Source organism: Acanthaster planci, linkage group LG01, assembly GCF_054643075.1.
Source record: "Acanthaster planci isolate LZ-2023a linkage group LG01, COTS_SCS, whole genome shotgun sequence".
Taxonomy (NCBI): domain Eukaryota; kingdom Metazoa; phylum Echinodermata; class Asteroidea; order Valvatida; family Acanthasteridae; genus Acanthaster; species Acanthaster planci.
This window is the reverse complement of record NC_141777.1, coordinates 32,591,715-32,714,326: the sequence shown is the minus strand read 5'-3', so window position 1 is coordinate 32,714,326 and position 122,612 is coordinate 32,591,715. Positions and strand designations below refer to the sequence as shown.

The 122,612-nt window shown below is 41.7% G+C and overlaps 7 protein-coding genes and 1 pseudogene across 21 annotated transcripts; 3 read left to right on the top strand and 5 right to left on the bottom strand.

The window, feature by feature from the left end:
• The first annotated feature begins 477 nt into the window (after window positions 1–477).
• Window positions 478–4,343, top strand: LOC110979323 (maltase A3 pseudogene; annotated as a pseudogene).
• A 2,106-nt stretch (window positions 4,344–6,449) lies between these two features.
• LOC147800675 (salivary alpha-glucosidase-like) lies at window positions 6,450–9,901 on the bottom strand. Its single transcript, XM_087146618.1, has one exon. It carries the CDS (start codon window positions 9,766–9,768, stop codon window positions 7,885–7,887), a length of 1,884 nt encoding a protein of 627 aa, XP_087002744.1. The 5' UTR covers window positions 9,769–9,901; the 3' UTR covers window positions 6,450–7,884.
• A 1,370-nt stretch (window positions 9,902–11,271) lies between these two features.
• On the bottom strand, window positions 11,272–24,607 carry LOC110979322 (amino acid transporter heavy chain SLC3A1-like). Of its 2 annotated transcripts, none has more exons than XM_022235015.2 (11): window positions 24,131–24,607; window positions 18,758–18,988; window positions 16,974–17,153; window positions 16,573–16,700; window positions 16,078–16,203; window positions 15,416–15,550; window positions 14,963–15,081; window positions 14,239–14,473; window positions 13,746–13,928; window positions 13,063–13,206; window positions 11,272–12,470 (listed from the first exon to the last, which is right to left on the bottom strand). In XM_022235015.2, exons 1-11 carry the CDS (start codon window positions 24,327–24,329, stop codon window positions 12,063–12,065), a joined length of 2,088 nt encoding a protein of 695 aa, XP_022090707.2. In that variant the 5' UTR covers window positions 24,330–24,607; the 3' UTR covers window positions 11,272–12,062. The 2 variants fall into 2 exon arrangements, with proteins under 2 accessions (XP_022090707.2, XP_086997794.1); XM_087141668.1 differs by lacking the exon at window positions 24,131–24,607 and adding an exon at window positions 21,482–23,733.
• An 11,028-nt stretch (window positions 24,608–35,635) lies between these two features.
• On the bottom strand, window positions 35,636–46,707 carry spata7 (spermatogenesis associated 7). Of its 3 annotated transcripts, none has more exons than XM_022235166.2 (10): window positions 46,308–46,707; window positions 42,375–42,446; window positions 41,586–41,675; window positions 41,020–41,067; window positions 40,579–40,718; window positions 39,561–40,006; window positions 38,784–38,978; window positions 37,932–37,988; window positions 37,495–37,630; window positions 35,636–37,352 (listed from the first exon to the last, which is right to left on the bottom strand). In XM_022235166.2, the coding sequence occupies exons 1-10, from the start codon at window positions 46,327–46,329 to the stop codon at window positions 37,245–37,247; spliced, it is 1,314 nt and encodes a 437-aa protein (XP_022090858.2). In that variant the 5' UTR covers window positions 46,330–46,707; the 3' UTR covers window positions 35,636–37,244. The 3 variants fall into 3 exon arrangements, with proteins under 3 accessions (XP_022090858.2, XP_086999942.1, XP_086999937.1); XM_087143816.1 differs by having other exon boundaries at window positions 46,488–46,707; XM_087143811.1 differs by having other exon boundaries at window positions 46,189–46,327.
• A 1,875-nt stretch (window positions 46,708–48,582) lies between these two features.
• Window positions 48,583–61,841, top strand: LOC110979372 (uncharacterized). Of its 12 annotated transcripts, none has more exons than XM_087132988.1 (5): window positions 48,583–48,656; window positions 49,378–49,483; window positions 51,353–51,408; window positions 55,039–55,437; window positions 56,516–61,841. In XM_087132988.1, exons 4-5 carry the CDS (start codon window positions 55,119–55,121, stop codon window positions 57,784–57,786), a joined length of 1,590 nt encoding a protein of 529 aa, XP_086989114.1. In that variant the 5' UTR covers window positions 48,583–48,656; window positions 49,378–49,483; window positions 51,353–51,408; window positions 55,039–55,118; the 3' UTR covers window positions 57,787–61,841. The 12 variants fall into 12 exon arrangements, with proteins under 12 accessions (XP_086989114.1, XP_086989118.1, XP_086989103.1 ...); XM_022235116.2 differs by having other exon boundaries at window positions 48,585–48,656; window positions 49,346–49,483; window positions 55,045–55,437; XM_087132960.1 differs by having other exon boundaries at window positions 48,585–48,656; window positions 49,346–49,483.
• A 590-nt stretch (window positions 61,842–62,431) lies between these two features.
• On the bottom strand, window positions 62,432–72,561 carry LOC110979415 (glia maturation factor gamma-like). Its single transcript, XM_022235188.2, has 6 exons — window positions 72,107–72,561; window positions 70,544–70,640; window positions 69,591–69,640; window positions 67,723–67,855; window positions 67,005–67,078; window positions 62,432–66,418 (listed from the first exon to the last, which is right to left on the bottom strand). Exons 1-6 carry the CDS (start codon window positions 72,107–72,109, stop codon window positions 66,347–66,349), a joined length of 429 nt encoding a protein of 142 aa, XP_022090880.1. The 5' UTR covers window positions 72,110–72,561; the 3' UTR covers window positions 62,432–66,346.
• Window positions 72,562–72,741: 180 nt separating this feature from the next.
• On the top strand, window positions 72,742–86,557 carry mcm5 (minichromosome maintenance complex component 5). Its single transcript, XM_022235153.2, has 16 exons — window positions 72,742–73,025; window positions 73,971–74,097; window positions 75,003–75,131; window positions 75,873–76,045; window positions 76,546–76,701; window positions 77,356–77,440; window positions 77,896–78,103; window positions 78,860–79,020; window positions 79,427–79,495; window positions 79,982–80,215; window positions 80,507–80,590; window positions 81,024–81,145; window positions 81,345–81,473; window positions 82,110–82,252; window positions 84,195–84,322; window positions 85,070–86,557. The coding sequence occupies exons 1-16, from the start codon at window positions 72,868–72,870 to the stop codon at window positions 85,169–85,171; spliced, it is 2,208 nt and encodes a 735-aa protein (XP_022090845.2). The 5' UTR covers window positions 72,742–72,867; the 3' UTR covers window positions 85,172–86,557.
• A 988-nt stretch (window positions 86,558–87,545) lies between these two features.
• Window positions 87,546–98,491, bottom strand: LOC110979312 (lysosomal proton-coupled steroid conjugate and bile acid symporter SLC46A3-like). Its single transcript, XM_022235005.2, has 7 exons — window positions 97,439–98,491; window positions 96,582–96,718; window positions 95,079–95,196; window positions 94,639–94,722; window positions 90,228–90,384; window positions 89,472–89,524; window positions 87,546–89,196 (listed from the first exon to the last, which is right to left on the bottom strand). Exons 1-7 carry the CDS (start codon window positions 98,469–98,471, stop codon window positions 89,138–89,140), a joined length of 1,641 nt encoding a protein of 546 aa, XP_022090697.2. The 5' UTR covers window positions 98,472–98,491; the 3' UTR covers window positions 87,546–89,137.
• Between the last annotated feature and the right edge of the window lie 24,121 nt (window positions 98,492–122,612).

Here is a 122,612-nt window from a genome sequence, read left to right as displayed (position 1 = left end):
GGATGTCATGAACAAGAGATAAACCTTGGAAAATTGAATAACAAATGGTAATATAATGGGCTTGGTATCCATATAAAACCAGAGCTCTGTGCTTATATTGCTTCACGAGACTGACCGAACGGCTCCAGCCCAGAACTCCACCACTCAAGTTTTATCAAATATGGTGACACGTCTTTGTCCTTATTGTCATCAGCCGTGACCCACGGCAACCACTGTACAACAGATGTACTTGCATGGATGCAAGTTGAACAGGCTGCAGTGAAAACGTCCGCAATTTTGAGCCCTAGAAACAGATGTTTTGTCCATTTTAATCAAAAATATCAAATGCCGCAAGCACACGATCCATTCTGCAAAATTATATGAGGACGTGCGCCATAAAGGTGCGAGGCGTGTTTCTTTTGTAGGCCTTGCGCTACCAAATTGTAGTTTCCATTGAAGAAATTGTTCGTCTGAAGGAAAGCGGGCTATACGCTGAACATGGCGCCCTTTCAGATTTCCATGTTCTTCGTATTTGTCACTTTGACACTGGCATTCACACCGGCAATTGGATTTCGATGGGACGAATGGTGGAAGAACACAATCATTTACCAAATCTACCCGCGCTCTTTCATGGACTCTGACAGCGACGGTGTGGGGGATCTGGTTGGTATTACCTCTCGGCTGGAGCATTTCAACGACATCGGGGTAGGTACAGTCTGGTTGAATCCCGTGTACAAGTCGCCTATGGCCGACTTCGGCTACGATGTGGCTGACTTCAAGGATATCGATCCCATATTCGGAACTATGGCTGACTTTGACGAGCTGATCACCAAGGCGCACCGGCACGGGCTTAAAGTCATGGTGGATTTTATCCCCAACCACTCTAGCGACCAGCATCCGTGGTTTGTCGAAAGCAGAAAAAATAAATATGAATCCAATCCCTATAAAGATTACTACGTGTGGGTTGACCCAAGACAGAATTGCTCTGATCCGCCTGAACAGTGCATTCCAAATAACTGGGTAGGGCTACTGGGTGGCACAGTATGGGAGTGGGTGCCAGAGAGGCAACAGTTCTATCTGCATCAGTTCCTTACAAGTCAACCGGATCTGAATTACCGTAACCCTGCCGTGCATTTAGAGATAATAGACGTACTGAGATTCTGGCTGAAGAAAGGGGTGGACGGTTTTCGTGTCGATGCAATCAGACACATCTACGAAAGCGAAGACTTGGAAGATGAACCAGTAAATCCCGATCATTTGTTGGTGCCAGGTGGTCACACCTCCTACGACAGTTTTATTCATGACAAGACGTTTGATCTTCCGGAGGTGCACGAACTTATCTACGAATGGCGATGCATTTTCGATGAGTACAGCGCCGAACCCAACTATCGGATCATGATAATGGAAGCAAACGACACCCAACGTACGCTCCTCCCATACTATGGAACCCCAGGCCGCCCTGAAGCAGATTACCCTTTCAACTTTGGACTCACAAAATTAAATAAGCATACACTATCCGGAAAACTGATTTACGAACTTGTCAATGATTGGATGGAGGACTTACCACAAGATAAGTGGCCAAACTGGGTGATTGGCAATCACGACTGTTCTCGTATTTCTGACCGTGTGGGAGTTAAGTACTCCAAAGCTTTAAATGTCTTGAATATGCTTCTTCCCGGAACCCCAAAGACTTACTATGGGGAGGAGATAGTTATGGAAAATACCTGGGTTTCACTGGACGAATCCCAGGATCCGTACGCCATCGTTCACCCCAATGGCTGGAAGAAGTACACACGCGACCCAGAGCGTTCCCCGATGCAGTGGGACACCACATCCAACGCTGGTTTTAGCACCACAACAGATAAAATGTGGCTTCCTGTTAACCAGAACTACCTCTTAGGAGTCAACGTTGCTGACCAGAAGGCAGATAACACCTCCGCGTTGGCGCTCTACAAAAAATTGGCAGCCCTTCGTAAAGACGAGCCTGCTTTCCAGACCAATCACCTCAAGTACGTAATTGTGACAGAAACGATCTTCTCCTTCCTTCGCATGCCTGATACCTTGGGATTCGATTCATTCCTAGTCATCATCAACGCTGGTACCTCTGATTCTACTGATGACTATTCTGCTGCTTTGATGGAAGGTCACCAACTGAAGATCAAAAGTAACACTGGTATCATCGCCGTTAGTGGTAACATGGATCGAGACGGGGAGTCTCAAGACATGAGCAAGGTCTTCGTGGTAATAGGCGAGGCACTTGTCATCAAAGTCTCCGTAGAGTGAACAAGCGCGCCAATGTAAAGGTTACCAGGGGCGGATCCAGGATTTTCCAGAAGGGGGGGTGGCGTCGGCGTGAACTGAAGCAGTAATGGTAAAATGCCCGACGGCATGGGGTCCGGAGCCGTTTTGTGCTCTAGGCGCACTGTGGTGCAATTTCAGCCAGTATGGCACCTCTTTTTCTTCTTTTTCATTCATATTTTTGGGTGCGAAAAGGGGAGTGTGCACCTTCACACCTCCCTGGATCCGCCCCTGATTAATTTACCGATACCAATTTCAAATGGCTTTTCTTGCCAACGCAGCAATGCAACCGTTCACGGTTTCTGAGAGACTGCCATAATATGTATCAGTGGACAAACCGACCGATTTTTACAACCTGTCCTCTACATTGGAAGATACTGGTTTCGTTATATTTCCAGTAAATCAACAGAGCATTATGCTTATTGTAATGCACATACCAATCAGCAATTTCATCACAGTTAATTAGGCCTATATGAACAAACTGAGTGGTAAGGATTTGAAGACGAGGTATTTGCTTTGTTGAATTAGAATCCTACTTTATGTAGCACTTTTAATTCTGTGTCATTAAGTGGTATTGTTTTTCTTCATTTGGTGTGACGTTGTGCATTTAGTAAAATAAAATGTTGGCGCAATCTGTTATCTTTCTGTGCGCGCATAGACCACTATTTTAATTTCTTCGGAGGAAGTGGAGTTGTGAGCGGCCTTAAAAATGAAATGAGCAGAGGTGATTATTGTAGCTGTACTGTAATTCGACACCAGAGTGAGGAACCATTACTGGGGTGACACAACACTCGTGGACAAGTGGTACGGGCGCCGCGTTACATGCCTCTTCGACCCAAAAGGGTGTAGTGTTTTTCCAAATGCTATCGCACGTCAAGCTGAAGAATGTGCGTATGAGTGGGGTGGTAACCACTGATCTCCATTATGAAGACTTAACAATGGAGATCAGTGGTTACCACCGCAGTTATGGCGTCTAGTCGGCTAGTCTATAGATTTCCTCAGCCACTAATCCTTTTCATGTAAGATCTCGTAATTTTCTACAAAGGTGCTTTGCATAATGGTAGTTCAGGATTACGAAATCAATGTGCAGAGCAGAGTGCAAAGCAGGTTCTGAAAACACTTAGGCCTATTTCACGATTTGTTACACGTTATTAGTTTATCAGACAGTTTCAGTTATGGTCTCGTTTTACTATCATTTTTGGGGTCGTCTATGTAGTTGGCGGATGCTATAACCTCTGGGCAAGAATTGTTACATCCTCCACTGATCTCTGTCGTAGTCACATCCATTACAAGACAAGTGCCATCTCTTTTTGAAGAAGAACCACGAGTAAGAAGGTGAACAATGACAAAGGAATGCTCTGTCAGTTCGTTGGAATATAGAGTTTGCGACCTGCATCAGCTAAGACCTTGCCTGATTCGTGATGAAATTATGATGGACTTGCAGGAACTTGTGATGGGCTCGGCTATGCAACATTATCGAAAATGCTTTGTGAATTTTCTGCAGGATATTTAAGACAGCAGCCTAAGCCATTTGTTCATGTATGATGGAAGCATAATTGGGGAAAGTGAATTAAAGGATTGATCTAATAGCCTGTGTTGCTTGCCAAGGCATGTCAGCTGACCACGCTCACTGACCACTTGCCTGGCTCTCCGCATCACACCTGAGTTAACTGCGATATATCAATTCTTTGGGTTTTTAGGAACTCTTAAAGCTTGAATGGACCACTTGCAGCTATCCAAATATCAACAACATCGCTGGATTCACGTGACTTGGACGTCACATATCGGTACAAGTGGCAAATGAGAAAAGCAGTGTTAAGGCACCTTTCCATTATGTGCATTTTTTTGGTGCGTTGCGTAACGATGCATGAATGCATTTCACTTTCACGGGCAAGAAAATCGCCTCCATTAACACAACACACGTGTGTGTTCGTTTGGCCGTCACAATCGCCCCAATTTTGATGGATACGCCACAGCTGGCACAAGTGTTGAGGCGTAACGGAACGGCCCCTTTATCGTGCAAGCACGTTCAATTTGACATTCACGTGACCCTCGCGCTAACTTGATGACCACTGGTAGAGCCGGTTACTTGAGGAAGTATCGCAAAATACAGTGCAGAAAACCGGCGGCATAGTCGAGCGTCATGTTACGAAGCAAAGTTAAATCCGTTTGAATGTTTAAAAAAAAAGAGTTGAATGGAGGGGCAAATCTGCTCAGTCAACTAAATTCTGTGAAAGAAAGACGAAATGTACGTTTGGATGTCTGTTGCTCAGGGGCAGGTCTAAGAGAGGTCAGGCCTGTAAGACTGTTTATATCTGAATGTTGCAGACGGACAGGCACTCAGGAAATGCTTTACACTGTTGCCGATGTACAAATAATAACCGTTAAAGGATGTCTTCTGTTCTGTTGTTAAACTGTACTATTTTTATTTATTCATTATTTATTTTGTTTTGATCAGAGCTGGGGTTAGCCCCCCCCCCCATCCTGTTGCTGTAAACTGTTCGTCAGATTCACTTTGCTAATACAATCGATGTATGACCTTTTGACCAGGGGCCTCCGTTACTTGAGATCGTTCGTTTATCACTAGATATTGCGCATACTCGTCTAAACGTATGACAAATCACCGTCAAGCGCGAGGGGTGTAATCGAACGCGTCGCCTATGCTTGCCTGAAAGAAGGTTTTCACAAGAGTGCGCACTAATAAATACGGAAACTTTTGTATTACATCCGATTCCATTGTCCAGAGCCGGTCTAGGTATTCATTCCATAAGAAATATGTGGAGACTCGCAGATACAATAGACCTAGCCGTAGCTCTGGAAGCCCGTTTTGACACAGCCTGGGTCAAGAGACACAAATTTTATGTATTTCTCGTAATATGTACTACTGACAGAGAAAAAACTTCAACCGTTTGATTGTTAATTCGTTTTCAGCAAGGCAGTGCGTAGACAGACGAATATGCACACTCTGGCGGATGAGATATCTCAACAAGGCAGCACCTGCATTAATACCAAGAAGAAGAAATAGCATAAATAAAACAAATGTAACCCTTTTAAAATACGGTCTACAATAGATAGAAGGTGAATTTTTGGCAGAGACATCTTTTGTGCTACCTTATGCGCCTTGAGCAGAAGCACCCCCTCATCGGTTGAAAAGAGTCATGTTGGTGGGGAAAGTCGGTTCATTTTGTTGGTAACGATTCGACCGTAACGCGTGCATTTCATAGTTCTTCGTGAACCAGGAACTGAGTGTAGTTATCCCACCAAAGGAGCCTCCATTGCTAAGAAAATTGCGCCCTCTCTGGTCCAGCTCGGAGCTCATAGTATGATTTGAAACTATTTTACATTCTTTTGGGGTAGAGTATGTTGAAAGTGCACTGTTTAAACATTCATAATTGTCCATGTTCTTCCCGACAACAGTGGGCCGCTATGCTGTGGTGTCCATTCATGAAAGACACTGTCCAGGTCAATAGTTATCTGTTCGAATTGTGAACCAAACTTTGCTCATTGTCAGCATTGCGAGAGAGAATTGCTTGTTGGGATATTACCCGATGGGTGCCTCAGGAGAATTTGCCCCAATTGTCTGGCCAAATAAAATCTCAAATGAAGAACAATACAACAAAGGCTTAGGCATGTCCTCAGAATGGTTCAGAGCCGTATACCCAAGATTTCACTCAGATGGACTCCATCTGGGAAGAGGAAGCTGTTCCGGCCAAAAACAACCTGGAGACATACACTGATGGCAGAGCTGAAGGAGATGGGTTTGACATGGGGCGAGGCACAACATGCCGTTAATATTAAGGAGAGGGCCCGTTGGAAGCAAATTTTTGACGCCTTGTGCCCAACTGGGGGCGAAGGGGACTAAGTTATTATTGCAATGTACTTACACAAAAAAAATCAGTAAAGGAAGGAAATTTAGGATATCAATTACAATTAAAACCAGTGACATAACTACGGGGGGATAGGGCACTCCCTCCCCTCCGCGGATGCCCGTGCCCCCGGGTTTCCCCTCCATTTGAAACGTGTAAACAGTCTCCGTTGAAATGCAACTGCATTTTAGTTTCTTTAAGTGCCCCCTTGAAAACATGTGTGCACCCAGTTTGCCCCTCTACACACAGATTTAGCCCTAGCTATACGTCACTGATTAAAACTGAATTAAAACTGAAAAACAGAGACACATTTCAAAGATTTTATTCAAAAAGAGTGGCCATACATGAATCCTTTGAAACAAAAATATATTCAGTTTTGATGTATGTTTGGAATCGATATGCAATGGTTTGGGTTTGGTTGGGCGGGTAAAGGTATATATGATTCTAGCCCATTTTTACCAACTGTTGGGAAGATTTTGCCTCCCGAATTACGTAAGTGCTGTGTCCTCCTTTGTTTTTCACTTCTTTCCCTGTTTCTTTTTCCCATTTTATTTTTATGTCATTTTCCCAGGAAAGTGGCAAAGCACGCTTGAATCAGTGAGGGGGATACAGGGGTGGCATCCTCCCCAAGAAAACACAATACCAATCCCTCCTTTTTTGTTGGCATTTTAGAAACCGGAGTACAACTTTCTTTGCAGGGGGTAAATCTTATGTTAGCCCTCCCCCCTCCGACCCACCCACTGCCTCACACACCCTCATAATGGTCACATGGTTTGCCATTGACGTAACTTCCGGAACGATTTGGATTTTGTAATAATTTGATTTTTTACAAAATCAATTGAAATCAATAATAACTCGTTTAAGGTCTTCATACAGCGATAGCATATGCTGTCTTGTCAGACGGATGAATCATTTTGCCAGAAAGATAAGTTGAACTGTAACATTTCAGACACCTCATTCTCCCTTCCAAGCCTTAGCCAGATACTATTTTCTGTGTACTGGGATCTAAACTTCGTTTGCCCCTCCCCCCCAAAAAAAAACCCCCAAATCGTGAAAAGTCAATGCCAACCTGGTTTAGCTGTGGCTGAACTTTTAAGTCTTGGTTTTAATATTTTAAAGGTGTCGCATTTCCTCAGGAACCCAACACGTTCTGACCCGTTAATGTACAGAAATAGGTCAAAAGACCTATAAAAAATGGTAAAAAATAGAACCTTTAGGTCACGAAATCAAACAACTTCATTGTTAGTGTTTCAAGATGTACTTTTGAAGATGTTTTAAGTACAGGTCACTTGGAACTTATATCGTTTGCGTTTAGAACGGTAAACGTGGTACCATAATTTTGTGTGAAGCTTTCCAGTGATAGCTAACGCAATGGTAGCTATTTTGAGTGGATTTTATAACAACCGTATTTTCAGTGTGCAATGATTCAAATCAGTTTCTACTTTACAGGCATTAATGTAGACTTACAACATATTATGTCGAAAAGTAGCTACATACTACAGCATGAAATAACTCTATAGAATTTTAAATGTTAGTCAAATTAAGTTGAGAGTTCTTTATCCTGTTTTTCTAATTTCCTGTCCAACCAATATTTGTGAAACTGATTAAGATATAACATTGTCACAGCCTTTCAGCTTTCTCAAGAATTTTTTTCAGTGATGATTTTCCGTTTAATTTAATATAGCCAACCGCAGATGATCATGAATACTAGCAATCATTCAGAATCTCCTGGAGTTTACTGTCAATATTTGAATATGACGTGACGAAAGATGATGGCTATGATTGTTGCCAGGGCGATGAATAGAGAAGAGCTTGGCTGTGATGCGGCGTTGTAGGCGTAAACCTTGGCCCTGATGACAAGCGCCTCACCTACAGCAGCGGAGATTTTGCTCATCCCCTGGGGTTCCCCGTTCCGATCCATCTTGCTGCTGGCTGCAATGACCCCGGTATCATCTTCAACTTGAATCATCATCCCCCTCAAGGCAGCGGAGTAATCTTCGGTAGAATCGGAGGTGCCAGCGTTGATAATGACCAGGAAGGAGTCCCGGCCCGCTGTATCAGGTGTGCGCAAGAAGGAAAAGATCTTCTCGTTCACGATGACGTAGTCGAGGTGGTTGGTTTGGAAGGCCGGTTCTTCTTTGCGAAGTGTCGCCAATCGCGCATAAAGCTTCAAGGCGGAAGTATCATCTGCCTTTTGGTCAGCAACGTTGACTCCTGAAAGGTAGTTGTCGTTAACGGGGAGCCACGTTTTTCCAGCAGTAGTGCTGAAACCAGCATGCGGTGGCGACCAGTCCCACTGCATCGGGGAACGCTCTGGGTCGCGCGTATAGTTTTGCCAGTGGCTAGGGTTGTTGATTGCGTACGGGTCCTGGGTTTCATTGTAAGGTACCCAGATGTCCTCCATTACTATCTCTTCACCGTAATAGGTGGTCGGTGTACCCGGCAAAAGCAAATTGAGTACGTTAAGGGCTCGAGCATAATTTACCCCAATGCGATCGGCGATGCGGAAGTTGTCATGGTTACCGATGACCCAATTTGGCCACTTTCCAGTCGGCAGGTCCTTCATCCAGTCGTTGACAAAGTCATATATTTTATTGCCAGACAAGTTCTCCTTGGTGAGCTCAATCATGCCGAAGTTGAAGGGGAAATCTGCCTCGGGTTGATCCGGGGTTCCATAGTAGGGGAGAAGCCCCTTGTGCGTGTCATAGGTCTCGGTCACCATGAACCGATACTGGGGGTAACCTGCATCGTTTCCAAACTCGTTGAAGATTTGTCTCCAATTCTTGATGACATCATGGAGCTCAGGGAGGTCCACTGTCTTGGTGTGCAGCAGGCTGTCGTACTGAGCCTGCTCACCAGGTACTGGCGTGTAATCAGGATTCGGTGGCTCGTCTTGAAGGTCCTCGTTTTCGTACATGTGCCTGATGGCGTCTACCCGCATACCATCCACGCCTTTCTCGAGCCAGAAGCGGACCACATCATCCATCGCTGCTCGCACCTGCGGGTTACGGTAGTTCAAATCTGGCTGTTCCTTGAGGAACTGATGCAGATAAAATTGCTGCCTCTCTGGTACCCACTCCCACATGGAGCCACCGAACAAACTCACCCAGTTATTTGGAACGCACTCCTCTACAGGTGAGCAGCCCTGCTTGGGGTCTTCCCACATGTAGTAATCTTTGTACGGGTTGCTGGTGTCTTTGTTTTTCTTGCTTTCGAGGAACCACGCATGCTGATCGCTGGAATGGTTGGGGACAAAATCCATCATGAGTTTAAGCCCGAGCCGGTGCGCCTTGGTGATCAGCTCGTCAAAGTCGGCCATAGTTCCGAATATGGGATCGATATCCTTGAAGTCGGCCACATCGTAGCCGAAGTCGGCCATGGGCGACTTGTATACTGGGCTCAACCACACGGTTCCCACCCCAATGTCGTTGAAATGCTCCAGCCGGGACGTGATCCCGTCCAGGTCCCCCACACCGTCGCCGTCAGAGTCCATGAAGGAACGCGGGTAGATTTGGTAGATGATCGTGTTCTTCCACCATTCGTCAGGACCAAATCCAGCGGCAAAAGATGGGGTTAACACACATAGGAAAATCGCCACACCTGTGGCAAACGTAACTCGCGCCATTTTTCGTGGTAGGTTTATTGCGCAGGAGGCAAAGCTTCAAGCTCGCACGTATGCGTGCTCTTGCGCCGTGTGGTTGAATGAGATGAATCAGTCTGATTAAATTCAAAAGTCAAAGGCGGCTTTAGAGCTGTTTCCAGCAAAAGCCGAAGTACTTCGATAAGCACTAGCCAATATTAAATATAGATCACTGCAAATTTTGTTTTGTCCTTTGTAACATGTTAACTCCCGTGTTTGCGGGTTAAAGTCTTAAGTATTATTATAGCGTTGACAAAGGGAGAATGACGCTGCTTGACCGACACTAAATATAGAAATATGAACTATTATGGTCCTAATCACTGAACTTGCGACTTTGCATCAAGGCAATGATAAAAGGGTAACCTTTAGCCAAGACAAAAAGACACTCCCTTCTCCCTTTCTCTACATTTTTCCAAAAAAGCTAAACCCCCAATTCATGAACATCTTCACGTTTGACCAAAACATTCCAGTGCCGCTGTAAATGTGAATTTGAATCATTTCATGATCTTTTATGATTCTTTTTACAGCAACTGATACATACAGTGCTACTTAATTATGTATTATTGAATGCAATGTGTGATTCGCGAGAAAATAGGCAGAACCTTGCTTTCAAATGCAAATGTTCAATTTCTACTGCTCAACCTTACGTTCCATGTGCATGATAAAGGCACATTCACCCTTAGTCTTTGGAGTTAACTGGGAAAAGATAAAACGCGAGAACGGGGTATATATCATACGCCTCGCCTATACGCCAATAAGGAAAATGAAGATAAAATGTGCACAAATACAGACAAGGGAATTTAATTCACCTAAAGGAACGACATGTAAAAACTAATTTGTATTGAAGCTGCTATTGTAAGTGTTACATCATCTGCGGAGGATTTAGCCGATGAAGTCACCTCTATCAATGTTTGTAAAAGCATCCCACATTATTATTGTTATTGTTTTTATTATTGTTACTTATATTTATCCAGGGTAGCTTATTCACCAAAAGTGGTCTTCCATAAGGCCCTGTCGCCAACTCAAAAGGAAATAGTAAAAAAAATACACTTAAGACATCAGAAAACATTAAAGCAGTAGGCTTTAGTCTGTTCTTATTTGGGCCGCGAACAATGAAACAAGCCCAGAATGAAAGTAACAGCCCCCCCCTACACATAATAAAACTAGGTTCACCAATGTACCTGAATGTCATTGCCGATATGCGCCATATAGCTTCCACACAAACATTTCTGTTCTTTTCTGGATCACCCAATCACCCGTCCGTCCAGACTGACCGGCTGAAGAGAGGGTGTCTGTAAAGCATTGGATGATCCTTAATTAAATTTCGCGCTTTGTGATGGCCAACGCGTTGCAAACTCTTGGAGGCGCACTATTGTGAATCGCCCGTATTAGGGCAAACCCAGGAAATCTGCAGTTAAGAGTGCGTGATTTAGAAGTCGAAAAACAGAGGACACGGTACTCATAAAGAAAACAGAAATGACGGTCTGATTTTTTGCAAGCTACAGAGAAATTCTAATATTTATTGGAAATGTCAACAGAGCTCAGTTGGAATTTGGTCAAAATTACAAATTGTGAAGTGTGTCTCACATCATTTTGATATAATTTCATTAATTTCTACCATAATACTAAAGTTATTGCTTTTTCACGTAAAGCTTTCAGATTTAATTTCGTATCCTGTGCATAAAAACGCAAAAGAATTGAGTATCCCGGGAAGACGGTCTTCAAACTGTTAGCCAATGCAAAAGGGATGTGAAGCTTGATATGATTTTATTCCGATTAACTTTATCACCTCGTACAGAATAGCTTCTCAGGTTTAGAAAGCAAACTCATGTCATAAACACTAAGTAGACCCTATGCCTCAAATACATTGATTGCTTGAAGTTGTTCACAGCTTTGGTGAAAGGAAGACTCGCTCACAAAAAAGACTCGTTGAGTATCCAACAGACGCATACTTATCAGAAGAACTAATGTGTATTGGGCCCAAGAAAACGAATAGATCGATTTGGGACTAGAAGGTGACACGGATGCCATCGGTGTATTTTTTTTTCATTACATGTATAGTAAGCATAATACGACACTGAGGCAAACGATCGATTGCAACAAGAGTGTCAGTATCGAATTGCTCAGGAGGCAATTATAAATGATATTGATGGTATGAATGCATGTAGTTCTGATTACGTCAACTTTTGGCTAAACTTGGCTAAACTTAAAGAATCTTGTCACTCTGGTAAAGGATTATGTTGATCTATAAGCGTGTTATAAATCGATGTTTCGTTTCATTAATTGGCAGGTCTGAAATACTGGTACCACCAGTTTTGGTCCTGCACCTCGACAATTTCATCCAATAAGACCAAAATCCCCTCCCCAACCCTCAGGGCAATCTTGTTCAGCTGGACCCGCTCCCCGACCCGAGACATGTCGGTGCCCACCACGACAGTTCCCTCCACAGGAAGCGCCCCGTTGGCACGGTCGAAGAAGTCGTTCTCGAAGGTGGTGTCCTGGCCGAAGTTGATGGCCACAAAGAAACGCTCCCTTTCGCCTTCCAGCTCCCGGATATAGGACACCACGTTCAGGGTGTTGTGCACGAACTTGGCCGTGGGCCCTTGTCGCAGCGTTCTCTTCTCGGCTCGAAGCTTCGTCAGGGCTTTGAACATGCGAAGGACGGAGTTAGGGTCTTCGTCCATTACCTGAGATTAACGTCAGTTCAAAGAACTATAGAGTAATCGAATATAAATTGGACAGATTGGTACCTACTTTCTTTTGAAGCAATGAACACAGAGACCTTGTCAATGAAATCATCCTTGTCATCTCTCTCAAGGAATATGCTCAACCATTACGTTACAGTTGTTTGTTTTCTTTTCGGTTGCCAGTTTCTGTCTACAATAAAACGCCACCCAAATTTTTTCAAAGATTTGACAGCAAAAAAATTTAACATAATATCCATGCTCTGATTAGGCTACTCGTCTCAATATGTAGCGTCAGTCTTTGTAAAAAATAGTGGCAATTTGGACTTTCTTTCTCAGACCCAAAGATTTGGGCCCGCCCCCCAAAAATGCAAAAAACATGGTTGGGGGAAATCCGCAACGTGCTGTACATATATGAAGCAATTGGCGTTTTTCTTATTTTCACTACCTATAGGATTCCAGTCGGCACTCTTAATATAGCATCAAACATGTATGGACTAAATGCGAGAAGGGCCTATTCAGAGATTACAGTAGGGCCCACTAGCTAGAAAATAAACGTGACAATGTTTTCGTACGATTACGGGTTACCACTTACAGCGACGTTAACTTTTGTGAACTCTTCTTCTGGCGGCACCGGTAGCCAGGAGCCGTTAACGGACGAGGTGAACCCGGCATATGGGTCTGCCGTCCACTGCATCGGGGTTCGCTGGCGGTCTCGTGTCTTGATTTCCCATCTTGGCTGAATACGCAGAAATAAACCAAAGTCGTCAACTTATCACCTACTTCCACAAAAACCGTTTCATTATGTTTATCCCCGGTATCTTTACTGTGTAGGACAGTTTCCTACTTATCTATAGGAAATATTTTTTTCTGTTGAGAATGTCAAACAACAATCTAATTCTTACTCTTTTAGGCAAGTGTTGGACTTGTGGTTATAGCTTGAGGCTAATCAATCTGACCTCACAAACATTTGTTACGTTTACAATATCTGATAATGAATAGTTTGGTTCCTGTAGCCGTTTTTGCAATTTCTTTCACGTACGTAAATAGTGTTGATTTCTATTTAAGTGCGGGAAGACATGCTCAACATTCCATAATATGCATTTGCTCGGAATTGTTAAAGTTCTTTTTAAAAGTGTTCGATCGCAATCTATAAGTTTTGTGGAAACAAAAATCGAACTGAAGACCAATGGTATACAAACTGTCAAATATTCCACTATACATCGATTTTATTTTGCGTTTCCAACATATAAAATCCGAGCGTTTATCGGTATTTACCATGTCATTCAAAGCCTTAATGTCCATGAGCTCATCCTCAGTTATCATTACGTCGGTCATGCCAATCTCGTCTCCATAGTAACAGATGGGTGTCCCTGGCAACGTCAGAAGTAACATATTAGCGGCGCCAGCGTGTTCCTTTGTCAGACGGCTGGCAATGCGATGCACCCCGTGATGACCAAGCTGAAAGAATTAAAGTATTTGCCTCAATTTTTTAATCAAAAATAAATGATGTAAATAAAACTCTTGGATGAATGACACCGGCCTGACGTGGTTTACTCTAAGAAAAAAATAGATGAGATTTTAGGGCACACGCATGATGTATGTGACGCGTATTCGTTGTTATAAGGGGTATGTCCTGTTACTTATGTTTCATCCATCCTAATTATCTATGCACTAATTTCTTTTCAAGACGCTGATTACCATATTTTACATCTCAAATACAAAAGAATAAAAACAATGTTTGCATTCATGAAAAATGGGGAGGGGTTACCATAAAGGACGGCCATTTTCCTTTGGGTAGATTGTCCATCCACTCCTGAACCATCTCATAAACCTCAAGTCCAGTGGTGTAACCCGTCCCTATTGTAGTGCCTGACCAACCACCATTGACGTCACCGAGGTTCACGAGGTTGAGGTTCATAGGTAGATCGACCTCCGGGTCCTCTTCCGTCCCGTAGTAGGTCCTTGCGTAGCTTGAGTTGGAGTCTGAGTCGGTTATCATTACTCTGTCAGGTTGGAAGGGGCACAGGGGTGTCAGTGCGTGCTATTTGTAAAGCATCCAGAATGCCCTAAAGCACAACATAACTCTGAGAACATGAACTACGGATGGTAAAAAAGCCTTGTGGTCTTTTTCTTGGTATTAAAGGCAAACCTTCTCGTTGTTTGTTTCTTAGCAAATTCGGCCAAATTATTCCCAAAATGTAAGTCATTCCTCTGGTTTATACTCGTCTGTGGCGAAAAACGTGGCATTAAATTGGCCACCTTTGACAACGATCTTAGAAACAAAGTCATTGTCTTAATCCCGTTGTATGTGGACGTATAGAGTGTTAAATCTAACACTGCAGATTATTCTGTTCAAGTTAAATTTGTGAAAATTCAGTCGAATGCATTGGTCGAAAATGGATAAAATCCCATTCCGGAAACGGGTGTGTTAACTGCGAGGTCTACAAAAAGGTATCCACAGATAATTCAACAATCATCTCAGTCTGTGGTACCTGTAAGTGCCCGCAGTTGAGAACTGATCAAAGATTCCCTTGCGCCACTTCTTCAACAACACGTGTTGAAGTCCATCGAACTCTGATGACTTGTCATGTAGTAGACTCTCGTACTGCACCTGTAAAAACAAACAAAGAAAGAAAGAAAAAAACACAAAAATAGACACCATTATTGTTTTTGTTCAGTTTCGGAGATGAAAATGTTGAACACATGATTACATCAAAGATATATTAATCATCGCAAAAATCTCTCCGATTTGACTTTGACCGACTGCGTGTGACTGGTTGCATATTGTCTTCAACACTTTAGCTATACTGCCGTCGACTGCCGTGAAGACATATCCAGACCTACTCTGGAGTTTGGCTGTCAATAACCGTGACGTTCACGTGTTAGGGAGTAGTCTTGGTCTCAAGCCTATCCATGCAATAACGTCTTGCTTTATAATAACTTACAGGGTCACCGAGTCCATCGTTGACGTAACCCGGTGCAGGAGTATCATCCGTGTAGGCGTCAGTTTCAAACATGTACTTTACTCCTTGTATGCTGAAACCATCCACTCCTTTAATGAACCATTGCTCCAACACCGTCTGAACGATTCAAGAGAACAATCGAAAGCAACAATTGTCAACATTCTTAAGTTATAAGGGAGTGAAACGCAAAATCAGCACTTGGCGTGTTTTCTGATTTATTCAAGATAGGTGTATGACTGCTCGCCACCACCAGAGATGGCGCACATTTACACGTAGCGAAAGTACACCGAAAACTTCACCTGAATTACAACATAGACTCTGCTTCATTGCTATAGAAAGCGGTACATCACAAGTTATAATGACAGTAAGGAATCCACTGAGGAAATATTTCCATGACAAAAAGTATCCGGGAAATCCTGTTTTTCACCTCCTAGCCCAAATTCAGGTATTTTCCCTTTCAAGCAAGGGCTTGAGTTCATTCTTTTTCAAGACGTTGCTATGCAGAGATTAAATGAGCAAAATCATAATAATTATGTTAAGCAACTGGGACAGCCAATCTAAACCAATATACATTGCACCACATTTCAGTTTGGGTGACTTATTCCAGCTAAATATCCCTTTCATTCTTGCCCAGATTTACCCACCTCCAAGTAGTCGGTGACAGCTTCTTTCCGGAGGTTGAGATCCGGTTGATACTCGGAGAATTGATGAAGGTAGTGTTGTGCCCGCTCGCTCTTAAGCCTCCAAGCGCTGCCGCTGTACACGCTCACCTGTTGGCGAAGGTTTTGTCGAGAGTGCAATTACTTTTCTTTAAAGGTCAGAAAGATAAGACGTGTCTTGACAAACGTCCGATCTTCTTCTTGAATAGGATAAAATGTCGGAGTGGTATTTAATCAGACCGTCTGCACGATTGGCATATCTGGGAATACAACGGATGGACTGTCCTAGCTTTTTGCCAGCGACGAAAATGGATGAAACTCTAGGGCAAAATGACCCACGTAAAAATCATATGAAAATCATTCTGTTTGCATGACATAGGCCTACATGATTGAATAATAACGTGTAAGAAGTTCTCTCAACAAAACTAAGACAAGACTACTGTGCACTCTTGTTGAAACTTTAACCTAAACGTAACTTACCCAATTATTGGAGTTGTCAGCCCAAGTGTACCAGTTAAGGTAAGTCTCGTCTCTTGCTGAACTCTTCTGAAAGAACTCGTGCTCAACACTGGAGTGATTGGGGATGAAGTCCAATATCACCTTGATATCTATAACAAGTCACCATAAAAAAGTAGGAAGCATTCAAGAAAGTGATCTAACTCGGTTTCAGTCGCTAGCACTATGCAAATAAATCAGTGATTGCAAAAGCAGCGATGACAACCGATACCTGCGTCGGCGACACGAGTTAACGCTCCGGGAGCAGTAAAGCAGTAACGATTGAGTACTTCAGCACGTTTCTATATGCCTTCTTTTCATGCAGATCAGCCATTTGTAGAACATTTCTGGGAGTGTAAAACCGATAGCAGACAAATTAAACTAACTTTTGTCGTGTAGAGCGGTTATCAGCGCGTCAAAATCCTCCTGCGAGCCAAAGATGGGATCCACTTTCTCGAAGTCAGAGACATCATAACCAAGGTCCCTCTGAGGCGACTGGTAAATGGAGTGAAGCAAAACAGCGCCAACACCGATGTCACTGAGGTAGTCCACTTTTTCGATGATACCTGCAGGAGAAATCCGACAGGTCTTTGCAGTGAACAGTGAAATTGGTTAGAGAGAAAATAAGAACTTTTATCTCCTGGCGAGCCGACTACGAATGGATAGATGATTATTTTTAGCTCACCGTGAAGAAATGTGCAGCTACGTAAGTAATTCAGGGTCGAAGCCAGCCTCACGAATGGGAGAGGAGAATCCGTCATTACATTAACAATGGGCCCAATCAAAAACATCGGCGCAATTATAATATCAGGTGTAGGCCCTAGTTGTGTTAAATTAAGCAAAACCATAGCAATGGCGATAACAACAAAGGAAAATGCAAAGAAAATAGCAAACAAGACAAAACACTTTTTGCGAAGCAGAGCTTCAAGGGGGGGGGTCGCTCAAATCTATGGACATTCCCATCCTCCGGGATTTCATTTTAATAATCGAGGGTCTCAAAAAGAATATCATAGACATGTAGAGTTTCACTTTCATCTTTGGTGCCAAAGTATTCGATGTGTTTGACGTGGATTTTTAACGATCTTTTCATTCGTGTCCACCTGCCTCCCTGCAGCTAAAGTGGTAAGCTCGGCATGACGTCGGTACCTCTCACAGCTGTTAGCGATGACATTCACAGAGGAGCTGCCAGGAGCTTTCATATGTCGAGGAATTCGAATTCAAGGGATCATCTCGCAAATTTTAATCCCAAACATGATATTACCGAGTCAATCACCCACCTTTGGGAAATGTACTTTTTAAAACATTCCTCGAATCAGTTTTAGTTACTAGAGGTTGAAAGTGGTAAACAGTAGAAGAATGGTTAGGGATAAAATCTGATTGCACCTATACAGAGTGATGGGTCACATTTCACGAGCTATTAACAAAGACTGTTTTGTAGTCATGTTATTTAATACCTGTAGAGGAAATGAATACACGTGTTATGGGCATGGTGGACTCACAAGCTATTGAGGGAGACAGTTCACAATGCAATATAATACAGCATCATGACCCTCAATAACAAACCGATGGTCAATGCTATTTTGTACTGTCGTATCGAACAACTGGATTGGAGGCTGTTTTCAATTTACGTTTTGCTCAAAAGAGGCAATTATCTTTGTTCTGAAATCCTTGTTCTGGTCACCACCAACGGCGCTGCATTATGGTCTCAACATGAGTCTTTTCAACAGGGCTGTTTGTAGAAAGCACGGGAACAAGCAAACACTTTTGTCCCACGGAGGTTTCCGACAGAAACACGTTTAGATGGTGGATGAAAAAAGGAAATATGAAATAGCATGACGTGCAAAAGGGGTGTTATGTTTTCGAGGCGGTCTGATCATAGCAGGTACTCGCTATGAATGCAGGTGGTTAAAAAACTGAACAAAATGCAAATTTTCGAAAACGAGGTCTGCATCACGACCTGTCCAAAGCCTTATTTAAAAGAAACAGTTGTAGCTATACGTGTACAAGGGCAAGGTAATGTAATCCGCATTTACATACAAGTATGCTACATTATAGAGTTAGAATCAAAGGACACTTTTCGATTTTTGACACTTGTCCCCTCGCAACCCCTACCCAAAGAAACTATGTGCAGGCATAGACACCTTGATCTGTGACCCGACACTATACTCACCGTTGAGATCTCCTATTCCATCACCGTCAGAATCCTTGAAGGATCGGGGGTAGATCTGGTAAATCACGCTGGTCTGCCACCAGGGCAAGCAGCGGGGAGTGACCACGATGATGTAGATGGACATGCCGAGCATGGCGCACCACCCAGCCAGGAGGATTAGCAACAGGACCCACCGGGCTGCTCGCCAGGAGAAACCTCGGGAGTAACGCAGCAGTTCCTCCTTGCCCATTCCTGTGGGTAACGACAGAGAAATGTTGTTACCACAGAAACACGGTACTTGTCTCTGCCCTGTTTTCGGTACATCTCCCTGAACCTCAAGGTATCCATGATGGTTTACAGGAGGTCATGATATCTGTGATCTTTGGTCATGTAAAGCCGCTCTTTTGATCAGTATTCTGTTCTGCAAGGTATCTCAGGGTTATACCAGAAGTTCTTGAACGTTTGGCCAAAATGGCTTCGAGAGAAAAGCGCACACCCGATTTCTCTTCCATTGGTCAAAATCACTCAAACTGTAGGCTTTCCTTGCCAACTTCAGAAAAAAATCCACTCATTTTCGTCTACACGTATTCACATTCGCACAGATGCTACAGTTCAGTTTATTGGGGGTTTCTTTTTCCCTGTTCTGACATTCAAATTTGTTTTCATGAATGCCTACAAAATTTTTTAGCTTTGTCGTTAAGTTTTGTTTTTATCATTCCACTTCGTTTATGGGCATTCGAGACTATAACTATTCGTCACTGTAATCTTTGTTGCCCTTTTCCAACAGCAGTCAAATTAAAAATCATCTACGCGTAAAGAATCTTTCACCTACGCACGATTTCCTTTTTCGTTTACAATGAATCTATTTTGCATTCTGAGTGTTAAATTTAGGGGTATTGGAGAATTTAATATCGTCGGTCTTTCACTGCAAGTCGTTCTGTGTGATATTTTAGTTCCATGAGCATTGTTTTGATGACTGCAAATGATTTCTTTATATCATTTATTATTTTTTGTATCGACGCCTATTTCTTGAGTCCAATCAGAAAGTTTTGGTTTTGTTCTTTGTTGTGAGTACTGATGCTGTTCATGTTGTATTTCATATCTGCATATTCGGCCCATTTCAAAACATGTGGACATTAAATGTTAAGAAAAGTTCAGGGAAACAAATTTAGGGTTACAGTTAAAACACGAAAACAAAAAAAAAATATGAAACAAACCTTCCCTACGTTATTGCCTAGAAAGTGTGAATCGCTTTTCCTACCCACGATGCTCACCCTTTCTGTAAGAACCCGGCCGCCGCAATTTTTTGTACACTTGACAAAATGCCGTCTGAAGATCTGCTGTTAAACTTTTTTCTCGGAGCATCAGATTTTACATAGGATCTAGGAAGCGCTCAACACTGGAACAAATTGGAATTCCCACAAGTGAGACCTGTTGACAATCTCAAATGCCTCATCAACCTCTTTCTAAGCGCCTGATCAACCTCTTTCTAAGCCCTTTGACGAATGTGAATGGACAGAACGACTTTTGGAATCTGAATGAACGTATTTCTCGAAAGAATGCTCAATAACGAATTCGAATGCCTCCTTTTTTAAAACTTATTTTCGAATTCAAACGTAATGGATAAGGCACGGACTTACATCACAGGTGTACTGTGACACCGCGCCATGCATAGGAGCTGGAGGATCTTCAACGTTAGTGTGACTTAATCTGGGGTTTATTTTAATATTTTAAAATTCAATTTATTAAAAAAGTGAATTGTCTGAGGGACAAATTAAGCTTCATTTTATTTGCTGTTGTTTTTGTTGCTCTAGGCGCTACAACATAAATTTAATGAAATGGATGTAAAAGGGGAAGCAACGATAAACAACTTGTGAGCTCTTTCTCTGGACTTGGAACTCTTACGCTCTCTTCAGAAGTTACAACTGCACGCCCATCGTTATAAACCATGGCAAAAATAAACACTGAAACCGCTGACAATGATAACGTTTCACAAAATAGCGTAGTGGTACAAGCTTGCACCGACCACGGAGGAACAAAAGTGGTTTATTCCTTCATACACGCACGAAGGCCCGTCGCACCGATGCACTTGTGGCATTTTCTCCCTTGCAGTTAGGGTGGAGCCCCCAAACGCCTTATCTTTAAACAAATAAAAAGATTAAAAGGTCAAATTTTGATCGGGACAAAGCAATAGTCTGCTCAGCTGCTTTTTATCTTGGATCCAACCTATACAATCGGATTTAGTTCAACAGTGTTCTTCTATGGCAGTAGACATGGCAGCCTGCGTTTTGGCATGCATACACCTGTCTGCGCTGAGGCATACGGATTACTTGTGTTATCTGTAAAACTCTTCTTTGGCGCTAGCACTTTCGTTTACATTTCTTGTTCTGCGCATTTTGGGGTCAATTCAAGATTCACAGCTCAATTAACGCTGTCCGTTTTCAGCTTGTTATATTAATATGAACAAAAATATGGCTTAATGTTGAGTAAAAGGATGCAAAGAGAGATACAGTAACAGTCTTTATAACATTTATTGTTGATATTCTAAGAAACATTAAAATGAAAAGACCTCGTATGTCACTTTGTGTCAAACTTATTGTTCGCATAAACGCCTTTTACCTATGAAACTCAGGACAGTTTCCTCACACCACGAAAGATAAGGTTCATCTCGCTAATTCTTTCAGTGTAGCTGTCGTTTTATCGTTTTAATGAAGATGTTCTCCTCAGAACGGCCTGCTTCCTTACCTGTCCACGGTGGCACCGTGTGCTCCTGGGGAAGATACTCAACCTCTATCATGATTGGATCTTGAAGATGCAAGCGCTGTGTCTCTCTGAATCAAGTCACATCCAACAGTGGGACGGCCAAAAGAACAAGTGCTGCAGACTGCGTGCTTGTTCGTGCTCTCTTCTTCGCTACTGAATGTTTTTCTTTCTCTCTTTCCATACTTCTTACCCCTGCCTGCTCCTTCTTTACTTCGCCTCTGGGTCAGAATACTAATCACAGCAGCAATCGATTTCGAGACGAGTGGCTTCTCTCTCGTGCGGATCATGCTTCATTCTGGCATGTACTAAGCATCCGCCAGAAACATCTCCTGCGTGGGTGAATGGAGGACCGCGGCAGTCTGAAGGATGGGATGCAGAACTGATGGGAAGCGGACCATCGCGTATCTGCGGCATGCCTACCGGTGGTTCACCCACGTCTTTTCAGCGCGAGGAGCCATGGGAATCGATACTACATCGCTCAGTGACCGAATAATTATTTGGCAGTGACGACAACGACCGAAATACATAGATTTGTGTATTGACTGGATGGGGGTAAAGGCCTCATACAGGCATATTCATTTAGACGAGACTCGTGAATGAGAGGTTGTGGGCAGAAATTACATTCTTGTTTATCCGAAGGTATAAAGCCATTTTCAGAGCTTCACAAAAATGACGACAGTGGGAATCTGACACATCTTCACACTTTGCTGTTCATTGACCTGGAAGTTTCTAAGTTGGCCTATACATGTATCTGCCTAAATTTGTCATGTGCCCTGCACGTGTATTTTAGCCATGACGCACTGCAGACTTTTTAAACACTTTCAAAGGACAGTTTCCTTATATTAAAGTAGAACTGTAGGACGCGTTTAACTATAACTTAGTTCATGAAACATTGAAGTTATAATGCTTATTAGACAGCGATATTCCTTTGAATCTTCAGGCTGCTTTTTCACATGACGTTTGGTTGTCACAGTCTAGATGCCATCTCTTTGTTAGGTGCGTATATCTGCACCCCCCCAACGTTAGTATTTGCAGATGGTGAATGGTTTTTTTTTTCAACTCGTTGCCACCATGAGAGTTTTCAGATGTTGTTTAGGCCCTACTGCCTGGTATAATTCGGGTCCACATCAATGTTCGCGGGCTCCCCAATATTTGGACACAAAATGACAAGTTTAATCAAATTACACGCGGTCCTGAAAACAATGCTTGAACCAAATTGAATTAACCCTTTGAATATATTTCACTTCATGTACATACATTTTCAAAATATGCGCTGTTCTCGGCAACCCTGCTTTAAGACGCCACTATAACTTAAGATTTGACTACATACTGTCAAAAACTTTGGTCGGTGATTTAATAAGGCTTCCTGATTTGATGCTTCATTAAAAAAGGCGAGGCCAAGGTCAGGAACGTTTAAGTTTGATTTGGTTTTTTATTCGCTTATAATGTACAGGTTTGCTTAACCTTCAGTAATATTCAAAAGGGTTTTAAAGTAGCGGTAGTAGTGCTGAAATACACGGAAACTAACCAATTCAAGCAGTGTTAAAATCCGAAGCTTTTCGATCTGAAAGGTTGAATGCGATGTGAGCTGACCATCACCGGGGTTTGTGAAGCTTTCACAATGACCAACGTTACAGCAGTTTCCGACGGAGTTTGCTTTAAGCTCGGCAAAACTTAAAGACACGTAAGCAAAACACAACGCAACGCAACAAACACTAGAACAGCTTTAAACCAAAGGCAAAACACCGCATATCGATTCTGTTGTTTTTAAGTTTCCTTGCCGATGTAGCCTGTTCACCGGAGAAACGAATCTGTCTGACTAGCCATCGGGGACTGGCTCATGCAAATGTCAATCGTCGCCATGATGCCGCTGGGTATGTGAATACCGACCAATGAAAACAAGATGACGCTGCGATTTTCATGTCTTGCAACTCAAAGATCCCTTTTTTTCACCCTCTTGCTTGGATCACGGAGGAAGGAGACCTCCACGCTTGGATCGATAGTTGCAGGCTTTCGCGTTGTAGATTCCTTCGCCTTAATATACAAAGACTTCCCATTTCGCCTCAGCGACATTTTGCCGTAACCGTCCATATTGTCAAGACCTCCCAGGAACTGCATCGGAAAGCTGACGAAATGCTCACGAGGCTATTCACTCCTATCAAAGCACGCGCCAACATGCTTCCGAACACTGGCATCCACACATATAAATGTATATAACTTGCAGTTGTAATAATGCAGTGCTTAGCAGTTAAATTTAAAACTAACTTCGCTGACGGGAGAAAACAGATTACAGTTGCCACATCAAAATCTGGTGTCGCACTGGTGAACACGGGATAATGAGTGGCCACTTGGACTTAAAGTAGTTATCGAATGTACCTGTAGCAAGGGAGATTTACTTGGGCCTTGAATTATAACCAGGATTATCCTGACACTGGGCTAAAATGACAAATTTATTTTTTAAAAATTCCAAATTAAAGATTCACACCAGAGTTGGAAAAAATCGTTCCTTTCAAAATGTTTAGGTCATAAATGCATATTTTCCTGTATATTATACATGATTCTGTAACCTTTTTGGTGAGGAAATTGAGGAATGATCCTATATTTTCTTCAGTTTTACTTTTTCCATTTTACCTGCATAAGGGCCATCATGTATCAGTTCCTCTCGGTCCTCGGTCTTCTTAACTGGCACAATAGAATCACTATCCGAGTCCTGTATCGATTTTTTCTCTATGTTGACGTCCTCGTAATCGTGGCTATTGTGCGGCAAATCCATGGACTTGTCCGCCTCCTGCAACTCAATGTCATCCTCAAATCCCTTGTTGACCGACATGTTTGCTTGGGATGAAACTTTTGGTCCCCCAAAATGTTCCTGGTTTTGAACTGACTTGGTGTTTCTGGTAGAACTGTTCCAACCGGTATGATCGTCAAGGGGCGTGCGTGCAAGTGGACTTCGGACTCCGATTGGGTAGGCAGCGTTCTATTAAGCACACACAACAGCGGTTGCTATTGTTAATTCGGTTGCTGATGCAAGATCACGATTATCAAGTACTGAGTTGAATATTAACCCAGCCAGAGAGGGCCCATGCATGTTATTTACAGTTCAGTTTTTGCGCTCTACTTACGCACACAAACCATTGTTCGCCATCCGCCACAAAGAGTATTACTCGCCGCGTATGCGAGCACAAACAGCGAACAATCAGTGACATATCCTTGACAGTATGTTCTGTTCTCACCAACACAAGAAAAGCTTTATAATGTTTGTACTCGACCATCAAAGCCGTGCAATCTTGAATTTATTAAATGTAATAGGGACGAGTGCCACTCACGAAAAGGACGTGATATAATGAAATAACTGGGTGAAATAGTTGCAAGCGGCAGGGTATCTTGTGGCGTATCCCGGTCAACCAGCAGGGGATGAAATGAGGGATCTCTGCCAACTCGACATAATACTTTCATGGACGTTGTAGGCGGGCATGTAGGCCAGGAGCTTGGCATGCTTACATTTTTCTACTTAAGGCATGCGACGGAAACAGCGTGAGCCGGGGAAGTCATTTCACCCAAATATCGTCATGAGATCCCACATCGTTGCTGGCATTCAATTTTCTTCGATTTAAACAGATGTCTGCCAGCCCTAATTCGACCAAAGAATATCCTTCGGTCCTGAATCAAACCTCTTTACCTTAGAATACATGCAGATCAGTAATAGTGGATGATTGCCTAATATGTTGCCCTATAAGTCTGTTCCTGTAGACCTGCAGCAGTCGGTCCGAAGGTGCCTTCAAGGAAAGTGCTATTGTGCAGAATTTAGTAAATTTACCTCAGCTATTTTTTCTGTGAAGTTCTCCCAACTGTCTATTCTGTTACACAGAACGAAAACATGCAGCCAGATCCACATCGTAATTGTTAAGGGATTTTTTGTTGACCTGTGCCTGAACACGTACATCCTGACACAATCAGAAAGACTATAATAGCGTTATCGGATGTCTTTGTCGCGCGTAGGTCAAGAATGAAGCCCTCAGGGTTCAGAAATTCTCTTATTCGGTTGATAAGGCACTGCAGCACCTGTGTGTCAACTACATCGGTATGTTAATGAAGAAACTTAAATTAGGGCAAATCAGTGCGCTCTAAAATCAGTCTGTATAATGGCATGAGTGGGGTCGGATGACCAAAATACCCCTGATCAACTTAAGATGGGAAGAAACATCCCCCAAACCCCTGAGATTTACCTGAAAAAAACCTGTTATAGAACAACAATCCAAACCATAGACTGGAAATGAAGGTGTGTAGGTCAAAACAATGTATTTCAAGACCCCATCAGTAAGTGTGCAAAATTGGGCTACTGGTCGTCCAAGCAAACGGGACGCACTGGCAAATCCGGTGGAAGGGGGTATCTAATGTATACGCCCCCCCCCACTTTATAGTGGTAAGAATTTTTAAAGATGTATTTTGAGGATTTTTTCGAGCTTCCCAATAACTCATATACGCCGTTTGATGTAAGGTTAAAGGATTAAGGTAAGGTTAAATGACGTAAGAGATGTAGATAATAATGTATCATGAACAGCGTATCCTATAGTTTCATGTGGGATCCTAGGCTTCCCCCCTCCCCTGGAATTTCCAATGTCGGCTAAGTTCTTTGCTTTAAGTCATCCCCTCCCCACATCCCGGCTCAGGGAGCATGAGACCGTTAGAATCCCAGGGTAATGGCGAAACAGTGCCCTAATGTCTAAATCGATTGGAGTGGCGCAGATGTCTGTGAGATGTGGCCGCGGGAACCCGCGCGCCAGTGGCCTCTTACTGCCAGTATGATCATGCAAGTGAAAGGTCGTGATTAAAAAAAACTGTCACTGAGGCTTTGCAAGGATAGATACTTGTGTTGTATTTACCTCCCCGCTGAAGCGTGTTTCATTTTAAAGCATAGCTATCGGCCTGACAAAAATTTGAATATTCAACATCCAAATTGCAGGGCTAATCTCACACATTAACCCTAACAATCCTCAACCCTTCACCTGTTGGAGGACTGAGGACATTTAGGGTTAAACCACAGATAGCTACTGGTCCCCTAAATACATGTGTGATACGGACGGGGACCAGTCCATCTCCACCGTTGTCCAATATTCAGCTTTGTCACCGTATCAGGCTTTTTTCCCCGCCTGACCTTGAAGTTTGTTGCTCGAATTAAAACTCAGAATGTGCCACAGAAGCATCATATAAGATCCAAAAGGGCGAAACATTTCAGTATTTCAATTTAATTTGAACGCTTCAGGCCTATAATTGGGATTGATTTTGGAGACGAACCTGAGACGGAGAAGAATCCGAGTATGGAAAAACGGCCTCAGGGTCAAAGTTGAAACTGATCTTGTCGAACACTTACTCCGGTCGGAGGGAAGGGGGGTTGGACGGACACCAGATGAACTTGTAAGCGCTAACTTGTATTCAGGGTTGCCGTCGAGAAAAATAATCACGTTTTCACTGACACTAGAAAAAATGCCAGATATGACTGGACGGGTTCATGGCTAGGTACCCTGAACATACCCTCTAATAGGGCCTTAAGTAGTGGGAGAGCATTTGGAACGAACCGCGTTACACTTGGAAACTATTACGAACTTCTTCAAGCGGCTCTCAAATTTATGTCAATGGTCTAATGAATAGGACAGAATGCATTTGCAGTATTGACGAGACTGAATCAAACAACAACAGCAGCAGTTAGCTGGGCATTGAGTAAGTGCTAGTGGAGAACATACACCCCCCATGTCGATCTTCAATGGAAAGACAGAAAGCCATACTTTAACCAAAAGGTGCACCACCGGGGACTATATGGGAATCTGGCTAGATAACTAGTGATCTCTTTTTTTTGACATGGATGGCTCGCTTTCACACTTAATGAAAGAAGAATTCTCATGGGAAAGCTCTGCTGATAATTGGACAAATTAGGCCTATAATTGCCAGAGAAATCGGCAAATCTCTGGTGTTCCTGGTTTAGTAGAGGTCTATTTTTCAACCGGCGTCGCATTTTTCAACGGGCGTCGTATTTTTCGACCGGCGTCGCATTTTCGGCGGGCGTCGCCTTTCAATGTGAATAAGCCAAATCATCAATGGTCAACCTTGGTCCAGCCGGACCTGAAGTTGTTGACTTGGATGCTTAAAGTGTGCGTACATATTTTTAATGATTATGGAAACGGCTAAATTAGCATGTATGCGTCGATTAACTGTATGTAAATAAATTAACAGCCCTTTAATGAACCCTATTAGTCGTGGAAGTTCACCTCGCTCAATTTGGTTTCTCAATTCTGTAAGCTTTTTGAGTGAAACATGTCCCCGTAATGATGATTACTAGTTGCCACAAAAATCGAACCCAGAATGGTAGGCCCATTGTTAACTCTGATTGGTATGGTATTTGCCATCTTGCAGACATGCTTCACGAATATAATTTAAAATGTAACTACTCTTGGCGAAGAAATGTCATGCACCATAACTTTAAGAAATTTTACGTTTTCTTGATTGAAAGAAGTTGTCAGCAATACAAAATCCCGCAAAGTTTTCCGAAAACACTTTTTGAACCATTAAAACCTGTCCAGAGGAAGCTAAGACTGATCTTATTTTTTCATTACAGTAGTAGAAAGGTATTTCACACATTTGAAGTTGTTAAGGCAATGGTCCGTGGATCAGGCATTCCCCCGGTGGAGGCCGTCTGGTCATGGGCTTGAGATCATTTATCTTTCTTTGTTTGGGGGGGGGCTTTGTGTTTATTACTCAACGAAATGACTTCCCAAGGTCTTGAGGACTGCATGTGGATTTGGGTTTGAAAAGTGTCACTGTTTGAAAAGGCTGTTTCGTCGTAGCTCCTGTTTCTTGACTGACCCTGGGGTTACACGTAGATGCACATGCATTTCTGTCTAATTTTCTTTTTTCTGTGACAAATGTTGCCGTACGCGTGAGAATCTCCACAACAGCTAACTTCATTCTTTATCAGACTAGTTTTCGAGTGTTTATAATGAGCTGGCGGTACCGGTGATGGACGAGATCCTGGCCTCCATAGGTCTTTCCGATCAAGTAATGAAAAATGCGACGCCCATCAATAAATGCGACGCCAGTTAAAAAATGCGACGCCGGTCGAAAAATGCGACGCCCGTCGAAAAATGTGACCAGATGGCACATATCGAACACCATACTTTGGACTTATCCACCCTTTCTTTCCGTCTCTTTTTTTTCTGAAACTTTTCACCTTTAGGTCGAGTTCGTAACAGGATCACACACCACCTCCTCGTCAGGGTTTTACAGGAACACACAGGGTTTTTGATTTTTGAACAGCCGCAAAAAAATAGCGAGATGGCTCACAAAGCCGGAGACAATAGGGAGTTTTACAAAATTAACAATAATCAGCTTTCCATAACAAAGAAATGAACCCTTCTTTTTAAGTAAAATAATTCAGCCCAGCTTTCCAAAGATTACTCTGAAAGACCGTACATGGATGTCGCCATGTTGCATGCAACAACCAGCGATAACCGGTGTACGTTCCCGGTGTTCGAGCGGCCGACTAACGAACAACAAAATAATGGAGTGGTTCGTGAACATACGAGAACAAGCTGTCCGAACTCAGCTTTAGTGTCCACTTGTGTAAGGCGAATTGTATTTTTTAAAGACAAAAATCCAAACAAAACCATGTGCAACAGTGCCGCCTTATTAATGGAAAACAGATCAGACAACATTAAAACGACCATGACCCATTATTTCACGCACTGAAGTGAAAAGTAATAGGTTGCTTCCAACTTAAAGCCGGCTCATAATTGACGCGAAAGCGAACATAAATGTGTATTTGTGACGTCAGATTAAATATTCGTGCGGCAAATTCGTGAAGGGTGAACACATTTCAATTTGAGCGAAACTTGACTGCAAATTTTATGTGTCATCAAATTCGCTTCGCTTTCGCATTCACGTGGAATGCAGCCTTTATACTTGCACGTTGCTAGCGATACATTCGCATGCCAACGAAGCAATTGGCTATTTGCTCCAAGTTCCTTCTAAGTAATAAACTGCCGTCTCGTGGCCACTAACGGACTCAATACTGACCGGATTAAACTCGAACAAATACTTCTACTTTCCAGCTCGTTAAGGCCAACATTTTTACTCAGTAGCTTATACTTTTTTAAAGCACCCTTTGAAAACAGTGAAACAAAAGTTAAAAGCGAGGTCAACTGAGACAGAAAGGTGCATTGTGAGGGTTTACGTGAAAACAAATTAATTGTGTGCTGTCATTGAAATAAAAAGTCTCAAATTCAGATTTTAGATTTAAAAAATCCATGTGTTCAACCTAAAAAATTGCCATGGGAGTTTTGCGCTCAGGAAATTAAAAAAAAACAGAAATAGGTGAGGGAAAAATCTAAAAGTTATGTGGTGTTGACCAAGCATTCCGGCGCACGGACTCCTGAAATTCGGAAGGAATCGCAGTTACCGGCTTCATATAGGACTCTTCTGGGATCTCGGGGTTCTCGGCCCACCACACTTCCTCCCTGCCCATCCATTTAACTCCAAAAAGAGTTCGAACGACCATGCAAGGGAGGAAACGAGACAAGCCCCTAAAGCCCTGGCCGCCGAGTCGGTCATACGTCTCGAACCTGTACTAAGGCGCTCACCTGGACTTCGCGGACAGTCCCAGCAGAAGAGCTTACCCCGAGGGCTAAGGTACTGTTGGTATTTGGCGGGGGTAAATTAGAGTCTCTTATAGGTACTGACTGACAGCAAGCTTTGGGAAAATAAAAGTCACCACTGGGATTCGAACCCACCGTCTGACGATCTGATAACCACGAACTTAACCATGTGGCAATTTCAGAGACTTGCTTCTGGCCGTTCATATTTACGGAGATAACAAAACCTTTCACCAAGTTATACCGCACACAATTTTGCTCTGCAAAGACTGAGTGATTACAACGCTACAATAGTGCATCATGTAGCAAAATGCACAAGGGGCCTGCCCACAAATCTCCCTGACAGCTTCTCATTGGAAAATTAAATGCGCTCATCAATATGAGAGAGTTCCTGGACTACACGTACGTACGTACGTCCGGACACGTCTGAGGGTGCACCCTTGCAAAAAAGGCCAAAATTTGTCCGCCAAGCTCATGAATAAAAGTTATAAACTCGAAATATTCTATATTAGAGAGTCCTGAGAGCCGTGAAATCGAGGAATTGGAGAAATATGGCACTGAACCTCCAACGCGGACTTTGGTCTTGCAATTATGAGCAATTTGGGTGCAGTCGGGTCCGAAAGTGGCACTATTTGGCCGTTTTTCAGAGGGATGGTTTTTCAAAATGGCCACTTTTCTGGGCAGGGACATTTTCTTCATTTTAGGGGTGGTCTGCTTCTGGTGAAAATCTCTCAAAAATTCAGTGGTCAACCCCCCCCCCGAAATTTGAAAGGAAAATGAAAGGGGACACATCGATCATCGTTTTTTTTGTGCAGCCTGGACACCTGTGAGAGTTGTGAATATTTTTTAAATATTTGTGAAGTGTGGGCACTATCGTTGCTGTCTATGGGAATTTATTTGTAGTGGTGCAGCCCTGAACCCTGACAGGTTGCACTACACCATAATATGCGCCCACGGAAAGCAGTAAAATATCAGAGCGAAAAAGCGCCGCCTGTTGACTCTCGGAGGAGGTTTGTCTCCTTTTTTCAGCGGAAATTCAAGATTATGGCCACGCCAGAAGATCACTTTTCCTTTCAATTTGATGGGTTTTATCCACGATTTGTTTTTATTCGCCTTTCCTCGAAGATACCTCCAAAGTAGTAAAACTGTTCGCCCAGCTGTCGCCGCCCGCCTCTATCCAAATATGCCCGCAATTTAGGGCTTTTGCGAAAGAAATAACCCGAACTGGAAACTGCCAGTCCCAAATTCGGGATTTATAGAAATGTTTCTGTGATCCCTCCTGATCATGGCGTGTCTTATTGTAAGAACCCGTGGGATCACAAAATAGTCATGAGCTCGCGCGCAGAAATACAACCATTTTGCGAAATGCACCCTCAATAGTATCATGCAGGCCATTTTTTCCGGGGCAAAGTGAATCGGGAACCGGACAGTTATGCTGAATAACATGTTATATTTTGTGGTGAATCTGATACGTGGTTTATTTCTTCAGATACCTTGCCCTGTGAAGCGAGCCTCTTTACAGCAACTTCCTTACGTACTTGAAAAGTGAGCACTGTTCCTGTCAGTTTTATAAGATATGTTTAATATGTTGACTTTAGCTGTCGTATATTCAGTTGTGTCAAATGTTGATGTAAATATATAGCTAAAAATATCCCTTTCTCTAACCGTATCCCAACACTCGCACTACCCTTACCCTAATGCCAACAATATCCCTCGCCCTACTGTCCCAAACCCAATCCCTAACCCTATCCCTATCTCCAACCCTATCTCTAACTCTAACCCTAACCCCTACCCTATCCCTAACCATTATCCCTAACCCTAAGCCTATCTCTAACCCTAACCCTATCAATAACCCCAACCTTATCCCTAACCATTACCCCTAACCCCATCTCAAACCTTAACCCTATCCCTAGACCTACCCCTAACCCCAACCCTAACCCTATCTCTAACCCTAACCCCATCCCTAACCCCATCCCTAACCATTATCCCTAACACTATCTCTAGCCCTACCCCTAACCCCAACCCTATCTCTAACCCCAACCCTATCCCCAACCATTATCCCTAACCCTAACCCTATCTCTAACCCTAACCCTATCAATAACCCCAACCCTATCCCTAACCATTATTCCTAACCCCATCTCTAACCCTAACCCTATCCCTAGACCTACCCCTAACCCCAACCCTAACCATATCCCTAACCCTATCCCTATCTCTAACCCCAACCCTATCCCTAACCATTATCCCTAACCCTATCTCTAACCCTAACCCTACTTTTTACCCCAACCCTAACCCTATTATCCTTAACCCTAGCCCCGACCCTTCCTATCCCTGACTGGGAAAGCGTGGCTGTTGTGCTTAAAAATGGGAATGCTCATTACCGTGAAAAAAAACAAGCATTTATGAACCCTTGGAAGATCAGAAAGCCACCCGGGGTGAGATAGGAAGCTGTATGAATTAAATACGGCACCACGTCACGAGGAGAACGGCACTTGTGATGAAGAGCATTCTAGTGGTCCTCCGCTGCAGAACTTCGGCACCGACCCGTCGTGGGGCTTGTCCTGCTATCCGTTTTGGCTCTGGGCAGGCGAGTGACCCGTCTCTGTCAGTAGCCGTTCCCTCGGGAGAACTGATTCTTCAGAGTAGTTCTGGCAGTTCGCCTCGTTCGATTAGGGACAGTAATCGCCTGGCAAGAGGTGCTTGGGGTGAACTACCTTTCGTCGAGCGGCATGGTCGCAACACTTTTCTTATCAATCCCAAGTGTGTTATATAAGGTTCGGTAGAACTTGCGCCTCGCACATTGGACTTGGTTTCTTTGACAAGTTGGATGTTGGCTGTAGAGCTGCAGGTACTTGATTGATTCGTCGTCCGAAGGCTGGTCTCGACAGCGTTGTCAACGAACGTTTTCAATCGGTTGATCAATAGATGATGACGCGCCGTTTTCGACAAGTGACATAATAATCGACTGAGCCGGTAGCGGTGCCACCGCCCATTTCGTATCAGGCTTGACGACAGGAGTTCGTTCACTGATACTATCTGGGTGTTGTGGAATGGTACCGACACCGATGTGCCCATAAATATCAACACTGTTATCAGCACAGTCATATATGAAACTGTGAAAAAAAATGGCAAGGTGGCAAACACTGCTATCTTACTCCGTCTTGGAGTGAAATATCGCCTCCGTGAACGACATAATGCAGTCGTAGCGATCAGCTGCAGTAATGGCAGTGATCAGTAGAGATTCATTCAACACCAAAGTTTCAAAATTTGCCAACGCGTTTGCAAATGAGGCAGAACCGTCCTCACCGACCAAATACATTGCACTAGTTAAGCAAATGATCGGGAGTCGAACAGGCAGACGGAGAGATCGGCCAAGGCTAGGGCCATGATCAGAACATGGGTGCCGGGCTTCCTTCTCTTGGTCCAGTAGACGCGGAGGATAAGGCAGTTACCAGGCACTCCGAGTATCACAACAAAGAGCTAATTATTAGTAGGAACATATTTATCTCTGCTGGTGAAGAATTCTTCCCCTATGAATGATTGCATGGTCTTGGGAGGACCCAACGCTTGCCGAGTTGGGTGCTTCAATGAGATCCATCGTGCGGGCCATTCAGAACTAATTATCCTAACACAGGACGACCTAACTCAACGAAACAATCTGAACCTGGTCTGTTGAATGCGTCGTTTGAGCGGGACTGTGTGTCCACTTTCTACGGTGCAACTTACATCCATACCCTATATATGACAACGCGCACGACAACGCCTCACTTCTCGCCGATTGAGAATTTTACTCAAACGAATATAGGAGATTGAAGGTAAACATACACTACAGACGCCAATAAGGGTAAACAGAATTTGATGAGTTACCTAAGCTACAGCTTGAAGTGTCAATCGCGGAGGCAATGCCTGTTTGAAAAACAACGTAGTCTTTAGGTACATCGACCAACGGCTGTTACGACCTTAATACAGCCACAAGTAATATAATGGCGTCTCAGATCGGTTGCTCCGCCAGAGCATCATGTCAAGTGCCACTTTCAGAGATGTGCGATCTAGAAATGGCCGTCGATGACATGATTGAAACGAACTTACCCAAGCGGATGACATTCATCTGTCCGAAGATAAGACAGTCTTAATTATCGGACCAATTTGGAAAAAGGTAGCTTAAAGGAAGGGCTTACGCTGAGTCGGCAGCAGCAGGCTTTTCAAGGTTGGAGAAAGGGCGGGGAAACGCAGTAACCATAAATGCACTGTGTGCATAATACATTAAACACCACCCTACAATATAATTATTACAATTGTCATTCAACGGTGTATTGATTGGGTGCATTAAAAAAATCAAAGTCAAAGTAACTATTTGATTCAGCTGTCCCTAAAGTCATTAAAATTAGCGGTTCTATGTCCAACAGTCATGCTCCCGGAACAGACTAAAATTTGGGCTTATGGCTGAGGTGCACAAGCAAGTGACCCATAGAATCTGTATGACAAGGCAAAATAAGGGGGAGGCGAGGGGACACGGCCATACCTGTCCCATGTACGCCAAATACATGTATATTGGGGGGATGTGTTCCCCACCCCCAAGATCACCGCCCGTGTGTTGACTGCTAAATTACTCATTTAGTTTCCCTAATGAGATATGCATTCAAAGGATTAAGACGCATTGAATGATGTGTGACGAAAGTATTTCCCAACTTTTACTTTGCTTAAAACTTTAAATGAATCAAAACGAATATTCTGTTTTTTCTTTTTTGGCAACGGCAAACAAACCCCTCGCTAAGTGGAGACCTCTACCAACCCGTCAGTGGATTTGAGGTCGATACCCAAGGAAAAATTAAAGCTTTAAAATTTTGCCGCCCCCACCCAGTATTCAGTATCAGCAAAATTTATTTGGAAACAGGCATAACGACAAATGATGGCAGCGGAGGGATCCGAACCCACGCCATCGAAAATACACTGGACAGCCAAAGAAACTTGCCACTTCTGTCAAAGGCCACACATAAGAATTCACTCCATCGAAATAAACAATTTTTGTACACAGGTATGCTGCAATACCCCCTTACTAATCACATGCTCCAAAGCAAGTGAATATCTTGCTATTTCTATGGAGTGAAATTTTATGTGTGGCCTTTGACAGAAGTGGCAAGATTCTTTTGAAGTTTAAAAAATTGGACCATGGTGAAACGCTTCAATGTTACTTTCTAGATCTAACTTTACAAGACCAACACTATGGTATTAAATGGCAGTAGGCCTACATGTAGTGAGCTACAAGCTGGTCCCCAATGAAGTTGGTCTTTTCTAGCCTCTGTGATAAGCACTTGGAGAACTTTTTGATGTTTGGTAATGGACTGAAAATTGCAAAAAGTAATCTGCACTCTGCAAGGCGGAGGACACACTGTACAAGGTTCCTAACCTCAAGCTGGACCCAAAACGTGACACAGAGTCCACAAACAGGTATCCCAACACTGTTTATACGTCAACTAACAGAAGCATAGACAACTGATCGATGATTAGGCACTTATTTTATTATCTTATTGCCGAATTACCGTATTTAAGTTTGTGTTATAATCCCATTAGTTTGTTACTATCTCCCTGGCTCTTCATTCCAACCATTTTCATGCCTATATTTATGACCACCTCAGAAAACTAATGGTTTTTGTACTGGAAAGAAACTAAACACGAGAGGCAGAAATGGTCAAGTAATGATTTCAATTTTACGAAACAGTGATTTTGATTGACTCTTTACTTCTTTCAAATAACCTCGAGGGAAATAAGATTTATCTTTTCACAAAAATAATGATTTCAGTATCTCGAGAATGAGTTTCCAAGCGTTACCTATTCTTGAGCCTACCCATGACACACACAATTATTGCATTATGATCGCTCAATTTTACAAAGCTGTAACGTAACCAAAACAATGAATACCATTTTCTTTTGCAATAAGTCACAGGCAAAACCTGATATCAAAATTAACATGTCCTCGACCAGTCGACACAAAGTACATCTTGAAAATTCACACACCAATCATTAAAAAAGGATTAACGCAACAACTTGTAAGTCTGAAGTGAACACAATGTTGATTTCACTCGCCATCAAAAAAACTTTTACTACCACCCACCCCTGCTACCCATTTAGTGAACTCTTCCTAAGTATATTAGAGTTACAAACTGAACTGTTTACAATTTGCCTCTTGTTAAATCAAAATAATTTCCGCAGGTTTTTTTGTGGTGCAAGTAAATGGTGTTAGCTAATGTGCATGGAATGGTTTTTCACTGTGCATCGATAGTCGAGACTAAACTCTTGAAAGCAATTCTAAAATTTTGTCAGGTCTTTTATACAATGAACAAGAAAAGTCTCCAAAATTATGCTTGCACGAATGCAAGATCACATCTCTCTTTATTTGGTTTTTCTTTCTTTTGAAATAATTATTCACCTTTAAGGCATTTTGCAACAAATCTGGAGTGGTTTTTCCTCTGTGAAGTGATAACCCAAGGATTAAAAGAAAACTCTACAGATTTTCTGCAATCCACATTCTTGCAATCGTCCTAGTTTCTAAGACTTTTCCTGCGCAATGGACTTCGGTGGGGGTTTTCCAATCTCCTCTAAATTTCAAAGCAAAGATAAACTGTGCTATAAATAAACAATGCTCTTATGTCAGCCACTGAAAATGCAAAAGCAACCTAAAACTGAGAAACAAAAATTATTTCTTTTAATGAATGATTGTCAAAAGTGAAATTCTGATTAGTTGACAAAGCAGTACTCAAATGTGAGTCTCAAGTCCATTGTTTCTCCAACAAATATGTACCTGATCTACAAATTAAGGCACTATGGACATGAGACCTTAGTGCTGATTTTGTACAGCCTACAATCAAACGGTTTCCAGTCTTTGGTTTGACCTTGGTCATGGCATATGACCTTTTGACCTGAGGTTTCTGTGAAATTCAAACAACTTCCTCATTCAAAGTTACTGTAATGCAGCCTGTGAGTTTAATGGCGATGTGGCAGTGAAGAAACAAAAAGAAAAGCCTCAACAAAAATAGCAAAGAAAGCGTGATAAAGGAATTCCGGAATGGTGCATTGCCGTGACTACACCTCGTCTAGTCCAGATGATGTCAACTGGCAGAGTCCTCCCTTGTTTCACCTTGCTCATCATCTTCCTCCTCGCTGTTGGGGATGAACAGGTCCTCCTGGAGTTGTGCCATAAGATGCCGCATGCGACCCTGGAGAGAGGACAGTGAAGAAAGGTGTCACTAGCCAAGTGAGCTATCATTCACAATATAGTGCACACAAACCCTACCCTCTCCTCCCGACTTAGCAGTTATATCCTTTTCAGAGTCTCCTCACACCCCAGACAAACGCTACCTCATCCAGCCTGTCCTTGTTGCGAAGGATGTGCGAGTCAAACACCTGCTTCAAGACCTTATTGGTGAAGATGCCCCGATTCAGGACGTCATTAGTTACGTCCGTTACAAACTCTAGGTAACGGAGTTCCTCTTCCCTATAATGACAACAACCAGCAAACAAGGAAAATCAAAATGCGGTGAAGGAAAATAAGTACACAATTTTCATGACAGAATATTCTTAAAATTACAAGAGGTTTTAAAAATTAGCTTCACCTCATCTACTTCAACATTCTAATTTTAATGTGACTTCACATACACCCTAAGGGATCAGGGTCAACCCATGTTTTCACTACATACATGTAGGTATCTCATACCCAAATTTATGTGGAATTTTCTCTTTTTTTGGGCAAATTAACCAAACCTTTCAGACTAAAACAAACGAAATGCATGACTTACTCATCCTTCATCCTTTTTGATATCCTGGAAGGAGGTCGGTCGGACAGATTGCCAGTGCTGAAAATAAACAACAATTGAAAAATGGCTACATATTGACAAGTTGTTGATTCATGCAGAGGAAACCAAATACATGTAATGGGAACATTTTATTGAGTGTGACAGGTTTCAACATGATTAATAAGAGTAACAAATTTCTTCAATGAACTATGCACCATTTCAGGTGTCAAAGCTTTGAAGGTACAATCCCACATTTCAAGCTGTCCATAAAGTAATTGGCGAATTAATGTTGAAAAGCAATTTTGGTTTGAAGATAGTTATGGAACTGAGCTCCTTGTGAAATGATGTTTTCAGGTAAGCTGTCACTTTGAAGAAAGCGATAAAGGAAAGTCATTTCCAACAAAGTGTCTGAGATGCGTTCTTGGAAATTGCAGTTCAGTGTTTCATTTTAAAGTTGGCAAAGCGTGCGCAAGCATTGATAGGATGCACATGCCCATGTGGTTGCTATAATTCATTGGTTCAATGCACAACATCGCACAGCTGGTGCAATTGAAAACTTGACTCTCTTACTTTTGATTTAAATCTAGATCCAATAATAGTGCTTTTCCTGGAAAATACAACATTCACTAAGCATAAACTTCATAGGCTAGCTGTAAAACACCCGTCTTAGATTTTGAACACTTATGTTTCCTCACACGATAATTAAGGATAAATGACAGGCTGTACCTCTAATGTCAATGAATATACATTGAAAATAGTACACCCAATGTAATTTTCAAGAAAATTTATATGTAAATTTCTTGACCTTGTCACTTTTTAAATATCTACACTGCTTGAAACTAAGACACGTCATACCTATAAAATGGTCGTTGATATGACCGAGATAAATTAAGGTCCTGCCCCTCCTCTATCTCCACATCTCCATCCTCCCTGGACAGACCTCCTAACCGTAGTGCCTCCACCCTCTTGGCTTGGTCCTCCACCCATCTGACATGATCGGGGTTGCGTTTCGGCAAGTCTTCAAAATCTTCCTCCCCCTCCTCCAAGAGGCTGTGAGCATCAGGAGCAAACATGAAAGCCATGACAAGATGTTGGCATGTTGTGGTTTCTCACACACTATCAGGTAATCAAACACATATTATTGGGTGATCAAAATGCTTAGCGTTACCCCTGATCAATGAGCTCAGTCACTCCAGGACAGATCTATCAGAAGCATAACAGAATAAATCCTTTTCTCTCCAACCTTTCCAAAATTTAAAGTTTGGATTGGTCTTGAACAATTGTTTGAAATTTCGATAAACACTGACCCAGGTCTAGGGCCTCCTATTTTTCAACCATCTAAAAATCCTCTTACAAACTTACAGAACTATTGAAAATGTTACAAAAATGTTACAACTTGTGTCAAACGTTTTCACTATACTTTGCAGAAGGGAAAAGGATTTATCCGTAACATTTTCTGTAATCTCCTTGTAAAGGATGGATTATTTTTTTAATCTGACACAGTCTTATCTTTTCAACTAAACAACTTATTTTGCAGCCATACATGTACTTTCTGTTCATTTAGTAATCATTTGTTGGATAACAATACCGAACTTGAAAGAATGCAGTGACAAGACAACTGGTTAAACCTACCCGTTTTCGTAATCTCGAATAGTCTGCTCATATTCAATGTCTTGGGCAACTCCATTCTGCCTCAAGGTCTCTTTGCTCGGTCTCTTTGGTTTGTTGTAGTTCTTTGACTGGGCGAGTCTGGATTGTGCCGTAGTTCTGAGAGTTCTTGGGGTGTGCAGCTTTTCGGGCCTCGAGAGCATGTTGTCCGACATTTTGTCTAATATATCCCCCGAGGCCGGCCTGGTCTGTTTGAGTCTGTCAGGTCGTAGCCGTGTGCTCTCTGTCATCCGTGGGCTGCTGGTCTCCCTGAATCTCAGTGACTTGTTGGTCTCGCTGAGTCTGGATTGGGTCCTTTGGCCGTCTGGCTGTGAGCGGTATGACAGAGCTGTACCAGCACGCTGACCATAAGGACTTGGGGATAAGTGGCCACCAGTTGCTAACTGATTCAGTTCTGCTGATGTGAAGCTCTGACATACATGTACAGATGTAAACCAAACAGAAAGTCTGAGATCTACACAATATGCATCCCTCAATCAATAAATGAACATAATATGACTGACACTCGCATGCATGCTGCACCAGAGTAGAAAATCTAAATAAAGTGTTCATTTTGATCAACAACTGTCAGAAGAAGTGGTATCAGTGTGTTTAAGCAAATCTGAAGGATCTTCCTTTCTATTTAGTACTTGATCTGTGACTACTTTCTGCATTGAGATATGCTGTGTTTCAGATGATTAAGATTTTCTTGAACTAACAGGGTTACGGTAAATTTATTGCTATGAGTCACATTCACGAGCATGTACTGCCATCTCTGATTCATCCGGTGCAGATAACAGTAGATATCATGAAAACAGGATGTGTAATCTTATCAAGTCGGTTTTGGGTAGCCCCGTCAGACATACGCACTAGCAGCCAATTCTTGGCCGCTGGGGAAGGCAGCACTAAAACAAGAACTCAGCGACAAAAAAAACAACATGAGTTCCAACACGTACATGTACATGGCAATTCTTTGAAGAGCTGGCATTCTGAGATGACTCACCTGGTCCAAGACCTGTCTGGTGGGGGAGCCTTGCCGAGCTGACCCTGGCCGTGGTGTTGCCCTCGAGCTCGGTCTTGAGGAGGCTGGGGAGGCACTCTTCAGGGATTTCATCATTGCATCCCGCCGCATCTGGTCACGTTCTGTCGACAGTTTAGCCAAACTTAAATGACCATCATCTCAAAATGAGGCTGAGGTTTTCTGGGAAAGCTACTCAGATATACCTGTATTTACAAGTATTCAGCATTTTGCACTGAGTTAAGCATAAGCTCACTTCTAGAAAATATAGTTTCCATAACATTTATGAAAGTATACAGAAACAAGCTGATTTTTTCACAGAGTATGAGAATACATGTACTTCCACTTTTTTTCTAATTTCAGTAATATCCATGAGAGCACTGAACATTTCTCTTAAGGACTAACAAGAAGTAGGAATGCACTTACTTTTAACACTCAGAGTCATGGACTTGGGTGGAGATGCATCAATGCAGGCTGGAAGAGAAACAAACAAGTTTGTAAAGATAACAGCCATTTTAGAAGTTTTTAAAACAGGATCACTCTTTCATATTTGGTATCTGTGTCTACCACACAGAGCAACAAATGTTACATCTCAGGTCTTGAGTTCAGAATTCAAGGCAATTTCATCTACTGTAACTTCTAAAAGAATTCTTCCAATGGTATACTTAATGAGATAATAAAATATAATTTACGGGTCCAACATGGATTCGTACCATGCAATTTGTCAGAGGAAGTACCAGTTACTAGACAGCAGTTTGCATTCACTGATAAAATCTACAGGTGAGAAATGATTCCCTTGTAATTTGAGGAAACAAAACGTGTGTTTAACTTTGAAGACTTTGATGTGGTATGGTTTGACAAAGATTTTTTCCCCCTCAAATTGATGTCGATGTGGCATTGCCAATAACGGTGGAAATAAAAACGGCACAAATTGCTGCAGAAGTAAGCATAGCACATGTCCCAACATCTGCATACACGTATCTGATACTCACATTTAGCCTTGTTCAATTTCTTGTAATGGGAATTCAACTGGTCCTGGACAAGCCCTTGATTGCTGAGTCTGGTGCATGTTGTTGCAAATGCTACAGAAAAATAAACAGAAGTACTGTATGTACATGTGTATGCACATTGACTAAGTAGTCAATGCAACTGAAGTCAGAGCAAAGGATTTGTCATAGTTTAAATTCAAGAAAAACTTTCTGTTACAATTGTTGCTTTGGAATATGAATGGCTCTACGTTAAGTCTGAAAAACGTTTCAGAATTAGGGGTTGGCAAAGATTTTCCAACCAAGAATATTATATACCCCCCTAACTTCAAATCAGAGCCAACTGTGTGTTGAAATGATGTACAAATCAGACCCAACTGTGTGTTCAAATGATGTACAAATCAGACCCAACTGTGTGTTCAAATGATGTACATGTACATGTGACTTAAAAACCTGTACATGTACAAGTACCTGCCATGTAATTTCTTGCAGAATTTTCTTTTTCCCCCCAATCTTCAGCCTTTTGAGTATAAGCAGAAAGCTTCAGCCAGTATGTTCAAATGTGGAAAGGTCCTCATAACTAACAATGGGGTATGAAGATGAGTTTTCAACTCATTTTTATTACGGCTTTTATTCTGCTTCTCTGCTGTTGCACTAAAGCACACAAGACCCTCTCCATCCAAACAAGAAGACAGGTTCCTGAAAGGTCACTGACCTCATACTGAATGTGAGGCGATGAAATTTGAGGGGAGAGTGCTGCCATTTTTTTTTAGAAGACAAGAACTTCATACTTACGGCCACTTTTAAGTGAAACATGTCCCTTCAGTGGACCAGTCAAATTGCTGTTCGGCTGTGGCAGCCTATGTTCTGCATAGGAGGGAGGAAATCATGTTCAAATCTTAAACTCAGGAGCTGACCGCAGTTTCTCTTTCAGATGGTACACTACATTTAGCAACAACCCATTACTGTAATAACAGCTTGGCCTAGTTGAGTGCACTGATCCCAACAATGCTGAGTGCTCCATCAATTAACTTACTAATGCACAATATACTGTACATGTACACTGTACGTCTAGATTTACTGGGAAGACAACCTCGTACACTTGACCTCTAATTAGCTTTCTGTCCAAGAAAATATGTTACAAATGTACGTTTATCAGTGAATTTGTGCTTGGAATATCTCTGAAAACAGGGTGAGCTAAAATGTTCCAGAACTATAAAGTTTTTATAATATGGAACTTTTGCAACCTGAGGTCACGGTGGATTGAAAACACTGCTAACTTGTCGTAACTTAGCAGTTTTTTTCACTGCAAAAGGTCACAAGGCTCCTGGATGTCATAGAGAGTTGCATCCTCCAATTACTGCATCTACATTTTGTAACTGGAACAGTGCTTCCCTGCAGTAAAGGGCATATATACGTGTACTTTGCCTACTAACCACTTCACCCACAAGCACTTTGCCTACTGTACATCAACGTTTTACAACCTACATTTACGCCATGTGCTAATTAATGTCCATTTACAAGTAGAATAGCCTGCAAGCTACATATACATGTGGGCCCTGATTATTTGTATTAGTACATTATCCAACAGATCTCAGCATATGTATGCCACAAATACATGTACAGTGACAATGAAATAATTATGGACTGCTGGAAAAATCTGCATCCATTAATATTTTGAGTGGTATAGTGGTACCATACTTTCCATACGTTACTTTATCTACAGGTACAGTGTATGGATTAAAATGCAGACTTTGTGTTCTTCTTTATCGTGTAACCCATGTACATGTATATGAAAGGGTAAATTTACCTCAAAACCGTGTACCTGGCATCATGATTTTAAATTTGAAGAGGGATACAAGCGTAAGTTTTTGCTGTTTGCACACAGTGTTTGTGGATTCTTGGCATTGCCTGGTTCCCTGCTTCCATTGACATTGTGAATTCGTATTCACAAGATGGAATTCAGATCTTGTGGAATTTTGACTTTTTCCTTTGAAAAATTCCCCAGAGCCACAAATCATGAAACAATAAAGAAAAATCCTGTGTAGTGGGAACCAGGTGAGCTTTGAATGAAGCTTTTTCATGGTGAAGTAGCAAGTTACATGTAGATGTAGACGGGTGCGGTAGCACCATGCAAGGATATCTCTTTTATGAGTACATGTACATGTTTGTGTGGTTCTGAATTAAGAAACAAATTTGCTGAACCCTCCAGTTCTTTGCAGAACCACTCATACTCGTACAAGAGATATCCTTGAATGGTGTTATCGCAAACCTCTATGACTACATGTAACTTATAGAAGGAGCCAATGCTAAAAATATAAAAGCATGACAGTGAGACTTTTTTGGGGTGGAAACAAATTCCCAAATGCCCGCAATAGCTGGGCAAGCCATTGAACCTACTGAACATGATGAACTCAGGTCTCAAAATCTCCAGCACACACTATAACCATTACACCATGTGCTGTCTCGGTTTCAGAGGACAAATTTTGTGATCATATAGCGTCAGTTACAAAAAGAACAAGAAGCAGCGGATGCTGGAAAAATTGAAATTATAAATGTAGATGTAAGGCCCTAACGTTACACTTCAAAATAAAACAGGATGATGTTAGTTGTGGGTGATGTGGTAAAAGCAAGTCTGGTCCAAGCCATATCTGGCTCATCAGGCCTGTGTTTATCTCCGGTTTCTTTGGCATGAAATGACTGAGAATATTTCTATTCCCCCCTGGATGGGATACCAGTCCATCGCAGGTTGCTTCCCCAGCTAATGCTGGTGCCCATTTATACTTCTGGGTGGAGAGAGGCAAACAGGGGTGAAGAGGCTTGACAAGGGCCACAACATACTGCCAGCAACTGGATTCGAACCAGGTAATGTGGGTGATGTAGTAAATCAAGGGCGAAATGATTGAAATTCCAATGTTGGGCCCTTAACCCTTGGAATTGTTTGGATTAGTCCCATAGGCCTACTAGTAATAAGCCTACACGTACATGTAAGGCTGATTAAAATTAATTCCTTATGTATTTATCATCACTCAAAGTAATAGTTTTGGGCTGGGACGACCTTTGACATTTGATATTTCATGTTAGTATTTTCCAGAGTTTTCAGATAACCTACATGTACAAATACCTCCCTTGCAGGCCCTACAGTACTTTAATGTTTAACAAGCAGACACTTGAGACCGGATTGGGCTTCAATTTCTGCCCTTGTTTGGTCATCACCACCGCCTCAAGCCTGTATTTTGCAAACACCCATGTGCGTACATGAACTGTACATATGTACAGTTGTATGTATTGACACACGAACAGTGTGTGATTGACGGTACACGGCCCGACTCAATCGCTCATGGTTAAAAAAGGGCAAGGCTAGAGAATTAACAAAAAACAAGACCATTTTTGTAGTTCAGACGGATCTAAAAGGTTGAAAAGGACCAGAAATTTGTTAAAAAGTTGGGAATATTAAATAATTAAAAAAAGTCAGGCATTAGGGAAAATCCCATTGGGCGGTAAAGATAAACAAATGAATTAATTTTTTTAAATTGGCATACCTAAGATTTGTGTATGGGGTCTGAGTGAGGGTGCCATATCATCACCGTTCTCACTAAGTGACGCTAATGTGGCTTTTAAGGAAAAACAGGTTTTCAAGATAATTGCCAGAGAGGTTTTTCCTTTAAAGAACTACCAAAATAAGTATTTCGTGACCACTTCATGTAATAAAAATTCCTTACATGATTCTTTGATGTGTAATTGTTCACTTAACCTGAGTAATTAGTATGAAAACGGGTTAATTAGCAAAAAATAAATCAGCCAAGCTTAATGTCACTTAAAGTGAAAATTACGTTTTTGTACATGAACATCTTTCTGTTCAACATATAATTCACAGGGAAGCACATGGTGATCGTGTCTTTACGCACGCACAACTGTGAATGTAACAAAGCTTGCGCCACTTCACGAATATGAAAATCTCAGTTGACCTACTTTTCAGCCTTTCCGTGCAATACATTTTGTACATCTTCGAAGGGCATTAAACATTGAGTTTCTTTGTGAAAATGCAAAATGCTGTTTTTAAGATTTTTGCCCTTGGCAACATTAATGTAACCGTGACATTAATGTTTTGTTTGTGGGAGCATGTCAAATTGGTTAAGCACAATACTGTAAAAGAGAATATTGAAAAAAATGGAAATCAACCAAAAATCACTTTTTTAACATTTGCCTCACTTTACTTGTGAAAATGGTGATGATACATGTATGTGACCAGCTCTGCAAAAAAGGATAAGTAGCTCAATGCCAAAAACATGATTGTTTTTTCCTTTAATAGCTTCTATAATTGCAGAATTTGTGACTAAACGGAGCCTGATGAATAAAGATGAAAAATTATCATTCTGTAGGAAATACTATATAGTACTGTGTTTCCACTTTCAAACCACTTCACTTTGAGCTTTTTGTCGAAAAGTGCTTTTAAGTTTTATTGAATCAAATACAAATCTAAGCCTAGGCCTATACACTGTATCTCCGGAAAGCAGTGCATTACAGGGGTCATTCACATATCAAATTGCAACTTTTGTAGAACCTAGCCACATGATAAACTCATAACCTGAATCTGGCGAATTATTACTCATTTTTCTAAAGCCGGTCACACATAATTAGGCCTGCCTAAACTAGTAGTATGCGGCATCCATATCATATGGAATTCTTTCCAAATCCAAGCTATTTCTGATCATGCTGAATACGAACCAGTCCGCTTTGCATTAGCCATCACTAATCTGCTTATTCATCACAGAAGCAACCATCAGTTCTGCCTATCGTTGACAAACATGATGTGCAATAATCACGCCATGCCAATGCAACGCGTGCTGCTCCAACAAGTTCAAATCTGTCCAACGCAACCTCAATGACTTTCCAAGTTTTACCAACATGTCCAACAACTGAACAAGTCCAGTTCAAACTTCTTTTACATCTTCGAAAGATAATGTCATGCACTGAGGCAGAACACAAGGAAGATGCATGGTATCAAAACATTCCAACGACAGGATTTATCGAGTTTGAGACGCAAGCCTAGGATAGGAGAAGTTGAATCGCAAGATGAATTCTTCCCACTTCACGCCATTTTTCTCGTTGCCAAAGAATCTGTACACAATCGCACCAGTAGACGGTCACAATGTTACGACTAATCCGATTTGCCGACGTGGTATGTCGACGGGATAATGAGCCAATCAAAGGGATCATTTTATAGCCTCCCCGCTGACCCCCAACAATTGTCTGCCGCCCTCTTCTGGTGGAATGGAGCTCCCAATTTATATTTTTTTTTCACGGTCGAGTTCGGGCGGCCTGTTCTTGTTCTCGCGCCCCAACGGCGGGAACACGACTCAAGAACACTGTTCTCAGAACAGGATCACACACCACCTCCTTGTCAGGGTTTTACAGGAACACACGGAAAAACTCGTGAGGTTTTGATTTTTTAACAGCTACAAAAAGTAGAGAGATGGCTTCCAAAGCCATAGACAATGGGAAGTTTTGCAAAATTAACATTAATTATTTTCCGTAGCACCTGTTTATATAGAAAAGAATTCAGCCCATCCAAACAATAACTCTCGAATAACGTAGCCTACATGGACGCCGTAATGTTGCATATATGTTGCTTGCCACTGACTACCAGCGATATAACCGGTTGTTTGTTCCGGCGTTCGAGCGGCCGACCCTCGAGCAACAAATTGAGCTGTTCGTGAACATACAACAAGCCGCCCGAACTCGGCCAGGCCTGTGTCATGTTTCCTGGAATAAGCTCATATTATCCGTACAATCTCTGTTGACTTTGAAATAAAAAAAAGTTCAGACAAGAAATTAGGACCAGTTGGATTTCATATATCATGATTACTAAAAAAAAAATCAACCTTATAACATTTAATAGGCACAGCTCAATGAACTGGGTATACATGCACATGTACATAGAGCTAAATATAACCATTGTGTAACAAAAAAGATACTGACACAGGCCTTTTCCTCTTATGGTTGGATACTTAAACTATACAAAGCTCTGACTCTGAAGGACCTACTTAGTAAGCGTACGGTCTTGGCAGGATCCAACTGGAATAAAACGTAGGGGAACCCCCGGTATCAAGAGAAGTTGGCGCAGTCCGTTCCTCACCTTCCTCAGGCTCTGCGGAGTGATGCGATTCCCAGCTTGGTCCACATATGAATTGGTATTTCCGTCCCTACCTAATTCTGTGGGTTTCCCCAGAATATTCCTCAGGGAGGTGTGCCTCCCACCTCTAAAAAAAACTGTAACTGCTTCTCATTGCCTCCTCTTTACAGGTTTCTTCAGGCTTGCGAGGTACAGTGTCTTGGACGCTTTGAGGAATGTTTGGTGTCATAAATAATAATAATAATAATAAAAGAGAGAATGTCCAAATAAAATTACTTTTATTATTATTTTATTTGGCATCACAAAAACTACACATCACAATACAGAGCACAATGCAAATAACAGTACAATGTGACAAACTAATAATACATGTCACTTAAAAACTGTGACCCGAAAGCATACTCCAATGCCATTAGTAAAAAAAATAAATAAATAGCAGTAATATTGTGTGTGCTTACATGTATATTGATACATGTATAATTTAAAATTCCGTTCCAAGTTGCTGTGCCGAGAGCAAAACACTTTAACAAACTTTTCAAACTGAAGCGCTGATTTGATTTTCTTTAACGGTGAAATCAATTTGCTTCATGGTTGCTGTGCTTTCAAGAATTTTCAGAAATGAAGTACGCGTTGAGCTGCACGTTATACAACCTTGTTTCCGTACATTTAGTTTTGGCATTCCAATTGGCAAATCCTTGTGGGGTGTGGGTAGTAGGCGACTGTCTGAGACAATCTGCAGCAACCTCAACCGGGGGGGGGGCGACTTTCAGAAATTTTGCCAGTGCAGCGCGGTGCGTGCAGTGACTAGGCAGACGTACATGTACGTGTGGAAATAGAATGAGGGCGCTCAAGTCTGCATTACGCGTACGCGTCGCGTATACATGTAGCGCATATATCATGCACACTCGAATTTGCTGAGACGTGATGAACCTGTCCGTTTGGTAAGAGACGTCATATCGATAAACTTTCCCTGTCTGAAACTCGAATTATTAAACATAATTTCACTGACTTTGAAGAATGTGTCTAGGGTTGAGATTTCGCTACATTTTAAGCCTAAGGGCCTTGACAGTAAAGACTCGAGTCGTAGTCGCACTGAGCCTACCGTACATGTAGCCCCACAAATAGGGCTGTAGTCTTTTACAATCTGTCTCTTACTGTGGTGGTGAAAGATAAGAGACAGATTGTAAAAGAGAGCCACTACAGCCCTATTTGTGGGGCTAGGCCTACCGATACAAAGTGATACAGGCTACATGTACCTGGGCGCATCCATATTGTGCATGAATCTACGAAACACTCAAAATTTTGCACGGCTTTTGTACGGCTATTTGCATGTCTGTGTCTGTATTCTAAAATGATACTTCAATGAAGACGAAACGCAAACAACTTGAACACACAATCAGTAAATGAGCGTTTCATTTTGCTCTTCAGATGAATTTTGCCATGATGTTTTTTAAATCGAATTTTATTGGTACCCGATGCCACGGCAGCTGCAGCTCCAGAACCATCAACTTACTTAACACTGAATGACTTAAGGAACAACTTTTTAATTGAGGGCATTTGTAAATTTCAGGACCCTGTTCCTATAATAGAATGGAAACTTACTTTTAATCTTTGAAATTCACCTTACTAGATTACACTGTCTAACATGCTGAATAACTGCAGGATTACTTTTGTGGAAAAGGGCAGGATTTTGATTTATGAGGGAAATGCTTGGATAAAAACAACTACAGCAACATCACAGCCCAGTGTGTCAGTGTCGGAAAATCAGGTAAGAAAGTTGCATTTTCTTTTCACATGTCTAAATTGATTGATCTAAATTCACAAAAAAATGGCGTCAGCATCATTAGGGGAACATTGCCGGAGGCTGTAGGCCTACTCTTTTGGAGGTCGACTTCTTTTGTACAAACAGGGGGTGTTCCGAAGTTTAAAAATGCCCAATAAAGCTTAACTTATTCATTAAAAGACATGCATATGAAATCCGACGACCTTGTTCAATGTTAGGGAAACGTTTCTTTGAAAATAATGAGCTATGTACTGGTACATGTAAATAAACATGTGTAATTGCTCTGTACGTGTACACCTTACTCAAAAGACGTGCTGACATTCGGGTTTGCACACACACGGATTCAAAATGTCTGCGCCCAAGATGGTGTCAAATTTTCTCCACACGGAAAATGAGAAGCCACAATGTAGTGTTCTACTAGATGGAATTTCAGGCTATTCATGGTGAAAGACAGCAATAGGTGGAAAGGCTTGCGGTAGCACCATGCAAAGGAATATACCCCCTGGTGTCTCTTATGAGTATGTGTGGTTCTGAAAACAACCGGGAGTATACTCCACTAGTGTTATACTACATGTACTGTGGTTACACTTGTGTGACTTCATGGTGAGTCACCTTCATGGCTCGACAGTCAAGTGCAAAAACACATGAGGTTATTTTTTACTGTAATTTTTAAATTTACAACACTTCTCCCATTATTTCTCATTATGTTCCTCCGTTTGACAAGAAACTGCCTGTAAAAGTTTAAGGGCAAGAAATAAAACAGTTTTTCTTCAGGTCAAGCGTCCATCCTGTCCGTGGAGGTTTCTAAATCACATAACATTAGTCAAAACTCTAAATGCAAACAAGTTGGAAGTCTTCATGTTCATCAAGTTTGTCAAAAAATGTGTCCCAAGATTGTTCCTACATGCACTAGTGAATGCTCATGAGGAAAAGCCGCTATTCCCCATTGGTTGGCTCCTAGCCCATGCGAATGGACGAGCCAATAACCAGATAACACGATTCAACATAAGGTTTCAGTAGTACCATACACGTACTGTATTTTAGGGGACAGGGGCATTTGATCTAGGTTTGGCTAAGCAAATGATTTGTAATTCATGTTGAGTCATGAAGTGCCTTTTGTGTAGAAACAATGAAAACACGCACATGTAAATAATGAAATTTATTGGCGACAGCTTTCGGGGCACGTAAATGTTGTACAGTACATGTACATGTATGTATTTCAATAATGTAATGCCCGAACTGTGTCACTGCCCTAACTACATTTATGTTCACCACACACTTTGGCATGCTTAACTTTATGAGCCAAAGGGCATGGGTAAACAATGAGTACGCACGGTGTGAAAGAGAAAAGGAGCAGAGTAAGTGAAACAATGACTGATTCCAAAAAGAAATGAGCTGTGGAAGAGCAGGGAGATGAGATGCAGTGACGTATGAAACAGCAATGAAGTCATGCCAATCATGATGTAAACACGTAAAAACCTTGGAAAAATGCTAACTTCCCAGCCATGCAATTTTTCTCGATTGTACCCTTTTTCAAACGTACGTGTAAAAACCAAAGTTGGGTATGCCCAGCTTTGTCAGCAAAATTGGCCGTGGGCATTTGCAAGGGGCAATTGACACAGTTGTGGTATACAAGTAACAACACAAATGTTTTGGAGATAAATTCTGTTGCCAAGGGAAACGTGCGAATATGTGGTAATTTTGAGTGAACACGTACATAGTGAATCCGCGCAATCCATGTACAGTCAAACTTCGTTAATAAGAGCACTATTAATTCAAGACTCTGCTTATAACAAGGACATTTTGGGGTCCTAATCCTTTGTGCTTCATTGTTTTCATTCCTGATAATACAAGGTTCCTGTTATGACAAGGTAATTTACCAGGTGGGAAGGACCTCCAGAGGTCGGAGGGTATGTTTTACGATCTGTCGATTGTACTGCACTGTTGGTCTTGCTGCCATTTGTTGACTTTGTGCTATCAGTTTTACATGTATTGGCTTTTGTTTTTTTCATTCACACCTCTTGATTGTTTTGAAAAGGGACGGAAATTTAGAGATTGCCTCCAAATACAGGATTGACAGATAGCACATCACAATCAATAAAGTGGGATCACTGTTGAATTGTTCATTGTCTCCTTTTCTTTGTTTAGAAGATTTGTTTTTAAATAATGAATTTTGGGTTTAAAAGTTTTCAACTTTGTCTCAAAGGTAGAAAGGTTGCTTTCAGTGTTTCAGTGTATTAATCAATATCCTCCCCCCAGTTAGTTTGCACAGATTGTTTTCAGAGGAGGGGAGGCGGAGGGGGTGAATATTTACATACATGTACACTTGAGGAACTTAGCAAAGATAACAAAATTTAATTACAGGTTTTACCCTCAAAAAGTAACACATGTATAAAGCAGAATCTACATGTATAGTATGTGTAGGGCTGAGTCGATTCGAGTAATTCATTTTTTGAATATTCGACCTTCAGGTTGATTAAATATACAGTATGGTCGCACCCACCAGCAGATTGTTGATGAAACAGTTGCAGTAATGAACACAATTGTACATTATAATCAATATATTAGCTTCTCACATCTGGGAGTATCTCCAGCCATGATTTAGCAAGATTTAAGAGATAAACAATACTTCTTTCCCTGTTAAAAATATCTATTCCTTTTAAATTGTTGAATGCAAAATTTACTTTTTGAATTGTATGATTTCTGTTGCTTTTCATTTGAATCTGCTTGAAACAAGCCTCCTTTTTTTTCATTTAAACAAAAGAAAATTCTCCCTTCCTTTTCATGAATTTTGCATTTGAATATTCAAATTCGGAAAATAATACTTGAATAGCGATAATCAATCGAATATTCATCACAGCCCTAGCAGAATCCCCATATGCAACAAGGTATGAGACGGAGAGAACCCCCCCTGCTTTGTGTTGGTCATTGTCTCGCAGGAATCTGGGGAATTCCTTTCAGACATCTTGGGGGGATGTGTTAAGTAACAATAGTCTGGAATGTGTATAGGGATTGGACATGTTGGGGGGTACCCCTCGGTCTCATTTCTTGCTGGGTATAAGAATCCCATCTGCCGTGTGTGCTTCTATGAGGTTTGCAGTGTGTATTTGCAGTGTGTATCTGCATGTACAGTGTACATGTACATGTACATAAGCATGCACAATGTACATGTACATCTGCATGTATGTCATATCTATTGTGCATGTACACATAAATGTACATGTAAATGTAATGTACACATGTACATTATGCATTGTGCCCAGTGGGAGAAATATTACTGGATGGTACCCTTATTTGTTTAGAATTGATTGGATCTGATAAGTGTCCTGTCAAATATTGATAATCAATGGTTTGATTCCTCCTCATTGTTGAAGTTTGTTTACCCTTTTTCAGTCACCCTCAATTTGTTATCAGGTCAAAAGATTTAATATCACACCACTGAAAGACTTGTATGGTGTGTACATGTGATAATATCAGTAATCAACAGTTCTCAGACCATATACACTGTACATGTACAGTGTGTATAAAAAAACAAGATTTCTGTTCAAGTTTGTGAAAATTGCGTTAGCTTTACACCAAGTGAGTAGAAGCACCTTAAAGCCACCTACATGTACATGTGTATTTCCTCTTTCCAATGATGTTATTCATACACTGTCATAAATGGCCGACTGATCATTCTTTTTGGACAATGGGACAAAATGGGCTTTGGGCCAAGTCTTAGACACTGCAATAACCATGGCATCTTATTGGAAACTAACTTGACAACATGGAATGATGAAATCAAGAATCACAACTTAACATTGCCTTCTTCAGGATATTTTTCTGCAGGGCTAGAACCTGTAACAAGTACATCAATGCAATACACATTTGATCCAGAGATTAGGTAATGACTCGCCTGACTGAACATTTCATAAGAGAGATGGAGAATTGAAGAGGATTTATGCTGGTGTAACTAGACTGAAACTTGGTCCCAAGCCCATTTTGGATTAGTCGGCCATCCATAACTGTGTATGAATAAATAACATCATTGGAAAGAGGAGATACACATGTACATGTAGGTGGCTTTAAGGTGCTTCCACTCACTTTGGTGTAAAGCTAACACGATTTTCGCAAACTTGAACAGAAATCTTGTTGCCTTTTTTTTTTATACACACTGTACAGCATATATGCAGTTAAAGTGGCTAACCTGTGAAATATATGATGTTGCATGTTTGTCATTGTTCAGCGCACAGTGAAGGTAGGCAGGTAGGACAGCAAGTGGTGGAGCATCCACCGAATTTCCTGGATGTCTTGTGGACATGCTTTCGGCAGGAAGTTGTTTGCCATGTTTAGATGGACATTGTGGCATTTCTTGACTTATTTTCCTGTGTGCAACAATAGTTTTTTAAAGCGACCTTGTGCACAATTGTGGTGAAGGAATACATTTCCTAGTTGACAGCATTGTGGTCAAGGAAGTACATGTAGGGATAGGGCTGAGTCAATTCGAATAATTCACTATTCAAATATTCGACCTTCAATTTGACCAAATATTCAGTCATACCGACAGACAGATTGTTGATGAACAAACCACATACAAAATCAGGTCAAATAACACACACAATTGTATATTATGATTAATATAATAGCTTCTCACATCTAGGAGTATCTCCAGCCATGATTTACATGTAGCAAGATTTAAGAGATGAACAATACTTCTTGCCCTGTTTACTTTTTCTATTCCTTTTAAATTGTTTAATGCAATTATGTAATTTACCTTTTGAATCTTTGTAAGATTTCTGTCGCTTTTTGAATCTGCTTAAAACTGAACACAAGAAGTTCCGTAAAATCATTAACTGATATTTCTTGGGGACACCTGAAATTTGGTACTAAGCATTGAAATACATGTTTAAGGTACATGTACACCACATATCATGCAGGAAAGATTTCAAGAACTGAAGCTCTATCATACACTAAACTACATGTAGCTATGTCTGCGGTACATGTACACGTACATGAATGCACAACTTGTATGTTGACAATCTTTGATTGCCTTCCTCTATATAGAAATGAAGTGTGTTTAGATGATGCTTTTAGCTTTTGCTTTGAACACAATTACATGTACGTGTATGTGTATGTGCTTCTCGTTGCTTGTGCAATGATTTCTATATGTATGATCACCGATGACAATTGAGTAGTCCATGTAAAACTGAAACTACCCCAGTCATCGTGATGCTATGATTTCGAGCAGATTGAGTCCTTTATAAGAAAGCTTTATTTCTTACTGAAAGTACTGTCCTTCTGGAAATAAAAACTTCCTGCATCACTACTTTGGGTGTTTTGACATTCCTAATGTTTGATCCGAAAGTTGTATCAACATGAGTAACATTTTGTTGTTTTCAATTGTTTAAAACCCATAGATTGATCAGGATCGTTTGAAGACTCATTGTTGCTTGATTGCTGCATGGTTACATATTTTTCTGTGAAACTTGTGCGTTTATGTGTGAAATGATTTCACAGACAATAAAATTCTTATGACTTTTTAAGCATTTTTTTTTTTGGAGGGACAGCAGGTACTTGGACATCCAGTTTCCCACATTCTTGGAGAACCCACCTGTCATCACAACATGCTGTCATACCAACAATGGGTGCGGGTCGCAGAGTCCTCGCCTTGCTTGTCGCCACGTTTGCCTACTTGTTCATCGGCGCCTCCATCTTCTCAGCCATTGAGTCTGCCCATGAGGAGCAGATCAGACTGGACCTCTACAATCGTCTGGAAGCATTCGCAGAGCGCAACCCTTGTGTCAATGTCTCCGAGTTCCGAGACGTGCTGTCGGAGGTGTGGTATGCTGCCTCCATCGGTATGGAGAGGATGGTGGGACAGGAAAACTACACGTTACCATCATCCCGCTGGGATCTGGCCAATGCTTTCTTCTTCTCAGCTACTGTCATAACTACGATAGGTATGCTTGCTTTTTTTTTGCTCTGTGTATTCCATGTATACCAGTACATTTGTAAACTGTTTCAATCGATATTTTTGAAACGTTTTTGCAGCATTGCATTTGTCTGTGCTCCTTGATACGGGCATCGCACTCTTGTATTCTGGTGATTATATGTAATGTTGCACACTGACCATAAAGACAGTTCTGTGAAAGGCTACCTGTGATCTTCAAAAGTAAAGCCTGTCTGTGTTTGATGGCCCAGGAAGTTCACACACACGTAATAATGCTGGATGCTTTTGCATGATTTGATGATGTCCAAGTTTATTTATCATTTGTTTCTGTAATACCATACGGTGTAGCAGGTGACTTCAATAAACAAGATATTGTGGTATAGCAGAATCCAATTGACAATAAGCACAAATGAAACTGATCATCTAAGCCACTTTGCTCACCTACATGTACATGTAATTATAACTCAGTATGAGCCCCTAGCTGGACCAGGAGAGAGCGTCACTTTCCTAGCAACAGAGGCTCCTTTGGTGGAAATTGCACGTAGCTAGTTCATGAATGACTGTGCAAGGCACGTGTTATGGTTGCACTGCTACCAACAAAATGAACGTTTCCCACTAACATGGCTCATCTCAACTGATAAGGGACTGGTTCGGTTTCTGTTCGAGGCAGATTGTAATTCCTGGTTTATTTCGAGCAGTGGCACAAATCAGTCGTGGCTTTTGGGGGGTAGTAGCGATGACCAAAATCCTGAAAAGAAAGTTTGCCTGGTAGTGGAATTGAATAAACCAGTCATACTGTCTGCACTGTTTGTTTAAATTACTACTACAAACTGATGTGCCCTACTTGAACACTAACTGAGCAAATGTGCATTTTGGGCAAAACGTGTCACCAAAAAGAGATACACTTTGGTTGTTCATGCACATTGTAGGCAATAAGAGAAAGACCGGTATTTGCCAGTTGGTAACTTTGAAGTACTCTGTGAAATACTATTTCTTTACCGTTTTCTTCAGCTGCTAGCTCATGAACTGTTGCAGGAAGAGCAGTAACTATTTTCATGCGTCTTTCTTTCACTCCTCTGAAACTACAGGGTATGGCCACCTGTCGCCAGCCACTTCCTCTGGCCAGAATTTTTGCATTGCATACGCTTACTTTGGCATACCGCTCATGGCTGTCCTGTTGTCGGAGATCAGCTCCAAGTGGAAGCAGCGTCTGATAAATGTCGGGCATAATCTGGATACACGTCTAGCCAATGCCTTGAAGCGCGACAGGGTGCGCCGGGTGGCCATCGCCATCCTCCTGGTCATACCAGCGTACGTGATTGTCATTATCATCCCTGCCACTGTGTTCTCGTACATCGAGGGGTGGGACTTTCTGGTGGCTCACTACTATTGCTTCATTTCACTGAGCACCATTGGGCTCGGTGACTTTGTTGCCACTCAACATGACTACGAGAACAGAGCCCTCATATGGCTGTATAAGATATGCACCACCCTCTACTTGATCGCGGGGCTGGGTGTCATGGCTATTGTGTTTCATGGAGTACGGACAAAGAAGAGAAAGCCTACTCAGTACACTTTCCGACAGAAGTTTGTAAACATTTTGAGGAAGCGCCGAAAACCCTGGCTGGAGATTATGGACGACCAGGCCGATGCTATAGCCGAGAGTTTCCCAGTAGAAGGTGGTGTTATTTCTTCAGCAGTTGCAGCAGCCGCTGTAGCTGTAACAGTCAACACGCCCAACAGTAGCGAACCAACTCCCCCACAAAATGATCTTGACTCCTGTGGATTGTCATCAGATAACAACGACAGTGACAATGATTTTGATGACGAGGATTCCTTAGACGATCAGTGCCGATCTCAGCATTTCCCACAAATCCACAAAGAAAACAACACAGATGATATTCATCACAAAATGAGGCAATCGGGTGACTTCTTGGATCCTGCAAGTGAAGAGAACTCACCTTTTACATTCCGGAGTATTATTGCCAACAGTCACACTTCCATTTCCGCTGACGTAGATTCCGACGAAAATGAAGAAGGACCCCAAAGGCGGAAAGCTTTCAATGATATTGACAATCCCAAGCATTCGCGAAAGTCGAGTCTCCCGCAGAGGCTGGACTTCCGTAACTTTGGAGCACACAGGAGAAGCAACGATAGCACACCAGAGTTGAATCGCACTCAGTCTCAATCCCAAACACGGAAGAACCACCACAGTGATGGCAAGACAGAAGGCGGGGCTTTGGCTTCTAATTTGGCCAAGAAGAAACTCTGGAGTCCTTCAAGTAGTTACGCAGGTGAGGACTCCGGCATTCATGCAGCGTCCTCACAGAGTACAGTTGAAATGGAAAGTACTGTTTGAGATAGGCAATCTTTGGACTGCCTGTTTTAGATGTTACTGGTCACAGCACATGCCAAGAACCTCCCTTGCACCAAATGAGAGGTTCTTCAGGCAGAAACCTGTTGGGAAAGAGAAAAAAATGAAGAAATCTACAACGCTGCAAATGGGGATTCTCCTGGGGTTGTCAAGTTATAAAAGTACATCAAACTTTACTGTTGTCTTTGTACGACTGATATTGTACTGTTAAATGGACTACATGTACCAGGGGTACATTCATTAAATAAATAGTGTGGTACTGTAGTTGATTGAGACCTTCACTTGGCCAGACACAGGACCAATCGAAAGACCTGTCACAAGTAACAGCTAGCAAGGACAAAGGCATACTTGTGTTCATGTTCATTTGAATAGCTTGAGACGGTCTTGAGAGGCCTCGACTACGTCACTGACATTAAAGTACATGTAACAGTTGGCCAGTACTGCACAACATCACGGTCAACAGACTGTCATCCATTCCCCCTAAATATGAACGTCTGCTACTGTGGAGCAGGTGAGGCAGCTTTGTGATGTTTGTCATTTCTACTCATTCAAGTAGTGGTACAGGCTGGAAAAGGTCTGTGAGAGCAATTTACTGCAAGTCAGTAGTACCTGCCAATGCACTGCAGCTGGCGTGCATTGGAGGACTCTTTGCATTACCAGTGGAGTGATTTTACTGCACAGCCCAATAGAAGTACATGTATCCAGTGTACTCAAGAGGATTGTGGCATGTGGCTATGCTTATCAGTGTATTACACTAGCTGGATTAAGTTGACTGCCAGTTTTCTTTGCAGTTCGTTGAAGTGTACACAGTTTCTCCATTGAAGTGGTGTTGCCCTTAGTGGAGGGCCATGTACATGTAATAAACATAGCCACTTTTTTTAACAGGAATATTGGAGTGCATTGGAGTGTAAACAAGAGCAAGGAGTATGTACAAATGTCAGACTGATGTGAACCTGGTTCATGTTGTTGGAAGGTCACAAACCTAAACCTCCACATTGTTGACTGTGGAGTAAGTCCTATCGCAGCGTGTGTGTGAATGTACTATGTGCACTTCAAGTGATAAAGAAGCATATTTCATGCCGAATGCACAATTCAGTGCTTATTACCTTAATTTATTCCACTTTTTTATTGAAGCAAATGTGAGGTATACATGTACGTGTAAATATATTTGCACAAAATCACGTATGAGTAGATCAATTACTGGGCTCAGAATCTTTGGGGGGAAACACTGTCTGCGCTTTCACTTAAAACACACAATTTGTATGAATATTAAAGGATTTTAAATTGACACAATTTTGGTAATTTGATATGCAGAAAGACCACCAGGAGCAGTTTTTGTTATTTTAATACCAAAGCAAATCTGCATTTTTTGTTATTGTATTTTGTGAACGTTATATCTTTAGAAAACAAATTCCATTGAGGTCTCTGATCATTCCAAATCATCTCAAGTTTTGTTGCTGTTTTTACTTTATATTTTTGCAGAAGTACAGATGTTTATGTAAAGGTTGCAAAATAAATATAATGTACAGTTTAGAGTGCTTTTAAATGCAAATCAATGCCAGCAATTTTTGTAATTTTGTTACCAAAGCCAACTTGACAAGAGCTTGAATATTTTTGTAATTCCCCCAAATACTTTCAGAATAATAACAAATATTTCAAATCATTCCTTTCATACCATGTGCTCAAGGTTTTTTTACTCAATATTTTTGTAGAAATAGGCATTTATTTAAGGTTATGAAATACATGTAAATCAATATTATTTATGTAAATATAAAGACAAATACTGATGCTTTCAGTGAGTTATTTGAAGAAAAGTGTAACTTTCATCTCATTTAACAAATTTTCAAATGCTGGACTGACCGAAGTATGCAGTTTTGTTGGATTTTAATGACTGTCTTTCAGCAAAGCCAAATGCATGATTTTATTGCAGCCTGTATAATCCAGAAATATTTTTAAAAGGGAAGTTTGCAAATTGAAATGAATATGCAACTACATTGTACAATTGGCATGATGTTGGACTGTGTAAAAATTTATACAAGTATGTATGAAATTTGTGTTGCCAAGGAAAAATGTGTAAGGACTGGACATTGGCAGTACACGTCACTTGCATCATTATTGCCTAATACTAACTGTATAGTATTCACGAAAACTACACTTATGCAAATTGTAGTTCAATACATGTACATGAATATATAAATGTAAATTAAACAACTCCACACAAACTAAGTTGTAATGTGTAAGGTGGCTCTATTTACCTCATTAGAAAGTATGCACGTGCACATAACATTCTCCAGAAGCAGTCATTCATTAGCATTAGGATAGAGAATGGGTGCTCTTAGAAGTGTATGACTCATTCTGTGCACAGTCCAAAGCTGGTATTTAGAGTATGTCGAAATGAACCGCCAGAAACTTGCCAGTAACCTGCAGTGATACCTGTAACATTTTACCATTCCAATTTATCTGTCTTTTTGTGTAAATACAAAAATACCTAAATAAACACATTATAGTGTAGATGTACATGTATACATGTTATTGATTATGCATCCCAGAGCCACTGCCAAGTCTACCGTACTGTTCACATCTAGAGGTACATGTAGAAGCTTCAAGGAACATTACCACGTATAATGAATGGACGAGGGTGCATACGTGTACATGCACGGTGTACATGGATATGGACATGTTACGTACATTGTGAGAAGGGCTTGACAAATGCATTGCACTACATTATGTGGTAAATGCCACACATGCATGTAATTGCATGCTAGCAAACTGTTACAGCAAATGGCGGGTGGAGTGGGTTAGATATATCAGTAAGCTCTTTTTTCAGAAAATGTTACTTTTTTGTGTGAGTTAACGGCCCAGAACTACTTGTCAGTCAATGTAGAGTTTTGATACTATTTAATGTTGCAGTAAATAATAATAGAGTAATAAAAAAATAACCTTTTTTTTTAATTAAGATATAAATCTAGGAAATTTTATGTTGGCCTTTTGGAGGTACATGCACATATACATGTATTGGGTTTTTTTGTCCAACCATTTTTTAATATCAGCCTTTTTTTTTTAATAAACAAAAAGGAAAACCTGAGAGGCAAAAATGTCCAGTATAAAAGTGAAGTGCAATACAAATTTTGGAGATTTGTAATTTTATCCGAAGACCACTTATGCGTGGTTGCTGCTGATCATTGGTTTGTAACAGGCGTGCACACCAAGCCATGAAGTTAGTTTGTGGGTGTTCCTTGAACTGCTGGAGATTTTTGAAGTAATTGTGAGGACTGCTAATTGCATGCAATGAATTATTTAAGTACTGAATCTAATGTAAATCCAATTACAAAATAGAAACGTACAGTTGAGGGCGGGGATATCTATACAACTAGTGGATCTTTAGGAGTGTCTAAAGCCCTACCCACTGGTAAAACTGTTTCCCTTTTTTTTTTCTTTTTTTTTTTCTTTTTTTTACTGGGAAATGGGGCAGGGACCAGTCAAGTGAAATCAACATCTAGTCAACACGTACAGTTGAATAGAACAATAGAACATGATGTGATCGACAACGCACCAATCAGATGACAGATTTATGCAGGTACTGTATGCATATACATGTACTATGTATTAAGTACGGTACATTGTGTGGGTAGATTCAGATTTGCTTAAGAGGGGGCTGAACTTAGGTTACTGCTTCTGCGACCCACCCTTGTGTGGTATTATGTTGACATTTCATTTTTATACATGTAGGAAAGCACTGAATGCTATTTGCATAGAATTAAACACTGCCATTTGAGTTGTGATCATTCCAAATCTGTTCATTTCTTAGCGATACAGTTTAGTACCAGTTAACTACCTGACCACATGTAATTTATGTGATTTGTTACTTTGTGATAGTTCAATGTATTTTGGTATATTCTATACTGGCTTTTTTCATTGGACAGAAATGCTGTCATTTACTAGTTATACCTTGCACAGTATATCTATATTAAGCACATATCAACACTTTGTACAAGTTTCCCTCAAAAATAAAAAGATAACCCTCCTAGTTCATTTCTCCAGCTGGTATGTGTCTGTGACTTCATTTTTCAGTTTCTTACTACAGGGTTGAGTCAAGCTCAGTGTTTGGAAGTACAGTGTACGTATAGGCTTTTAGGTTCATGTCTTGCTGCTTTTTCCTTCTTTTCCGGGGGGGAGGGAGGAGTGGTGGGTAGGATAGATTGGATAACACAGGCTTCCTCTCAATCAATACCTTGCAAATACACAACAGTCGATCCAGAACCTTTTCTGGGGGGTGAAAAGGATGAATTTTTAATGTAAACATGAGTGGGCTTTCTGATAGGTGAAGCTACATTTTATGGAGATGGCACAATTTTAAAAGGCAAGGGGATAGATTTCTTGCGGGGGGCATGGCCCCAATGCCTCCCCCAGCTTCCCTAAGACAGTGTGGTGAAACTTGGCTTTTATACCCGTACAATTGCACATTTGGCAGCTGGGGCTTACAATACACACCGGAGGTAGACATGCACTGTGGCAAACAACAGATTGAGGACATCTCAGTGTGTCCTAACTGGGTATTTAAAACAACTTATGAACCAATTTCAAATCCACTTGATTTGAAACCAGACAAAAAAGTCTGTATAAATCAATGTTTAATACACATACTTTTCAACTGTGTATTTATTCAATAAGAATTATATAAACTGTATCAACAGTAATCAGGCACATTTTTTTGCTATAAAAGGTATTTTCCACAATGAAAAGTTACGGTTCCAACTCCATACTAGTATGTAAAATCATTTTAAGAAGGTCCGGCCTTTGAAAGCTATGCACACTTTAGCTCATGTTATTAAATGGCAAATGCTTCAAGAAAAAAAAAACATTTTAATGAAAATTTCAGACTTGGAAGTACGGTTACAGGGTTTACCAAGTCTTAGAAGCCTGGAAAGTTGTCACTTGCCATTATGAAATTCTGTGGACCTGTATTATGGTATAATATCTGATAACAATAGGAAAGCATGATTTCTGAGATGATGCAATGTTGCACACACTGACGTTGCACATACCCAATAAGTGCTACACCTAGCAACGATTTTGAATGTCACAGTCAATTATTGGCTCACTAAATGTAACAGCTAATGGTATTTATAAAGCGTACACGTCCACCATTGCTGGTGCTCGAGACAAGACATCATTCCCAACCCTGCTCAGCTCACTGGGCTCAGAAACACTCATAAAAACCATCTCAGCTCCATGGGGAGTGTGCAACTTGATGCTGCCGTGTTAGGTGCCAATGGCCCGATAAGCTCCCAATCATATCCCTGGGTGGGGAAAAACGACTGGGGTGGCTGCTGGATTTGAACCCCTGGCCTTATGATCAGTATTTACAAACCCTAGGCCATATGCCTGCAAGATCTATAAGATCATGTGCTTATAAAGACTTTTAAATATGCTTACACTGAAACTTGTTAGAAACAACACCCAATAGTAAACTTACTACCTAAATTCACACGGGTATCGCTAGACCATTTTGAATGGGGGGTGCCACACGCAAAACGAGTGTACTGCATCCCCCTTCCTTTCATCTTCATTCTCCCTGATTTTGCCACCCGAAAGTAACCAAAGGGGGAACGCCCCCCTCTTGCGATGCCTGTGATGGGGAGTCTGACTAAAATGGTAGTGAAAGCTGAATATACAGGCAAAGCCCACATTAACTCATCTGGGAGAAAATTTCTGAATGTAAACAAAGCAACAGCCAAAAATGTGCAACTAAAGGGGCCCTGCAGTACCCCCCTTCCCTGGCCTAGTGATGTGGTAAGTTACAATTCAATCACAGCTCATCTGGGGAGGGCCAGGGGAGGGGGAAGATTTCTAATATGTAGCTTCATCTCCGTCGCAGGCTTTGTCTTCAAAATCAACAGTTGCTTGTTGGACAACAGTGTTAAAGTGTGGCATTTTACACACACTTCTCTATTTTTTGTAGTGCCAATTTAGGACTTATTATTAAGCTATGAACTTCAAAGTCAAGTGATAAAGTTGAGACAGAGGAAAATGAGTACTTGAAAAGACCCTTTGTCTTATAGTGCATCAAAAACTATTCAAATCAGTAACTTCCGGGCCTGTTACCAAGACAATCATGATTACTATCTATATATTGACAAGAATATAAAATACAATTAGTGCTCTGAAACATGTAATTGCCGAGCAAACTGAGTACCTTCTTCAGGGCACGCAGATGATTACTATCTATCCCTTGTTACTTCAACAATTGTGACCCTACTGACTACATTTAAACTTTTATTATTGTAAAGTATATAATAAAATAAAATAATATATAATAAAAATGGACTATTTCTAATGTTATTCCTGCAAATATTATCTTTTCTTGCACAATACTGACCCAACTCATGTGAGGGTGAAAAAAGGTATCAGAGAGGTAGTCAAGTCACAAGTTAGATCACAAGATAGGAAGGATGGCCAATGACAAAAGGTAGGCGACAATCAAATGCCTTGGTTAGTTTGTCACAGATTTGTCAATAGTGGCTTCATGGCTTGTAATTATCTTGCGACAGCTTACAAGGGCTTGACTACATCTCTGAAGAATATTGCAGTTTAAGTCAGGGAACATTAACCACTTTGTGCCGGGGCATTTTTCATAGTTGATGATGCTGGGCCGGCATGACTATCATTTTTTCCATTTTCAAAATCCTTCAAAAATTCATCATTCCATTTAATGGTCATTTATAGCCGCACGAAGTAATCTTTAGGCACTACTCTAAGTTGACAGGTGACCTTCATTGACGCCCAAGTATTTCAGCCAGGCCTGCAGCCTTGTAAACAGAGCCCAGATTGTGTGGTGTTATACAACTGTCTCTGGTTCACGAACCTGGCTCAGTGCACTGCTGACCTCTTTTCAATAGGGGCCAGATTAGGGTGCAGCGGTGCTGTGTGGCTCATCCCTGCGGTGGTGGAGCGCTTTTGTCCCCGGTGGTAATCCGCTTGCTCTCAATGTCCCAAACCCTGGTATACGGTTTCAAAACAACGCTGGATTATCACCACTTTTGAGAGTGAAAAATGCCGGTAATGCCCAGCAGCCTGGTCTTTTGTTCGGAGTACGGTCTTTTGTTACAGGGCCCTGTTTCCTTAGTCCGAGTTCGGAGACCCCAGCCTGGCAGGTAGTAGTTAAAGCTCGTCACAGATCTTTGTAACAGATCACCTCTTCAAATGAAGCACTCATTCACTGGTTCCAAGCACCAATGCGAGCTGACAGTTCAGGTCAAAGGTGCAGATATAATTGAGAAATAAATTAGGGTTGTGATTTGGTAATTATTACCAAATCACACCCCCCTGGCTACAGATTAATTAAGCAACAGAATTAGGCACTTTTACTATCTTGGTACATGTACCACACTAATGACCCAGTGGTAGGGGCACACTTGCAACCTTCAACCAATAGGGTGTGCATTTGCTGAAATATACAGCCCTCAATTTTTAAGAACAAATAGCTGAGTGTTGTGCCGCTGCAGTAATGCGATCTCATAGCATAGACACCATCTTCATAAAAAATTATAAATTCAATTTCAGGTACATGTACGTGCCCACGCAATGTGCACATTTCTAAACTTGCACATGTTGATCCAACCATGTTCCAAATAAGATGCAGCTGTGACAAAAAATTTGATGTCCGAAATGCAGACACGTGGCAATCTGTGGAAGTGATATTATTTGAGAGAGACCCATAAACACTAAAGTTGGCAGTTCACACATTAAACATCTGATTTTTTTTTCTTCTGAATAACCATCATACCTAGTCAAATTAACTAGCTCATGGTGTCCCTTGTGAAGGCGCTTAGAATGTAGTTTGGCAAGTGTAGACTAGTTCATAACCACAGTATCTCAAAATAACGTTAACTGCACACATAAAAAACTGGTGACGTTCTTGCACCAGACGTCCACGACAGATTTCATTTGAAATCAACAAACCATTTGATTAGGGGGAATTCTTTGACTGCAAGTATTACGGTAATGAAAAGAGTATTAACAAATTAAAATAAGAAAATACAGAAGTCAAAAGAGTGCCATAAATGTCACACAAGTACCAATGGGGAAAACAAGCCTGCATTTGATGTATACCTCATGGAGACATTCCCTTAATTTGTCTATGAAATTTCTAAAAAATCAAATGTCCTACATGCATTAAAACAACCAAACATTCTAAAATCTTCTAGATTACCCAAATTTTGCCATCCAACTAAAACGAAAACAAATTTGGTCATTTGAACCAAACAGCTTCATACTAACACAGTTCCCTAATGTCGCGTGTCTCTCTATGGTATCAGTGCTAAAAAAATCCCCCCACAGGTACATTCACTATATAGGCCTCCTGCTTGGTGAAATTTAATGTAATCTGTCAAAGTAAACTTTGTCAACATTTGACAAATGAAGCTTGTTTCATTTCAATCAACTGGAACTGCATGCTCTCTTGCCTTGACATGGTCCTGGGTGATGACACACACAGAGAAATCCTCCATGACAGAGACGCACTGGTTGACAATGAGATAATGTACTATCGGAAAAATGCCAGTTTTTCCAAAAGATACTCCTCTGTCAACTCCTCAGTAGACCGAAGTTCAAAGACCTGTAATCGAAAGGGCATGCTACACTTGAGGGTTGGGATTTATTTAGTTGATTCTATTTATATCTGATCATCCAACAGCACATTTAGCACCAATTGCAGGAGGATAATGAGTGAAGAAGACAATAAAGAAATGTTCAGTTTTAGAGGTGGGAGGAAAACCCCGAATAAATGTTTCAGGGTAAACCCGTGGACTCAGGTAGGGACTGAAAACCCAATCCTTATGTGGACCGAGCCGGATTTGAACCCAGGCCCCCAGAGGTGGAAGGCGAGGAAAGAAGACTTTGAATATGCCAACAGCTAAATAAGCCACAGGTACATATAGTGTATTGCACTGATTTCATGCTAGAATGTACAGTAGTGGCGTGCACAAGGGATGGCTGGATACTGCATCATTTCCTAAATGATGCAACACTTCATGACACAAAACCTGAACAGAATTAATGAAACTGAAGTTAAGCACTGAGCGTCCACTGAACTCCACAGGTTTACATGCTCTGCATAAATGCATGTGCAACATTCTGAGAACAGGACATCAGTCAATAAGGGGTGACCCCAAAACAGCTGAAATCTTCGTAGAGAATAGTACCTTTGTTGCCCCTGCTTCCCCGACCAAGGAATTTTTGGTTCCTGCATACATCATCTGTAGTTCTGGTTTACATCCTTAAAAGAGAAAGGGAAGAAGTGACATCTTCTCTTTGAAGGCTCTTATGTCTTTTGTTTGAGCTTTTTTAACACCACAAGAGGTACGTGTATGTGAACATTTTCAGCAAACACATGCAAAATATTTTCGTGGAAATCATACCCATTCATTTTCTGCTTTGGTTTAAACTGTACATTTTTTTATCATTCTCCAGACACAGAAGAGCCATGCCAGATACGCCATTTACCCCCCAGATTGAACGGCGGGCAGGGAAGAAATGGAAGTGAAACCAAACATATGAGCAGGGGTCCAAAGTCCTTGCTCTAGATGTAAAATTCTGTATGAAAGGCAATACAAAAATCATCTGAGAACTGAAGAAACGACACGGTACCCCCCCAAGAAACTGGTATGTATTTGTGTTTGTCCCAGCAACACATGTAGATCTTATAACTAGCTGTACGTAGCAATCCGGATTGGCCTAAAATTGGGAAAGTAGTACATGTATGTATGCTTTATCAGGTTCGGATCTTTTTAAATATCGCATGCAAACTTCAATCATGTCATCACAGATACGCCTCTGTTTTAAAATGTTTTGACATGTTCTGGTAATTTCATGGAATAAAAAGGGGAGGACAAAAGAAAAATATAGAGTAGTGACTATTACCAATTGGAGAAATGAAAATGAAGATAAGTGGATAAGAGACTCGTCCATCGCTGTGCTTGTAACAGTAGCTCAAGTAGACGTAGCGAGGTTGGGCGGATGGTAATTCAGCCTGTAACTCGTCCACTGAAATGTCCTGAAAAAAAAAAATAAAGAGTCGACCAGACAGAAGGTGACATTTTTTGTAAATACTTTTTTACTTTTCATAAGACCTATATATATCTCATAAATACTGAGATTCCTACTCATTATTTATGCCTGATTGCTCATATCCCATAGTAGCGTAATTTCAGGCTGAATTTATTCGGGGTAATCCCTTTCCTCGCCCCACAAACCATATGCTGGGGGAGGAACATGATTACCATGCACGCTTTGAAAACTACTGCAAATGATAACACCCAGTTTGCCCTGGGAGAGGAGAGTGACTCTAGAAAGGTATACTCTTTGTATGCTTGTGAATTTGTTCTTGTTTTTTTAAAGGATGGTCCCTCTTTTGCTTTCAGTTTCAATATGCTAGGGTGTTATGAAAGGAGCTGAATATGATTTTGAGGGTAAATTGTTCCCCGACCCAAAGAGTCTGGGCTCAGACTTATACATGTATTTGGTTGAACTGACCAGGACATCAAAAGGCATTCCAAATTTCCAAAACAATGCAGATGCACCCACATTTTGCATGAGTTGTGTCTCACACACTGCAATTCGCAATGAAACTCATTGAACTCAACTCTGTGTGCTTCACAACCACAACAAAATTTTTAGCTCCCCAATATCCAAACTGTACATGTGCATGTGATGCACAGTGGCTCTTCAGAAGTTTCATCCAACCAAGAGTTGGCTGTGTAAAGAGTGCCAACCTATATGCCAAAGTTCAGGGACATGTGATTTGGTTCAGAATGCCTCTAAATCTGCAATGCCGGAAACATTCCAGTAAGTGTGATACTCCTTGTTTTACCTTTTACACTAACATACATAATACAGTAAACTCCGACTAAGTCAGCATCGTGTAACTCGTCATATTGTCTAAGTCGGCCTTTTGACAAAAGTCCCGATCATCTGTAATGCATTTCCATCGAAAATTTCATTTCAAGTTGGCATTTATAGCTTGTCATTTAGTATAAGTCGGCATGTCTTTCTCAGTCCCTTTTCCACAAAACCACAAAAAGTCCTCTGTGTAAGTCGACATTAAAAAGAATCATGCTTTGGTATCGGTTTCCTTCACCCCGGTTGCCAAGAAGTGTCAAGTGACAAGTCCCACACTGCTTGACTGATGTCTTTTTATTAGCAGCACAGGCTATGGTTGATAATCGGCAAGCATGAGTACATCAATACCAGTAACCCCTTTAGTGCTACACGCATGCGCTCTGTCCATTTTGGGGGTCGCCTTGTTGATCAAACTTAACCAATGCACATGTGCGGATGAGTGTATGTTTTCTGTATCGTAACTGTATCACGTACATGTACATGTATGTACTGCACTGTCGAGTCGTGATGTGATATGGAAGTGGCTTGCCATCCTTACTTCGTCATTGGGGGCACATGATCAATTATCAAATTTGCAGCCGGTGATAATAATTAAGAACGAATTTGCTGGGATTGACCATGGAGGTAGAGATAAACCAGCGTAAATCAAAGCCATTGAATCAGTGCAAAGATTCATAATGTTGTCCATAAGCAATACATATGTACATGTATGTGTAAGTCAGCAAAATGACGACTTACATGTAACTTACATGTACATGTAAGTTATGCATGCGCATAAGTCATCATAATTTCTTGAGTCCCGAGACTGCCGGAGTTTACTGTATTTCCATTTTCTAGTCAATAACTAAATGGGATTTCTATTAAGTACTTTAAACATCCTGATGTCTTACGTCAAATTCCTCGTCCAGGACTACCTCCACCTTTTGCTCTAGTATTTTAACTGAAATGACACAAAACAAAATTTGAAAGTCAGAAAAAGAAAATGAGCTAAGGTCTTCGTATACTGCCCGAAGATATACCCATTGAATATACAAATATACCATCTAATCACTCTCCCCAATACATGGTGCGACTGCACTGCAAGAAAATAAGACTTCCACTCATCCTTCAAGTTTCATGGTTGGTTGTTGGTGGCAGAAATAGCATCCATAAAATGGGGGGTGCCTGGCACTAATGAAAAGAGGAGGCTAAATGGAAGTGAACCAAACCATACAAAGGAGCACTATAGTTTAGAGGATGTATTTTTAAGTGTTAATTTCTGTCTTTCAAGCTATTAAATAACCAGTTGGGACTGAACGAAAAAATAGGGAAGTTGGAAAAGATATTTTCTCTCGCTCTAAAAACAGATTGGATTTCATGATTTGCCAACAGTGGCTTTTCTTTAATGTCTTTGGGATACATTTACGTGTAAATAATGCAGGTTTCACGTCAGGAATTATAGCATTGTGCAAAAAAAATGCTTCTTTATCATGCAAAGAAAAGAATTTCATTTGGGGACAGATGGGAGTTCCGTGGCACTTAAAAACATTCATTATTTGTACATTGGTAACTTTCCCTCAGTGTTACAGATGTTGATGTGGAATGCGCAGACATTGCTGACATTGTGTTACAGCGATTTACCAATTCTCCATCATGGAGACCTGGCTAAAATCTTACAAATATCAAAACTTGCAAATTAAATACAGAAAAGCACATTAAATGCCCAAGTAAAGATGTACATGTCAGGACATGAACTTTCACCCTACCTCCCAACATGTGAGAAACAGTTTGTGAAGTGAAATTGTAAGATAATAAATTGTAAGCCTTTGAATTTAAAAAATCTTTCCACGAAAACATTACTTACATATTAAAGCCGCATTTGTCTTTTTTTGTCTGAATCTGAACTTCTTCAGTTTTTCCTTGACTTCATCATCAATAGTACACACTGTTAATCCTGAAGCCTGCAACAAAAAATGGTGGGTTATCGAAACAATTCTCATGAGGACCATGCCAGTACATGTACCATAAACGTGACTGAGCATTCAGCAACTGTTTCAATTTACTCTCCTCATTTTGGGATGCCCACCAATATTGACAGTAGGGCCCAAGTTTTGAACCTGATCAGTTCTTAACGGTGGTAAGAATGTCAAGGCTTCCCCTTCAGAAAACTAATAGTGCAGACAGACCTACACGTAGTTTGCCCACACTCCAAATGGCCCCTATTGTACATCTTTAAAAAAATTACTTTGGCACTAATTGAACATGACTGTGGATAGGTTTCACAGGAGTAAAGTAAACTACACTTACTGGAGTGTTTGATCCACCTTGGCAGAACGGCAAACCCAAAGCTGGGGTTAAACATGGTTTGTTACTGTTTAATTTGTAAACTTTCTCAGAATTTAAGGTAGTGGATGTTTGATCACCAACCTTTAACCAGGAATTTTGCTGCTTTACTTACATGACATGTGCTGTGAGTGTTTGGGGACTGAGAAATTTCATTGTAATGAATTTCATTTCAGTCTGGTTCCATGCCTTCAATGATAAATTGTGACTTGCATGACTTGGTATTTATGAGAAGGGATTTTGAACAACTTTAGAATTTATTCCCTTTTAAATTGTCCATCTAGCCCTGAAACAGAAAAAAAAGAACACTAAGCACTGTAACAGGCTTATACGTTACAAACAGGTTTGGATGGCATTGACAGGACACGGGTGACAATGCGAATTACAGACAAATACAAACACAAACGATTAGGTTTATTCAGAGAAGCCATCTTGCCAACAACAGCACGGTTTTTCCCATAATACACTTGACTTTGCATAAGTATGGAGTGCACAACTGAACAATTAATACATGTATGTACAATTACACTGCTACAGCATAATTCCTTCCATTACATGTACATGTATGGTTGGATTGGTCAGATCTGCCAGCTGTATACAGTCAGTCAGTGGACATGTTAAACCTTCAGTGCACAATGAGTGTCCAAGTCATTGCTAGAGTGTCACAAATCACTTAAGTAGTCTTCTCATTCATGTCTTTCTTGCACTTGTCCATGTTCATAAACTGGTTAACTATGGGTTAACTTACAAAGTGTCACAAATTTGTTCCTTGTCTGTGAGCTTCAACTCACTCCTTTAACATTGTATAGGCTTAGCCTTGAAAGCAGTGGTACAGAAATTGTGAAATATTTAAGTGTCTTATTCTTAATTCAGGCCAACAGTTAATCCAGAATTTGACAAGATAAATGGAGGAGGGTTCATTGCATACGTGTAACTTCAACAAATGTCAATAAATACCCAGCACTTCATGCACGAGGACGAAAGCCCAATCGTGCCCCTGACAAATTAGTGATGTCAAGGATGTCCGTGAGGTAGGCCTATACCATGATTAAATTACAGATTTTGAAATACCATGAATACACACCATCTTTTTCTCTCTTTTGAGAAATGCAAGCTCTTGCAGCTAGGCGCTTGGCTTCTGTTCACGCCCCAAAGTTAGACTTCCCTGGTCAGGCTGATTGATTAACAGGCGAAGGTCGACGTGACAATGATTTTTCACTAGCAGCCGTGTTCGAAATGGGAATTGTGGCTACGGCTTTATGAGTTTATGCCACTAGTACTCTACACAGAACGGCCATAGTCGTAGACAACAATGCTCAATTTGAACAGTTCAGGGCCCAGCCGGTTGGCCAAAGACGTGTTCGTCTCCGTTGAGTCTTCGTGTAGGAAACCAATCCTCGATTGTAAGCCTGAAGCGTTTAACTTTTAAATTAAATACTGTAATGTTAGACTCTTTTGCATCTCACTTGATGTTTTGTGGCACTATCAGACTTACTATTGCGCTTATAACCTCGAAGTCAGGAAGTAAAAAAAAACAGTTGAAGCCGCAAACGGAGCCCAAGTCGAGTATTGGAAAACGGCCCAGGCCTATTTGTTGTTCGTTTTTTGGAAATAAGTCCTTTGCCGGACTTCTCATACTATTTGAAGTTGTCTTTCGGGCATGGGAACTGACTATTTACTAACTCAGCCTGACTAAAGAGGGCGCTTGTTTTTTTCGCGCCGATTTCGACACGTGAATGATTTTGCCGGGAAAGTGGAACGACTTGTTTTGTGCTTGTGCAGGGTATTTAAATTGTTAGCTTGTTCCGTTGAAAACAGGCGGTTGAGTTTTCCAATTTGAAGTCAATGATGTCTGGTTTTGACAACCAAGGAATATTTTATTCCGACAATTTTGGATCGGAAGGAGTTCAAGAAGATGGACAAGCTAATCGAATTGCAGTCCAGCGGCGATTTAAGGATTTTTTACGAAAATTTCATGATGCAAACTTCACTTATAAATACAGGTAGGCAAAAACGTGCGTGACGGTACAGGCCCAGCTGCCACCCAAATCTGAATTTTGGCCTAAAAGTTAACATTGATGTTTTTGTTTCGTTTTCAGGTTAGGGCCTAAGCCTATAACAAGATACTTTGATAAGCCTGCTTCCATTTCGACGTGGTTTAGGCCCCTACCCCCAGAACTGTTGAGTCCGACGTCCGCTCCTCTCCCATGAACCCCACAGAAAAAGAGCCTTTTTCGCCGTAGGCTATGCATGACGTTTAACAGGGCACAAAGTTCCATTCGAGTTGTGTACCCATACTTCATAGAAATGTTGCTTCATTTCCCCTCAGGCATAGCCTACGGCAAAAAAGGCTCTTTTTCTGTGGGGTTTGTGGGAGAGGAGCGGACGTCAGACCCCACAGTTCTGGGAGTAGTTAAGGCCTCAGCCTATTCTTCTTTGACGTGATGATGTCTTTCTGATTGATACTATGAACATGCCTAACTTTAAGTCGGTCACGCTTACGCATGTTGGCATGGATGGTTAGATGGCAACTTTAAAGTGTTTAGTATGTTTAGGGCCGCATGTGTGTCGGTTTGACATTAGTGACATAGGCCTATGTCTGGAAAATGAATAGCACAGTTAACAACTGCATTTATTTTAGGTGCCAGACATCAGGGTTGCACCGATTGCAAAGTCACCAAAACAAATTACATCAATTTTAAATAAGATTTCACTTGGAAACACTATTTCCAGAATAAGGCACTCTCTGTGTGCCTCACAGTTGCAACTTTTCATTGCTATGTAATGCTATGGGAGTCTGAACGTGCCTGGTTACTCTGTCTAAAACTAATTGAATTGATTGATAACTACATCAATCTGACACCCAAGCCGTCAGTGCCTTGGCCTAACTACTAAAGTTTAACATTTTAACTCTGAATAATAAATGCCATTGTCCTTTTTTTGTTCAGAGATGACCTGAAACGCCACTATAATCTTGGCCAGTTTTGGCTGGATGTAAGTCTTGATGATTTGGCCAGCTTTGATGAAGATCTCGCCGACAAGCTCAAGAAGAATCCCACAGAATTTCTGCCATTTGTGAGTGGAAATACAGAATTAGCAAGTCTGGAGGGATTGTTATTTCAAATCATCAGTTACACTTGCACTACAAAGTGATGTACATGTATACAATAGAATAGTTGAGTACACTAGGCCCTATAACATTTTACAAAGTCCGTAGACTTTTTTCACATGATACGATGATTGGCTAGCCCCATGGTGTGGCTCATATACTGGACTACCTCCGTAGTTAACCACATGGTACCATTCACTTTATGTGTGGAGAGCCCTCATTGCTAAGAGTCCGCAAAAAACGAGATTGGAAATTTTTTCCAAGTTTGAAAGTCAGTACTACACAAATTGACAATGCTACCAGTCCCTTAAAAAATTCTTTAGTACCTTTGGCACTCTAGTTGTTTTTGCTATTTTGAAGCGAAGTCACCCGAAAACTCCTATGGTAGCAGGCTGGCAGCCATGCTATTCTGTGGGTCAAGCACAGTGCATGCGCAGAAGGTCTTACCTACATGTATGGCTGTTGTGTGTCTTGTATTTGTTAACAGGATCTCAACAAGGTGTAAAGCGTATCGACGAGAATATAATATCAAATCAGTGCTCTGAAATATGTGATTGCCGAGTTTTCGGTAACTGAGTACCTTCTTCAGGGCAAGCAGATTCAGGTCTGAATGAACGCGGAAAAATCCACGTTCATTCCCCCTGGATGCAGTGTTCCAAGTTCAAAAATGACGCACTGCTCCAGTTCCTTACGCTGTACATCAGATGACGTTTTCTGCGTGCTGTGAACAGATAAGACATACAACAGCCACCACTGAGTGCAGGGCCCATGACCCCTAGCCTAGTTGAAATGAAAGGAGAATGAATAAAAACTTCACTCTAATTTCAAACTGACTGATGAAGCTAATCGTCATTCTATGGCTTATTTTTAGTTTGAAAATGCAGCTAAGGAGATGGCAGATGAGGTTACCAGGCCACGCCCAGAGGGGGAGGAGGAAGTGGAGGACATTCAGATCATGCTGAGCTCAGAGGCCAACCCTATATCCATCCGAAACTTGAAGGTAAGGAGTTAAATTTGGAAAAACCTCAGTTTTTGTGCTGCCCCAAAGATATATCTTTGATAAACTGGTTAGTTGTTCTTTCTTGAAGGTAGCAATCGTACAGTGAACTTTTCAACACCAAATTAAAAGGCCCAATGCTGTTGAAAAGTTGAGTGTACTTAGATATGTAACATCCTTAACCCTAACAATCCTCAATCAGCCGAACTCCATTATCAGGGTTTGTTGCAGTGTTATAGCTATGCTGGTAAGCGCCAGTCAGGGATCTCCACCACAGTGTTCTACTGTCCAGCACTAAGCTTGATGAAACAGCCGACCAGCACAAAAATCCTTAAAAATTCCAGAAAAAACAGTCAAGATGAAAATTTCATATTTTCACCTGGCAGAATTTAAAAAAAATTGAACTTTTAATCAATTTGGAAAGAAAAAAATGCTGAAAAAGTGATCTAGAGCACCCCTAAGTGGGCCCCTGGACCCCGGCCATGACCCGCAAGACTCTGGTCGCTTTGTTCCCTCCGTTCACCATTACTAAATTGTCCTGCACTAAAATATGGCTGGCTATAACGCTGGTGTATTGGAATCTGTAAGGATGACCACTGCCCTCATAAACTGACTGCGTTTTTTTGTGGGATTGTTTTTGTGCACAGTTTACTTACTTACTTTCCTACTTTGTCATCGTAGGAATTAGGGTTGAGAAATTAACAATTGTATCAAATTTGATTTTAAGAATTTCTTTTCAACCAGTCTGACCAGGTTTCCAGATTGGTCAAGATACCGGGCATTGTTATTGCTGCTTCGGCCATCAGAGCAAAGGCAACCAAGATTACCATTCAGTGTCGTAGCTGTCGTAACTTCATCCCCAACCTGTCAGTGAAACCGGGACTAGAGGGCTACACCATGCCGCGCAAGTGCAACACGTAAACACAGATATTGTTCCAATTTTCGTAGCATTTGAAAGCTAATTTATTTCATTATTAGCCTGGCTTTAATGTTTCGTATATTGCCTTTAAAACTGATTCATTTTATTTCAGAGCATACACTTTTCCCAATTACAAACAGTTAATTTTGATGTTGTAAGCAGTAACTGTTTTGATTGTTGCTCATGGGTTTACCATTTTGATGATGTGTTCTTTTCACAAACACCCATGACCTTCGATTCTCAAAAGTATTTATCATGATGGAAACATAAGCGTTGTCGTTAAAGGTCACAGTTGTCCAGTTGACAGGGCAACCTCAGAAACTGTTCCATGATGCCCAGTGTCAAAAGGAATAATGCTGCTCTTTGTAATAATGGCAAGTCTGGCAATCCTAGACAGCCATCTCTTTTTTTTAGGGGGGGGGGACAAATTCGAAAGGATTATGATAGTGAATAGTGACAGGGGAGATCAATGCTTTTTCTTTCATGTTGTCTTGACAGAGACCAAGCTGGCCGGCCATCGTGTCCCTTGGACCCGTACTTCATTGTACCAGACAAGTGCAAGTGTGTGGACTTCCAGGTCTTGAAGTTACAGGAGTCTCCTGAGGCTGTACCCAATGGCGAATTGCCAAGGCACATCCAGCTGTACTGTGACAGGTGATTTGTTTCTTTGATAGTCACTTGAGGTTTGCATTTTATGTCACCATTTTTTTTTTAACCTGATACCAAAACAACCTTTGATTCACATTGCATCTTGGCCATGCAACACATTTGGAAAATTGAAATCTACAAACCATGGAACTCGTAAGTTGATGTGTCCAAGGCTTAAGATGATAGCAGTTTATGAATTTTAAATGAACAGTACACAGTTGACTGACAGAACAGCATCAGTTTTTCTCCCCAAAATTGATCTAAATGGTGAGAGGGCCTTAAAATTTGATCCAGCTGAGTTAATATAAACTGTTGTTAATCTTAAAACAGAAGGACTTGGGATGTACTGTAATTTGACTGGCGAAATACCTTGCATGACATGGCTGTCTTATTAGAAAAATGTCAATTAAAATCATCCTGTCTAAATTGAACCGATTTGTATATTCCTACTTGTCTTTTCTCTATTTTTTTTTTCTGCAAGAAAGCTGGCTCCAAAACACAATTGGGTGATTTTTCTTGAGGAATTTTTGAGTTTGATACATTGAAAGAGTATGTTACATTGTATTTCAACAAGGTGTATGTTGCATACATGACCAAATAAGAAAAGTGCTCTTTAATGATACATTTGCTTCAACTTCTGCTTGAATTTCAACCTTCTAGGTACTTATGTGAGCGTGTCGTCCCTGGTAACCGTGTCACCATCATTGGTGTGTATGCTATCAAAAAGATGGCGCCAGTTTCAAAGGTAAGGATGCTGTGTATGCATTTAAAATGTGTCATTTCAGACATTGATGACACAAAAGCTTACAGCAATTAACCTGAAATTTCCAAGGTGGTCACAGAGGGATTTGGAAAAAAAATCCCCCAACAGCCATACTATAATAAAAGATATTTAAAAAAGGCTTTCCATGGCACAGACCTCTCAAAGCGCTGTACAGTTACAGTAGTTACAACATTTTACAAATTAAGTAAAAGTATTAAAAGTAAAAGACAGCAAAATGCAGGTCAGGTCCTGCTTGACTGTGGTGTTCATGCTTGAGTACTTGGTCCATGACTAATTTGCCCATTTGCAAATTCCCCTCACTGCCAACACGCCTGGATGCCTGTTGCTGAACTGTTTTAATAGTCTTGCAAAGGGCTGTACATAGCCTCTCTGACAAATGTGAAGTTGGGCACTGTTGTTTTTTTATATCCTGACAGAGATCACGTTCAGATAAAGTTGCAGTGGGCACACGCAACCCCTACATTCGCGTGGTGGGTTTCGAGGTGGACACACAGGGTCCTGGTCGTAGCTCGGGTCTTCCCCTCTTAGCAGAGGAGGAGGAAGAGTTCCGTCAGCTGGCAGCCAATCCCAACGTCTATGAGCTCATCGCTAAGAGTATAGCGCCCTCTATCTATGGAAGCATCGGTAAGCATCCAGACTGTTGTTTAAAGTGTTCTTGACCACTCACCAGGATTTAGCGACGCAAATGGTTTCATTACAGCTTGGAGTTATCAAATATTCGTGCATGTCCAGTACCTTTATTGAGTTACTATGCACAATCCAGTGTTGATTTAAGAACAGCACTTGTTAAACTCTTAAGCAGGCCATGTTGTACTCTTCCTAAGTTGCCGAGTGTAAAATTGGATGTGACATTTGTCTTTAGTTCATTACACAGATGAACAATGACTGATTTGATTTGATTTATTCACTATTTCCAAAAAATATTATTACAAGAAATCAATTAAAGAAAAGTAAACTCAAAGATTGCCAAAAGTGGAAATAGTAGGGATAATGCAAAAAAGTTAAATTAGCTTATTTCCACTGCAGTCCCAAGAAGCTGGTATGCAGCACGATGATTTTTCACACAAGGCAGAAACTATTCTGTATTCCAATAATCGACTCTCCACAGGAATAACTGAAGGTTTGTTAAGAAAGCAGTAAACTGTACCAGTCCGCTGATGAACCAGAACAAGCATTGTCTTTAAAGAATTGCTAATGTTGCTAACTACATTCAAAGTTCATTGTCCTATTACTCAGTTCTTCCGCTAAGAGTTGAGTAAATGTCACCCATAATCGATTGCAACATTCTCTGATGGCCAGCCATTTGATGAACAGGTGTAGTGTGAGACCTGTACATGGACACTAAAGTCACCATGTTTTCGTCTTTGTCCAACTTTTCAGATATCAAGAAGGCCATAGCTTGTCTCCTGATTGGTGGCTCCCGTAAGCGTATGCCTGATGGCTTGACACGCCGTGGAGACATTAATCTTTTGTTGCTCGGTGACCCAGGCACAGCTAAGAGTCAGTTGTTGAAATTTGTGGAGAAGGTTTCTCCAATAGGGGTAAGAAATTATTGCGAATGCTAACTTTGGGAGAGAAATATTCCCATCGTGGCATATTTCATGTCTATCATGCAGATTCCTTGCTCTTGATATTGTATCGAACAACGGAAGGTCTCTTTGTATGGCAAACTCTTCTTTTTTGAGGCACTTCCGGGTGCCTCATTTAAAATTATGAAATACACATGTGCAGGCCACAACCCACTTGCTGTCAGTACCCCCCTTGAAAAATGGTATGCACCCTAGGGTGCCTCCATGACCAACTTCTCCAGCTACTATCGCTGTGGTAAACGTACGCTAAAATTCCATTTAACTAAGTCATGCAAACACAAGTTCAATCATCTACACCCCAAAGCTCAGTTTAAGGAGGCTTACTGCTTTGATGTAATTGATGTTATTTGTGTACTAGGTGTATACATCTGGAAAAGGAAGCAGTGCAGCTGGCCTGACAGCTTCAGTTATCAGAGACCCAGCCTCTGTAAGTGTAGTGATTTTGTTCCTTGTGTTTCTCTGATTATTAAGTTTTCTGTTTAATTATGTGTGACGTGAAAAATAAACAACTTTGAAAGAAAGGTAATTGTTCTTCTCGTGTTGTGAGACAGCCTAGTTAATAATGAAATGATGCGAGTCTGCGAGATTGAATGAAAGAGTGAAAAGCATGAATGCACAGTTCTCTTCACCCAATTTTTTCCTCAAACAGTTAAAAGCCTGCTCCATGTTCAGGCCAAGTTATACGTCAGGTGAACATGAAAACGAAGGGTTGTAATATTACAAAATGTTTGCGGCAAAATTTGCTTGAGTTGAAGTGTTCTCAACTTATGCTAACTTGCATCGTGAGTATTGATACGATGTCACAAAAAATCAGGTTTGTGTTTGCTTTCTCAATCTAAAAGCATCCTCAAGAGTGGCCCTAGGAATTTCAGCTTTTATCAGTTGCTTTCTATGTCTGTCCATCACAATGTAGCGGAGCTTCGTCATGGAGGGAGGGGCCATGGTCTTGGCAGATGGCGGTGTGGTCTGCATCGATGAGTTTGACAAGATGCGAGAGGACGACCGTGTGGCCATCCACGAAGCCATGGAGCAGCAGACCATCTCCATTGCCAAGGCCGGCATCACCACCACGCTGAACTCGCGGGCGTCTGTTCTGGCAGCAGCCAATTCCGTGTTTGGACGCTGGGATGACACCAAAGGCGATGACGTGAGTTAATGTTGAGGTGGAGTCTTTGTGCTCTCTACAGCTTGATTTCCTTTTACAGTGGTCGTTGCGTTAATGCAACGACCACTGTGCAAGCTGATGCCAGATTTTGACATGGGGATATGGTATAGAAGCAGTGGGTGTGAAAGCGTTTACCGCAAAATCCAACATTGTCACCATCTGTAGGAATTTCTATGTGGATCATATTTGCTCCACCATAAAACAAATATGGATTGTTCTCATCATTTTGTTATCTAATAGCTTCTTAAAGTTGACTTTAAAATTTTTCCCCAGAACATTGACTTCATGCCAACCATTTTGTCCCGTTTTGATATGATCTTCATTGTGAAGGATGAGCATGATGAAGATAAAGATATGGTAAGTTGAAGAAGACAGGACTACGATCTATAATTATATGACACTGAAGGAGCCAAAAGCCCTAAATTACAAAGAAATCTTAAGTCCATGTCACAAGTCCTGCAACTTTGAATCACAATATAAGTTGCCCATTCAGTGATCTTGTAATGATTTGTTATAACGTAGAAGCAAGTAATAACAACCAAAAGAACGAACAAATGCAAAAATGGCTGTGCAAGAGCTTCAACAACCTTTTATTACAAGACACACCCTTATTTACACACACTGCACTATTAAAACCATTCAACTGTAAAGCAATGAACCAATACCCAATCAGCATCTTAGTTAGCTTCATAACAATTTCAGGAATTTGTCAGGTGAGTCTGTACTTCCTCTATGGCATGTACTTATCCAAACCACACAATACCACATGATTTCAACACTTTTTGTACAGAGGCTCGCGAAGCATGTAATGAACGTCCACATGACAGCCCAAGGCATGGCCCAACAAGGCCCTACACAGGAGGGGGAACTTCCACTCAACTTTTTGAAGAAATTTATCTCCTACGTCAGAAAGTAAGAGCCAGTGTTCAATGAAAATTTGTCTTGGTAGGATTCTATTCCAGCAAATACGTTTATTCACAATGAAAAGAAAAGGCCAAATGGTCCAGTGAAAGACGATAACTGTGCTGCAGGTCTTCACCCAAACGGTTTTTCTGTTTCAAAAGTTGTCATTAAGATTTTGTGATCTCACTCATCCTTTTTCACCTTCCAGTAAGTGTGGGCCTCGTGTCTCAGAGGCAGCAGCTGAGAAACTAAAGAATCGCTACGTTTTGATGCGCAGCGGAGCACGAGAACACGAAAGGGAGACAGACAAGAAGACCAATATCCCAATCACTGTCAGGTCAGTTGTTAGGTTTTGCCCTAAACTGACGGTGTTTTCCATTGTAGGGACATGTACTAACGGTTAGGGCTTGTAGCTCCTGATCGGTGGGTTAGGGTGTCGGATCCAGATGCTGCTTGCGTGCTGAGATGATTTCAGGAATCTTTATATGTTCAGGGGTGTGAGACTTCAGCTTTTTAGCTGATTTCAGAATTTTTTGATTTAGATGTTGACCCTGAATTTCAGCTTTTTTGTACACCTGGTCTGTACAAAAGTGTGGGAACTTTTTACATTTTAGCTTTTTTGCTAGCTGTTTTCAGCTTTAATTTTAAGTGTCCATTCACACCCCTGTATGTTACAAACCAACTGAGCGGGAAAAATAGCAAATTGTCATCTTGACATGACAGAGATTGTCAGATGTTATGACTATATACCTTGTAAATGCTTTGTTCTTATATCATGGACGAATAGCACAAAAATTGTGTGTCCAGTTGGCAAGTGTCCAGTTGGCCTGTGTTCTGAGGATGCCACACTTTGTTTAGATTGTGTGCTTTTCTGTGGAGCCAGAAGAGGTTCACAGCTCACTGAGCTCCATAGCAAAGCACACGTCCTACATAGTGAGGCCCATCATCTTGATATATTTTGATGATGCAACAGGCAACTTGAGGCTATAATCCGCATCACTGAGTCACTGGCTAAGATGCAGTTGAAGCCATTTGCCTCCGAGGCCCATGTCGATGAAGCTTTGCGACTCTTCCAAGTATCCACGCTGGATGCAGCTAGGACGGGCAACCTATCAGGTAAGGGATGCAGGAAATCTGATACCAGCTTCTTACTATATGCACTGAATAAAATCGTATCACTTCAGCATTTAAACTTTTCCTGTCTTTACCTCTAGTGACATGCATACATATGGCCACAGCTGATGATCTAATGTTGTAATCAACTTATTATGATTACTGAGTCCTTAAATAATCTTTGTGTCCTTTTAGACTAATTATAAGAGGATTTCAGTTTGCCCGTGCAAGAGAACTCCCAACACTGGTTTTGAACAGTTCATGTTATGACAGATGCACGGACAACCTAATTATCATGGTACACCAGAGTGTTTCTAAACCAGGGTTGCAAGGAGTGCATTCCACTTAGGCGCCATTGCAAACATGTTGAACCCCGGTCAACCGTGTTCGCCACAGTTTTTCCAAGCCTTAGCAACCAGTCCTCGGCGCCAGTTTTCTCCTACTTACATATCAATGTAACTGCCTAACAAAAGGCCCTATTGTTACTTGTTGCTACTGCGGCTTTCTACATGTACATGCCAAAGACATAATTTTCTCATCAGGAGGCAGATGTGTCTGCTAAAATGCTGGCTTTTTTGTGAACCGGGAATGACTTTTCAAAACTTACAAGTTTACTCCACAGAGATGTGTGCGAGTGTAAGCCCTACTGGTTTCTAGTTTTGGGAGACGTGGAGTCTTGTTAAGTTACTACACAGAATGTGACACAGTTTTACACTGTAGTCATGTATGTACACGATTTACTGATGTGCTTGTACCTTAGGTGGAAATGCTGATGTCCGTGTGATCTGTCATCATTAAAAATGATCTTTTGTCGTGGTTTATTTACCCTGGAAAACACCGCATTACAGAGATCTTGAGAATGGTAAAATCTGAAACTGTGCAGGGTATTTACAGTGGTGCTACATGTACGTAGGTAGGCCTACTGCTATAATTTTGATACTTGCGGAGGGACGACAGCCAACAAAGTCCGCATAACAATATAGTTAGCATGTAAACTTGGCAACCATCGTGGAAAATCACACCATACTGAATCATGTGATCGCTACATGTGACACTGAATTAAAGAATCAGGGAAGTTTGTATTAATGACAAAAGTCATGGAAAAGTGGGAAATTTGAGAGTACTAATTTATTTAACATTTTAGACCTAGAAAAAGTGATGTGAACGCATTCCGAGCAGCACAAGAATTTCACGCAGAGACATGAGTATGCTTAGAGATTGAGTCCATGAGCCGTTAAAATTTGTTAAGTGCTACCGGTACCTGTAGTCATTCAGCCAATAAGAAAATTTGTTATACACTAAAAGAACTGCTGTCGTCCCTGGGGTTAGGTGTCATCCTGGCACGGCACATCAGTGGGGGAACATCTACCCGTCAACCAAGACCCCAGTCCAAGATAAAAAGCCCTATTTGTAATACAAAATCCATTTCGATTAAATACAGTTGACTACTTTCAAACGATTTCTGACCAATTACTTTCACTACATTTTCAAGTTTCGGATTATCGCTTGAATAATTTACCACAGGGTTTATTTCATAAAGATCTCCTAAATCTCCTAAAACATTATGACATCGGCCGAACCGCGGTGACACTTTCGCTAAGGCGCCTTAAGGAAATCACTTCAAAATGTTGGCAAACATTAGCTCGAGTTGAATGGACCCCTTTACGTGCTCAGTGAAGATGGTACAGCCTGACTGCCTGGCAAGTCATGTTGAACTATGATCTTAAAGAGACTTATTTTTGTTTGATAAAATTACAAAGAGCGTTTTCCTGAAAGTTTGTATGGTCAAAGATCACAAGTTTTGTGTTGAAAATGCTAGTTTGATGATAGTAATAGCTAGCACACTGTTCATATGAGTCGGAGATTCTGCATCAAGCATATGATCAAACCGACTCTATTTTGTATTTCTTGGTGGTCATGGATATTTCCTCTCTTTTTTTTTCAGGTGTTGAAGGTTTCACAACCCAGGAAGATCAAGAAGAATTGAACCGCATTGAGAAACAACTGAAACATCGCTTTGCCATCGGGTCACAGGTCTCGGAACACTGCATCATACAGGATTTCCTGCGGCAGGTAGGTAATTATGGCCTTAGGAAAAACAATGAGTCGGCACAATGGACATATCTATTGTGCTGCTTTCTGACGTCTTTTGCTCATGCACGAAACAGCTCATATAAACTTGTATGTAGCAACTGTTGCTAGCTAGCTATCACATTTAAATATCTGGACAGAATTAAGACCTGGTCCATGCTGTCAGACCAGGTGGGATTTGAACCCTGGGTCACCACTGATGGTAAGCTAGGAATATAACAATCAGGCAGGGGTTAAGGAAACGGGTTGGATGAAGAAATGATGTTATCAGCCAAGTACATAACCTTCCACTGAGCTATCCGATATATGATTCATCAAAAAGATGCATGGTTTGGCATAAAGTCAAGGATGAGTTACTGAAATTTTCCTCAAAATGTACACCTTAGTATTTCAAACACTGCATTTTTTGCGAAATGTGATATTCAGAAGCAAAATTATAAAGTTTGAGATCAACCAGTTCAAAAGTTGAAATGAGAAATGGGTCTTGAAAGTTGGAGTTCAGTTAGAAACTCTGTCCATAAAATTTCAGTATGAAATTTTTATAAAACATGTGAACGTAAGAAAGTTGCAAAAATATCTCAACAGATGAATATTAGCCCATGTCACTTTCAGATGTTTCTTGATTGGGTGGTTCTGGCAATTTTGCAGTGCCCATCACATTTTGTTCTCAGGCTCATAGGACTTGATACTTAACCTTGTCTTTACTGGTTAAAACTTTACAATTGACAGAAATACCCTGAACGCTCCATCTACAAGGTTTTGCATCTGATGATGCGACGAGGAGAAATTCAGTACCGCATGCAACGCAAGATGCTGTACCGCTTGAAGTAGAGAGGGTGCAAGGAATTAATATGAGTGACATGAAGGATAAAAGTTCATAAAACAAGATTCATTAACTTAAATCACTCATAGAGTGATCACTATTCAGTAATGTATACCTTCGTAGAAGAATTGCTGCTCAATTTATCTTGCAGGTGAACGTTTGAACAAAAAGTACATCCTAAATATACATATAAAAGGAAGTACTTGCTGGCAATGACCAACCTATTGTTCAGTCTTACCTGTCTCACTGCACTTAAGGAAAAGGAGGGATATATCTGAAGACTTGAGTGGTAAGGTCATGTTGCAGAAACTAAAACTAACTCCTGAAACTTTCTTGAAAATGGAGTTTTATACTTACTTGAACATTTATTCCTGTGCAACAGATCGCTATTTCAAGCTGCAACCACTGAATCATTTAGAACAAGTGCATATGTTGTTCTGTGCCAGTGCTGCACGTGCTGTGTTCATGCTATGTATTGTCATTGTTTGTGCCCCACAGTTGAAGAAATTTATTCTCATTGTGTACAGTGCAATCATTTCATCACCGTTTTCACAGAGACAAAAGTCTTGCCAGAGAGTAAAACTGTAGGTTTTGAGAAATTGCAATTGATGTTGGAAATTTGAAAAAAATCATGACTTTGGGCCACTTGACTCCTCATGAAAACGGCGATGATTTGATCATATTGTGATTACATGTACTTTGTTCTCAAAACAGAATACATATACCTTGTACATTGCTTGATTATTATGGTATAAGTTAATGACACATGGTGAGATTGGAGGAAAATGAAATATCCATGAATATTCATGAAAGGTTTCAAGTGTCCCTCAGCATCATAAGGTCTAAGGTCTACGTTTGTGCTTGCCCAAAGGCACCCCTTTGGTTAACCCATTTCTTGTGTTCTTTATCATATTTTACATGTAAAAACACCTCTTTGGTAAACTCAGGATTTTCCATGTTTGGAAAGGAATTGATAGAGAAATCCTGAAATCAGAAAAACCTTATTTTAAAAATTTAAAATCAGGAGAAATCTTTACTGTTTTTGTGTTCATGATAAAACAAAGCTATTTTGTCCAAATTTTGATCATCAAGATTTGTACTGTGTATGACAAGTGCTGTGAGAAATATTGTTTATTGTGATCAATTTGTAAAAACTTCAATTTTAAGTCAGTGTTAAACTGAATCGTTGAAAAAATACTTTAGATACAACTATTGTGTTTCCACTTCATGTAGACATGTGCTATTGCCAATTTTGTTCAACGGTAAATCCTGGAGTAGGGCCTATGTGACATTTATGACTTAATTCCAGGAAGAATTTCTAAAGTTTTAATCCTAGTCTCTGACCGTGTAACAAAATCTCTGTAGAATAAAGCATCTTCTTGCATTAAAATCCAGACTTACACAAGGAAAGTCACATTATTCAAAGTGTCACGTATTTGGCTTTAGAAATGTTGATCATATTAAAGGAAGTGTTTTTCAGCATCATTCAGCAGTGGAAATTTCCCTTTGTAATAAGGTGTAGTGTTTTGACCAAAAAGACACAAAATTCGATAAAGCGTGTTCCTTATAAAACTCTTTAGTTTCAATTACGCGTGGGGCCATCCTTACAGTTACATCGGGGAATAACCAGTGTTACTGTCCCGTCCATTTTCTCTGGAGTCTGGCTCATGTCTGAACCAAGTCCGGTCGTTAAATACGGCAGTTGATTCCATGTCAGGGTCATGGAAGTCAAGGTAGTGGAATGTGCCTATCTTTTGTGCATGATCCGTATCATGATCGTTAAGTAGGGTTTGAACAAGCTTTCCTCTCCCTTTCTATGGAGCGAGACGGACCAGTGAACACATTTGCAATGTGACTTTAGTTTGCGTGAAGGCACTTTTCCGTATGTACGATTTTTGGGTGAGTTGCGTACACGTTGCGTTCATGCGTTTCACATTCACGAACACAAAAATTGTTTGCTCCTTTATACACCAGGAATATCCTGAGGAAGGGCATCTGCAAAAATCTTATCAAATGAAATTCGTCAACATTCCTGCGGGGGGTCAATTTCATAGAGCTGCTTAAGCACAAAATTTGCTTAATTAAGCGCTAGAAAACCTTGTTTGACAAATCAGGTAACGAGCCAAAGTTCCATGTGATGTATATTGTTTTGGGATCGTAGTTAGCTGTCATTTGGTTAGCATGACAATCAGAGTTGGATTTGGTAACCTTGTTTTTTAATTAAGGAAGGTTTTCACGCTTAAGCAAATTTTGTGCTCAAGCAGTTCTATGAAATTGGCCTCGGATCTAATGTGTCCATTATTTTCGAGTCTACGTTTTGAATCAAAGTTTTCAACGAATCGCTCATAAGAACAGAAATTTTTAGTACCGGTACATTAGGAGAAAGATTCGTTGGCGACCATGCCTTTATTTCTTGCAGCGCATGTTTTAGACGATGTTCAGGCATGATTGAAACAAAGCACGTAGTATACATGTTTTATAATATTATTGTTGCTAGAAAGATATTACTATTAAAAACGATGTGGAGCTTCAGCTATTTTTGAACATGAAGTCTTAGTTTGTATTATCATTACTGTTTTTTTTTCAGAGTGAAATCCTACTAACCCCAGGGGAAGCTGTTATATATAACCATAACCACTCTACGTAAAACTACTTAAACAAAATTTGTCCTGCTCTCAAGAATATTTCGATCTGTTCCTGTTTTATTGCTCGAAATATTCCTTCGGCAAAATTTTCTCAAACGTGTAAAATTTGACCTCGTCTGGTGTACAAAATAAAAAGTAGACGAGCCGTTCATCAAATGTCAATTACAGATGTAGGTTTTCCTAGGTTAATTCAAATGCCATATATTCCATTCCTACTTCGATGTGCTGATAATGGAATCCAATTTCGGACTTCCACCAGTGAATGGATTTTTTTTGTTCGTTTGTTTGTTTGTTTGTTGGGGTTGTTGGGGTGTTTGTTCGTTTATTTGTTTGGGGTGTTGGGGTTGTTTGTTTGTTTGTTGGGTTGTTTTTTTTGTTTGTTTGTTGGGGTGTTGGGGTGTTTGTTGGGTTGTTTGTTGGTTGGTTGGGGTGAATGGATGTTTGTTTGCGGTCTTAATGACGAGTACAAAATTCGAATTCGTTGACTTTTAATAATTTCCTCCCATCTGTCCTTCAAGGGTAGCATTGGAAAGACAGCGTCGTCAGGTTTTTTTGCATGTACTGATTTTGTGATCCAGAATCTTCAGTGGGAAGTTGACCTGCTAATTTCAGCATCGTATTAAGTATTTGAATGTTTTATGAGACATTTACGTGTCACTCTTATCCTATAAAATAAAGGGTAATCTAAATCGATATTCTTTTGTTGAGCTTTAGTTCGATGACAAAAGTGTGAAAAGTATGCAGAACCATTAAATAATCATAATGATTTAATTTTCCTGTAAAAGAGTTATGTTTTTTGTCTAAACGGAAATTAAGTATAAGCATGGAACATGGTACCTATATATGCACTTTCTTCTATGTCGCTGAATTTGAATGAAACTGAACGACGTATGACAATTTTCTTTTCACTTTTTCAATATCAAATCCAGCAGCTACCCTAGAAATCACTGTAAATTATAACCAATTATCATGTATCGCTAACTAAACCAGAAATAGAAAAAGACATCTTGGGGTGGAAATTTGAAATGAGATTCACCTTTAGACCAACGAAATTGGGACATACAAAAGTATCTTGCCATTAAATATGCATGATGTAAAATGTATGATGTAATTACAGTTAAATAGGTGGGAAAACACATGGGTTTGGTGGTTGTTTCTTTAGCTTATTAATCACTCTTCAGGCTGAATTGAAGCATACTCGCACGAAAATTCTCAAACTATTAATCACACCCAATCACTGACTATTCTTACAGTTGTTCAAATTTTCCGATAGATACGCTGTTGTCATCTTCTCACTCTAGGTCTACACACGTAAAACTTTTTATTAGATCACTCTTCCGTCTTGCCGTCTTCAATGTTCTTCAGTGCCTTGTATGTGGGCCCACAATCTGTCGCAAAAATGTGAAACATTCCAATTTGTTGAAAACTTATAGCTCTTGTACATCTTTTCTTTAAGCTTGGTTCTTTTCATTCCTTTCGAAAGTCGACATATAAAAAGAGCATTTATTTGGGCTTGATTCGTACTAGTGGTTCTGAACCAGCCTCCAAAAATGAGCCATTAACACTGTCTACATTTCGTAGTATAATGTTCTTATTAATTTGTCTTTTCTTCAACATTGACATACATGTATTTCAAAATGATTGCAGAGCACCGCACACTCACCGGTCATCATATCCTCTTCTTGGGATTTCGAATTTATGTCACACCATATGTACCTGGGAACGAGAGAAGAAAGGTGTGCATGTTCGGTAATCCTTTCCCTTTTGAACCCTGCTGCATAACATATGCAGTTAAGCTGTGAACAGTGCAACAACTATATATAGTATTCAATGGTGTAAATTTTACACCCCTGGACTCTACATTGACCAACTTTTGTAATGATTGTTGCACAAAGGTATTGATACCACAAAATCTTTCAGTCTAATTAAGACTCACACAAGAGTTATTTTGAATCGTTGCAGTGTCTCGAATTTTGGTGATTTTCTTTTGGCATACAGTAACATGTAAGTTTGTGAACAACGTCTCTTTTTGGTTACCACCGTCGCAAAAAAAAAAAAAAACAAAGAACAGCACAAAATGGGCGTTTCACAACAGTGTGCCTCCAAGAGTTTGCAATGCGTTGACCAATCAAAGTGCGCAAAATCTGTAGACCCTTTCCAAATGTTCATTGGGTCGACTGATTTCGCTGTAATTGGTCAACGCGTTGCAAACTCTCGGAGGGGCACTATTGTGAGACGTTCTTATTGCTGAAAGAAAAGTATTTTCCAAAACAGTTGGTATGATGGTATTGCAAATAACACACACGTCTTTCTCTTGTGACTCTGACAATGACAGCAAAATACCTTTTGTGTTATGTTTTGAAAGTCAGTTCTGTTGTATCGCAGGGTTCACCACAATATAGCGTCTGTCTTTACTCACAGTATGATGAGTAGCGACAGTGCGTAGAAACCAACAATTACAATGAACGACAGACCAGGCCACACTGGTAGAAAGACAGTGTATAGGTTGTTGAACAGGCCAGAACTAGCCACAGACATCAACGTTTGAATCAAAGCCGTAACAGCAAATAACGACCCTGTGAATTAAAGTTTGAAGTTAAGATTAGATTGCCCCATCAAGTTGAAAACATGTTAATCAGAAATTAAACAAATTCATTATTTTGTTGACTCAAATTCATCCAAGTATAGTAAACTATGTTGAATGTAAAAGAAAATATTGTTTCCATATTGAGTTACTGATCCAATTTCTGTTGTCATCAGACTATGTTGACAAATTATTAAGCCGACTAACTCCGTAGTTATGACCACAAACGGACATATTAAGCAAATCGCCCCTCCCTTAACTCCATTTCATTCCCTACAACAAAATACGATCCCCAATTAAGAGATAATTTCAACCCCTGTTGAAATCAATTAAGTTGGTCAGTTGACAGTGGGTTAAACTTGGCTGCACGGTGTTAAATTTCGATTCATAAATCATTGTGAAGAACAGTGGCTCCGGCACTGAGATCAAGTATGGGTCTATGGTTTAGGCTGCATCCGAATCTGTTATCGATGTCTAGAGTTAGATCTAGGTCTTCACTCCGTTAAAAAGCGGAGACGCGCAGACAGTAGGCTGTAGCCAATAGATCTGAAAGCCCGTTTCGGATAGCTAATGGGCTATGGAGACGACCCCCTCCGTGAAGGCCTAAACTATGTAAATGGTATAGCCGCTACGCAGTCACGAGTTTCGAAGGCAGTCTTAAAATGTCTGAAGGCGCGATCCCCACTTCCCACTGCCGTTTCACCCAACGCAACGGCACCACCCTTATTGCTAACCGAAGTATGACATCTTTTTGAACCAGGTAGGCCTACATGTAGTACAATACTATATCTGCTCCGGGCGGAACAAAAGAGGGCGTGTTTTTTGTGTTCAAGTCATAGGTGCGTCACGAGGAGCGCAAGTAAATGTGCGTTTGACGCGGAGCATGCTGAGTACGCGTAATTTACTCCGGCTTGTATCCGGTTCGTAAGTGTGACGTCACCAGTTTAAACCACGCCCACTGCACATGCACTGCACATTGGCCACCGTTTACATCAACCTCGTTCCCATAGGTGTGATCTTGCTGCACCACGTTGCAATGGTTCCCACCATGCCTTGTGCGATCTAACCCCTGGTATGGTATACACACTGTAATTCGACAATAAGAATTAGAAGGCATTACTGCGGTGGTGCAACGCTTGTGGACAGGTGATACGTACGCGTTCCACGCCTCTTTGACCAATTGGATGTCGTGATTTGCCAAATGAACGCTCGCGTTAACCTGAAAAATTTGCGTATGAGTGCGGCGCCACCGCAGATATGGCGTCGAATCGGATTAGTCTATAATATAAATGTCCTATTGTTTGGGATATTTAAATTAGGCCTTTAGTCAGTGCGTTTATATGCGCGACGCAGATTTACGCGCGCATGCAGGCGTGCAGGAAAATACAGGGGCGCAAAGGTGTAGCTTTTGACTCTGCTTTTGACTCTACGTGACTGAAATGACGCTGACTGCCTATTCATTCTGAATTCTTTCTGCCTTTGATCAAAGAAAGCCCGTTGAAGTTGTACAGATGAGCCTGTACCACTCGGTTACACATAGAACCGGAGGTTAACGTGCAACTTCAGCGATTGTTCAATAAAAGCCTCAAATCGTGGCGTGTCCGCCTTTGTGACGCAATCACGCCCCAGATTATGGAAAGGAACCTTAATTGTGGGCGTTTATGACATGTGTGACGTATTCATTTCGGTGCTCTATTACATCATGCACCACACAATGCATTGAGAGTTTGCAGGTGTGTGTGTTCTTCATGGAATTCTGTCCCTGAAATTCTGGCAAGGGTAACCTCATTCCCACAGGTTCCCACCATCTTGTTGGTTCCAATCATAGAACTAGTCTAACAACTCTGTGGTCCCAAATTCCGCGATCGCAAAAGTGAATGAGCGTGCGCGCACACAGCCCACATAGACGAGGCTGTGTTGGTTAAAAATTTACTTAGTGTGCCTCGAAGGTTTGCAACGCGTTTTCCAATCACAAGGCGTGAAATCTGTCGACCTTTTCCGAACGTGCATTGGGTCGACAGATTTTGCCCATTGTAATTGGCCAATACGTTGCAAACACTTGGAGGTATACACACTGTAATTCGACAATAAGAATTAGAAGGCATTACTGCGGTGGTGCAACGCTTGTGGACAGGTGATACGTACGCGTTCCACGCCTCTTTGACCAATTGGATGTCGTGATTTGCCAAATGAACGCTCGCGTTAACCTGAAAAATTTGCGTATGAGTGCGGCGCCACCGCAGATATGGCGTCGAATCGGATTAGTCTATAATATAAATGTCCTATTGTTTGGGATATTTAAATTAGGCCTTTAGTCAGTGCGTTTATATGCGCGACGCAGATTTACGCGCGCATGCAGGCGTGCAGGAAAATACAGGGGCGCGAAGGTGTAGCTTTGACTCTGCTTTTGACTCTACGTGACTGAAATGACGCTGACTGCCTATTCATTCTGAATAGCCAGTCAGCCAGTGCGTGTTTCGAAAGGGTCGACAAATTTTGCGAGTTGATAGGTCAACGCGTTACAAACTCTTTGAGCGCAGTATTGTGAATCGCCCCTATTCTATAGGGGCGATGCAGGGGCAGATATAGGGGCAGCCCATGGAATCGAGGTTTCGTTTACATGCATCCATGGAACCGGAAGTTAACGCGCTACTTCAGCAATTTTCCAATGGGAGCCTGCAAATCATGGCGCGTCCGCCTTTGTGACGAAGTCACTTACGAACCAGATACAGCTAAATGTAGAATAACGACATGAATTTAATATCAAATCAATGCTCTGAAATATGTGATTGCCGAGCTTTCGGCAACTGAGTACCTTCTTCAGGGCAAGCAGATTCAGTTCACAGCTAACTGTAGACCTATTTTTCCTCCAGCAGGTAAGCACTACATACTCGAAGCTACTGAAATGAGCGTCAAGAATGCGCGACGCACATACTCTGGATTGGTAATGCCGCTTGCCGGTTGCGTCCTGCGTTCGTCACGTTTGACGTGTATTTTTGTATTTTGACCCTCATGGCAAGACTGTGCGTAAACACGCACTGCCGATCTAGTCTTTATCCTATTTAATCTATGAACAGTCATCTCCATGTGTACAGTACAGTGTTAGTTCACGTGCTGGTTCTCACGTGTGCACACTAAGCCTTTTGCACACAAAGCTGCCTTTCCATATGAGCGTCAACACTTGTGCCATGTGCTACGTATCCGTCAAACCGCTCCCGGGGCGATTGTGACGGCCGAACTCAACGCACACGTGTGTTATGTTAATGGGGTCATTTTTTGTGTCAGTGAAAGTGAAACACATGAACACATCGCGTAAGCAACGCAGGCAAAGAACTTATCCGGATCTGGTTTGTAAGTGTGACGTCACTTCAGTTTAAACCACGCCCACTGCACACGTACACTGCACATAGGGTTATATGCATTGATCGCCGTTTACATGGAACCATGTGTAACCGAGTGGTCTTGGTCTCTGAGTGGTCTCTGAGTGGTTCTCGCCCTCTTTCTGCCTTTGATCAAAGAAAGCCCGTTGAAGTTGTACAGATGAGCCCTGTACCACTCGGTTACACATAGAACCGGAGGTTAACGTGCAACTTCAGCGATTGTTCAATAAAAGCCTCAAATCGTGGCGTGTCCGCCTTTGTGACGCAATCACGCCCCAGATTATGGAAAGGAACCTTAATTGTGGGCGTTTATGACATGTGTGACGTATTCATTTCGGTGCTCTATTACATCATGCACCACACAATGCATTGAGAGTTTGCAGGTGTGTGTGTTCTTCATGGAATTCTGTCCCTGAAATTCTGGCAAGGGTAACCTCATTCCCACAGGTTCCCACCATCTTGTTGGTTCCAATCATAGAACTATAACTAACAACTCTGTGGTCCCAAATTCCGCGATCGCAAAAGTGAATGAGCGTGCGCGCACACAGCCCACATAGACGAGGCTGTGTTGGTTAAAAATTTACTTAGTGTGCCTCGAAGGTTTGCAACGCGTTTTCCAATCACAAGGCGTGAAATCTGTCGACCTTTTCCGAACGTGCATTGGGTCGACAGATTTTGCCCATTGTAATTGGCCAATACGTTGCAAACACTTGGAGGCGCACTATTGTGAAACGCCCGTATAAGGTGCGCATTAGGGACGAGCGAAATCCAAAGCATACGAGTAGGCCGTCCATAATGAGTGGACCAGACTAACGCGTAGCTGTGAGGGCAGGATTTGACGTTGTGTTGTGTCACGACTGACTCACCGTACTCGTGCGGATCGACCAGCTTGGATTTGAAGGCGGTTATGGCAACGCTGGGAAAACTGACTAGCATGCCAACAACAGCAGCTGCATGAAACAAAATACATAAAATCCTAAGCACCCATGATAAAAATCTAACTTTCCATTAGATACCACGTTTTCTGATTATTGATGTTTCTCAAAACAGTATTTAGGTTTGACAGAACCAACCGCATAAACAAAACGATTAATAAAACGAGAACAAGTGTTGTTTAGGCTATCTATCGACATAATATGCCTCCATGGGAACTTAGCGTTGGCTTTATATCCTCAGTTTTCACCGAGTATATAACTTCATCTTTTTATGTTTTTGTCAATTCCTAATCCTTTGGAGTTAAAATAACTTCGGATAAACCCCTTCAGATATACTCATTTTCAAACTGAAAGACGTTTTAAAGGCATACCTATCATCATGACTGAAGTGGACTGAGCAAACGCTGTCATAGTCAAGGCTACCGAGATAGATAGTATTCCAACACAGGCCAAGCCAAGATCTAACTGCATGGTATGGTTCTTCACAACCTGACAGAGTACAAAAAGCATCATTTGCTAAAAAATAAAACAACAAAAAAACGAGGATGCAAGAACAAGTGCGTCAAGGAGAATTCCCGTCTTATGTTTCAAAACAACGTGTGGTTTGGATCACGATGGACAAAACCTTATACAGTCGTTGGTCATTCACATTAGGAAGAGACAGAATACCAGTTACGACATAAATACTGTAAGTTTAAACACTGAATATTGATGCAAATAAAGGTTTAATATAATTCTGGAATGCGTCATTAATAATACATCCAAGACACTTTTGGGCTGGTTCACGCTTGATGCAAAAGCGAACACGAACGCCAAATTATGACGTCAGATCAAATGTTCGCACCGCGAATTCCCAAACAGAGCACAAACTTCATGGTCATTCTCCTACTTTTGTCACCTTTTGTCTTCAGGAAAGTATCGTCATAGCTATATACATCTGTTCTAAGAGTGCTTTGTGATGCACGAAGTGAACAATCAGATAATTTGCTTTCGCCTCGAGTGCAAGAGGTCAAAAGACTTTAGCAGGGCTCCTTTCCAAGAGTCTGCAATAAATAACTTTCCAATTCAGGGTAACTGTACGTGCACCAATCAGGGGCAGATCCAGGAATTATATTTGCTGACCGGCGGAAACGATGATGAAACATTTATACCCGCCATACATTGTTTACAATGGTATCGGTGCTCTTACGCAAGTTGTTTTTATTACTTTCCCATTTTATCCCACCCCTTTTTGTCTCAGAGAAGGGGCGTTCTCCACACCCCCCCCGGTTCTGTGTCTGCCAATATAGTTAACGTTCCACGCATGTGCGTAAGACCGGCCTCATTTCTAAAAATGGTTTCGTCATCGTCTTCATCTCTGACATACAAACCGCTTCTAGGAATATGGTGGGGGAAATTCCCCTACGTGGCGACATTATACAGCTAAATTGTGCTTTATCAAAATCTTTCTTTTTAATGAGCGGAAAAATTCCTACTTAGAGCGTAATATCCAGTTAAAGCGGTAAACGGTGTTAAAATAAAGTTTTGGAACACCAAAACTGGCAACGATTCAGCACGCCCCAGATTGGTAAAGGTAACCCGAATCGTATGTTTTTTAAAAGCCAGGCACAGAAGGGATCCATTCTGATTTCACAATGGACAAAAACGTTTTCCTTGTGTCTTTTTTGTTTATTAAAAAATTCAGACCAGAAAAAACTACGATAATTTTAGAGGGTTTCTTGGAAAAAAAAGTCAAGTAGTTCCAGTACCTTAGAGAAATTGACGCTCAAATTTGGACCCTGACATTTTTAAACTAATGGGCAACTCGCACTTTTACCACCACGGCCATTTATGAGCATTCGTGCATAATGATTTATTACTGAAAAGATTATTACCTTGAAGATCAAAGGTACTCCCAGTGCCAACGTGACCGCCTTCAGAGCTGTTCGTAGGGCGATGAAGATGCCGATTGTTGTGGCAGTCCAGTTTAAAGGGGAATGCTTCGTGTAAAAGACAATTAAGTCCGATTCGGCTGAATTTGATCCGAAAGATGAACAAAAGAAAGGGACAAATGAAATTGAATACAGTGAAAAAGACATGACATGATCTTGCCTTTGTGTTTGTATCTCAGAACACCATGGGCGTACCCCCCCACTTTTTGAGGTGGGGGGGTGGGCTGTTGGATAAGCCCTCCCCCCACAGACACACTCAACCAAACCCACTCACACTTTTTATGGTAAGCAAAAACGTAGAATTGGTTGTGAAGTATTGTTCAGACTCCCAACGACTAAAATGCAATCCATGTCACCATGGCAAAACAAGTTTATAAAGCCATAAATATGCCAGTTTGAATATGTATTACAGCTGTACATAAACACCATGAACATCGACCTCTATTTAGAGTCAATATTGTATCCCCCGCTTTTCAAATTTTCATGTCTTTCCCCATTCCCATCCCCCAATTTCCAGCACAAATTTACGCCACTGCAGAATACACACAGACTAATTAAGAGGATTGTGTCAGGCTTCAAGATAGTATTTGTAAGGAAATTATAACAGAAAAAAAGTTTGCTGGAAGGATTGGGAAAAAGGGTACTAACCGAAGTGCTATCTGTGTTAACTTTTGACGTATAAAAGTCGTGCCATCTGATTAACGTCACATCATTTTGAAGAATGCCGTCAGCAACTGCGGTCTTTTTGATAGTTATTCAGTAAATCATTTCAATATAAAGGTGTGAATAAAACCACCAACCTGAGGAGCAAACATTATGAATGATACCAATGAGCATAGCCAGCAGCAGATATTTGCGTGAAGAACCTTGCCTCTCTCGAAAACACAGCAAAAGCATACTCCGAACACCTTTCCAAACTTCAGTGAGTGATTGCCGGATTGAGCGACGGGTTTCGTTACATCCATGTTCGTCTTCTTTAGAGTCGTCTGATTCCACCTGCTCGTTCTTGGCGTTCTTGATGTTCTCCCCATTTTTTAGCTTCGTGTGCCCATCCGTCTCTGTTTCTCTGTCCTCCTGCACAATGTCATCCTCGGCATCAGTTTCATCAACCTCATCTTCATCGTCTCCACTACTCATCTCCTGGTCGGACTCGGAGTATACGGTCTCCTGCAGCCAGAAAATGACGTAGAGAATCACGAAGCCGTGAATGACGACGAGGATATAGTAGATGGCTGCAAAGCCGCTCTGATCAACGAGCACACCGAACAAGAACGCTCCGATCGGTCCGCCTACGTGTGACAAGGCTTTCATTACACCAAGCCGTTTGGTTCGATTGCTGCTGTCAGTTACGTCACACAGGTAACTCTTAGCAACGATGTATGACGTTACAATGTTCCCAGAGAGACCCACAGCAACTTCGCTGGCGATGAGATAATCCAGAGGCATCTTGGGGAAGTAGGTCTGCAAGAGGAAGCTTGCTGCGCCTAAGATGTTTCCCAAGGAAGGCATGATCAGGAACATTCGCCTTCCTAAGCGATCGCTCAATGGGCCGTACAAGGAGGACACCACTGCTCCAGGGATGAACAGGGCCAGCTTCAGGTAGAAATTCCAGTAAGCCGCATCGGCCTGGACATCGTTCTCTATGGCGGTGTCACCGCCATCGCTGCAAATTGTGTCGTTGTAGCTGAGCAAGCAGACCTTGTGAAGGACGAGAAGTTGGCTGGAAGGTGTCCGCATGAAATTCGTCATCGACAGAACGAAGACAATAGGCTCCACGGTCAGAATTCGTAATGACTCCCTGAGTGCGTGAATGGCATCAGAAGTCTTCCCCATTTCTGTTACTTTACGGTGTTCCTGCGAGGTAAAGTTAAAATACTATTACGAGCATTGACGTCGATCCAGGGCTAAAGGCCTACTGTTTGTCCCACTCGTGATTTTTTTCACATGATTATTTTGACTGCAGTGTATTATGAACGCTATTTATGAAAACAATCAAGCAACGTCAAACAGATTCCAAAAGTACCAATACGAAAGAAGGAAATGAGACAGTGGACGGAAGTATAGATAGAACTGTCCCACGGAGTTGAAATGGTTCCTATCTGCACAACTGGTTATCACTTTCTCAACTAGTAGCGAGTTCTGATGAAAGGATGATATGGTTGGCTGATCTGCTCTTTGTGCCTGAGACTGTATTTGCACTAGATCATGCTGTAGTCTTGCCGGATTGTTGTTGTTCGTATATCCTGGGGATGAGAGCCCTTCCAACTATAATTTGCCCAACTCAGGTGAACTGTTTTTACAGGTATGTTTCTTTCCTCAACTTAGTTTTGCTTATTGTTCAGGGTCGTACACTGAACGACGGCAAGCTATTGTGATGGAAACAAGAAGTCTGATGGAATTATTTTGTTTTTCTATGATCTTGTATAATCTAATAGTATGCAGTAGCCTTTTTCGAACAGTGATAATGCGTTGATTTCCTATCTTCCTGTTCAAAAAAATCATGATATTCTTGTAATTGGGGTGTTCACAAGAATGTGAAACACATGAATATGAAGCCAGTGTTGAACTAAAGGCCAACCCGATGATGAGCAGCTTGCAAATTTTTTAAGCCAGACCCACGAACTTAAAAATCTGGTTCGCTGTGATTTTATTTGTCACAGCAATTTATTTCCTTACCGAAATCCAAGTTCATATTCCAAAAGTGGAGAAATCACTTTACGATAAATCAATGATCGGTACTGGCTTCTAATGACGATGTTGAATAAAATGACTCAGTGTCACTTAAAACATTTTTTTTGCACTTTTGGCTTTATCGTGTACGTCCGGGAAACCCCTGCAAGAGATATATTCCCAGATACACCAGCAGTGCTGGGTGAACATTCGTGCTTATGATCTGACAATGTCACACGTATGAGAAAGGGCAGTAACATTACAAAGTACAGGGATCATTTGCATAGAGAACACACACAAAGTCAGCATCCAGGAAGTGAAGCAATACAAAGCACCCACAATGACAACCAACTACGGCGCTGAGTCTCTTCCACCTGTCACGTTCGTAAGCTCATTGGTGCAGTACCAATGAAACTTTAATGACGAACCCTTAAAAAACCCTACAGATCAGGGTTCACAACTTCTCGTTTACCAGCACCGGTGGGATTCCGCAACTGACTCAGTCCGTTCCATAAATGTGTCAGAAGATGGTGTGAAAACCATGCATCCATGGTCTGGGACGCATTCGATTCCATCTCTTAATAAGGTCGGTTTATAACAGCAAATGTAAAAGTCTTTTGCGACAAATTTGACGTCACAAAAGTTTTGCTGCAAAATTTCGCTCGAGTTGAAACGTGTTCACTTTTTCGAATTCGCAGTGCGAATATTTTGATCTGACGTCAACATTTGCTGTTCGCTTTTGCGCAAAGTCTAAACTGCCTTCTACGCCGGTAAGCACATGCAATTAGTTTGTATAATGTACGTGACTCGCTCAAGGAACAATACGATTTATACCTAAATTACATGAAATGATAGCATCAAATAAGTCAAGCGTACCAATGTTTGGATTAGTTGGGTTTCCACTATACAGTTGGAACAACTTCATGCACTAACTGTTGCCTATAGATGTGTGAGTTTTAGGCCTTGTGGAAGGTGTCACATAACAGTATGCTGACACCAAAATTACAGTGGGTGAAGTTACATATTTCCATCGCGACACGTGTGCTTGAACCAAGCCTGATTTCCTTATCGACGTAAGAAACGCAGAGAACAACTCATTCAAGACGCAAACTGCCACGCAGACAAATGGAAATATGTCAAACGGAGGTATCGTCGACAACGTAGACAAACGCAAACCAGCCCCAGAGGCCAAGTAGCCGTGGTATCCCCATACAAACAAGCGTGCTGGCGTGACCGGCGTGCACCGATGTCCCTCTTGCTTAGTTCCACGAATTGTGCCCATTTTCTCTAGAATGCTTATATATGTCTTTTAAACCCCAGTGAGCAACTAATAGCCGACTGTCAATGAAATGGATGAATATGTGGTAGAACATCACGAGGCGGTACAGTCAATCTAAAAGCACATTTTCCGCGAAAAATCGCGGAGTTTTTGGACGCTATTTTGTTTACATTTTTGGGTGGAATGACGTCCTGCACCGTCTCTGTACCTGTTTGCGTCTTCACGTCCACTTCTTGCGTGCAGTCTGCGTTACAAACGACCATTTGGAAACAGTCTTAATTTTACATGCCAACTGGCGCAGATTATCCCCACGCATGCCAAATCAAAACCAAGAAAATGTTAACACATTTTAGCACGTAATGCAATTAACTAAATAGGAACTCTTCTACAGATACTGACACCGCCCGAGTGACTCTAGTATTCGTTGGCTCTTAATACTCAAGAAGTTGACAGCACACAACAAAAACCTGACAGCATAATGATACTGTTATTTAATGTCTGATCAAATCCTGCAAAATTTCCTCACAAAACACAAGTGAGCATCGCCAGATCAAGGTGGCCGCTAACGCTCTCACTGACCGGGATGATCACAGGTCATCAAAGTTCCACACAAGAAACTTGGGGGTTCATATGTTGCACGGAGTGTCACTTTTGGTATTTTACCATTTTCCCATTACAAATACACACTGCTTATGGCTTGACGTATTGTGAACTTATGCAACAACAAATCCGGCCTTTCTATTAAACAGTGTAGGTCCTATCTCAGTTCGTGCCAAAAAAAAAAAAAAAAAAAATTAAGGGGCAGTGGATACAATAATGTGACGTCACATGTTGGGGTTTAATTCCCGATCGGTACGCGCCATTCATGGACAAGAATGTTGTTTCTCCTAATGGCCAAAAACCCACATTCGAAGCAAGATATGGGACGGAGAGAACCTCCCCCTTTGAGTTGGTCATTGTACCACCGGAATCTCAGGAGTTCTTTCAGACAGCTAGGGATATGTGTTAGATAAACGATAGTCTAGAATGTGCATAGGTGTGGACCTGTAGTTGGGTGCACCTTCGTCCCATATCTTGCCGGGTATATACCTACATCCCACCAAAGAACTGGGTCGAATCTTTGCCGATTTTACAAAATCAGTGGAAAAAACTTCCCGAATCAACGTGCACATTTACAGTGATTGCAAAGAGTTAGCCGGATGGTATGCAGTAACGGGACACCGTGGCTTCTTCCCCGTTTTGTTTTGGTTTTTTTGTTTTCTTTTTTGGGGTTTTTTAGTACATGGCCTAATACTCTCCTTTGTGCAAAAAAGTCACAGCCGTTGACAAGGCTACCTCATTGTGCACAATGCATTGTGTATGGCAGGGTACTGGTCATTTTCATAATGGCTGCCGAGGACAGTAAAGCCTCATTTACACTGAGCATGACGCGACATTACGCGAGTGCTGAGAATTACCAAAAGGCCAACTTCGCTGATGATACAGTTGTTTCACGATTTTTTCTACTACGTTACGAAGTAGAGCAGGAAAACTTTGTCAGTGACTTACAAGCGTCACTTTCGAGGGATCAGAAGGGTTTATATAGAGGGTGCAAGAGTATAACGCCATGTATAGGTATGGTGTGGTCATTTTAGTCCGCGTCCACCAAGTTGTGAAGTCGGTCGATTTCTACGACCATAATACTCTGAAAGACGAAGAACTATGCAAAGATTATGCGAATTGCCACTAAAAGTATTTCAAATTGCATCCAGAATGAATAATAAAAGCCACAAGTTTGAGAGATTTGCCACGAGGTTTTCCCAGCATCTTTTAGCTCAAAGAGATTTCTCTCTGATTTTCACCCCGGGCAATGAAACAAATAGTAAAAGATTATTTATGAATACGATTCACTTTTGATTTAGAATTTCATTTCACACCAGTTGTAAATGTTATAAAGGTGTATTAGAGGAAAGAAACATACAGTTAACAACAAAATTATTCGTAATTCTTATAAATTTTAGGTTTTTTGTGTTTTCTAAAGAATAAAAGGTGGGCACATAATATTTTGGGCCATAGTTGAATACTTTTAGCTGTCTGGTATAAAGACTAATGGCTTTGGTTTTACTTCATTTGCAAAACAAAGAGAATGCTACACTTTTTATATTCTGACATGTTCAGAATTATTCATACCCTTTTAAGTGTTAATATCACAGTTAATAGTCAATTGCAAAGCCCTTGATTACAACATCTAGGCAGTTTGTGTAGCTGTTCAAGAGGGTTTGGCACATCTCCACGCGAATCTTGGCCCATTCTTCCTTGGGTTTTCGATGGGATCCAGGTTTGGGATTTGGCTTGAAGATGGTTGTACCTCCACGTTGTTAAGCCTGGAACAATTTCCTGACTGTCTTTGCCGTATGTTTATCATTGTCCTGTTGGTACCGGCATGTCCAGTTGGGGCCGAGATGGAGATTTTCTGCAGACTGCTTGACATTGTCCTGCAGAATCTGGGTGTACTACTCGATCTTCATAATTCCTTCTACTTTTATGAGATTGCCAGGCCCACTTGCATTGAAACAACCCGACATGATGCTCCCACCTCCGAATTTTAAGGTTGGCACAGTGTTCTTTGGGTTGAAGGTTTCACCTTTCTTGCGCCAAACAAAGAAAACAGCCCTTTGGCCAAACTGCTCCATTTTCGTCTCGTCTGACCATAGAACTGATGACCAGAAACTTTGATCCTTCTCTCAGCTTCCTCTGTCAAATGTGAGTGGAGCTTTTCGATGCCTGTGATTGAGGAGAGGGGTTCTTTCTTAGACGATGCCCATGTAGCCCATCCTTGTGCAGTGTGCGGCGGATTGTCTGCGTCGGAACCTTGGTGCCCATCTCACCCAAGTTATCCTGAAGTTGTTAAGATGATGTGTAAATTAATTATTTCTTTATAATTTTATTAAAAAATAGTTATATTTTGTGGAAAGGTCTTTATAATGCTTTGAAGGGAAAATTGATATAAAACCAAACAGGGCCGAGCAGTTTGACCATACAGGGGCGAGTAGTCTTATGCAAATTATTTGTTTTTGCATCAACACTCAACGTTGGAGTAACTGAGCACCAGGAATCTTCAGTGACTGAAAGACATTTCTGGAATGCCCGTTCCAGTATAAAATTGGGGGAGGGGACAAAATACAGAGTGTGCCTTTTCATCCTTCTCCACTGAAACGAAGAGGGCCACGAGCGTCACAATTGTGCCCTTGACGGCTGTTAAGGGGAGTATTCCCTAGGGCACGTGCCAGAGAACTGAGACCGGGAACCCATTGTCCTGCGGCACGGAGGACTGATGTCGTCCACGAGGTAGACGGAGGAGTGGAGTTCTTTTGGCACCGTAACAGTGCTTCCTGGTCCGGTTTGGCGACTTCGTCGGACTTTTTAGGCTTGGATCAGAGTCACCGGATCCTGAAGCCTTTCCTGTAGAAAGTCCGACGTGAGTGAACTCATCGAGGAAGCGTAAGAGGAGTCCCGCCCTTTGCCTTCGTTTTCCTGATGTGTGTTATCTAGAGTCGTCCTTGCAGAGTATAGAACACCGAGACCACCACTCAAACCAAGCAAAAACAGAACTGATCCTTTTATTTAATTAAGTTATGGATACTGCTTGCCCCTAAATGGATCTAACCGGTAACTTTTTGTTTTTATTGTGGTTAAACTTAGTTCAATATAAGTTATTAGCTATTCATAACAAGAGTGAAAACTGGTTTGGTTTTATTCGTGTCCACTTTTACTTTGGTTTCCCTCTATGACGTGAGCAATTCAGAGGGTTTGATTTAATCTTCGGTGTGGGGATCCTGACAAAGTGTCTTGATTGTTGTTCTGGGGTTGGAATGGGCCTCGCGGCACACTTTCCTAACCTGAAGAGGAGACACCTTCGGCTTCAGTCAACGCTTGCCGATGCTTTTCACAGTGCTGAACTAGTTGTTCTTCTTGAACTATGCTCTGTACAGTGAAAACTGGTACTCAGAAGAGCTTGGAAATGGCTTTTAAAGCCTTTCCCATCTTAGTAGGCATTCACAATGCTCATGCGGAGATCCTTGCTGAGTTCTGTTTTCGCCATGTTCGCAACAACTGAAGAAGACTCCACGATTGCACTTTAATGTATATTCTAGAAGCAGAGTACTAACAATGACATTCCACACATTGATTGCAAACATGACATTCTTAACAGCTTCCGGGAGGATGTATGCATCTTTATATCGTAGTATATTCATAACAACATGCAGAATCTTAGGAATGTGTGGAGCATGTATATTTCAGAGGAATGTGGACAAATACTATGACCTGCAGAAGGGTATGAATAATTCTGAGCATGTCAGAATTTAAACAATGTAGCATTCTCTTTGTTATGCAAATGAGGTAAAACCAAAGCCATTAGTCACTTATACTTGACAGCTAAAAGTATGCAACTTTTCCCAAATAGTATGTGCCCACCTTTTGTTCTTTAGAAAAACACAAAAAACCGAACAATTATAAGCAGTGTGAGTAATGCTGTCGTTAACTGTGTGAAGAGCGCAATTCACGCCAAAGAGATCATAATTATATACTTCGTTGTATTTATTATATAAAGAGTAGAATATATTGTGAACTGCAAATTCAACTGGAAATAAACCAGCGGGCATTCGCTAGCCGAAAGGCTATAGGTGCAACTTATATTGAGTTCGAATGAATTGATTGGATATTGGATTGAGTTTTGAAAGAAGCAGCGCAGGCTACTTCAGAAGTCCGCAGGCCGCAACCATTTTTTTCTTCAAAATCTGTAAAAAAATCGATTTGCAGGTGAATAAACTAGCAGGATAAAACCTGCAGGATTCTGCCGGGTTCGTTACCCGCTACCAGTCTCTCTGCGTTCAGTAGACTGGTTCCCGTCCTGTATATAGTCTCCAGACGTTCCCCGAACGTAGGGACCGGTAGCGGGTACCGGTAATGAATCATGTTGGGCGTATATAAATAAAAAAAGAGCGATGCCCACTCAATGCACAGTACAAATCAAGCAGGAGCTGATAGCATTTTTGCTTTTCTTCTTTGTTACAGAAAATAACTTCATCATAAATTGTTCATTTATCATAAACTGAACACAACAACCACGGAGTTAAAATAAATTGCCGTAAAATAGTAACCGATGATAATCAGAGAAAAATAAATTACAACACTGCGTGTAATAGAATCAATAGAGGCTTAGCAAGGATCGGTACTTGCATGGGCGTAGATCCCGGGGATGGGGGTATGGCGGGAGACGGGCTTTTGAATCACCCCCACTTTTATGTGGTGAGCAAAAACTTAAAGAAGATTGTGAACTTTTCAGAATTCCATCGACTAAAATGCGTTCAATATCACTCCAAAGGGCAAACAATTAAAAAAAACATAAATATGCCCTTCTGAATACAATATATAGATGCACATCAACATCATGAACATCGCCCTCTATATAGAGTCATATGGTGTCAACCCCCCCGCTACATTTTCATGGCCAGCAAGGTCCCTCCCCCCAATTTCTGGTAGAGATTAACGCCAATGAGTACTCTTGTTTTTAAATCCTTCTACGCTGAAACGTATTTCATTTTAAAGCATCGCTATTGGCCAAACAAAAACTTAAATATTCAGTATCCAAATTTAAAGGGTTAATGGCACACGTTCAAATGCAGCAAGCTACCGGTCCGTATACAATAAGGACGGGGACCAGTCCATCCGTTTAGGGGACGTCTGTATGACGTCTGAAAACTACGTACGGGACGGGAACCAGTCTAGCTCGAAAGCGCCCCAGGTGTCTTTCCTTCGAACGTGGGCACCGCAAGCGGAATCCTGATGAAACAGGCCTGCTTAATGCAAAAGTCAAATTGGAGCTGAGGAATATTTTGCCTTATTTTCTTCGTTACGGAAAATAACTCCCCCATAAAATTTTTTATTTATATAAAATTGAACGAAATGATGATTATTTCAATGATTTGAAATAAATTGCCGTGGAATAATTTATTGATAACATTCACTGAAAAGCTAAATTACCACTCTGTGATGAACAGAGGATTAACAAGGATAGTTACTTGTGTATTAATCGCTTTAGTGTTGGAACGTGATTCATGTCAAGCATTGCCATATATTGACCTGACAACAATTTAAACATCGGCTTCCAAATTGACAGGGCTAACTGCATACATTAAACTGCAACTAGCTACCGGTCCCTCTATAATAGGGACGGGGACCAGTCCATGAAGACATGGAAAGAAAAGTGCCGGCTATCTTTAACTCGCGCGAAACTTGAAGGCTTGGCTGCATGCAACACTGCAGGATTGCAACTTGTTCGTCCGGATTTTGTCGCTTTCCTCAGCGGATTTCTCAGAAACATTACTGTTTGCTGAACCAACTTCATTCCCAAAATCCCAAGGTCAGGTTTTTCTCCGGTGGTAAAAATGCGATTTTCATTCACAATTACTGAAAATAACGAGGATATTCAGGCTGCTCAGTGATGCCACAGTATCCGGGATTTGGCTGCATTAGCTCAGGAATGTCAAGAAAGGACTCCTCTTTACATTCATTGGTAATGTATTAACCTGGATGGTTAAAATTAACCCATTTTTGGCAATTTCTTATCAAATAAAATAGAAATAACCAAAGGAATTACACTGGTATTTTTTAAAACCGTACCAGAACCCTTTGATTAAGACATGACAAAGAGGGCGAATTTCGATTTTTATATTCTAATTCATACTTCACACGAGGGACTTAAAGTTGTGACTCAGATATTTGGGACTGGGACTTGATGATGCAGCCAATATTAAACCAATCTGAAACCACTGTTGAAGGGCTTCTAGGTAAGATTCAGGTCTTCGTTTTTTAGTGATATAACTTTCATTACTTCCTTGATACATTTTAGGAAGGTAATGTAATCGCGATTTCTTGCACGCCAAAGACAAGATAGGAATGCAACTTTTCAAAGTGGGCCTATCAGTCAACGAAAACCCTTTTAACATACAGCTACTGTCATTTCAACTAAAGAAGTTCAAGAAGTTGCACAATACAGACTTACCGTTGTTTTAATGGTTCCCAGCGCACTGAAGAATATCGATAATAACTCAGGAATCAAACTAAAACTTTAATTTCAACTTACAGTGCTCGAAGTACCCCGTATAATACTCTTCCCAGATTGTACATCATCACGCAGAACGGTTTCATTTGACATATTGCATGGAATACAGACATTTAAGTACAAACCATGTTATATTAAAAATTAATTACATGTACATCCTCTCAATTGCTTTGTTTAATAACCTTGCTTGCATCCGGCAGCGGAAAAAAAATCTTAAAAAGCATAGAAATGAAACTTTTTATACAACACTAACAAAGGTTTTCCGATTGATTTCACTGACGATGGTCAAGTACAAACATCCGGCAATTATTATTGTTTTCATTGCGCTCTCCCAAAACGCTGCAGACCACAAAATGGTTTGTCAGCAGACAGTGGTTCGTTAGGTGAACTTGACCTTGCATTATCTACACACGTTCCCGTTTCTTTACAGGACTAATTGAGAATTCGTCCTCGCTGAATTCCGGTCCTTACTCTATACACGTATTTCAAACTTGACGAGACGAGGCGGTGAAAAGGCCACGCAAGGCTTTACCATGTACCAGGAGGAATTGTCGGTACCAGGTGAATCTCTAACTGCTGGGCAAAAGATCATAACAATGGATAAAATATACCCGTTGTATAAAATGAGACACATGTATGTCCATATATCAGGAGTATGGTGTACTATTAACGACACACATTTCTGCCTATAGGCGATGCAACTGTACACAACACGACAGTACGACGGCTCCATTGTATCGTGCCGTCGCGTCGCGCCGACGCCTCCTTGCCATTACGTTATGTGTTTACACAGTCGCGTCGTGCGTGTCGCTTCGCACTGTGCCTTTGCTCGTCGCTTCGTGCTGCCTTACGTCCTTTCCTTGTTGTATTTTTTCTGCCCAAACGTCGCTCCTTCTGTCGCCCGTTGCATCGCACCGTCGTTCGTCACATGTCGCGTCGTCCATCGCGAAATTAAGTCGCTTGAAGCACCGCGCGACCTACGACGTACGACGAGACGCGTCGTGTGCTGTCGTCCTTGGCTTGATGGTGTTATATTAAGGGCGCCTTTACTGTTTTCTTTCATTTCCGTCCCCGTTCTTGCAAAATACATGTCCAAAGTCGGAGGCGTTGATTTTTTCCATCTTTTTATTTCACCCATTCATCACGATAGTCCCTCAGAATATTCCATCTTCAGTTCAGTCTTCTTTGTTAACTTCATACGCACTACATTTTTAATGAAGTTTCTGAATGAAACACTGTAGACCCTTCATTCTGACGGTGTCTTTTCTTCAACTCTGACCACGCACATAATTTATCAGATCCGCATGTTACATTAGCAAGCAAGTAACAATGATTGATGTATTGTATCTTAGAATGGATTTAGGAATAGTTTTTTTCAAAGATCAGAATTAGAGCAGGAAAAACAAAAACATTGTTGTGTGGCTGCCGTTAATGATATTTATTTCCTGGAGACAGTTGGTCGCGACAATCTTTCTAATTACATTAAAAAAAACCACAACAAAAACCTTTTCTTCAACAACTCACTTTTAATGAAAACACAAGTCAGAAAAATGCGTGAAAAAGAACAGAATCAAGGCCTGCTACTTGTAGCATGTACTATGCAAGCAGGGGGGTAATGAAAGGAAACTTAAGGCGCCCTCTATAAACACCTTAAACAAAGGGCGACGTACTACACGTAGTGTTTCTTGTTTTGAAGGTAGCCCCACCACGTGGAACCTGTAAACTTCATGTCAAAGTAAAGAAGTCGCTTCGTCACGGCAACCTGTCAGGGCGCGACTTGACCAAAAAAGAAAAGCACTTATTAACTGTTTGGTTAGCACAAATGAGTCTTGTTCAGTTAACCAGTTTCTATAAATTATGATTAGATGAATTCAAGCGTAAGCTGCTCCCAATGGAACTCACTGTTGATATGGACATGTCGGCGAGTTGCCTGTTACTTCAAACTTAATTGGCCTGTATAATGAAGTCGGCGGCCGTTCTCCTCATGTTCATACGCATTTAGAAAAGGAAAATGACAACATACACGATACTGCGTGCAAATTGAAGCCTTTATTACTTGAGTAAAAAAGAACTAAAAGCCAAAATTGAAAGAATATTGAATTAAACCAACTGTTCACCGTTAGAAAATTGGAGCACCACCTATTTTAATCTATTCAACAGCCTTAAACTCCAAACTAAACGAAAGGAAAAAAGCCCAACTCATTCATCCCAACAAACCAGACAAAACAAAAACATCGCAGGTATCTCCCCGTAACTTCGTGACTGTTGCCGGAAATACATCAACGATTGTACTTCGCCTCCCAAAAAATGCTTGTCTTAAATTGACTGTACCTGTGGTCAAATATTTCCTAGAAGTCAGTTCTTATCAGATCCACCTTTCACATGTTCTTGTCCCATTTGTTGACGTCCTTCACTTACGAAAATTTTACAATGGTGCATGCGTGGTTGATTGCTCCCACTTGGGAGAGCACACATAAAATATTGCAGAAGTTAAGAACGACGAATAACATTTGAACTAAGGGGGATTTTTCGACAAAGCGATTCATCAGTTACTTTAATCCGAATAAATTTTATATGGCTCAACCAAGGAAAACAAATTGAGAAATCAAAATGATTTTTTTGAAGATTCGTCATCTAGTCCATTATTGTGTCATAGGACCGTGCCCAATCAGGATTAAACTAGCAGTCTGGGCTTGACAGCACTTCCACTGACACCTCACAGACTTGCAGTGTAGCGGTTCCTGGGATGTCGACGCTCACGTAGCGCGCCCCCAATGGTCGATCACATTTAATCTTGATGGTCCCGCCGAACGGCTGGGCTTGACTAGCAGGCTGAGTTCGGGCAACTTGTTCTCGTTTGTTCCCGAACAGCTTGATTTTAATCATGGGTCCACTGCTCGAACACCGAGAATAAACAATTAGTTCTTGCTGCTGGTACAGTGGTAGTTAACGGCAAGCAACTTGTACGTCATCCAAGAGTTAATGTTTGGATAACTGGGCTGAATTCGCTTTCATTAATTTATGTGTTATGGAAAATAATTAGGTCTATGTTAATTTTGCAAACTTCCATGCATTGTCTCTGGCTTTGTAAGCCATCTGTCTACTTTTTGCAGCTGTTCAAAGATCAAAGTCTCACGAGTTTTTCCGTGTGTTCCTGTAAAACCTCGACGAGGAGGTGGTGTGTGATCCTGTTTCTAGAACAGTGTTCTTGGGTCGTGTTCCCGCCGTTCGAGCGCGAGAACAAGAAACCCGTAAAAAAAACAGACCGAACTCGACCTCAGTGATCGGTGCCCCGCATGCCTGGTTCGCGGCGACAGTCCTGTATGTCCCAGCGCGAACAATGGCATTTTGCAGACGTTCACCTGTACACAAAAAAGCACCAATTACGTTTGGCAATGGATGGTGAATTAGGATCGATGGAAACGAAAAAGCACGGAGTGCGCGCTGTAAAAGGCGCACTGTTATATTTGTTTTAATAAGACTGTGGGCCTACCTCTATATGGGTCATTCCAAGAGGTTCGGACACAGTTTGTGAAGGTGTCCCTTGTTACATCAGTAAAATAAACATCTTTTTTCCCTACATGTGGATTCTAAATTGACATTGTTCTAAATATTGCTAGGTTCTTGTAATGGTGTACTTCATCTTTGCTGAATAATTTGACTTAATCTGTTGTAATGTGAAAATAAAGGACAATCAAAGTTACCGATGTAACAGGGGACGCCGTCACAAACTGTGCCCGAACTTCAGGGAATGACTCATATATATTGTTGAATAACCTCTAAAAATCAAAACATCATCATGAAAGAAAACAGAAGTCGAATCCTTTTGCGATACAGTAATTGTTGAGCGCTTCAACCGCATTTTTGACAACCTTCTTGGCGGAGGAGGCATCTTTGTTGTCCACAGTATTTTCAGTTCGGCATCGCTCAGCTGAGGGAAAACGCTGAGGCCGTTTTCCAATACTCAAATGCGGCTCCGTCTCAGGCTTCAACTGTGTGTTTTTTTTAACTAGCTGCTTTTGAACCTGTAAGCGCAGTAAATAGTCTAATAGTGCCACAAAACATCAAATAAGATGCAAAAGAGCCAAAGCTGACAGTAATGCAATTTAATTTTAAATGCTTTAGGCCCACAATCGCGGATTGGTTTTGGGAACGAAGCCTGATACGGAGACGAAGTTGAGTATTGGAAAACGGCCTAATTGTCGTTTACGTGTGAAGCCATCTTTTCATTTAAGCTGTATACCGTTGCTAGGCTGTTGCCACCATGATCAGTCACCCCAAATGCGTAATTTTTTTCAAATAAATTCCCATAGACAGCAATGATAATGCTCACACTTCACAAATATTTAAAAATTATTCACAACTCTCACAGGTCCAAGCTGCACAAAAAAACGATGATCGATATGTCCCCTTTCATTTTCCTTTCAACTTTGGGGGGGGGGGTGACCACTGAATTTTTGAGAGATTTTCACCAGAAGCAGACCACCCCTAAAATGAAGAAAATGTCCCTGCCCAGAAAAGTGGCCATTTTGAAAAACCTTCCCTCTGAAAAACGGCCAAATAGTGCGACTTTCGGACGCGACTGCACCCAAATTGCTCATAATTGCAAGACCGAAGTCCGCGTGGGAGGTTCAATGCCATATTACTCCAATTCCTCGATTTCACGACTCTCAGGACTCTCTAATATAGAATATTTTGAGTTTATAACTTTTATTCATGAGCTTGGCGGACAAATTTTGGCCTTTTTTGCAAGGGTGCACCCTCAGACGTGTCCGGACGTACGTGTAGTCCGGGAACTCTCTCATATTGATGAGCGCATTTAATTACCAAGGAGAAGCTGTCAGGAAGATTTGTGCGCAGGCCCCTTGTGCATTTTGCTACATGATGCACTATTGTAGCGTTGTAATCACTCAGTCTTTGCAGAGCAAAATTCTATGCGGTGTAACTTGGTTAATGGTTTTGTAATCTCCGTAAATATGAACGGCCAAAAGCAATTCTCTGAAATTGCCACATGGTTAAGATCGTGGTGATCAGATCGTCAGACGGTGGGTTCGAATCCCACTGGTGACTTTTATTTTCCCAAAGCCTGCTGTCAGTCAGTACCTATAAGAGACTCTAATTTACCCCCGCCAAATACCAACAGTACCTTAGCCCACGGGGTAAGCTCTTCTGCTGGGACTGTCCGCGAAGTCCAGGTGAGCGCCTTAGTACAGGTTCGAGACGTATGGCCGACTCGGCGGCCAGGGCTTAGGGGCTTGTCTCGTTTCCTCCCTTGCATGGTCGCTCGAACTCTTTTTGGAGTTAAATGGATGGGCAGGGAGGAAGTGTGGTGGGCCGGGAACCCCGAGATCCCAGAAGAGTCCTATATGGAAGCCGGTAACTGCTATTCCTTGCGAATTTCAGGAGTCCGTGCGCCTGAATGCTTGGTCAACACCACATAACTTTTAGATTTTTCCCTCACCTATTTCTGGTTTGTTTGTTTTTTTAATTTCCTGAGCGCAAAACTCCCAAGGCAATTTTTTAGGTTGAATACATGGATTTTTTAAATTTAAAATCTGAATTTGAGACTTTTTGTTTCAATGACAGCACACAATTAATTTGTTTTCACGTAAACCCTCACAATGCACCTTTCTGTCTCAGTTGACCTCGCTTTCAACTTTTGTTTCGCTGTTTTCAAAGGGTGCTTTAATAAATGCTTGGTTTTTTTTTTCACGGTAATGAGCATTCCCATATTCAAACACAACAGCCACGCTTTCCCAGTCAGGGATAGGAAGGGTTGGGGCTAGGGTTAGGGATAATAGGGTTAGGGATAGGGTTGGGGTTAGGAGTAGGGATAGGGCTAGAGATAGGGTGAGGGATAATGGTTAGGGATAGGGTTGGGGTTAGGGATAGGGTTAGGGTTAGGGTTAGAGATAGGGATAGGGTTAGGGTTGGGGTTAGGGTTGGGGTTAGGGGTAAGTCTAGGGATAGGGTTACAGAGGGGTTAGGGATAATGGTTAGGGTTAGGGTTGGGGTTATTGATAGGGTTAGGGTTAGAGATAGGGTGAGGGTTAGGGATAATGGTTGGGGATAATGGTTGGGGATAGGGATAAGGTTAGAGATAGGATTAGGGTTAGGAATAGGGTTAGGGTTAGGGTTGGGTTCAGGGATAGGGTTAGGGTTAGAGATAGGGTTAGGGTTAGGAATAGGGTTAGGGTTGGGGTTAGGGTAGGGATAGGGCTAGAGATAGGGTTAGGGATAATGGTTAGGGATAGGGTTGGGGTTACTGATAGGGTTAGAGATAGGGTAAGGGTTAGGGATAATGGTTGGGGATAGGGTTAGGGTTAGAGATAGGGTTAGGGTTAGGAATAGGGTTAGGGTTGGGGTTGGGTAGGGATAGGGCTAGAGATAGGGTTAGGGATAATGGTTAGGGATAGGTTTGGGATTAGGGTTCCCGATTCACTTTCCCCCGGAAAAAATGGCCTGCATGATACTATTGAGGGTGCATTTCGCGAAATGGTTGTATTTCTGCGCGCGAGCTCATAACTATTTTGTGATCCCACGGGTTCTTACAATAAGACACGCCATAATCAGAAGGGATCACAGAAACATTTCTATAAATCCCGAATTTGGGACTGGCAGTTTCCAGTTCGGGTTATTTCTTTCGCAAAAGCCCTAAATTGCGGGCATATTTGGATAGAGGCGGGCGGCGACAGCTGGGCGAACAGTTTTTCTACTTTGGAGGTATCTTCGAGGAAAGGCGAATAAAAACAAATCGTGGATAAAACCATCAAATTGAAATGAAAAGTGATCTTCTGGCGTGGCCATAATCTTGAATTTACGCTGAAAAAGGAGACAAACCTCCTCCGAGAGTCAACAGGCGGCACTTTTTCGCTCTGATATTTTACTGCTTTCCATGGGCGCATATTATGGTGTAGTGCAACCTGCCAGGGTTCAGGGCTGCACTACTACAAATAAATTCCCATAGACAGCAATGATAATGCCCACACTTCACAAATATTTAAAAATTATTCACAACTCTCACAGGTCCAGGCTGCACAAAAAACGATGATCGATATGTCCCCTTTCATTTTCCTTTCAAATTTCGGGGGGGGGGTGACCACTGAATTTTTGAGAGATTTTCACCAGAAGCAGACCACCCCTAAAATGAAGAAAATGTCCCTGCCCAGAAAAGTGGCCATTTTGAAAAACCTTCCCTCTGAAAAACGGCCAAATAGTGCCACTTTCGGACGCGACTGCACCTAAATTGCTCATAATTGCAAGACCAAAGTCCGCGTGGGAGGTTCAATGCCATATTACTCCAATTCCTCGATTTCACGACTCTCAGGACTCTCTAATACAGAATATTTTGACTTTATAACTTTTATTAATGAGCTTGGCGGACAAATTTTGGTCTTTTTTGCAAGGGTGCACCCTCAGACGTGTCCGGACGTACGTGTAGTCTGGGAACTCTCTCATATTGATGAGCGCATTTAATTACCAAGGAGAAGCTGTCAGGAAGATTTGTGCGCAGGCCCCTCGTGCGTTTTGCTACATGATGCACTATTGTAGCGTTGTAATCACTCAGTCTTTGCAGAGCAAAATTCTCTGCGGTGTAACTTGATTAATGGTTTTGTTATCTCCGTAAATATGAACGGCCAAAAGCAATTCTCTGAAATTGCCACATGGTTAAGATCGTGGTGATCAGATCGTCAGACGGTGGGTTCGAATCCCACTGGTGACTTTTATTTTCCCAAAGCCTGCTGTCAGTCAGTACCTATAAGAGACTCTAATTTACCCCCGCCAAATACCAACAGTACCTTAGCCCACGGGGTAAGCTCTTCTGCTGGGACTGTCCGCGAAGTCCAGGTGAGCGCCTTAGTACAGGTTCGAGACGTATGGCCGACTCGGCGGCCAGGGCTTAGGGGCTTGTCTCGTTTCCTCCCTTGCATGGTCGCTCGAACTCTTTTTGGAGTTAAATGGATGGGCAGGGAGGAAGTGTGGTGGGCCGGGAACCTCGAGATCCCAGAAGAGTCCTTTATGGAAGCCGGTAACTGCTATTCCTTGCGAATTTCAGGAGTCCGTGCGCCTGAATGCTTGGTCAACACCACATAACTTTTAGATTTTTCCCTCACCTATTTCTGGTTTGTTTGTTTTTTTAATTTCCTGAGCGCAAAACTCCCAAGTCAATTTTTTAGGTTGAATACATGGATTTTTTAAATTTAAAATCTGAATTTGAGACTTTTTGTTTCAATGACAGCACACAATTAATTTGTTTTCACGTAAACCCTCACAATGCACCTTTCTGTCTCAGTTGACCTCGCTTTCAACTTTTGTTTCGCTGTTTTCAAAGGGTGCTTTTATAAATGCTTGTTTTTTTTTTTTCACGGTAATGAGCATTCCTATATTCAAACACAACAGCCACGCTTTCCCAGTCAGGGATAGGAAGCGTTGGGGCTAGGGTTAAGGATAATAGGGTTAGGGATAGGGTTGGGGTTAGGAGTAGGGATAGGGCTAGAGATAGGGTGAGGGATAATCATTAGGGATAGGGTTGGGGTTAGGGATAGGGTTAGGGTTAGGAATAGGGTTAGGGTTGGGGTTAGGGGTAGGTCTAGGGATAGGGTTACAGATGGGGTTAGGGATAATGGTTAGGGATAGGGTTGGGGTTATTGATAGGGTTAGGGTTAGAGATAGGGTAAGGGTTAGGGATAATGGTTGGGGATAATGGTTGGGGTTAGGGATAAGGTTAGAGATAGGATTAGGGTTAGGAATAGGGTTAGGGGTAGGGATGGGTTCAGGGATAGGGTTAGGGTTAGAGATAGGGTTAGGGTTAGGAATAGGGTTAGGGTTGGGGTTAAGGGTAGGGATAGGGCTAGAGATAGGGTTAGGGATACATGGTTAGGGATAAGGGTTGGGTTATTGATAGGGTAAGGGTTAGGGATAATGGTTGGGGATAGGGTTAGGGTTAGGGTTAGAGATAGGGTTAGGGTAAGGAATAAGGTTAGGGTTGGGGTTAGGGGTATGTCTAGGGATAGGGATAGAGATGGGGTTAGGGATAATGGTTAGGGTTAGGGTTGGGGGGTATTGATAGGGTTAGGGTTAGAGATAGGGTAAGGGTTAGGGATAATGGTTGGGGATAATGGTTGGGGTTAGGGATAAGGTTAGAGATAGGATTAGGGTTAGGAATAGGGTTAGGGTTAGGGTTGGGTTCAGGGAGAGGGTTAGAGTTAGAGATAGGGATAGGGTTAGGGTTGGGGTTAGGGTTGGGGTTAGGGGTAGGTCTAGGGATAGGGTTACAGATGGGGTTAGGGATAATGGTTAGGGTTAGGGTTGGGGTTATTGATAGGGTTAGGGTTAGAGATAGGGTAAGGGTTAGGGATAATGGTTGGGGATAGGGTTAGGGGTAGGTCTAGGGAAAGGGTTAGAGATGGGGTTAGGGATAATGGTTAGGGTTAGGGTTGGGGGGTATTGATAGGGTTAGGGTTAGAGATAGGGTAAGGGTTAGAGATAATGGTTGGGGATAATGGTTGGGGTTAGGGATAAGGTTAGAGATAGGATTAGGGTTAGGAATAGGATTAGGGTTAGGGTTGGGCTCAGGGATAGGGTTAGGGTTTAGAGATAGGGTTAGGGTTAGGAATAGGGTTAGGGTTGGGGTTAGGGGTAGGGATAGGGCTAGAGATAGGGTTAGGGATAATGGTTAGGGATAGGGTTAGGGTTAGGGTTAGAGATAGGGTTAGGAATAGGGTTAGGGTTGGGGTTAGGGGTAGGTCTAGGGAAAGGGTTAGAGATGGGGTTAGGGATAATGGTTAGGGTTAGGGTTGGGGGTATTGATAGGGTTAGGGTTAGAAATAGGGTAAGGGTTAGGGATAATGGTTGGGGATAATGGTTGGGGTTAGGGATAAGGTTAGAGATAGGATTAGGGTTAGGAATAGGGTTAGGGTTAGGGGTAGGTTCAGGGATAAGGTTAGGGTTAGAGATAGGGTGAGGGTTAGGAATAGGGTTAGGGTTGGGGTTAGGGGTAGGGATAGGGCTAGAGATAGGGTTAGGGATAATGGTTAGGGATAGGGTTGGGGTTATTGATAGGGTAAGGGTTAGGGATAATGGTTGGGGATAGGGTTAGGGTTAGAGATAGGGTTAGGGTTAGGAATAGGGTTAGGGTTGGGGTTAGGGGTAGGTCTAGGGATAGGGTTAGAGATGGGGTTAGGGATAATGGTTAGGGTTAGGGTTGGGGGGTATTGATAGGGTTAGGGTTAGAGATAGGGTAAGGGTTAGGGATAATGGTTGGGGATAATGGTTGGGGATAGGGATAAGGTTAGAGATAGGATTAGGGTGAGGGATTGGGTTAGGGTTAGGGTTAGGGTTGGGTTCAGGGATAGGGTTAGGGTTAGAGATAGGGTTAGGGTTAGGAATAGGGTTAAGGTTGGGGTTAGGGGTAGGGATAGGGCTAGAGATAGGGTTAGGGATAATGGTTAGGGATAGGGTTGGGGTTAGGGAGAGGGTTAGGGTTAGAGATAGGGATAGGGTTAGGGTTGGGTGTTAGGGTTGGGGTTAGGGGTAGGTCTAGGGATAGGGTTACAGATGGGGTTAGGGATAATGGTTAGGGTTAGGGTTGGGGTTATTGATAGGGTTAGGGTTAGAGATAGGGTAAGGGTTAGGGATAATGGTTGGGGATAATGGTTGGGGTTAGGGATAAGGTTAGAGATAGGATTAGGATTAGGAATAGGGTTAGGGTTAGGGTTGGGTTCATGGATAGGGTTAGGGTTTAGAGATAGGGTTAGGGTTAGGAATAGGGTTAGGGTTGGGGTTAGGGGTAGGGATAGGGCGAGAAATAGGGTTAGGGATAATGGTTAGGGATAAGGGTTGGGGTTATTGATAGGGTAAGGGTTAGGGATAATGGTTGGGGATAGGGTTAGGGTTAGAGATAGGGTTAGGGTAAGGAATAAGGTTAGGGTTGGGGTTAGGGGTAGGTCTAGGGATAGGGTTAGAGATGGGGTTAGGGATAATGGTTAGGGTTAGAGTTGGGGGCATTGATAGAGTTAGGGTTAGAGATAGGGTAAGGGTTAGGGATAATGGTTGGGGATAATGGTTGGGGTTAGGGATAAGGTTAGAGATAGGATTAGCGTTAGGAATAGGGTTAGGGTTAGGGTAGGGTTCAGGGATAGGGTTAGGGTTAGAGATAGGGTAAGGGTTAGGAATAGGGTTAGGGTTGGGGTAAGGGGTAGGCATAGGGCTAGAGATAGGGTTAGGGATAATGGTTAAGGATAGGGTTGGGGTTATTGATAGGGTAAGGGTTAGGGATAATGGTTGGGGATAGGGTTAGGGTTAGAGATAGGGTTAGGGTTAGGAATAGGGTTAGGGTTGAGGTTAGGGGTAGGTCTAGGGATAGGGTTAGAGATGGGGTTAGGGATAATGGTTAGGGTTAGGGTTGGGGGGTAGGGGTATTGATAGGGTTAGGGTTAGAGATAGGGTAAGGGTTAGGGATAATGGTTGGGGATAATGGTTGGGGTTAGGGATAAGGTTAGAGATAGGATTAGGAATAGGAATAGGGTTAGGGTTAGGGTTGGGTTCAGGGATAGGGTTAGGGTTAGAGATAGGGTTAGGGTTAGGATTAGGGTTAGGGTTGGGGTTAGGGGTAGGGATAGGGCTAGAGATAGGGTTAGGGATAATGGTTAGGGATAGGGTTGGGGTTATTGATAGGGTAAGGGTTAGGGATAATGGTTGGGGATAGGGTTAGGGTTAGAGATAGGGTTAGGGTTAGGAATAGGGTTAGGGTTGGGGTTAGGAATAGGGTTAGGGATAGGGTTAGAGATGGGGTTAGGGATAATGGTTAGGGTCAGGGTTGGGGGGTATTGATAGGGTTAGGGTTAGAGATAGGGTAAGGGTTAGGGATAATTGTTGGGGATAATGGTTGGGGTTAGGGATAAGGTTAGAGATAGGATTAGTGTTAGGAATAGGGTTAGGGTTAGGGTTGGGTTCAGGGATAGGGTTAGGGTTAGAGATAGGGTTAGGGTTAGGAATAGGGTTAGGGTTGGGGTTAGGGTAGGGATAGGGCTAGAGATAGGGTTAGGGATAATGGTTAAGGATAGGGTTGGGGTTATTGATAGGGTAAGGGTTAGGGATAATGGTTGGTAATAGGGTTAGGGTTAGAGATAGGGTTAGGGTTAGGAATAGGGTTAGGGTTGGGGTTAGGGGTAGGTCTAGGGATAGGGTTAGAGATGGGGTTAGGGATAATGGTTAGGGTTGGGGGGTATTGATAGGGTTAGGGTTAGAGATAGGGTAAGGGTTAGGGATAATGGTTGGGGATAGGGTTAAGGTTAGAGATAGGGTTAGTGTTAGGAATAGGGTTAGGGTTGGGGTTAGGGGTAGGTCTAGGGATAGGGTTAGAGATGGGGTTAGGGATAATGGTTAGGGTTAGGGTTGGGGGGTATTGATAGGGGTTAGGGTTAGAGATAGGGTAAGGGTTAAGGATAATGGTTGGGGATAATGGTTGGGGTTAGGGATAAGGTTAGAGATAGGATTAAGGTTAGGAATAGGGTTAGGGTTAGGGTTGAGTTCAGGGATAGGGTTAGGGTTAGAGATAGGGTTAGGGTTAGGAATAGGGTTAGGGTTGGGGTTAAGGGTAGGGATAGGGCTAGAGATAGGGTTAGGGATAATGGTTAGGGATAGGGTTGGGGTTATTGATAGGGTAAGGGTTAGGGATAATGGTTGGGGATAGGGTTAGGGTTAGAGATAGGGTTAGGGTTAGGAATAGGGTTAGGGTGGGGGTTAGGGGTAGGTCTAGGGATAGGGTTGGAGATGGGGTTAGGGATAATGGTTAGGGTTAGGGTTGGGGGTATTGATAGGGTTAGGGTTAGAGATAGGGTAAGGGTTAGGGATAATGGTTGGGGGATAATGGTTGGGGTTAGGGATAAGGTTAGAGATAGGATTAGGAATAGGAATAGGGTTAGGTTCGGGTTCAGGGATAGGGTTAGGGTTAGAGATAGGGTTAGGGTTAGGAATAGGGTTAGGGTTGGGGTTAGGGGTAGGGATAGGGCTAGAGATAGGGTTAGGGATAATGGTTAGGGATAGGGTTGGGGTTATTGATAGGGTAAGGGTTAGGGATAATGGTTGGGGATAGGGTTAGGGTTAGAGATAGGGTTAGGGTTAGGAATAGGGTTAGGGTTGGGGTTAGGAATAGGGTTAGGGTTGGGGTTAGAGATGGGGTTAGGGATAATGGTTAGGGCCAGGGTTGGGGGGTATTGATAGGGTTAGGGTTAGAGATAGGGTAAGGGTTAGGGATAATGGTTGGGGATAATGGTTGGGGTTAGGGATAAGGTTAGAGATAGGATTAGGGTTAGGAATAGGGTTAGGGTTAGGGTAGGTTCAGGGATAGGGTTGGGGTTAGAGATAGGGTTAGGGTTAGGAATAGGGTTAGGGTTGGGGTTAGGGTTAGGGATAGGGCTAGAGATAGGGTTAGGGATAATGGTTAGGGATAGGGTTGGGTTATTGATAGGGTAAGGGTTAGGGATAATGGTTGGGGATAGGGTTAGGGTTAGAGATAGGGTTAGGGTTAGGATAGGGTTAGGGTTGGGGTTAGGGTAGGTCTAGGGATAGGGTTAGAGATGGGGTTAGGGATAATGGTTAGGGGTAGGGTTGGGGGGTATTGATAGGGTTAGGGTTAGAGATAGGGTAAGGGTTAGGGATAATGGTTGGGGATAATGGTTGGGGTTAGGGATAAGGTTAGAGATAGGATTAGGGTTAGGAATAGGGTTAGGGTTAGGGGTTGGGTTCAGGGATAGGGTTAGGGTTAGAGATAGGGTTAGGGTTAGGAATAGGGTTAGGGTTGGGGTTAGGGGTAGGGATAGGGCTAGAGATAGGGTTAGGGATAATGGTTAGGGATAGGGTTGGGGGTTATTGATAGGGGTAAGGGTTAGGGATAATGGTTGGGGATAGGGTTAGGGTTAGAGATAGGGTTAGGGTTAGGAATAGGGTTAGGGTTGGGGTTAGGGGTAGGTCTAGGTATAGGGTTAGAGATGGGGTTAGGGATAATGGTTAGGGTTAGGGTTGGGGGGTATTGATAGGGTTAGGGTTAGAGATAGGGTAAGGGTTAGGGATAATGGTTGGGGATAATGGTTGGGGTTAGGGATAAGGTTAGAGATAGGATTAGGGTTAGGAATAGGGTTAGGGTTAGGGTTATGGTTGGGTTCAGGGATAGGGTTAGGGTTAGGATAGGGTTAGGAATAGGGTTAGGGTTGGGGTTAGGGGTAGGGATAGGGCTAGAGATAGGGTTAGGGATAATGGTTAAGGATAGGGTTGGGTTATTGATAGGGTAAGGGTTAGGGATAATGGTTGGGGATAGGGTTAGGGTTAGAGATAGGGTTAGGGTTAGGAATAGGGTTAGGGTTGAGGTTAGGGGTAGGTATAGGGAAAGGGTTAGAGATGGGGTTAGGGATAATGGTTAGGGTTAGGGTTGGGGGGTATTGATAGGGTTAGGGTTAGAGATAGGGTAAGGGTTAGGGATAATGGTTGGGGATAATGGTTGGGGTTAGGGATAAGGTTAGAGATAGGATTACGAATAGGAATAGGGTTAGGGTTAGGGTTGGGTTCAGGGATAGGGTTAGGGTTAGAGATAGGGTTAGGGTTAGGAATAGGGTTAGGGTTGGGGTTAGGGCTAGCGATAGGGCTAGAGATAGGGTTAGGGATAATGGTTAGGGATAGGGTTGGGGTTATTGATAGGGTAAGGGTTAGGGATAATGGTTGGGGATAGGGTTAGAGATAGGGTTAGGGTTAGGAATAGGGTTAGGGTTGGGGTTAGGGGTAAGTCTAGGGATAGGGTTAGAGATGGGGTTAGGGATAATGGTTATGGTTAGGGTTGGGGGGTATTGATAGGGTTAGGGTTAGAGATAGGGTAAGGGTTAGGGATAATGGTTGGGGATAATGGTTGGGGTTAGGGATAAGGTTA

Bases quoted from the DNA above. Each gene is read 5' to 3' on its own strand.
- LOC110979372 (XM_087132992.1), top strand. From the start codon at position 55,119: ATGGGTGCGGGTCGCAGAGTCCTCGCCTTGCTTGTCGCCACGTTTGCC. The intron at 55,438-56,515 runs GTATGCTTGCTT...CTGAAACTACAG, and splicing joins TACTGTCATAACTACGATAG to GGTATGGCCACCTGTCGCCA.
- LOC110979312 (XM_022235005.2), bottom strand. From the start codon at position 98,471: ATGGGGAAGACTTCTGATGCCATTCACGCACTCAGGGAGTCATTACGA. The intron at 96,719-97,438 runs GTTGGTGGTTTT...GATCAAATTCAG, and splicing joins TCATAATGTTTGCTCCTCAG to CCGAATCGGACTTAATTGTC. The intron at 95,197-96,581 runs GTAATAATCTTT...GTACTCTGTCAG, and splicing joins GAGTACCTTTGATCTTCAAG to GTTGTGAAGAACCATACCAT.
- spata7 (XM_022235166.2), bottom strand. From the start codon at position 46,329: ATGGCTAATGCAAAGCGGACTG. The intron at 38,979-39,560 runs GTAGGTTTAACC...TGATGCTCACAG, and splicing joins ATTCGAGATTACGAAAACGG to CCTCTTGGAGGAGGGGGAGG. The intron at 37,353-37,494 runs GTAGCGTTTGTC...TCCTCTCTCCAG, and splicing joins ACAAGGACAGGCTGGATGAG to GGTCGCATGCGGCATCTTAT.
- LOC110979322 (XM_022235015.2), bottom strand. From the start codon at position 24,329: ATGTCGGTCAACAAGGGATTTGAGGATGACATTGAGTTGCAGGAGGCG. The intron at 15,082-15,415 runs GTAAGTTATTAT...TTGTTTTTACAG, and splicing joins ACGATGGACTCGGTGACCCT to GTGCAGTACGAGAGTCTACT. The intron at 12,471-13,062 runs GTAAGTGGTAAC...CGTTAATCTCAG, and splicing joins TCACAAAAGTTAACGTCGCT to GTAATGGACGAAGACCCTAA.
- LOC147800675 (XM_087146618.1), bottom strand. From the start codon at position 9,768: ATGGCGCGAGTTACGTTTGCCACAGGTGTGGCGATTTTCCTATGTGTG.
- mcm5 (XM_022235153.2), top strand. From the start codon at position 72,868: ATGATGTCTGGTTTTGACAACCAAGGAATATTTTATTCCGACAATTTT. The intron at 77,441-77,895 runs GTAAGGATGCTG...ATATCCTGACAG, and splicing joins AGATGGCGCCAGTTTCAAAG to AGATCACGTTCAGATAAAGT. The intron at 79,496-79,981 runs GTAAGTGTAGTG...ATCACAATGTAG, and splicing joins TTATCAGAGACCCAGCCTCT to CGGAGCTTCGTCATGGAGGG.
- LOC110979415 (XM_022235188.2), bottom strand. The intron at 69,641-70,543 runs GTAAGTAATGTT...GTGTCATTTCAG, and splicing joins GACAAATGCGGCTTTAATAT to TTAAAATACTAGAGCAAAAG. The intron at 67,856-69,590 runs GTAAGACATCAG...TTTTTTTTTCAG, and splicing joins TCCTGGACGAGGAATTTGAC to GACATTTCAGTGGACGAGTT.